Source organism: Enoplosus armatus, chromosome 3 (genome assembly GCF_043641665.1).
Source record: "Enoplosus armatus isolate fEnoArm2 chromosome 3, fEnoArm2.hap1, whole genome shotgun sequence".
Taxonomy (NCBI): Eukaryota; Metazoa; Chordata; class Actinopteri; order Centrarchiformes; family Enoplosidae; genus Enoplosus; species Enoplosus armatus.
Genome location: NC_092182.1, coordinates 26,986,128 through 27,122,589, shown reverse-complemented (window position 1 = coordinate 27,122,589; position 136,462 = coordinate 26,986,128). Strand labels below are relative to the sequence as shown.

The 136,462-nt window shown below is 41.6% G+C and overlaps 8 protein-coding genes across 9 annotated transcripts; 4 read left to right on the top strand and 4 right to left on the bottom strand.

Moving 5' to 3' along the window:
* Positions 1–27,573: 27,573 nt before the first annotated feature.
* Positions 27,574–30,102, bottom strand: rbm15b (RNA binding motif protein 15B). Its single transcript, XM_070903104.1, has one exon. The coding sequence runs from the start codon at positions 30,100–30,102 to the stop codon at positions 27,574–27,576; it is 2,529 nt and encodes an 842-aa protein (XP_070759205.1).
* A 3,080-nt stretch (positions 30,103–33,182) lies between these two features.
* manf (mesencephalic astrocyte-derived neurotrophic factor) lies at positions 33,183–36,709 on the bottom strand. Its single transcript, XM_070903198.1, has 4 exons — positions 36,622–36,709; positions 35,149–35,276; positions 34,284–34,425; positions 33,183–33,971 (listed from the first exon to the last, which is right to left on the bottom strand). The coding sequence occupies exons 1-4, from the start codon at positions 36,707–36,709 to the stop codon at positions 33,787–33,789; spliced, it is 543 nt and encodes a 180-aa protein (XP_070759299.1). The 3' UTR covers positions 33,183–33,786.
* Positions 36,710–38,660: 1,951 nt separating this feature from the next.
* On the top strand, positions 38,661–43,029 carry oser1 (oxidative stress responsive serine-rich 1). Its single transcript, XM_070902700.1, has 4 exons — positions 38,661–39,012; positions 39,663–39,772; positions 39,862–39,978; positions 41,596–43,029. The coding sequence occupies exons 2-4, from the start codon at positions 39,696–39,698 to the stop codon at positions 42,536–42,538; spliced, it is 1,137 nt and encodes a 378-aa protein (XP_070758801.1). The 5' UTR covers positions 38,661–39,012; positions 39,663–39,695; the 3' UTR covers positions 42,539–43,029.
* A 7,276-nt stretch (positions 43,030–50,305) lies between these two features.
* Positions 50,306–54,953, top strand: LOC139282323 (nuclear factor 7, brain-like). 2 transcript variants are annotated; one of them, XM_070901952.1, is made up of 2 exons: positions 50,306–50,332; positions 52,271–54,953. In XM_070901952.1, the coding sequence occupies exons 1-2, from the start codon at positions 50,306–50,308 to the stop codon at positions 53,645–53,647; spliced, it is 1,404 nt and encodes a 467-aa protein (XP_070758053.1). In that variant the 3' UTR covers positions 53,648–54,953. The 2 variants fall into 2 exon arrangements, with proteins under 2 accessions (XP_070758053.1, XP_070758054.1); XM_070901953.1 differs by lacking the exon at positions 50,306–50,332 and having other exon boundaries at positions 52,033–54,953.
* A 1,630-nt stretch (positions 54,954–56,583) lies between these two features.
* Positions 56,584–59,486, top strand: LOC139282338 (nuclear factor 7, brain-like). Its single transcript, XM_070901984.1, has one exon. It carries the CDS (start codon positions 56,804–56,806, stop codon positions 58,196–58,198), a length of 1,395 nt encoding a protein of 464 aa, XP_070758085.1. The 5' UTR covers positions 56,584–56,803; the 3' UTR covers positions 58,199–59,486.
* Positions 59,487–71,597: 12,111 nt separating this feature from the next.
* On the bottom strand, positions 71,598–91,669 carry sdc4 (syndecan 4). The gene is made up of 5 exons (XM_070902318.1): positions 91,389–91,669; positions 76,966–77,203; positions 76,813–76,850; positions 76,288–76,486; positions 71,598–75,294 (listed from the first exon to the last, which is right to left on the bottom strand). The coding sequence occupies exons 1-5, from the start codon at positions 91,440–91,442 to the stop codon at positions 75,143–75,145; spliced, it is 681 nt and encodes a 226-aa protein (XP_070758419.1). The 5' UTR covers positions 91,443–91,669; the 3' UTR covers positions 71,598–75,142.
* A 16,516-nt stretch (positions 91,670–108,185) lies between these two features.
* LOC139282401 (nuclear factor 7, brain-like) lies at positions 108,186–110,031 on the bottom strand. The gene has a single exon (XM_070902087.1). The coding sequence runs from the start codon at positions 109,809–109,811 to the stop codon at positions 108,417–108,419; it is 1,395 nt and encodes a 464-aa protein (XP_070758188.1). The 5' UTR covers positions 109,812–110,031; the 3' UTR covers positions 108,186–108,416.
* A 2,961-nt stretch (positions 110,032–112,992) lies between these two features.
* Positions 112,993–121,336, top strand: gdf5 (growth differentiation factor 5). The gene is made up of 2 exons (XM_070902456.1): positions 112,993–113,893; positions 119,608–121,336. The coding sequence occupies exons 1-2, from the start codon at positions 112,993–112,995 to the stop codon at positions 120,585–120,587; spliced, it is 1,881 nt and encodes a 626-aa protein (XP_070758557.1). The 3' UTR covers positions 120,588–121,336.
* Positions 121,337–136,462: the final 15,126 nt, after the last annotated feature.

Sequence of the window (136,462 nt, the reverse complement as noted above, 5' to 3'; positions counted from 1 at the left end):
ATTACATTTACAGTTTTAGAAACAAAATATCTTGGCTGCAGGTAAATACTGTAAAACTGTATTTGAGGTTTTTCTTTTTTTAGTTGTGTGAACAAAATTTACTTTGTTTTTGTTTTGGGGGAAAAAATAATTATCACTGTAATGCTACTAACCAGATGTTTTTGTTAGATAGAAGAGTAGTGTTTTCACTTGTGAGCTCAAACTGGACATTTTACCACACACACACACACACACACACACACACACTTTCTAACTGTTTGCCTGCCTGCTTCCCAACTTTCAGCATCCACAGAACTAGAATAAAGTACAACTACCACGTCCTGGTGTGTGCTGCTGCAGCTGTGGTGGCCTGCAATTTACAGAAACAATCAAGTATGATTTGATTTTGATTTCATTTTCAAGCAGAAATAACAGCGAGGGGCTCTGGTAAAGTGACTTTTGAAAGCCAGACCTGTCAGCAAACAACCCTGTGAGCTCTTAGCAGATACATCAGGGACACACTGTGATGAGAGGCAGCCAAAATCTGACAAATCCATCACTCACTCACAATGTTATGGATGGAATCAACATTTTGTTGTGTAAAAGTTCAGTAATCCATCAAAACCGCCTGACTATTAATGTACAATCGATAGAAAAGGTATTTTCAGGTAGGGAGCCGGTATTAATTTGGTTTCTAATTACTCCAAACCAAAAAGCCAATAAGCTCCTGCAGCAGTCTGTGCTGTGATTCATATTAAAACCTCATTCAGCATTTTCTGTCTGCTAATGATGACGCCGTCTTATTATGTTATTAATGAATTGATATTATTAGCACACAGTTGGTAACTTTAGTTTTAATGTATTCAACATTGTTGTTTATGCAAGAAATAAAAATATCTGTTAAATTCTTTCAGAACAAAGTGATCAAAGAGTATCGGTACCGATATCACTGTTGTCAGACTTATGATGGTGATTGATTGATTGATTGATTACCACATTAGGATCTGGGTTATTCTACTTATTGTAGTTCTGTGGCAGAGTCCCTCCTCTGTGTGTGAAAGTAGAAAGCAACATTTATTTTATTTTGTTCTATTTGTTCCAATGAAACTGATGCTCAGCTCGGTTTACTGTCCCTGCCAGAGTGTCGGAGACTTAATGCTGCATGTTTGCTTGGCCTCACTAACACACACACACACACACACAGACATATGTAAATACACACAAAGATGATCTTGACGATCAAATTAGTGTAATGCACACAGATACAACCAACTGACTTGTAAACAGACAGAAGCGCACACACACACACACACACACACACACACACACACACACACACACACACACACACACACACACACACAGAGGCCTCGGTCACTGCACTGACTCCCTCTTCACTGACAGTGTGAACTAAAAGCAATACTAAACAGAGCCGGATGAGTAGCTACACATTGGCAGGCAAATACACGTGTGTGTACTTTTCAACTGTAACAAATACATTAATATTTAACTTGATGGGTTGTCGAAGCATAGAGTTCTCTTTGTTTTTAAAAACAATGATCATAACGTGGTATATTAAACAAGCTCACTTATTTTTATAAAGTCAGATAACCTTGTTGATGAACTGAATTGAACTGTGGACGCCGCGTTTAATCACGTCTTTCATCCGTCCTCTTCACGCTCAGTTTTTGTCTTTCATTCATTTCTTCCCGCTCATTGTCCTCGCGTCTTTCGTCCATTTGCATGAGTCTGACTTGAATTGATGTCTATGCAAAAACATCTCTGTGTGGTTCAGCTCGGTGATCCGTGTGTGGCTTCACATGGAGGCTGTGCTGGTGCTTGTGAAGTGCAGCTGAAATGAAAGGGCTACAGTGGACTACGGGTCCGGCTCGCAACGCATGTGCCCTGATGATTCATAGTTAGTTCACGAATGGAGAGAACCAGTCTGATGCTTCTATTTACATAAATGACACAAGTTAGTGGAACCAGTCCAGTTTGGGTCGTTGTGTATATTTGGGCAGCATCACAGCTTTCTGGTAACTTTTAACAAATAACTCAAACACAAATAACCAAAACATATGGCACAAAGAACCGAACTGAAACTGACGTGAGATCAGCTGATGGTTTCACACTGATGGAACTACAGAAACACGATAGTACAGTGGTGTTACAGAGTGGAGCGTCTTCCCTCACAAATGATCTCTGGTCGAGTTCAGACACACAAACCCGACAACAGCAAGGGTTTATTTTGGTCTGTCACCAAGTTACTCAATTAATCAATGTTAATGAGCAACAGCTGATAGGACCTTTGTTATTTTGGCAAGTGAAAGTGACGTCAGCGGCGAGGAAAGATTCAATAACAGATTCATTAGTATTAGTGAATTTATGTATTTTGACAATCCAGGTGTCAGTTTTCACACTGACACACAGAACAGTTCAGTTAAGAAAGGATCCACGTTACTGATCCATTAAGATATGCCTGGATCAGCATAGATCTCTAGTAAGTAGACAAATACTGAATATACAGGTTTAACAATAGACAGAAGTCTTTCCCCACCACAACTACAGCAGTATTTTTACATTAGAAAACTCACAGTAGTACAGTAGTATAGTTACAGTAGTAACTGTAGTAGTAAAACTAGCTAAAAGAATTTAATTTGCATGGATTGAAATCAAGCGTTGCAGTTTCCCATGGCGAGAACAATAAAAACTACTGAATATTATCAGTAGAAGTATTGGATATTTGCATCTTCATTATGAAAGAATACCTAAAACAGCTGAATCTGACTCATTATTCCAAAACTAAAATAAACAGCAGGAGGTAAAAACTAAAATGTGTAATCTATTTACAACGTTAATAGGGATTTTGTGGAGTACACTGAGGGGATTTTTAGCAGAAACAAAGTCCAACCTTGGTAAATTTGAACTAGTCATGCACTGGAAAATTAACTCAACCTCTGGTCTGATTTTTAATGAACACATTTCATAACTTGAGCTTTTTGTGCGCCTACACATGCAGTGCAGAATTCCCTCATTAACAACAGATTCCTCACAGACTGCACTGTGAGTGAATGTAAAGTCCTTCATGGTTTTTGAGGTGCATAATTGTGCAGCGTCAACTCGCTGAACACATTTTACACCTTGTCAGGTATCTTTGTTCGTCTGGTACAGTGCAGCCTCAGAAAACAAAAACAAGTCTCAAATTGCTCTTCAGGGTAAATGTGTTGCAAGAATCCGACCCTCAGGACAGCAGGATGGAGGTTTCAGCAACACTATACAAGACTTTATCAAACACAGAGAAGGAATTTATTATCTAATGAAGCTCTCATTCCAAGTTGTACTACAAATACACACATAGCTTGTATGACAGACGTATAAAGACACACAAACACACATTCACTCTGAACCAACTGCTGAACAAAACGACTACGGTTTGAATATTGTATTGCACTTGAACATGAAAAATCCATTAAGACAAGTTACTCTCTACTGAGTATGAAGTACTACCATCTTTCTGTTTTTCATTTCTACTTCCCTGTGAAGGTGGGGAGGTTTGCTCTTTGTAAATCAGCCTGATGTGTTTGTGATTCTCTGTTTTCTTTCCATTCATGTCATGTTCTAATAAATAAAACCCACACTGAAAACACTGTTGACTGATTCATGTTTCATCTCTGAGGTTCGTTTCAGAGCAGACAGGTGACACACACACACACGCTTTATCGATAAAACCTGCATTTGCCTGTTATTGCATGCTGTAGATAACCAACATTTAACTTTAATTATAGTCTAAATAACTGAGGGGGCATTCTTTACTGTGATCATACAACTGGCAGCAGCATCCGACGCCACTGTAAACAACATCCCAGCGACCATAAATCCCAATTTCCAAAGCAATAGTGCTGTGGTGAATGCTGCCATACAGATGCATTATATAATGTGAAGCCATATTAAGAGGAAGCAGGACCCCAAACAAGGTCAGTGGAAACACTTGAGTGGAAGTGAACAGATGCAGACCCACTTCAGTTGGGTTCAGTTCCACTAGAGTAAAGTTTCGCAGTTAACCTGAGCGTGACTGCACGGAGACAGAAGATAAGAGAAGCTGAAGTTCCAGGTAAGTTTTCAGCCTGTCTGAGGAGACGTATCCACTATGAGTCAGGGAACCGACTGTCAGAAAACACAAGACACAAACTGCAAAACCGCTGTGGTGCAAAATGAACTGAAGATTCACTCATTGTTGTATCTGAACACAGCCTGCTCTTCACTGTGGAGCGAGAGAAGACACCAGACAAAAAGCTCAGCGCCTCATGTACAGTGTACCTTGTGTACTCTGTTTGGGAGCCAGATTTACTGGATACTGCACTTTATTTCAGTCCCACGATGCCCGTCCTTGTGCCACACTGTATTGTCACACTCGTACTAATGAGTAAATGGTGAGCAGCCGTGGAGACTGACTGAATCAAGTGATTTTAAAGATGAAATAGGGCATCAGCAGGAAAGGGAAATTAGTGGAGATGTTAAGAAGACAGAGGCTGTAAGAAGAAGACATGAAGAGAGAAGAGGACGGAGAGGAAGGTAAAGCAAACTTCACTCGCTATTAACGTAATCCACACAGATCTACTGGCAACCAGATCAGCTTCCATTCGGAAGAACGCATTAACTAGCCTCTCTTCTTATGGATGAGTCATAAACTATCCGCTGCGTTTTGTCAGAGTTGTATTATCTTTGTGTAGTGAAGCAGCACAGGCTAATCAATCAATCAATCAATCAATCAATCAGCAAGAATATAAGGCAAAATTCATCAAATAATGGGATAAAACTAGTACTGTATGGTCCGTTAAGAACAGTGTCTTATATATGGCTCATATGGATGCTATGGTTCGACACAAAGACACAACTACACACTCTACACAAAATAGTTGTTTTTAAAAGGCTGCAGGATGGTGAAGGGTGGAGAAAACTGTTGGTGTTACCTCCACGAGTAAGGAGCAGAAAAAACCCGACTCGCTGTTATTGTGCCCTCTGGAGTCAAGTTTAATGATACCTCACACACTGACATGATGACTGATCACTAGCTTCAACCACACACACACACACACACACACACACAGTGGTGGAAGAAGTATTCAGACACTTCACTCAAGCAAAAGTACCACTAAATTAATGTACAAAATACTCCATGACAAGTAAAAGTTCTACATTTAAAATTCAAAAAGTAGGTGTACTTAAAGAATCAAAGAACTCATTCTGCAGTAAAACGTCATCTGTGACTAATAATCAAATTGTTAATAGTGATGCATCAATGTTAGAGCAGCATTATACTGTTGTGGCTGCTCGAGGTGGAGCTAGTCTAGCTAGTTTATATACAGTTAGCTAGTTTAACTACTTTATATGCAGTTAACTAGTTTAACGACTTTATGTACAGTTAGCTATTTTAACGACTTTATGTACAGTTAGCTAGTTTAGCGACTTTATGTACAGTTAGCTATTTTAACGACTTTATGTACAGTTAGCTAGTTTAACGACTTTATGTACAGTTAACTAGTTTAGCGACTTTATGTACAGTTAGCTAGTTTAGCGACTTTATGTACAGTTAGCTAGTTTAACGACTTTATGTACAGCTAGCTTCTACTTTAAAGTCCAGATGAAACAGCAGGTTGAAGGTTAAACATTGAAAAGTGGCCATGCCATAACCGACGTATCATGCTGTTGCTAGCTAGCTAACTAACAAATGAATCTTCAAAAAGTTGAAGATTGATTGGTGGAAGTCATGATATTATTGGTTGAAATTGGTTGGTTTAAGCTTGTGTAAGCACATGACATGTATTTTATAAACTTAACTTACAAATCTTAATCTGCCAAGTAGCTAGTAACAGTGGCAGAAAATGGAAATACTCAAGTCAAGTACAAGTACCTCAAATTTACAAAGTACACTAGGCCTATACACATATAAATGCTCAAACAACACGTCTCTTTCACTCGCACACACTTCAATGCTGACTAAGAGCCGCCCTCTCTATAAACACTGAGAGCTGCCTGAGATGAAAGTGGGTCTTAGAATAAGAGCTTAGAGCCCAACAGCTGGTCAAATATACCACACACACACACACACACACACACACACACACACACACACACACAGCCAGCAGTTCTGTGCATGTATGTGTGCTTGTGTATGTATATATTTTCTCTGTATGAAGCGTGTCTGTGTGTGTCTTTACATGTCTGGGTGAGTGTGTGTCAATGTTTGTATGTGTCAAAGTGTGTGCTAGTGTTTGCCTCTTTTAGTACTGTGTGTGTGTGTGTGTGTGTGTGTGTGTGTGTGTGTGTGTGTGTGCGCCTTGCAGACACAAACATGACGTTGATCTATTGCAAATTGAACAGCTCTCGTCTCGTCTGCTGCCTCTTCAAAGACCCCAACTGAAAACACACACACACACACACACACACACACACACACACACACACACACACAGACACACACTTGATACACACACCTTATTTTCTCTGGTCCTCTCTCTCTCCCTCTCTCTCTCTCTCTCTCTCTCTCTCTCTCAACACAAGTCTGACTGACCAAATAGACAAAGACAAGCAAGTCACAGAGACAGTAATTACATGGATAGCGGCTCTAGTCTGTGTTTTAAACAACAATTAAAGCCGCCTGTTCATACGAGGACTCTTCACAGACACGAAGCAACTCGACCGCTGGAGATAATTATACAGATGTCACGTCTGTGCACATGCAGGGGAGGAACGATGGCACGGTGACAGGATGAAGTGGAAATCAGCTGTGCTTGGTTTCCATTTAATCATGTATCTATCTGTTGTTCACTATCTCCACAAGATCTATACTGTTCATCGTAAATATAGTATACTATAAAGAATATGTGTGTTTTATCAGAATAATGCCTGCTGGTCCACATCCATCAACAGTCTGATGTCACTGCAGGTGAGGATAAGAGAGCCAGCTGATCACTGTAACCAATTTCTCACACAATCTCTAATGCTCAAAGAAAATCAGATCAGTCTAACTATAAAAAACTATAAATACTGTGAATGAGACATTTTTATGTTGTTAAGGAGATGCTTGATTTCCCCCCTTGTGCTTCAGGCCAAAAGAGGTTAAAAAAAGCCTTCCACATACACAGTAATAATCAGCCCAGCTGTCTCCCTCCTGATGTTTTAAACTTTAATCCAACTGCATGGATAAACAAATGAATATGGGAAAAGCTTCAGATAGAGCACAGTAGCCATAGAAATTTAATGAGCGTCCCCGTCATGTATTTTCGTACTTTCTGACAGAAAATCTATTAGGGCATTCACTGTGAGAAGATCAGTGAGCGTCCCTCACGTTCATGACGGTCATTAATTAAGTTTTAAGTAAAATTCATAATCCATCAGTGCAGCCTGTGAGCAAACAGAAAACACTCTTTTTCCTTCATATCCTTAAACTTTTCATCTCCCTGCTGTTTTCCAGCAGTGATACGACCTCCTCTTGCACCAGGTGACAAGTAGCTGGCTCTTTTCATAAATATCCTGTCATGTTTAAATAAAGATGCAAGAAAGATCAACGTAAAAGTCACCACAGCCATCACTTTAACAGCTTGATGAAGCCAGCAATGTTCCGTATTTAATGTCTGGAAAGGGCTTTAGACTTTTTGACCTTTGAGTCTGCAAACAATCGGCTTCCAAGTTTTTGAAGGTGGTAAAAGAGCAGCTAACATTTAGCAGAGTAACATTTACAGTTAGAGGGTTTGTTCTTCACTGGGAGCAGCTGGGATGAAGCTGCGTTACTGCAGAAGAATATGAGCGTCACTTAAAGCCTGAAACAATAAATCATCCGGAATTGAACATCAGCGTAAGAGAGGCGGCGCTGTGATGAGCAGCTGCTTCAAACATGTGCACTCAAACAGCTCTCCAGACTGGAGTTCACACTGCTTCTCATTTCAACTCAATTTCAGCTCCATGTTGATGAGACAACAGACGCATGGCAAGTCAAAACAAATGGCTTAATCACAAAATACAGAAAAGCAAAGGTCAGAACAAGTACAATAGAAGCACTATTAAGTCTAATTAGTCTAATTGGACTAATTCTTAATCCAACACCACCAAGAATCTGAACCAGAGTTAATGGATCAGAAACAATATCACTGAACAAATTTACAAAATCGGTCTCATCCGTAGTACCTGTTTGATCCTATGCAGCAAATGTGGCATGAAATATGTGGGGAAAACCAGGAATGCACGTCATGTGTTCATGGTTTATTCAACAGAGACAGTGCACATTAATACATGTTGCTGTAAATGCTCCAGAGTTTTTCATCTGTAGTCCCTGGACAGATGTTACAGAGTCACTCTAAAAACAGAATATATGATTAAAATTACAAAGTTATGGAGATCATTTATAACAATAATAAAAGAAAAGACAATATTTATATTAGTACTACTTTGTCAGGTGACATTTAAAACCTGCAACACAGAGGCTCATAAGACAAGACATGCAGCAGTGAAATGAGCTAAATAAGGCGACACTGAGCTGCATTATTAGACAAGAAGCAGCGCAGAAGCACAGACATAAAAAGCACAGACTGAATGACTGTAGTTAATATCAAAAATAAGAAGGAGACACAACCTATGTGTGTGTGTGTGTGTGTGTGTGTGTGTGTGTGTGTGTGTGTGTGTGTGTGTGTGACAGCACCAGGAGACAGCAGACACTGATGGACTGCAGAAAAGAGCTCTGGTTTGCTGGGTAAGTGCTTTTTGAAGTCAGGACTCGACTCAAACCCAAACACACACACCTCTCATTCATCACTCTTAACGTTAAGCATTTTGAAATCCTGCTAAGAAAGTTTTGCACTCTTCATGCAATGTTAATGCAATTTTAATTTCAAGTTGTTTAATCACCAACAGCTTCAGTGTCGGCTGCTGAAAATACTTTCTTGAGAGTAACGTACGTACAGTGGATGGTGGTATATTACTTTCAGTACAAAGTGTGGAATATTTGAATCAATTTCATACTAACTCTGTGGGCTGCAGTCCATTGAACTAAAAAGATTACAGACTAATCATTTTTTTCCTTTAATATTCAACAAAGATCATAATCTTAATCTACCCTGACTGAGTCTTTGAGTTACACAAACTCAAAGACAGAAAACTGTTCATCAGAGGACTTTGTATGTCAGATACATTCATTACAAAAGTTTCCTATTTATGTTTATTAAGAATGTTATCCGGGTGCCTTTATGTTCCTTTTACTTTTTCAAATTAGTCATAAACTGTTGGCTAGTGGCATGTAAAGAGATTTTAGGCAACAGGGTTGTTGTTGTTGTTGTTGTAACACGTTTGAACATGTCCTAGTTGTGACCTGAACAATAGTTTACAGTGGCACTTTGAACAGTCTTAGCGGCAGGAACTTTATTTTTTCTGTATAGGATATACAGTATGCAGAGATCAGTGAGTTCATGAAAAGGTTCAGGTTCGGGAAAATATCCTCTGGTGGAAAATCAGTCTACATTCAACAGGGTTTTGGAAACATATATAACATCATTTGACTTTCTGCTAACTAGAGTAAGATGTAAACAGACCTGTTTAACAAAAAGGTCAATACGAATCAATTACGAGACACTGAGAGGCGCCGTCGGCTGAAAATGCTCAGTTTGAAAAAAGGTTGGTAATCACCCGGTCGGAGCGTGTTACTGTCCACAGTGTGCAAAATCAGAAAGTGCTTATCTGGTTTTTGTGAGAAAGACAAAGGACATGACACCTACAGGCGCACACACACACACACACACACACACGCGAATACAGCAACACACACACACACAGCTTATGTCTGAGCTGGGCGGGGACGGAGGACTTGGCCTGACTGACGGTGCTTTGTTCATCCATCCGGCCCCTCTGCCTGTAAATGCAATCCAATCCAATCAACTCTGGGGGCCATGGACAACACACACACACACACACACACAAGAATACATGGAGACACACGCACACACAATACACAATAACACCACAGTCCCAAGGGGGCAGATGCTCCAGAGGTCTGACAAGGCAATCACAAGACCTTATCCATCACGACTGGCAGAAGAGGAGGGGGGGGGCATGAGAGGGATAGAAAGGGGTAGTGGTTACAATAAAAGAAGTGGAGAAGCAGTGATGGGAATAAGGACATGAGAGGGATGATGGGATTGGGGCTGAGGGATGCAGCAGCAGAGGAGTTTAAGGGGGATGCAGCTGCAGCCGGAAATTGCAGCACAGGAAAAGTGTGTGTGTGTGTGTGTGGGGGGGGGGGGGGGGGGGGGTACCAAGCTCACACATACACAGCAGAGGGGGGAATTACTTATATGTGACATTTGCTTTGGTATACAAATGCCAAGTTATAGACAGAAAGACAGACACATACAGAGGGCAGGAGGAAGAGAAAGAGACACAAACTCTTATAAATATCATGTGGAAGCAGCATCATCCATCACACCCTGAAGGGCGGGAGAGGGGCAGAGCAAGGCAAAGAACAACACACAAACAAACAAAGGGGAGAAGGAAGGAAGAAAAACAGGACTTTTTAGACTAGCAGTGTGGCTGTGTGGATCCACCACTTTGGTCCAGACTGAAATATCCCAGCAATTACTGGATGGATTGCCATGAGATTGTGTTCAGACATTCTGGTCCCCAGATGATGAATCCTACTCACTTTGCTGATCCCCTGACTTTTCCTCTAGCACCACTATTTGTGGTTTTGAGTGAAATATCTCAACAACTACTGGATGGGTTGCCGTGAGATTTGGTAGACACATAAGTCAAGTTTCCATCCAAATGAAGCACGATTTTTAATCAAATTTCCCCCAAAATAAGCAGAAGAAAATTTTAATTAATGATAACCTGCAGCACTAACAACAATCCCATCAGCTGCACTTTTTTTTGCTAATTAGCAAATGTTAGCATGCTAACAGGCTAAACTAAGATGGTTTCCCAGTTAAATGCATGAACTCATTGCCCAGGTACTTCAGATTAGAGAAGGTGGTGGCATGTCTTTACTGGTGCAGTCAGGAGTTCAAACAGCTGGTCTCAGGTCAGACTGAAGGGCCCATGGGGGAATGAGAAGGACACAGATAATAGGATTTGGTAAAGGGCAAACAAAGACAAAGGAAGGGGGATAGGCTGCATAGAGGATGGATAGATGGGAAGATTGATAGATACTGCAGATGATTCGATAAATGAATAGACAGATAATCACTTCAGGAGGTGGGTACTAGTACGTGTCATTAGTGGGAGAATAAAATAGCCTAGTAAAGACAAAAAAAAAAGTTGTAATGAAAAAATAATTGAAAAGGGACTTTTTTCATGGTTATTCCTGGGGGAGAGAGGAGGAAGAAGAGATAAAACAATTTGATAGAAAGCAGAAAACAGCAGCAGGAGGAGAGTTGGTGCTGGCTGGATTAAGAGAGGGTGGATATTTGGCCCCTTGAACCAGCAGTTCCTCCTCTAAGCCACCATCTGCCAGCATGGGGCCATGGCCTCAGGCTAAGGTATTAGTTACCTCATGACAAAGGCTCTGGTGGTTGGAGGAGTGGGGTTGTGAGTGTGTGGATGTGACCCCCACAGACCTCCAACCTACATGAGATGCTGTGCATGCGCCGTTTATCTCTCAAATCAACTTCAATACAGATTGCAGCCTTCAAAATGACACTCAACAACAGCAACGCTGGCTGTGAAGTTTGTAAAGTATGTTCACATGAAGAGACAGAGGGTGTAACAGAAACCAGCAGCATGCAACACGCACAGATTCAAAGCAGTGAATTTATTATAAGTATTGATCACGGTGCAATACTTGACATGTGGCAGCAAACGTAATCAAGGAAACGACAAATTCACTATCAAATATAAGGCAAACAATGCCCCCCCCCAAAAAAAATAAGGGGAAAAAAACTAATTTCAATGTAAAAAGACAAGGATTATAATAACAGAATCAATTAAGTAGTGAGTATATTAGTCAGAATGTGCCACGTCGGCACTGGTATGTATCACTTCCAGGAAATAGCCATATGCTCCAACACTGACAGAAGAATACCGAGACCGACTGGAGGCTTCGGGGCTCAGATTCAGATTTGTTCAGAGTCAGACACTTAGTGCTTGTTGGCCTGTTAGCTTGTTAGCGTGTTAGCATGTGGATGTTATTCCTGGTGAGTTTGTTGAGACTCCTGCTGCAGTTTGGTTGATAGTTACAACAACTTTTAGTGCCTGTTAGTGTTAATAATTGTTTCGTTGTAGCACAATTATCACAGTTGGTATAGTACAACACTTCCTGTTGTATATATTGTCAGCTTTAAGTAGCCTACAGCTTCATGTTTTGGAAGGATAAGGAAGCCTAAATTGCTTTACTTCAACTGGATGCCTTCATATCGTTAGTGTGTCCTGCACTCTTGTGGCCTGAAAGGTGAACGACGCTTAATACTCAAAAACCCCCAAAAGCTGGAGGTCTGGACCCGGGTATACTGAGTATACCAAGAGCTTTGTTCTTCTCTCAGGAAGATGAAACTATTATCTTTAATAGATATATGAAATTGAAAATTAGCACTCAGGCTGAAAGGGTGATAGGGGATAAAAGAAAGTGGTGAATATATATCTGTATTTATCAGACAGTCTGTGAGCATACCTTTTTATTAATACAATGTTGTTATACTGCATTATGGTCGTGAAAAGGTTTTCTAGTCCCATCACCGGCCTCACGCTGAGGTAATGAGTATATGGGTGCAATCTTTTGGACCGATGACTCTGGAAATCCTATGAAATATTTTCAGCACTCTAATAGGCAACGGTAAATTTTATTCATGGAAGAAATGGCCTGGAAAAGCTCAAACATTTATTATGTCTGATATAATGACTCATTATGGAAAGCAGTGTGGCTGTGGCAGCCCTGTGAACTTCTCATCACGTGTTCATATAAGAGTTGACCTCATTTTTTTATTACTTGTCTCGTTCGTCTGTACACTCTCATTTCTGTACTCAACAGTATGTTGTTTATAGACGTATGTAGCATCACAGGTACATTTCTGGGCTTCATCACAGCAGCTATGAACCTTCTGGGACCCAAATATACTTTTGAAGGAATAAAAAAACAGTGTAGCTGGTGCTGTGCTGTGCTCTGCAGGCTGAAGACACATTTCTGCTCGTCTTTTATAGAGATAGTTGTTTCTCTTCTAGATTAAGATGGGCAGACACTGCATTTTTATTAATCTTGTATGTTGTGTTAATTCACTCTACACGTTTTGTCTGCACAGACAGAACCTGCAACACGCAAACTCATGTACTCACTAGTCCGCCTTTACAGCCTTGTTTATACTCTATATCTATCTGTCTATATATCGATATACCTATATCTATCTGTCTATATATCGATATACCTATATTTATCTGTCTATATATCTTCATCTATATCTGTCTATATAACTATATCTATCTGTCTATATATCTACATCTATCTGTGTATATATCTACATCTATCTGTGTATATATCTACATCTATCTGTCTATATATCTACATCTATATCTGTCTATATAACTATATCTATCTGTCTATATATCGATATATCTATATTTATCTGTCTATATATCTACATCTATATCTGTCTATATAACTATATCTATCTGTCTATATATCGATATATCTATATTTATCTGTCTATATATCTACATCTATATCTGTCTATATAACTATATCTATCTGTCTTTATATCGATATATCTATATTTATCTGTCTATATATCTTCATCTATATCTGTCTATATAACTATATCTATCTGTCTATATATCGATATATCTATATTTATCTGTCTATATATCTACATCTATCTGTCTATATAACTATATCTATCTGTCTATATATCTATATCTATCTGTCTATATATCTACATCTATCTGTCTATATATCTATATCTATCTGTCTATATAACTATATCTATCTGTCTATATATCGATATATCTATATTTATCTGTCTATATATCTACATCTATATCTGTCTATATAACTATATCTATCTGTCTATATATCTACATCTATCTGTGTATATATCTACATCTATCTGTCTATATATCTATATCTATCTGTCTATATAACTATATCTGTCTATATAACTATATTCTATCTATATTCTCTTACAAGTGAAGCTTAGTGGTGGTGACGTAGAAGTCATGTGACCGTGGTGTAGTCCCTTTATAGCCTAACGTTAGCTTTTTACTGGTGATTCCATTTACGCTTCAAAAATCCTAAAAGTGGAGTTCATTAGTGAAGATTATCTTGTTGAACAAAACGTTTCAGTATCATAAACTTCTGTTTGCCACAGAGTTTGTTTTCTGCAACAATCCAAAAACGAGGAAACCAGGGCGACGCTAGATAGATATCTGTTAGATATTGAAAGAAATCTCAGCAGTGGAGATCTTAGATCTTAGATCTTTTAGAGGGTTCTCGTTTAAAAACAACTCAGATGGAAACATTAAAAAGTTGAAGCTAACATTAGCTTAATTAGCTAGCTAACTAATAGCTGATAAAGTCTGCTGGTGGCAGTTGTCATTGCAGCCAACAGAATCGATGGACGCTGGCTAGAAATGAGATGCTTCTTTTGTCGACTTCTGTCAGAAATCAAAGACCCATTGTTTCGAATCTGAACTGTTATCATTGTAAACTGCATTACATGCAGGAGTAGCAACAGTGGCTAACAGAAACAATAACATCCATTAACCATCCATTCAACACCTTCCTTTCCTGCATCTTCACCTTCTCTAACACTTCACCTCCTCCTCCTCCTCCTCCTCCTCCTAGTATAGACAGCAGTGACATTCAACCACCATTCATCCATAACTTTTCTCTCCAGGCTGGTTAGAAATCTCTTGTATTCTTCTGCCTGGACACCATGCTGTGAGCGAGCTGTCGCCAACTCCTCCTCCTTCCTGTTCCTCCTAACTCCTCTACGTTTCTTATGCTTTTCCTTTTCGCGCCCTAAATTTCTCCTCCTATCTCTTCTTTGCATTCTTCTCCGAGCCCCCCCCCCCCCCCCACCCCGTGACATTTAACTACCACTCCTCAGCAGCTCGACCCATCCTTCTCCCAGCATGGTGAGAAATCTGTTGTTTTGTTTTTGTCGGCACGCCACGCTGTGAGCAATCAGTCTTATCCTCCCACTCCTTCCTGATACTCCTTCCTTGCTTCCTTGTCGTCTTCCTCATCCTCCTCCTTCCCTCCTCATTCCATAATAATCCCTTCTCTCCCTCTCTTCTTCAGATTCTCGCCACCCCATCCAATAATCCTCCCCCCTCTCTGCTGTCTCCATCTTCCCTTTGCTCCACTGTCATCCTCCCTCCTCCTCTCCTGCCTTTCCTCGTCATTTTCCACCACCGTATCCCACTATATTCCTGCATCCTCTTCAGCTCTTTATCCCACTTCTTCCATCAGCCCTCTTCGTCTCCTCCTCACCCTCCTTTGCTCAGACTCATTCCAGCCTCCTCTTTCCCCTGCCTCTCCTCGTCTTCAACCAATTCTTCATCCTCTGTCCAAAGTAATCCTCTTTTTCCTGCTTTAGTTCTTCACATTATTTTCCCTCTACCATCTCCCCAGCTGCCCAGTGCCCACTCAAGTTAGTGAGGCCTTAGCCAAGTGGTTATTGTTGTGACCATGACGACGAAGGTCCCCTGACCTTAACAAAGACGTGATTTTCTTTCGCTAACCCTGACAAAGTCAAGGACTGGCATTTGCTCAGGTTTGTTTTAGCCAATAGTGATCCATTCAAATACAGGCAGATCTGCCTGATCTGTCGCATCTTCATCTTCGTTCCAAATTATTTTTCTTCAAACCAATCATGTTCCCTCCACCTCCTTCCCTCTTCTGGCACAAGCTTCAAATCATCCTCCATTTTCTCTCCTCCTCCCTTACCTTACTCCTTGTCTTTTCCTCTCTCCACCCTGTCTTATTCCCCCCAGCCTTCTTTGCTTGACTCCCTCTTCTCCAGCTTCTTCTTCTCCTGCAACCTCCTCATCTTCCTTTCCTTCATTTTTCTCCGGCCTCCCACACTAATATTTCCTCCTCGTTGTCTTCTTCTTCTCATTTCAAAGTAATCCCTCCCTCTCCTCCTCCACCTCACCTTGTCCCATTCATCCACCTCTTCTCGCTTCACTCCTTGTTCATCTGCTCCTTTCTCTCTGTCTCCCTCACCTCCTCCTCCTCCTCCTCCTTCATCAATCCCCTGCTCTGCACCACAGACAGCTGTGATATTTAGTGAGCATTCATCAGCATCAGCAGTAAGCCCATCCCTCTTCAGGGCTTGTTAGAAATCTGTTGTATTGTTCGGCTTGCGCACCATGCTGTCAAGCAAGTCGTTTCTCTGCTTGGGGCAACATTTCGGGGGAAAGCTACTTCAAAGGCAATTTGGAAAATGTCTCCCACTGTCGGTGTTTACTTCTCCTGACCATTCACAAATGTCCGTCTTCTTGTTTGTTCAGATGGGATCTCCAATAAGGGACCGTGTGAGGTTGTAAGTTTTCCTGGTTGGAATCCATCCTCCTCTTCTCAAGTTAAGGAACCACGTCAGGAACAGCAGGGAGCTGAGCTAAGACTGACTTAGATTCTTTTAATATTAGGTCTCACCAAGGGTGTAATTTCCACCGGGGATGGAGGTGACAGGTCCCTCCACTTTCAGTTTGAGGTTGATTTTCTCACTAAAATCTCAGTAAATAGTGAGTGTCTAGCTCCTAATATCCAGATGAGAGAAGAGAGGAACGGAGCAATATCTTGATATATTCACCTGAGACTCAGAGCAATAATCTTAATGAGCGGCGGTGAGTGATGGCTGACTCTACCACTACCATGTTGGTGGAGGTTGTTGGATCTTATGCAGCCTGAGAGAGGTCACAAAAGAAGAAATAATCCTATATATTTGTATTTAAAGTTAATGTTCTCCATAAAAAGACATAAAGTCATAAAGGTCAGTGCTCTTTGTAGCAAAGATGGAAATATTATCTACCATAAAGTACCAGGTCTCTCTCAAGGAAACTGAACATGAGTGTTAAAGTGTACTCCACTGATTTAACATTGCACTCCTATAACATTGTCTGACTCACGATGGACAATTTAAAAAAAGAATCAAATCGATGCAGCAGAACTAGAGATATTGTCTTTTTTATGTCATGCCCACTCCTTCCTTGTCAAAACATGCAGCCTACACTACCCACAATGCAACTCTAGCTGCCAACAGCTCAGTTGGAGATTGAGGTGTGTTATGCTAGTAGCAGCTAATGTAGCCTGGAGCCTCTAGCCTCCAGCAGAGATGAGAATCTACAGAGGTCTGGTAAGTTCACGTCTTTCCAACTCCACACCAACACATTGTTTTTCATTTTCATAGTCTTCATCCTCTGGGGACCACGAGAGTCTGAACATTGCCATCCATAAGGCCGCGCTGCTAACATGGCTAAAAATGTGCTGTAACAAGAGCTGGAGGCAACTACAAGAAAAGAACAAGCAGTGAGAGGAACCAGGAGGAGGTTGAGGAGGTGTGGATTTCTGCTGTGTTGGGAAAAGGATGATAAATGTAGATGTGGGAAAGCTAAGATGCCTGAGAGGCCTATTGACATCTGTATCTGGGGTATACAGACAGGTTTCTGGTAGCCTGCTCTTTCCATTGATTTTGTGTCCTGGTAGATGTCATTTGATCTCAGCATCTGTTACCAGAGCCCACCATTTCCACCCAGATCAATTCCTTCTCTTCTGGTCATCTGAGGACTTAAGTATTTTGACACTTTAATATCATGAAATGGGTTTTTGGACGTGTGAAAACAGTTGTCTGGTTAGAAGCCTTTAAGTGCCCCACAGTAAAAACAAGTGGTAGTGCAAATACAATGACAATTCATTCATTTTAGTTTCAACTTTGTTGCCTTTACTTTTACTCTTTATTTATCGTCTAATTCACTGGTTCCCAAATGTTTGATTTGGCGTGGCTCTAGGCATGGCTATGTCTGACTCTTCATCTAGCGCCATCATCAGGTCAATATGTTAATGTGTCCAATACTTTGGTTTATGACCAAACACCTGCAGAACTGATGACATTCATCAGCCTCAGCTGGACTCTGTGTTTAGTGCTAATGAGGAAATGTTAGCATGCTAAGGTGCTAAACTAAGATGGTGAACATTGTCTGCTTAACATCAAATGTTAGCATTGTTATTGTGAGCATGTTAGCATGCTGATGTTGGCATTTAGCTCAAAGCAAGTACAGCCTCATAGACCTACTAGCATGGCTGTTAGCTTGTGACCCTTTTCAACACCTACCAACAGGTTGCATAATAAGTCTAAGCTATCAACATCATTGTTTTATCTTGGTAGTTTTTAGACGCCTAAAGAAGTAAAAGTATCCAGTATTTTGAAAGTAAAAGCAAAGATTTAAGAAAAGTCTGAAAGTTCCTCTTCTCTCCTGTCCTCTTAACGACCCCTCAGGTTTGTCTTGAAACCCAGTTGGGAGGTCTTGGCCTGCAGGTTGAGGAACTGCTGGTCTTGTTGATTCAAAAAGGTTTCTTGCCACCGTTATTAAACAAAACTGTGAGTCAAGCAGCACACGACACCAGACTTGGAAGGTTTGATTGAGAGAGTCGGAGTAGTTTCATTATAGCTCTATACTGCACTATCCCACTAAATATTCATTTAAACTACATTTCATTTCATTCTGAAGCTATATTACTGGAAATATTTATGCATAACACACTTTGCTTTTGTAAAAGGGGAGAGAAGAGAGAGCGACAGTAGATCTTTGTATTTCATTAGGGAATGTAAACTTCACTGCAGGTGCACTTCACATTTCTACCACCTATTCACTGTAGATACTCCATATTTCCACCACTCTGTTATTTTCATCTGGGTCACTTGGGGAGGGGAGTCTGGCATTGCTTACTCCTCCCATTGATTTGAGCCTCCTAATGGATTTCATTGGGCCTCCAATGATTCCACATTAATATTTCATCAGCCCTCCATTTCCTGCCTGTATCGCTGTAAAAACCTCATCACCACCATCACTGCTGCTAATGCTGCTGTCGGATTACTGGGAAGAGGCTGTGTGTGCTGGAGAGGCTCAGCTGCAAAGGAAAGGAAGGGAGAGATGGAAAACGATAGATAATGAGAGAAAGAGAGGCAGATAGTTTCATAATCAAAGGCCACACACTGGGGAAACTCTGAATCACCCGTAGAGCATCTAATGAGTTGATTTAGTCTATTGATTCCACCAGTAGCCTGGTTTTCCACTGTAGGGCCAAGCTGGGTAAGGCAATAAACATTAATATCACAAAGTCTGCCAAAAATATTTCAAATCTGAGATCACAAGACAACTAATCAGATGACAAATCCTGCATGTTTGCTTAGATGTGAAACAGAATCAGAGAAATGTCACCATGCTGGGGGTTTGATATGAGTCCGGACTTCTGGCCCCCCAGCGGAAACCAGACTCCCTCTAATGTTCCCTCTTTGTTTTCTCCACAAAGCAGGAACATTTCTTGCTCAGACACCGTTGCTGCTATTACTTTTTCACCTCTCATCTCAAGGAAATGATGCTAAAGCACAAGGTGGTATCTGACAGACAAAAGGCCTGAGAGCTTGGAGAAGTCGGTAGTCTGGACTGATGTTCATGTTCAGCTCTTTCTTTTAACTGGGACTAACAGCAGAGAACTGTAAGTCCAACATGTTCAGACATGGACCAGATTCATAGTGCAAATGCAATAAATGAACTTCGCCACAGTGGCTCGGACAAAAAAATATCAGGCGTGAATACTCCCTTACTGCCGGACATATTTGAGCTTTGAGGTGACTGGAAACAAATTTGTCAGCTTCAGTTGATGTCAGCGTCTGAGTGAGTTCAGTCTCTTCTTTACATATCTGTGCTGTGGAAACATTAAGAGAACCAGCAGCCTGCACTTTGACTCATCACTGTCTCCTTTGCTTTTCTTTGTCTGCACTGCCCCCTTGTGTTCACACAAGCCTTTACTGAAGTACAAGAGGATCAAACTATGAGAAACACATGGGTGGGGACACAATAACGTGGACATCGGTGGAGAATAATGCAATCCAATGCAACACTACAAACTGCAATCTCATCACCCATCTGACAGTGGTGGCTTTTATTACTCAGCTTCTATATTACGCTGCATTACATACAGGTATGTTTTACATACAGATATTCATTTTACCTCTTTACAGCACAAATCATTCATTATTAAATCCTGCTTGTTTTCTGTGGATTTCAGATGTTCAACAGAAAATGAGTGTTAATTATTAAGGCCCAAGCATTTTTAGCATTTTAGCATTTTTCTACAATTGATCTACTTTTATCAGAGAGGCTCTTCTGGTTTTGCTTTGTTTAATTTTACTTTAATTGTCCGTATTTCTGTTTTAATGCATCTTACCTTAATGGAATTGGTTTTACTTGTTTTATCATCAAATATAATGATTTTATATTCATTAACTAGGAACTCATTTTAGCAGTGAAGTGGTTCAGAAGTCAGACAGGTCATGTAAAGAGTGTAAAGTATACAGTCAGACAGCGTGTCACTTTACCAACAAAGTCAACTTGAAATGTAAAGTAACGTTATATGTTATAAACACAGTATTCAGTATACAGTATAAAATACTAAATACAATATTCAGTCAGATTTATGTTCACAAAAACACACAAAGCACATATCACAAGATACGTGACTTGCACATGGTAGCTATGTATTATCTTAGCATACGGAAATACATAAAGTACTGCAAAGCTTATACTTTGATACAGGTACAGATCAGCACTGAATACTAAAGATATTGAACTCTAAAAACATTCATAGATCTGAACGTTTATGTTCACATCAAAGTGTATCAGCGCATGTATTAAATACATGACACACTTTTATCTGTATGCATTACATACAAAAATCAGCCGACAAGGCAGTGTTCCCGTTTCTTTAAACTCATTAGCAGTGGTGGAAAGTAACTAAGTACATTTACTCAAATACTATACTTAAGTACAGCTTTGAGGTACTTTACTTGACTATTTCCATCTGCTACTTCATACTTATACTTCACCACATTTCAGAGGCAAATGTTGTACCTTTCACTCCAATACATATAGCAGCTTTAGTTACTTTGCAGATTCTGATTATTAATACAAAATATAATCAACAAATAAACTCTGGTCTATTGCTAGAGATTCAACTACCCAGCAGACTATAAAGTAGTTAAAATTAGCTCCACCTTTACCAGCTGCAACATGAAAGTGATGAACACATTAATGCATCAATAATTATTATTCTGAAATGAAATGAAATGAAATGTTGCATAATGAATACTATTGATACTACTGAAGTACACTCTGCTGCTAATACTTTTACTCCAGTAAAAGCTCTGAGTACTGCTCATTACTCATTATAAATTACAGAAGTTCTCACAAGCAAACTAGCAGCAGACCAACTGGTACATGCTAAAGAACGTTAGCTAACGTTAGCACAGACACAGACAGGCAGGCAGAGAGACAGGCTGAGAGACAGACAGGGTGTTTGACTCACGGTGTCTGATGTCGTCCTTTCTTTCTTGAAGACGAAGTGTCCGTGTCATGTTTAATGTCCCACCACATTTGATTCTCATTTTTTCTGTTAACTCCGTCGCTGCTAACTAGCTAACCAGCGACACTGACTGACAAGCTAGCTAGCTAGCTCGCTAACTCTCCCGGCTGTTTCATTGAAATGTTGTGTTTTTACGTTTCTGTTGTTTGCTGTGAGGCCGAAGTGAGACGGGCTGGTTTCACGGTTTCTTTCTCCAGCGACTTGACAGGACGGACCGCTAATGACTGATTGATACTCAATTATTTTAGAATCACAGGATGTGGACTTCGCCTGGCTCTAACTGACGGGTCTGTGGTCTGTAACCATAGCAACCCAGTCAAAAAACAATTAGCATTCATCATTTGATCTCTGTTTAATTAATAAAACTGAACCAACCGACACTTAAAGATAATCAGTTTACTGTAAGACAGACAGAAGCAGTAAACTGGAGAAGCTGCAACTACAACGTGTTTAAAGAATTTAAACAATTAATCGATTATCCAAATAGTTGCTGACTATCGAGTATCATGTCAGCTCTAGAAAAGACTGTTTTTTACCTGTTTCTGCAGAGGCCTAAAATGTTATGGATACCTAATATACAGAAACAAAGTAAAAACTGGAGTAATAATATCTACCTGTGTGTCTTTATGCTGTCAGCTTTCAGGAGGCAGAGCCGCTGTTTTAAATGGCATCTTAATTTGGAAAATCTTTTCTCGTTGTTTTATTCTGTTATATGAAAGAGAAAACTGCAAAGTAACATTAACTCAAGTACTGTACTTAGATACACTTTTGAGGTACTTGTACATCACATAAGCATAAGTGTATCTAATTTATTATTTAGCTTTATAATTCTACTCCACTACATTTTAGAGGAAAATATTGTACTGTACAATACTGTATTGTAGTTACGAGTTACTTTGATTTTACATAGCAAACATATGATCAGCTTATTAATATGATGTTATAGATTAAAGGCCCCACAGACCCTCACAGGTGCTTTCGCTGATGTCTGCTGGGATTTATGTGAGGTCATCGTGTACTTATAAGAGTTATGAAGTTGTAAATTGACAACAATCATCTTTCGGGACCTTGAAGGCTCCATAATGTAATTCTCTGTAATGATAAGCACTTTTACTTTTGATACTTTAAGTACATGCTGGTAATACTTTTGTACTTTTACTCGAGTAGAATTTTAAATGCAGTACCTTTACTTGTAACAGTGCATTTTTACACTACGGTATTGTTACTTTTACTTAAGTAGAAGGATCTGAGTACTTCTTCAACCACACGATTAGACATTAAACCACCTCTTTAATAGAAAAAGATGATTTTAGCAGCAATTATAGATGAAAACTTAATCTTTTACTCATTGTGATGTCAAGAAGTAGTAAAGCTGGATATAAAGGCAACACAGTGTTTATCTGAAAGAATAAAGCAGTGATGGAAAGTAACCAAGTGCTCAGTAGATATCTCCATTTTATGTAACGTCATACTTCTACTCCATCTCAGAGGGAAATATTGTACTTTTGCACTGTTATAATATATTTTATATGTACTTTTTTTATTCTATGGATGAATTTATAATTAATACATTGACAGGGTCCTTGGAAAAGAGAACAATTCTTTTCAATATCGACTCCTGATTTAAAGCTGTTTTGAATTTAATTAGATTTTGTTGCCTCTTTAATAGTCATGAGGAGGGTCTATTTTCCCCCCAATATAAAAAATGATAGACATGATGTACGGCGTTAAACTCCTAATTTCAGTAAGCTGTACAGGTGTGTATTTTAAATATGCTATAACATGTACTGCATGTATAACATATCTTATAATGGACAGAAAATGTGTGACAGACAAATGACAGCACACCATCCAGTCTTAGAAAGAGCATAAAATGTTTATTACATTGTTTTCAATACAGAATACATGTTTCTATGTTGACACGAAAACAAAACCAAAGAGGGAGTCCGTGTACAAAAACCGATTGTCGTCGTGGATTTGGACTCCACCTGGTCTGTGTGACGTTCTCGGTCATAACAGCACACCACGAGTTTACATGAGACAGGAAGAGGGAAGTGTTTTCACAACTTGTTGTTCGTCAGGGGAAGTTGATATAAAAAGTAGTGTTTTTTTTATTATTTTCTTTAATGCCAAGTTGTACAAAACTGGTCTACTTATATGATTGATGCCGTGATGAAGATTCAGCAACAGTTTCAACAGTCTGTGTGTGTCTTATTTTTTTCTTTCTGCATTTCAGGAGGACAAGGATGAGCTTTTCTGGCCGGTCATCCTCACAGTTTCACCCTCTCCACGTCGGTTTTCTTAAGTACGTAACTCAACAGAGATCCATAACTGCCGGACCGAGCGCCTTTCAGACCAACAGCTAGGCTGCAGAAAGGATCAGGAGATGCTGCATGTGCAAAACAAAAAGTTGAAAGAAAATTAAAGGAAATAGACCATCTCAACAAGCAATCTGTGAAATGGTAGCTACCAGTGGTGGAGGAAGTACTCAGGTCCTTTACCTGACTGAAAGTAGTAATACTATAATTTAAAAATACTCCATTACAAGTAAATGTCCTGCACTCAAATCTTGCTTAAAATTATAAAAGAAATAACAGCAAATTATATTTAAAGTATCAAAAGTAAAAGTACTCATTATGCAGAATGGCTCCTTTCATAGAGTTATACATACAGTGTTTATTACAGGATTAGTATCACTGATGTTTGTCAGGTGGAACTGATTTCAACTATTTTGGGCCGTTTAACCTGCAAACACCTCAATCTTATAAAGGCACTTCTGTCTGAGTCCTTAAACCTTATTTTACAGCAGTGAGAATATTTTTCAACCTGTTTTTAATTTCGATCAACTTGTTTAAAAATGTTCTAGAAAAAAGTGTCCGTGTCTTCAAACGAGGCGGATTGTTGTGCAGGAGTTTGGAAAAAGTTGTGTTTTACAAAATTCTTGAAAGTTGATTTATATTGAAAACAGATTGAAATATTCCCACTACTCTTAACAGATGTAGTTCACTTTTTATAAGACAGGAAAAGGTTAACGACTCATGACTTCTCTCACTGAAAAAGGCATCGTTTCACAAACTCATTCGTTTGAATGACAAACAATCTGCAAAATAATCAGAAACTATTGCTGTCAGATGTACAAAGTGGAGTAAAAAGTACAATATTTCCCTTTTGAAGCGTAGTAAAGTAGAAGTATAAAGTAGTAGAACATGGAAATACTCAATTAAAGCTGGAGTGTGGGACTTTTACATATAAATGAACGTCCGTTGCCAAACAACTTCACACAACGCTGATTAACCGAATCACCGGCAGGTAAATCTCTCTGTATTTCGCGGAATAGTTATAAAATCTGGTGCACCAGTAGTGATGCATCTTACATCAACCAGCAATGATGATTTACCAGAGCTGAATGACGGAGTAACCATGGCGACGGAGTGGGCTACAGCAACAGGGAGTACCTGTGGCGAGCTCACCTGGAACTTACAGGGTCCAGTGTTTGTGTAATTACTCTCACTGCCAGAAGGGGGGGGGGGCAAAGGTTACGCACTGCAGGTTTAAAGAATAAATGCCCAAAAACTGTACTTAATCGTACTTAGATACTTTCCACCACTGGTAGTTATTTTTACTGCTGCAAATCAGACAGTGTAACTATACCACAGCAGACTCTGTGACATAACAGAATACAAAATGAGATGATGTTCCAAATGAAGATGATTTTAAAACAGTGACACTGCCTCCCAAGAGCTGAAACAGTGATTGTGTTATAAGTAGATATTATTACTTCAGTTTTTATGTTTTACAGCTGAAATGATTAGTCGATTAATTGATTAGACCATCGTTCCCAACTATTTGGATAATCGATTAATGGCAAACATCCTCTGGTTGTAGCTTCTCCCGTATAAGAATTTACTGCTTTTCTGTCTTATGTGATGATAAACTGAAGATCTGTAAGTGTTGGTTGTTTTATCAATTAAACAAAGATAAAACAGAAATAATTGTTTTTGGAGCCAAAGATTAAAACTCAGTGCTCAGCTTCAGTCACTGACGTTGAAGACCACAAACCAGGCCGGAGATCTTGGTGTAGTCGAGGACTCAGAGCTACAAGCGATTAATCGATTAATCAATAAAAACAATCGTCTGATAACTTGGTGGTGGAAGGAATAGTCAGGTGCGGCCTAGTCTTTTCTATTTGCAGATGTTCACCCAAACATGTACTTTAAGATCTAGATGTGTTTTGTGTATTTCAGCCGGTCATCAAAGTCATCTAGACTTTTACACATTTAGTTTGTGTGAATTAATTAATAGCAGGTTTATCTTCGGTCTGACGTGTCCTCTAATTAGTCCTCATCCCTGAACAGACGTGTTTACTGCTCAATTTTAAAGAAGCTACTGCTGCTGAAATCTGAACCCTATCTGATGCAATTTCCTCGTGTATTTTGACATATTTTCAAGCTCTAATCAACATTTATGTGGCTTTTGTGAAACAATAAATGGAGTAAACATAGCTGGCGTGTCGTAAACGCAGCTGTGCGATGGGAGTTGTCACCAGACTACAGGAGGTTCTACACGTCCTCCATATGAACTACATACATTCTCATTTGGTGGGTGCAAACAGTGACACTAACGATGTAACAATGTCATGGATAAAAATGCTGCAGGTGAAAAGCTGCTGAACATCTACGTTTCCATGACAACAGAAAAAGTATGGCTGCCATCTTAGGTGTGCATTAGTTTGTATTTTACTTCTCTGATATTTCATTCATTATCATCTGAGTGAGGTAATTAAAGAGCTTCAGAGGGGAATCCTCAAAGTTGATGCAATTACTTGGAATCAATTCTTCTGATTTCTCAAAAGCACAAAGGTCATGGTTTTATTCAACGAAAACTGCCTGTGAATGATGTTCGCATCAAGAGACCAAAGCAGGACTGAGATGATGAAGACATTATTGAAGCTAAAGTGATGGCAGATTAAAAGAACAAGGAGCATGGAGGGATAAGAGATGGATGGATTGATGTATTAAAATTGAATAAAAGTCAGTATACAATATAAAATCCGGATCACCAGTAATATGATCAGACCTCGCACCAGTGTGACAGCTGAACATGTATCTCAAGTGACGACAGGTTACTGAAAGGGAAGCATACATTTTTAGACTGACAAAATAACTATTTTTTTTCTTTTCCTGCATGCAACAACAGATCAAACACACCCACACCTTTCAAAATGAAAGAGGAAACTGGAATGGTTCAATTCATAAAACACTAGCTATGTAAAATATACAGTCACAGGGGACGGGTCAGGAAATTCACTTCTGTCTCTACTGGCTGTGGCGGCTGGTGCTTTTAACAAAAAAAAAAACACGTCACAACAGTCTCAACCTGCGAGCAGAAGCCAGTAGAGTCCAGCAGAGGAGACACACTGGAGAAGGCTGAGGCGGACTCAGCTGGCATGACTTTCCCATTCGGCCTACAGTACAATCACTTTGTATAAAACCTCCCAGTCCCACGTATATTGGATATACAGAACAACTTGGTAAATTCTCATAAAAGGAAAACAAAAAGACAAATAAAGTAAATGAGCATAAAAAACAAACCCCTCAGATTTAGTGTTGTATGTTACAGCTTAGAGTACAAAAGCAACAGTGCTGCCTGTTTGTGCAGCAGGCCTATACGTTTACAACCGCTCTCCTTTAAGTGTTTCTCATTACAGACCATTTCAACATTATAATTCCCCAGAAACCCATGATGTAAAATCACGTCTGCAACAACCAACTGAACATCAGAGAGAGGGAGACATAAAGTAATAACTGAGGAATAGAGAGTAAAGAGAGACGTAGTGTACTTTGCTGTGTTTCAATTGTAAGATACGGAATAAAACAATAAAATGCATCTTTCTAAAAACAACATGGAAGTATTTGTAGTCAAGAGTTTCCTCTCAGCTCGCCTGCATGTCTGTAAGTGTCTGTACTTCAGTGTAATAATCAATTAGTGTCATTAACGATCACAATAACCATGTGCTCCTCGTCCATATTACCCACAGTCCTCTTGGCAGCCTGCAGGTACTGTTGTGAGAACACCCCAGGAGGGAAGGCATACAGCATTGCTCCAGGCCCCCCCTCTTTTACGGCAGGCAGGCTCACGACTCCAGCTGCCTCCTTGTTCCGCAGGTAGGTCACCAAGTGGCGAAGCAAGCGCACCTGCAGTCCCGGCTCAGGGGTGGGGGCCTGGCGGTCGATGGGGCCCTGGAGAGCCAACAGGATAGCAAACCCGTCGGGCCGCCCGAGTTTAATGCGGCGCGACACCTCATCGAGTCGGGTCTGGTCCATGCGGAGCCTCTGGACGATCTTCAGCTGGCTGGGCTGGTTCTGGCTCTGCAGCTTCAGGCTGTCCTTCATCATCGTGTTGAAGAAAGAGGACCCCCCCTCCAGCATGTACAGGTCTGTGGGAAAACTGCTGTTCTTCAGAGCAAAAAAGCCGTGCCACATTTTGGAGAGCGAGGCCTGGGCGAACTCTGACAGCGTGCTGGGAGGGGAGGAGGTGTGGGTGTCCGTGTGGATCGCAGGAGAGCTGGCGGCGATGACCTCGCTGTTTCGATGGTGGTGATTGTTGAGATGCTCGCTGGTGGACCTCTTGCTGTGGTGGCGACCAGATGGTGGATCTTCTTCGTTGGTGGCAGAATGTCGCCCCCCTGCGCCGCTGTCAGGGGAGTGGTCTCTTGGCTCTGTGGTGGAGTCGGGGGCTCGAACCCGCGCTCTGTCTGGGCTCGCATCAGGAGAGACGGCCCCTCCCTGACCTCGGACCCTTGACCTCCCCCTCTCCTTCTCCCTCTCTCTCTCCCTCTCCTCCGCTGGCCTGTCGATGGACGGACTCCTGCTCCTCCTCCTGTTCCTCCTCTCCTCCCTCTCCTTCAGCCACCGCTCCCTGCTCCTGCTGCGGCTCCTTGCTCCTCTCACACTCCTGCCAAAAGCTTCCACTCCTCCCGCTCTCCTCTCCAGGCTACGGGTGGGGCTGGTGGGGTAGTCTCTCTCCAGCAGGGCCCTCTCTCTCTCCCTCTGGGAGAGAAGGCTGTGGGAGGCCGGTGGTGAGCGGTCCCTGGCTCCCCTCAGCTCTCGCTCCAGGCTGCGGTGGCGGCTGTAGGTCTCCCCGAGGAGGTCATAGTGGGAGGGGGGTGCGACAGGTGGCTGGTAACCAGGAGGAAACGCCCGAGAGGGGCTCTCCTCAACTTTAGCAAAGTCCACCCTCAGACGCCGCTCTGGGCCTCCTAAAGGAAAACCCCTCATCTGGGTGCAGGCAGCTTGGGCAGCGTCTAAACTTTCATACTGAATGTAAGCAAAACTGTCCCCCTTAACATAGTCGATGTTCCTTATACTTCCAAAGCGGTCGAACTCCCGAGCGAGGGCAGCGAGGGAGTTTCCAGGCCCAAGGCCGCCCACCCAGAGCCGTGTGGTGGGGTTAGCTTTGCCATAGCCAATCTTTATTGGGTTGCCGCCGATGAGCCGTCCCTGCATGGCCACTTTGGCCCGATGGGCCATGTCTAGGTTCTGAAACTTCACAAAAGCATATGCCCCCCCCTGTCCACGAGCTGGGCGCTTTATCACAACATCCTCAATGATGCCATACTTGTCAAAACCCCTCCTTAGTTCTGCTTCTGTTACATTACCATCCAAATTTCCAATAAAAAGGTTACTGGTCGCCCTCTGATCGTCCTCAGGTTTTAGATCCTCCACTACTGGCATTGGAGGGAAGCCATAGGGCCGGCCCCTCTCATCCAGCATACCATAATAATCCAAAAGCCTCTCCCTCTCTCTGCTGAGACCCAGTGTCTCCAAGGCGTAATGTCTCGCTCTGATGTCTCTGATGTTACTCACACCGGGCCCCGGCGGGGAGAGGGAGCGCTGTCTGTAGGGGTACGGTGCGTGTAGAGGCAAATAACCAGCGTCTGGCGGCGTGACACTCCGCCTCCTGACGTACATGGGTTCAATTTTGAGCTGTCGATCGCCCAAAACTAACCTGGAGGATTTGGCGTGCCTGGCCTCTTTGGCGTCCTCCGGGTGCCGAAAATTCACATAGGCGATCCGGCCCAGCTCCGGCGTGTGCGACAGTTTCACGCTGACGTCCCCGAACTTTTTGAACTCATGAAACAGCGCGTCCTCCACGTCCTCGTCCGAGACCTGCGAGCCCAGGTTGCTGATGAGTAGCGTTTTGTACTCCAGGGTGCCCGGCCTGGCGGCGGGGAGCTCCGCCGCCGTGGTCCGTAGAGGCGGACGACCGAGGAGGCTGAGCTCATGTCGGTGGTGGAGCTCCAAGGCGGCCGCCCGCCCCTCCCTGAGCCGCGGTTTCTCTCGCTCCCTGCTTCGGCTCCGTCGGTGATAACTCCGGCTCTCCGCCAGCAGCAGAGCCAGCGGCGGCGGTGGCAGCTCCTCCCTCCGCGCACTCTCTCGTTCCCTTTCCCGTATCCGTTTAGCGATGGCTCTGGACGGACTAGTCTCTCTCCCGGCCTGCCTCTTCATTTTCAAAGGATGATGGAGCTCAAACTTTTCGGTGCCTGCAACGGGAATCCGGCCTGGGGAGCGAATTCCTGGGGTGTTAGCCAAAATAACGAGGCAGACGACAGCTTCGGCAAAGAAACGCTACCACTCCTGATGCTGAATACTTGCATAAATATCTAAATAAAAGGATAAACTCGTTTAAAAACATGTCAGCATCTGAGGACCTGCACCTACGCCGCCATCTTGGACAATAGGAATGTGCGCTTTCCCTCTGGAGGGCGGACACCGCAGTGACGCAATTCGCCGCCGTCATGACGTGTCACGCTTTGTTATGAACACCAATCAACTTTAGGAAACAATTACACATCTGGTATTACTCGACTTATGTTAAAGGTTTTTGGGCTGATGTGGAACATGTGTTTTAAATTCTGTGTGAGACGAAGACTCATTTACAGAAAAGAGATATTTTATTTAAAGTCATCACAGAAGTTTCTATTTTGAATCTACTTATTTTAAATGCAAAGTTTTAAATCCATGAAAAATGGTATCCAAACAAAGTGAGATGAAACATTAGAAGCACTACATGAACAAACAATTCTCAAACTTTCAGGATTATGATGATGCCTTGAATTCCTCTTTTTTTTGTTGAAATGTTCTTACACTCTTTTCTTTTTTCCTTCTTGTTTTTCCTTCATGGTTTTGAAATTGTACAAACAAAATGAAGCTGGAAAAAAATAGCGAAGGGAAAGAAAACATTTCAGAAAAAGATGAGGAAAATGACTATTCCTTACAGGGCAGTTCATGAAGGTGGTAATACCAGTAAAACCATCATGACAGCAAACTTGAATTATTATGGAATAATTTATATATACTGTTTTGTATTGTATTCTCAGATCTTTCATTATCACTTGTAAGGCAGAATTATTCAGTGGAGTTAGAAATATTCAGATCCTTTACTTAAATACAAGTGGACATTTTCAGATAAATGTAGTGAAGTAAAAAGTGCAATATTTCCCTCTGAAATGTAGTAGAATAAAATGGAAATAATCACTTAAAATACAACTACCTCAAAATTGTACTTAAGTATTAAGTATAGTACTTGAGTAAATGTTACTTTCCACTACTGGAAATATTTCAACTTGGAGGTTAATTTTGTGGAAAATGATATCGTAGACGTTTGTGGCCCATCAAATTAATATAATAAATTATTTTGGGAAATGTTGCTCTTAAAACAAATTTTGTATTTTCCATCCTTATTTTTTGTAAAACTCTGTTCATTTAATTCATCAGGTGTATGAATCTTTGACGCTGTTACTTTAATGTTGAATGAAGGTCCGTGTTAAAAGAAAATACACTGAAATGTTTGAACAAAAAATGTTTGCATACTAAATTTCCCTTCAGATAAAGTTCAAACCAATTTGGAATCAGTTTTTGGAGAATATTTGATTTACCAATCATTTTAAAACCTGCGAACACACATTCATACATAGGAAATCATACCGTTGTTGACTCCAGATGGACATTTTTCATATTTTAATGAAAAAGTAGAATAGTACAGTTGTAACAAATGCCTGGGCCTTACATGAAAAGGTCAATGTGAAACAACAGCATATTTTAAGTTTTCATTTCCCATAGCAAGTCTCACCAAGCATCACAAACCTTTTATCATGTTTTCGTGCTGCTGTTCACACCGTTCGCTTACATCAAACAATAAAATATCTATCCCTTCTGAAAGACACAACAGTCCGGAGGGGGGGGGGGGGGGGGGTGGGAGAAGTGTTGGAGGCCAGTTCAGTTTCACCTGTGGTGGAAGAAAATATATAGCAGTTTCCCTTCATGTTCAGGAACCATAAATGTTCTTGCACAGCTGAATTTGTGACATGGGTGTCAGTGAGCAGGATCAAACATTTTGAGTTCACCCCTCCGGTCAATTTTCTTATTTTATTTTAAATCTCAACAATCCTATAATCCAACTCCTGACTGGATTATACTGCAAGTGATCCCAGCGCTGCTTGGGAGTGGAAGGTGGACAGCAGGAGAGCTGCGGCGTATTTCATGAGTTACAATGTTCACAAGACGTACAGCAGCACCACAGAAACCATCTGGGATGTAATCAAAGCAGGAAAACAATGACCACTTCTTAGAAATGAAAGACAGCAGATCTTTTAAAAGAATCCTCAATAAATATTTTACCTAACTATTTCTAACTGAAGAAGGATTGGTGTAGCTTCCCGTGTCAAAGACTAACAAAATGTACTTTAACATGAGTCGGAGTATTTGTTATGTAGGAGCTAATTATGTGCAGTGTGGAGTATTCAGGGCCATTTCCATAAAGGTTTAACTCCTTGTGGATTACTGGCCAGGACACAGGGTGCTGTTGTCCTGCAAAAAGCTTGAATCTAACCCACAAATGAGAACAAAAGCAAGGAGTTCTTTTCTTTTTGAATAACTGCACAATTTGTTTGAGTGAGACTCTGGGTTGGAACATGGGTGACTTCTTTAACTGTAGATTGAAACAAAAAGACTCATCTGGAGGTTGAAAAGGAGAGACTGTTGATCTGAATGTCATGAGCTTTTTTACATTAACTCAGGCTTTAAAGGATAGCTTCACATTTTCACAAGTTCTTCTTAACACACTGACATGCTCACATGTACATCGTTGTTGGTTGCTGTGATCATTTCTCCTGTTCATATTGGCCATTAAGAGATCCCTTCCTAACGTTATTACATGTAGGTGATTGGTGATAAAATACAGCCATTTTCTGTGCGAAAATGCATTTTTAAAAGTTTACCTGAAGCTAAGAGGAGGCTTCAGCAGTCTGAGTTAGACAAATTAAGGCGGTAACTTCCTGCAGTGGAGAATTCATAACAAAATGAGGGAATTTCACACTAAAAGAGTCAAACTGACTGGATGTTGTCCTCAATCTCTCACACTGAGATCCCATTAGAAAAGGATCTCTTGTCTCATATGAACATTCTTTTAATGTCCATGTGGGCATGTCAGTATTGTTTTAAGACAGAGAGCGTCTCCTTTAAGTCTCAGCATGGGGCACAGGTCATGGATGACAGGACATCGTGGAAATTAAGGTAAAGTTGGAGGAACACTACAGGAAACGGACCACATTCTTCAATACATGATGACTTCCAAAAAAGCATCTTGGCATTGAGATGTATCGGGTGGCGTTGGCGGTGGAGGTGGGTCTGTGAACAGCCGTCTGTACGGTGGCCGACAAACACGGTGCATTCATCACTTTAACCTCCTTCAGCACAGCTGCTCAATGCTCAGTGACATTTCCATTAAAATGTATCAATGGACCATTTAGTTATACTGACATTTTTGTAGAATATAACCAAATGAAATTTATTTAGCCAACATGCTGTGAAATGTATTAACTATATAAGCAGAAAACCTGCTCAAATGTCCTTTAATCAGTGCTCCTGTGCTATGAATTCCTCCCCGACCGTGCATCCCATGAACACTGTTCACTCCCCGTGATGTAAAAGTGTAGAATTGGACTTCAGCCATGTGTATACACTCATATCTACACTCTTGAATCAGTGTAGGATTACCAGATGAGTGTACACCTCCAAAACCCAAAACACTGAGACAAACTCCTCCTCCTCCTCCTCCTCACTGGATAGCAGTCTGGTCCAAGTCAAGTCCAAAGTTGTGTGGTTGTGTCTCTTCTTTGTTTTTGTTCCTCATTACAGATCTGTCCGTGCTTTGGCGGCTGCAGGGGCGTACTTGGGCATGAGCTCTGTGATTTTGCGGATGAAGTCGGACTTTTCGGCGCAGCCTTTGCAGGACTCGCCCCACTCCTCCAGAATCTTCTTCAGGTCCTTCACTTTAAGCTTTTTCAGGTCCACTGTGGTAAGGTCCAGCTGTTTGTCTACATGGGACACACAAGAAAAGACACTAAATGATGACTTGGCTGCTGTAATAAGGTGCCCTGTGTGGATTTGGACCTCTAGTAGCGCTGTGAAGCAGATGCTGTGAATTTGCATCTTCTATCAATTCTACGGCCCAGCGAGGGTCTACACATGTTACTCAAAAGAAAGAGGATGAAAGACAGCGAGGGGTGATAAATGAATGTGATGTAATGCATCTGGACCTCATGGTTTGGAAAGATGTAAATATATGGCTGTGAGAGTTGTAGGGAAGTGTTTTGAAATAAAAAGTAGAAGTAGTTTTCCCTCCTTACCATATTTCAGTTCACAGATCTGACTGTCCTTCTTCTTCAGTTTCTCACAGATCTTCTCCACCGGGGCGTGGTAGCTGAGAGGCTTGGACACCTCGTTGATGATCTTGGTGGCTGCATCACTTGTTGCTCCGATGTAGTAACACTAGACGAAGAACACAAATCTGTTTGAAATCACTGTTTGTATAAAGTGTCTCTCAGTTTCCCACTCACTCTCCGTATATCACAACCAAAGAATATGGAGGCTTTGTCACAAGAGCTCGTGGTGCTTTCACACCTGAAGTTCAGTTCATTTGATCAGCACCATGGAGCCCTGTGGGGAAATCGAATTCTGTGACTGACAGCAGGTCAGGCTGCAGTTAACTGAAACTTATAATGATCTTCTCTGGTGACCCAAAGACCTCATGGAGAAATAACCGATCGACATCATTAGTCCAGACTGTAACTGGACAGTAAATCATAACTGGTGACGAACACAGAAAAACAAGGCATTCTTCTGTAACGGTTACTGTGTGGTCGCTGCATTTCACTCAGGGAAAGGTTTATGTGGGTCAGACCATAAACTCTGACTTTTACCAAAAGCACACTAAAATTAAATGAATGAATTTGACCTGATGAAGGTCTGAGGATTGAAACGTTGTAAGTACAAGTTATCAATTCTTTCATTACCTATTAACACCCAAAAGAGATCAGAACATGTGCTACCCCTAACGCATGAAAGGGAGCACAGACAGACTCAATCCAGTCAACTGTCTTAAACTCTAAACAACCAGCCTGCTTTTTGTTTACGGTGTTTTCAATGTATTTGATAGCAGCTGCAATACACAGATCAGTTTGTTAGGTGTGATTAAATCTGTAGTGCACTTACAAAGCGGTTTTCTTTGCCTTTAGCATCTTTGCAGCTCTTTGTGAGGGCCTTCTCGATGTCTGCGCTGTTGAAGTTTATGTTGTTGTCCTTCAGTGACTGGTAAAACTTCCCGAGGAAGGTCACACACACTGAATCAAGGAGGACAATACAGATTAAACAACTTTCCAGAGGCAGTGATTGTAGGAGATGTTAACCTGACAAGAAAAAAATGAACACAAGCCATTAGCCAACGTTGGGTGATTTTTTTTTTTCTGAGTGGTGGTTTGTAAGCTTTTCTAAAGCTGGTTAGTTGGCTGAAAAAAAGAGAGTTACATTAGGTTATATAGAAATGATCGTCCAGTAACAGCTGTTGATCCACATCAGGCACTGATAACAAAGACGTCCACCTGAAGCCAACTATGTTCAAATACTTGGATGTGTGATGTGCTCATTTCCTGTCCTGAATGCACCACCTGGTGATAAACGTTTACCTGCCATAATCTTCTTAATGTTGATGCCAACAAACAGCAAATACAAACTGACTTTTCGATATCTGTAATGTTCTTTTTTTCTTGAGTTTGACACGATGGTTCACTACAAGGAATTTCTTGTCTCTTTCCTTTTGTAGAACAAAATCCACAAAGTATTCTAGTTTTCAAACGGTGACTGAATAAACGTTGGTACCTGAGGCACCAAAAGTGGGTTTGAAACTGGGAGATAGATCAATAGAACATCTAGAACTGAAACAATCAGGCGATTAATCGATCGACAGAATATCAATCAGACTTATTTTGATATTCAATTAAATTATTTATTTTTTTCCAGCAAAAATGCCAAACATGAAGTGCTTCAGCTCCAATGTGAGAAGCTGCTACTGTTCTTCGTCATTATATGATAGGAAACTTAAAATGTGTGGTGTGGGACTGATGGTTGGGCAAAACAAGCAACTTGAAAGGTGCCTTCAACTCTGAGATATTACAATCTGGTCATTTCTCATCTTTCTGGCATTTTACAGACACACAATTAATCAAGAACATAATCGGCAGATTAATAAATATGAAAATAATCGCTAATTGCACCTCTGCAGTTGTTATCATCATCGCATAACACTGTGCTGGAGTTACATGTATCCTTAAATGATCATGGTTCATTTAAATGTCTGTTTACTTCTTCGTTCAAGTGGACATGGGCTGTTCTGAGGCCGATTTTCATTCCAGTCGCAGGATTTTATGACTAAACGCTGTTTGTAAGCAGCCAACTGGTGGCTTTGGGAGAATGTTTTTTAAGAACACTATGGAAATATGTCAGCATCATAAAAATATGTTGCCCTACCGCTTAAAAACGATCTCCCATCATTACCAGCTTCTTCTACACTTTACAGGCTCTAGGCTCTGGACCGGACATTTCCACTTACCGTAATATTTTAAAAGTTGCTGGAGCTAGCCAGCCATTCAGCTGATGTTGTAGCTAACTGAAGCTAGCAGACAGACCTACCTTCACACTCTCCTTCCTTCAGGGCTTCAGAGGAACCGGGCACCAGAGAGAGCGCGAGAGCCACCGACAACCCGCTTAAACACAACATTTCGGCACGAATAAGTGACGGAAAACTCTGTAACCACCGCTGGAAGAGGAGACTTAGCTCTGTGTGTGACTCGTACTCATGAGTCGCTAACGCTTCAGTACAGACGCCGGTAAAGTGAGCACGCAGGCGTTCCTGATTGTACGTGCTTTCCAGCGACACGTCACACTATGCCGGCACCTTATTGGTCAAGAAGTCCGACTCTTCCTGTAGTCTTCCACGCATTTTCCTCTGATTGGACGAAGACAGAACATTCCGGGAACAACGTCCAGTTGGCGCCGTCTGATTGGCCCACATCCGCCCCGTGTTCTCAAAGAGGATTTGCAGAATAACTATGAAAGAAGAACTGTGTTTCATAATGTTCGTTTTATTTTCTGTTTATTTAAAAAACTAAAGAATCCAGTTCACAATGGTGCAGCTTGAATCGTATAACAGGTGGCAGAGAAAAGGGACACATAAGAAACAAAATCAACTAATAATTAAAGAGAAAATAAGGAAAAATAAATAGAAAATAAATAATTACAAAAAAATCATCCAATCATATGCACAAGGGTCCTCCCCCGTGCTGAAATCTGGAATAGATTACTCCAGGTGTCCAGTAACCTGCCGCACTTCAATGTACACTCTACAAAAAAATATATAATATCTGTGGGAGTGATAAAAGTAGTTACCTTTATGATAAGAATGATTGTTTTTAATTGAGTAGTCCCACTTTGATACTATTCCATTAGGAAATTGTCCAGGTGTCTATGACGGGGGGGAAAAGAAATGCCAAACACGGACACGCCTATTGATAGTTTAGATACTAATATTTACATATGGGAAGGCATACAAGCCATAAATAGTTTTCTGTATTGATATGATGTATTCTGTCTGTGAACTGCGACCTCAGACTGTTTCTTATTAATTTAAAACCTGCAGATTCACTCAGAAACTGACTTTCATGTTTAATAATATTTACGCAAAACGTTTCCTCTTCATATAAATGTATTACTCTTTTCCTGTATTATCACTTGATGGCGCTGTTGCCTTGTTTGTGTGTTGAGCTGGATTTCAGCAAATATATCTTGTCTTAGCCTAAGATCTTTTGAAATACTATGAACGCCTCAGAGGTCGTTTATTATTCAACGACTCATTGATTATGTATTTCATATCGATTTTTGAGGGTGTGATTTAATCTATTTGCCAGAATGTGCCCAATTACCTGATCTTTTACTTGAGTAAAAGTTGCAAAACCAGAGTAGAAATACTATACTATACAATCATTATGCAAAATGGTTCATTTCAGAATTATATAGCCTACATTATATTACTGGATAATAATTAATGTATAAGCATCACTTTAATGATGAACTAATTTACTACTACTACCGCTATCAAATAAACGTAGTTGAGTACAATATTTCCCTCTGAACTGTAGTGGAGTAGAAGTATAAAGTAGCATAAAATGGAAATACTCAAGTTAAGTACAAGTACCTAAAAGCTGTACTTAAATACAGTACTTGAATAAATGTACTTAGTTACTTTCCACCACTGGATACTTGGGGCTACATTTATCAATAGTAATTTACTGTGGCTGGTAGGCTAGTTGATGGCTGGGCTATGTGCCTCTGAGAGGAGAGAGGTTCTCATATGGATCCAATTGACGGTGCCGAGCTTTGTTCTCCACAGCACTCGGCTGTCTGGATGCCTGTTATATAACAGTGATGTAATACTGTGCTCCCCATTCAGACTCCACGTCCTTGGCCTACAAACCATGTCAAAGACATTCATATGAAAACTCATGCCATGTTATTATATCGAGCCGTGTCCTGCTGGGCTGCGCTGTGAGATATGATGAAGACATTTTCTAAGTTGCATGGAGCAGTGCAAACAGCAGAGAGTGACGTCAGGGTGGCTGGTTACGTCAGCAGAGCTGCGCGTTGTTGCAGAGTCACTGCGACGGGTTCGACTGTAAACAAGGGTGAAGAAAGAAAAGTCGCGATTTAAGCTAACGTTAGGCCTTAACATCTGCGCTGTTCACCTCTGTTGTTGTTTACTATTTATGTTCATTCGTTAGTGATTTCGAAATACGAGTCCAGCCATCCAGGCGGGGTCTTTTAATAAAGGCACAGGTCGTGTTTTCGCGGAGACATTAACGCGGAGCTAGCCTTCAAGCTAGCGACAGCTAGCCTGTCAGTCCCTTTAGCTTGCCTTAGCTGTCGCTAGCCTCGCTGGCTAGTCAACATCCAAGGGCCTGTTGCGAGGGAAACACCCTTTATGCTCTGGGTATATCTCTCTGTACTGCGACCAGGATATCCTGAACCGTGAGTATTACCTCCCGTGTTTTGAAAAGGTTTCTTAACGGTTCAGAACCGTTAAAACGACGTCCTGTGGCCAGCTAGCCAGTTAGCTTAGGAGCCACAGTAACTAGTATTAGCCAATAGGGTGGGAGTGCTAATAAAATCCACTGTTTACAAGCAGTGGTTGCTATTATTGAGTAAAACTGTCAGTTCATGTAGACTTCTGTGGTAAACTCCCAACATCATAATTATTTAGCTAACGTTACCATTTAAACCACACTTAGTGTTGTTTGGCTCCAGAAACATATTTGTGGCACCATCAGCTTGTGGTAAACAGAGTCGTCAGTGACTTGGGCAACATATTGAACAATGATACTGAGCAAATTACCAATCAATATGCCTGACAGCATCTCCATTTTAATGTACTTGTTCATTGGAAATCACTGTTGGTGTACACATTAAGCCTTCCTATCTGGGCTCTGTAACTACTGCTGTAACATTTTGGCCAGGTGTTGTGGAAACCTGTCAGTTTGGAAAACATTGGATTCCAACTCAGATTCCTGATATTTAATCTGCAAGATTTGTTGGCAAAGAATTTAAGCCAACGAGTAGCCCACAACTGCATGATAATCCATATTTCAGTGATGAATTGCTGTTGTGTGTTTGTGTTGTAGCTGGGTGGCTGGTCAGAGCGGCCTCCTCCCACCATGGAGGCAGGAGGGAAGGACTGTGAAGAGGAAACACTGCAGACGGCGTTTAAGAAGCTGAGGGTTGATGCTGAGAGGTAAAAACAGCTGACTGACTGAACCACCAGCTTCTTGTTTTCTGCTGCTGTCATGTGATGTAGGAAATATGTTTCTCTCTTCTTTCCAGTTTACCTGGAGCTGTGAGTGTTTCGGAGGCGTTGGCTCCCAGAGTAACATCACGTGCTTGTCTTGACACCAGCGGAGCGAAGCCCAAACTCAGCTGCCCGAAGGACAACTGGCATGGGTGAGTTGAGGTGGTCACTGCTCAGTTGGTAGATGTGTCGTCTTGTGAACAGGAGGCTTAATTCAATATTCAGGTAGTGAAGAAGTAGGCAGTCTTTAAAAAATGCAAATGTGCTCAGTCAACTTTCTCTTACATCACTGAGTTATAAAGCCATGTTCTTATTATTTTAATTGTGTTGTTTCAATGACAGTTGTGACGTGATGAAGTTAAAAACTATATTTGCAAACTAACAACAGCTCAGGCCTTCAGTGGAACACAACAAAGTGTTCAAACTTTACGCTTGGCCTTTCTTAACATGCGGACTGGCTGATCTTGTAAACTAGTGTCGTCGGGCAGGACCAGACGGGTCTTTTCTGTGTCAGCAGAAAACATTTTAGGTGGCTCATAGTACATTCAAAACACAGACTATGTTAAAAATGCTCCACAACATACTGTACACTTAATGTACCAACATCAGTCGTATTATTTGTAGCTTTATATGGTACAAGTACAAAATACTAAGTTCTTACATACACAAAAAATAATTTTATGAGCAATTTAAGCAGCCTGCTAATAAATATGTTGCCATATTTATCAGGAGGCTTAAATCGTAATTAGGAAATCAAAACTCAGAGCTATGTACCATGAATATGTTGCACGTAATGCCACAACTTGTAAAAAGTGTTTACGTCAACATCAGCACTTAATAATACGAAAGTGCCTGAAAACCAAACAAATATGAACGTGTCAGTGTTATTAAACCCAAATGTAATGAAAATGGTGTTTTATTATCAGTATTGTAATCCTCACACAAGCAACTCTGTAATCATACAACGTCTTGATGATGGGAATGCTCGCAGGTCGTTAACGGGCATCTTTCCCATCACCACCATCCACCCCATTTGACGGCGTAAACATCTCTGTGAACCTACACAGTGAAGGATGCCTTATAAATCTCAAGAACGTGTTGTGCTGACCTGCGTGTCAAGCAAGTGGATTGGTTGATTCTGTTCCTGTCGAGACCAAAGCAAACGTAAACGTGTTGCATAAAAGAAACGGCTGCAGGAATTTATCACACGGCGCGTTTGCCTGCGTCCAGCCTGGAGGAGCACCTCTCCGTCTTTAGAGTCTTAGAGTATGTCCAAATGTGAGTGAATGAATATGTAAATGAGATCAACTATAACATGAATTTGACTGCATCATGTTGACTGTGACCACAGAGAGCAGCAGGAGACAGAACGGAGGTTTAACGGGTTGGCTGTGTTTTACATGCCCAGTCAACTGTGTGACAGTAGAGTTGAGACAACTCTCTGTTGCCTCTGACTTTCTCTGTAATCACTCAATACAGCCGATCGCAGAGCTGTTGTCATTAACCTGTATTCATGTTGATTTGGTCAGACGGTCTCCCACTCGTCACCAGCTGTTGGCTGTGATACAGTTGTTGAAAAGGAGAAGAAGAGATTTGATTGTTTTTAAGAAAATGAGCTGGAAACAGTAGCGTGGGCAAACCTCGTTTGGTGTAGACGTAGTTTAATTAGAGAAAGAGAGAGAGTTTAAGATTATTTAAGAATTTTTTTTAAGATTATCTCTCCTTTATTTCTCTTCCTTCCCTCCTCTTCTTCTTCCCTCCATCATTAGCTGTATGAGGAAAACTTCTAGAGGAGCATCCAGAACCCAGCGGCGTCGGAGGTCCAAGTCCCCCATCCTCCACCCTCCGAAGTTCACCTACTGCAGCACCACTGCGGCTTCTGCCCTGTCCACCCCTAGTGGCTGCCTGAAGCATCAGCGCCTGGCCGTGCCGGAGCCTGTGGAGCCTCGTCCTGCAGTCGACGGAAGAACAGCCTCCTCTGTAGCTGTCCCGGCCCAGAAAGAGCTCTCTTCTTCAGGCACTCCCGGCCACATCTCCCCTCTGGTTTTTGGATCTTGTGCTGGGTATGAGACACATATTGGATCAGCGGTTTCCTCGCCGTCCTTGCAAGAGATCCCCGCTGTTATTACTACTGTTGCAACATCATCCAGGCAGGATGGAGGCAGCTCTAGAGATGCCCAGTCCAGCGAGGAGAGTGGCCCAGAGAAAAGTGCCTGTGACGGAGCAGAGTCTGGAGCTGGAGCACCTCGAATATCCGGACCTGCAGAGGCCGCTGACTTCCGAGCTTTATCCGAGCTCCACAGTAGCGGCTCTGCAGAAGGCCCCCACACTCCCTGCTCCTGTGGCTGGAGAAATAGTTCAGATTCCCCAGAAGAGAGCAGGCAGGGGGCTGAATCTCAGTGCCAGTGCCGGTCCAATCATCAGGGCTGGCATGGCGTGGAGGTCTACTCCTTCACGGGGCTCCGCAATGTCATCTCCGAGTGCGAGAGGAGCCTGCCGACCCACGTGGACCCCCCCAGAACACTGAGCACCAACAGTAACGCTGCCGCAGCTTCGTCACCTTCATCGTCGTCGGGCTCCCCTCGCTCGTGTTCGGAGCAGGCACGAGCCTACGTCGACGACATCACAATAGAGGACCTTTCTGGCTACATGGAGTATTATCTCTACATCCCCAAGAAGATGTCACACATGGCTGAGATGATGTACACCTAGAAAAAGAATAATATTATTACTATAATATCATAATGAAATAATAAGGTCAGGAGGATTTTTTTTCTGTTGTTGAGGCAAAAGGTGGCCTCGAAGGAATGTCAGTAGTGGGCAGAAGAATGGATCAGGCATGAAAGTTGTCTTTGAAATGTACAACGCTAACTGATTTTAACCGAGGTTGAAATGTTTCCATCTCCCCGCCCCCTGTTTGAGCTTTCTCCTCATTTTACTAAAACTGATAGAAACAAATTACCACCAACTATTTCTCATTAGTTTTGATTTTCACCCTCCTTTTTGTGCGACATGGACTTTTGTTTTCAAATTGAATTTTCAGTTTACAAATGAAGTTGCCAAAGCTCTTGTGTTGCAGAAGGTGATAATCGCAGGAACGTGCAAACTTGTAATGCCAAGTGTTTGTGGTGTTGTGACCTTGAAAGTCACCTGTCTGGATTTCATTTCACTCAATAAAGAAGCAAACTGTGTTTGTTGGAAAACTTGTCATTGTTTCTTCAGTCAAAGTAGATGCTCAAGTCACGCATTTATATTCTGGTGTAGTTGTGGTTCTTTGGCGAACAGGCCGCTCCATCGTCTGTATTTCCTCTGATTCACTGGAGATTAAAACATGTCACGACCCAACGAAACAGTAAAAACATGGCTGCAGTAATAAAACATAAAAGACCTTTTGACAGTCAATTCTTCACAGAACTGACAGTTGACAAAAACGTCCATTCTGTAGCTCATGTGGAGCTTTTGGTTGTATCACATGATCTTCCTCAACAGATGGAGGTTCACATTTCTCTTCTTTTCTGAGCACTTTAAAATATTGGATAATTACATCAGAATTAGCCCAACAGATTGAGAACCACTGGTTCAGTGTTTAACAATAAGGTGTGTTTAATTCGCGTCTTGTGTTTTTAAATGTAAAATCTGAAACTGTACCAGTAACTGCAGCTGGCAGTAAAAAGTATAATATTTCCCTAAAAGAAAAGTATAAAGAAGCGTAAAATGGAAATACTCAAGTAAAATACAAGTACCTCAAAATTGTACTAAAGTACAGTACTGGAGTAAATGTACTTGGTTCCTTTTGTCCACTGATGAAGTTACAGTAAAGCAGTTTGTGTGTGGTACGTGACGGAAACACAGAACAGTCTTCACTGTTTCACGTCATTAATTAGAGATCAGAGACTCCGCCTCTGTGTGTGTGTGTGTTTCTGGGTCAACCTGTTCTGATAAGAATGATGAAAAATGTAAAAAGCAGAAGCTGTCACAGATGGCCACCAGGTGGCAGCACGAGCTTTCGTTGCTCCCCGTGTATCACAGCAGTGTAATTGACTTACTGAACGACCTGGAATGTTTCAGTCGGGTGTGTCTTCGTTCCTGAGTACCCAAAAGATCACGAGCCAAGAAATCAAGCCTGTTCTGCATCAAGGAAACATGGAGTCCAAACACGGCTGTTCACAATCACAGTTTGACTTCAGTGTCGTCACTTTATTACTTTATTAATTGCAGTATAATAACAGCTAACAGAAGGAAGTTAGTTTATAATACACAGAGTATTACTAGTACAAGTAAAAGTTATGCATTCAAAATTGTATAAAAGTAAAAGAATCAAAATATACTTAAAGTACAGAAAGTAAAAGTACTCATGCAGAATGGCCCATTTCAGAATTATGTATATTATTAAATTATAATTATTGATACATTCATCTGTTACTATCAGTATTACTTTATAACCCCCCCCCCCCCCCCCCGCCCCACCACCACCACGCCCACACACACAATATTTTATTTGTTGATAATATTTTGTATTATTACTCTGAATCCACAAATTAGCTTAAGTTATCAGATAAATGCAGTGCAGTAAAAAGTACAGTATTTCCCTCTGAAATGTGGCGGACAAGTACTTCAAGATTGTACTTAACACAGTACTTTAGTACATTTACTTTCCACCACAAGTAAATAATGTTTCTTTCAAGGGTGTAAATGCATTACATCTAATGAAAGAATCTCCTTAAATTTGGCTGAAGTCCTGCCAACAGAAGTATATATTATATCATAGGTGATCCACATTCTGTATCTGAGTTCACAAACCAGGTCACCGACATGATTTCACATCATTAGGCAGATGTGTGTGACAGATTTCCACATGATCTCAAATGAAATGAATATATCCTGGTGGTCTAATGTCACTCTGTTGGACATGATGATGTACCTCAAGGCTGCATTTCAAGAGCTTTGGCTGATAATTCATCAGGTTACTTCACTGCATTTAGTTTGTCTTTCTGTGACAGTTCAGTTCTACAGGTCATCAGTTTGACCTGATGATGAGAAGTCGGAGTTGTTGAGATATTTCAGTCTGGACGAGCGACTGACCGACTGACACCGTAACCACTAAAACCAGTAAAACAAAGAATATTGTAAAGCTGGGTGGGCGGTGGTCCAGTTGGGATTAACAACAGCAACCTAAGAAGACTAAGAAGTTAGAAGTGCTAAAAACTGTGTAAACTTTAAGTAAAAGTTTAAATGTGTTATTGAAAAGGAACCAACTCTCAGATTCAATCAGACTTCAGTGGGAACATGAAGCTGTTCCCTGGAAGTTAATTTGCGGCGTGAGTCGGACGTTAAGCTTCGGGAACAAAGATCCTGGCGGAAAGCTGCTGCGGCGGTGACCCACATTTAACAATGACCACAAACAAACTCCATAAACAACAACAACCACAAGAGTGGAGCGTTCTCCAGAGGAGGCCCTGCTGTACCACTGTTCACATTTACATTTGCTTTACATAATAATGCAGAGATGTGGTTTCATCAACGTTTTCTCAACATAAATTATAGTTCACACCATGACACAACACAAAGAAATGTTTATGACACAAGTTCCAGTACAAACAAGTTATTGATGACTTTATTTAGTTGACAGACATGCTAGCAGCTCCGTGACACAGCAGGGTTTGGGGTTATAGCCACATGGTTGGATGCACAACCCGGGTAAATAAAGGTAATGTAGATACAAAGAAATGTATTTTCCTGAGACACTGGAGAAGAAAACACCTGACTGTAAATGCAGCAACATCGATTTCCCGCAGCTGTTTTTCTGATGAGATGAACGAGAGTGTGAAGATGAGGGGGAAATCCACAAACAACAAGCCCACCGCGGTGCAAACATCCTCCAGCTCAAACCTGACTGATGAGAAAAAGCCAGCACTTCCTTCTTAGAAGGAGCCTCAGAGAAACCACCGAGTGTCTCTGAGGGACTTCACACTCTGCAGCTCTCTGGAAACATCCTGCAGCTCATGGTGCGTCTCGTTTCTCATCATATGTGAGACCACAATACTTAATAATAATAATAATTAACAACACCTGGTTTTAATAAGTGGTCTCGTCATCTCGATTGTGCCCACGTGGTGATCGGATCTCCATATGCAGTTTAATTAGGCAGGGCGGGGGGACGCGCTGCGTCTCATATTTCTTTATGGTGTTGCACACGATAATAAATAATAATAATAATAATAATAATAAGTACAAATTATTATCTTGTGTGCATAAGATTTTAAAAATATATCGTCTTTCGGGACCTTTAAGGCATCATAATTTAATTCACTAAAAGGGCCCATTTTGCATTATAAATACTTTTACTTTTGATACTTTAAGTACTGCTGCTACTACTGATGTTGGTAATACATGTAATGTACTTTTAAGTTGAATTTTGAATGCATTACTTTTACTTGTAAGCATTTTTACATTGTGGTATTGTTACATTTACTTGATTAAATTAAAAACTTTTATGTTGTAGTTTTGTTTTCCTTGTGTTTTTTTCCCCCTGCAGGTTGCCTGCAGGTAGAGATGGGCGGAGCCATCTGACCTGATGTCACCACACATACATTCAGAATTGCAGACAACAGATTTATTATATAAATATAAAATATTGTTTGAGTCACTTTAGATCCTGTGTGGTCTCCCTCCGGTGGCTGTGACAATGTTAAAGCTCAGTGTCGAGTGGTTCATCTGTCACTCTCATGTTCTGTCAGACAACACAACGTTCACTTAATGTAGTTACTGAAAGTGTGAACGTCTGTTATGTACAGGATGTGTTTATATTCCCGTATCTATGAATCTAACTTGTTGATTTTGAACGATGTGTACGATGTTTCTCGTGCGGACACAGGAGAGGACTGCAGTCAGTCTGAGGCCACATCTCTGCTCTGCTGCTCTCATGTATAAAGTTCACTCAAGACACGTTTCACAATCACAATGTTCACAAGACACTCGACAAACAGACGATTAAGACAAAACAAACATGAGACTGTTTGTGAATCTGAGTGTGTGTCAGAGGTATAAAAGGAGATCAGAGAGAGGACTGATGAAAACAGAGGGATTGGCCGTCGAACAGAAAAGGCATGTTTCACATTATGCAAACAGAAAATAGACTTGATTGATTTGTAGTTACACAAACACACTTTCCTTTAGTCTTCATACGATGTGATATTCTCAGGTCATGTCACGACCTCGCTTTTATTTCCACAACCTTAAACAATCGGTTCACCTTCATCACAAAAACTATTTTTTCAAACGTGCACAGAGGAGAAAACTTCAGGCTCTCACTCGAGGAGGCGCAGGAGCACGTCAACGTGTGTTTTTATGAGTTACATGTTCATGAGACAGTTAAAAAACCTCAGCAGGTCTTCATCAGGGTTCAGACGAGGGTTCAGAAGAGTCTTTTTATGTGTTCATTCAGGGGCGTGTCCTGATTGGCTGATTGGGACAACAGGTGGGAGATGAAGAGTGTCATTCAAACATAGTTATTGACTCAAATAAAAAATATACAACACAAAGATGTTTCACAAAAAGGTTGGTTTCTTCACTGAGGCCTGGACGTCGTTTCATCTCTACACCAAAGGCACACAAGGAGTTAATGAACTTTGAGGGACCTGACAGCCAAAGATAAGATGCACTGCTGTGTCACCAGATTAGACTCAACCTCATTGTTGCTGCACTAGGGCTGCAACTAACAATCATTTTGATTATCCATTAATTACTTTCTTGATTAATCGTCCATAAAATGCCACCAAATATCTGAAAAATGCCCGTCACTAGTTCCCAGACCGAAGGTGTCGTCTTTAAACTGCAACTAAACTGCTGTCACATGTAGTCAGGAGCTATTGTTGATTTATTTTTCCTGATTTCCATCTTCAATTTTCTTCTGTCAAGTCACTTAAACTTAACAGACTAAGAGTCTACAGCCTAAATGCTAACATTAACATACTAACATGCTCACAATGACAATGCTAACATGCTGTGCAGGTATGATGTTTACTATGTTCACCATCTTAGTTTATCATATTAGCATGCTAACATTTGGTATAAAGCCAAACCATTTTTGCCAAAATGCTTGAAATACTAGTTTTTGTTATTTCCTTAATGATTTGATTTAGGTTGACAGTAGTCTGTTGCCCTTTTATATAATATTTATTCTTATATGAAGCTCATGTCCACATGCTAACATGCTGATGTTCACCATCTCTCAGGTGTTAGCATGCTAACATATGCTAATTAGTAAAGTCCAGCTGAGGCTGATGAACGTCATCAGTTCTGCAGGTATTTGGTCATAAACCAAAGTGCTGGACACATGAACATGTCGACCTGATGGTGGCGCTAGATGAAGAGTCAGAGGATCACCAGAGTTACTACAGTTTACCTTGAGGGGACCATGAAGGTCTGAACCACATCTCATCACAATCCATCCATTTCACTCATAACCACAAATGTGAACCTCATGGTGGCGCTCGAGGAAGTCAGAGGATTCATCCTCTTGATGTACAAACTTTCATGACAATCAATCCACTAATCACTGAGATATTTCAGTCTGAACCAAAGTGGTGGACTAACATTGCCCTCCCTGGAGCCTAAAGGCAGCACTATTAACTTGCACTATAATGTTTTCTGTTAGGTTTCAGTAGGTGGCGCTCTTTTCTCATCTGTTCAGCTGCCGTCACTGTAACTGCTCATTCTAAATCACATCACGTCCTGCGTGCCACAGAGATTTCACCTGAGGCAAAAAAAAATGTCTTTAATCCCTTTTTCAATAACAAATAAAGGGATTTGAAGTTAGACTGGTGATTTATTTGTATCTTTAATCTGATAAAGAAAAGAGAATCCATTTTTTATTATTTAACCTACAACTCATCAAATGGGAATAAATTACTTTTAGGAAGTTATTCAATCCAAAAACGCTTAATTTACTTTGAGACCAATCATGGTCAGTGGTTTGTTTATTATTGTTTATTTATTCTTGGGTCGATAACTTTCTCATGAAGTCACATTTAAAGACCTACATATGGAAATGAAACTATGAACTTGATAATGTTGTGTGCTGCTTGTGTTTGCTGTTTCTGGGAGGCCTGGGCTCCATCCTGGTGCTCAGCCCTCTCATCCGACCTCTGACCTCTGCGACCGGGTTCAAAGCCCTCTCAGGGTGGTGTTCAGGGGTGACGGAGGACACGGTGATTTGAAGCTGCCAGCTCTAAATGTTTCCACATGCTTTGGACGTGTGAGAACCAAATCTGTGGGAAACCAGTCCCACGAACGAGTCCTCCAGGAAACGTCTGACATTACAAATACTATCACAGTATTTTCTTTATTAAACTCTTTTTTCGCCCTTTTAAAAATGTCATCAACAGAGCTGTGAATTCATGATATCTCGGTTTAAATGTAAATAATTCATGAAAACACCTATATGTTTTGAAAATGAGCCAAGAATCCAAAGGGGAAAACGTGGTGGTGGTTATAAACATAAAGACGTGATGTTGGTTCACATTTTGTTTTGCTCATGCTGGACGACTTGTAGAAATGATGAGTACGATGGACATTCACCGTGTAAAGACGCCGGATAGATTAATAACTACAGTTTCAGCTAAGAGGGGACATCTTCAAGCTTATTCCTGAGATTTGAAGATGCAACAACAAAACTAACATTTCCAGTTCAATCAAATGAATCTAATAAACTGAAAGTCATTACAGTCACGCTAACTGTTAGCTGGTGTTAGCTGATGGTGTTAGGTGATGTTACAGACACACAGTGGGAGCTTTGTTGCTTGCTAAGGTGAAGCAGCTGATGAAGACTGCTTGTTTGGTGGGTCAGGCAGCATGCTAACTAGATTAACATGTTGTTAGATGTTATTTGTAGCTAGCATGTTGTTAGCTGAGGATGTTAGCGAGTGGTGTTGTACACAGGAGGGCTGCGTTCAGTGTGAAGGGTGCAGGTGAAGAGGGGGAGGGTTGGTTATTGAGAGGCTCGCTGCACTTTTACACTCCCAGACAACTTCATATTGAAACCATTTTCTTTGGTAACACAGGTGAAGGGGCACGGAAAGTCTCTGGTAACAGAGGGGTCGCTCATTAGTGGCTGTTTGTGAGAGTAGTGGAGCTGGATAAACAGCGACGTAGATATAAAGCTGGGTCAGGCCTGCGAGTATCTGCTGTTTGCTTGGGTGAGAGTCGGATTTAAAGACACTTTAAATGTACGTGAGGTCAGAGTTAGAGAGTGGTGTCACCTGTCGGAGGGTCTGATGATCCGGTCAACACATCATTTAACATGAATACTGGGCTTCCACACCCAACTTTTAGTATGTTTCATCATGTGTATTAATACCTGATCACTCAGGGTGGTGAGATTTCCGCCTGGTCGACCTTCCACAAGTCAACACCGACGGGAAGACGGTCATTACCCACACTTCTGTCCAATCAGATGCTGTGTAAAAGCCAAATGTATTTATGAAAACAACCAAATCTCTGAGTGTCGCCCTCCTTTTACCGGCAGATAAACACACACACACACACACACACACACACACCTCTTCCTGGAAAGTATTGGTATTCGGTTATACATGTCCTGCAGCCGGAGCTTAGTCACGTCTAACAAATCACAACAAGTAAAGCTGTTACAGCTCGAGGGAAGGAGTGCACACACACACACACACACACACACACACACACACACACACACACACACACACAGCTGGTTTGTGTGTCTACATATTTTTTAAAAAATAGATTTCTACCAAAAATGAGCATTATGAAGATTGAAGATTCACTTTATTAGTGTCAGTCCGATTTCCAACATGGCTGCTGTCAAAAGAGCCAATATTAACTGAAGTGAGCTTGTTTTAATATTACTGCCAGTGGTGGAATGTAACTAACTACATTTACTCAAGTACTGTACTTATGTACACATTTGAGGTACTTGTACTTTACTTTACCACATCTCAGAGGGAAATATTGTACTTTTACTTACAGCTGAGGCTTTATTCTTTATTCTTCATTTGGATCCTCATTAGCTGCCGCAAAGTGGTCGCTAGTCTTCGGGGCTCCACACAAAAACAACAACAATGAAAACAAACAAACAATTTAAAATTACATTGATCGAGAACAAGAATGTTCCCTGGTACCCCCTCCCTACATGAGTACATGGTGCACAATATTACATGGTAATATGGAAATATGGAATGGAAACATGATAAAACTTTTCTACTTTATTCCTGGGCACCCGTTCCATGTAATGTTCTGTTGTCACCTACATCAGTGGTTCCCAACCTGGGGGTCCTGACCCCCATCATGGGCTGCCATAGCTCCATGAGGGGTCGTGAAGCTCTCTTGATTTTAAGGGTGTATTTTTAGATATATAAAATATAATATACATGTATTTAATTCATTTCTGAGAAGAAGACAACTAAATTTAAGGGTTATTTTAGAAGTTTTTATCTCTCTCTATTTATTATAAAGCCGGGCCGCTTGGACTATTAAAATATATGTATGATGGTGAAATTAAAAGAAAGTCATAACGCAGACATAGAGTTGTGTTTCTAAAGATAAAAGGAAAAATCGTCTGATGCATTTCAGTTAGTTTTACACAAACGTCCCGCATGTGTTGCACAGTCAATTTTTCTGTGCTGTTATTGTTTTTTATGCAATGAATATAATGAAATGTACATAAAGATATTTCAAAAGCAGAAGGCTACTTTTTCCCCTTTCTTGTAATTGTATGTGGGTGTGAGCGTGTATACGATGGTAAAATAGACGTCCCTTAAGAGAAAGTCTGGGAACCACTGACCTACACTGTCTCACAGTATCATCCAGGACATTCCATGGTACCATTCACCTTAGCTGCAGTATTCCTGGTACCTCTTACATTATTCCATGCGACCCATTCCATGGCACCCCTTATGGTACATACTACCCCATTCCCACAATATCCCCAGGATTTCACTATATTACTATATTTAAACTCCTCCATTACGTTCAAACTACATTCAAAGTACTTTTGAACATAAACACAGTATCAGCAGCCTGCTGCACACCATCAGTCTACATATCCAGCTATGAATCAGTTCTTTGGACTGAAACACACCGCTGTGTTACATGTGAAGCAGCAGCATTCAGCAGAGGAGGTCTGACAGAGCTCCGCCCCTCACCTGACTCACCTGAGACAAACCAGGAAACAGTCTGTTATTCTTCGTCACTAAAGAGAGACACACAGACCGAAGAACAGACGATCAGATTCACCTTCAGACCAAACTAACAACTTCCTCTGAGTGAGTTCAGCTCCAGGAGAGAGAAGTGGGAAACTACAACACCTGCTGACACTCCACACACTGAATGTGAGTTTGACTAAAAACAGGACTCAAAGTGAAAGTAAACTTCAGTGAAGTTCGTAGAGACAAAATGGCTTCCAGGTTAGAGGAGGATCTCTGCTGTGCGGTCTGTCATGAGGTCTTTAGAGACCCTGTTGTTCTGTCATGTAGCCACAGCTTCTGTAAAGACTGTCTGAAGAGCTGGTGGACAGACAAACCAACACACGAGTGTCCAGTTTGTAAGAGAAGATCTTCAAGGACTGAACCACCTTGTAACCTGGTGTTAAAGACGCTGTGTGAGGCCTTCTTACAGGAGAGAGGTCAGAGAGCTTCAGAGGCTCTCTGCTGTCTGCACTCTGAGAAACTCAGACTCTTCTGTCTGGACCATCAGCAGCCAGTGTGTCTCGTCTGCAGAGATTCAGAAAAACACACCAACCACAGATTCAGACCCATCGATGAAGCTGCAGGACAACACAAGAAGGAACTTCAGGAAACTCTGGAGCCCTTAAAGGAGAAGTTAAAGGTTTTTGAAGAAGTTAAAGTGAAGTTTGATGAAACAGCCGAACACATGAAGGTCCAGGCCCGACACACAGAGACGCAGATTAAGGAGCAGTTTAAGAAGCTTCACCAGTTTCTACAAGAGGAAGAGGAGGCCAGGATGGCTGCACTGAGGGAGGAAGAGGAGCAGAAGAGCCAGATGATGAAGGAGAAGATGGAGGCTCTGAGCAGAGAGATAGCAGCTCTTTCAGACACAGTCAGAGCCACAGAGGAGGAGCTGAGAGCTGAAGACGGCTCCTTCCTGCACAACTACAAGGCTGCAGTGGAAAGAGTCCAGCAGCGCCTCCTGCTGGATGATCCACAGCTGCCCTCAGGAGCTCTGATAGACCAGGCCAAACACCTGGGCAACCTGACCTTCAACATCTGGAACAAGATGAAGGAGATGGTCTCCTACACTCCTGTGATTCTGGACCCAAACACTGCTAATCCAGACCTCACCCTGTCTGAAGACCTGATCAGTGTGAGAGCAGGAGAGACACAGCAGCTTCCTGACAATCCAGAGAGGATTTATATATACTGGTCTGTCCTGGGCTCTGAGGGCTTTAACTCAGGGACTCACAGCTGGGACGTCGAGGTTGGAGACAGTACAGACTGGTTCCTGGGTGTGTTAGCAGAGTCTGTCCAGAGGAAGGAAGACATACTGTCTGGATTCTGGGGAATACTGTTCGTTAGAGGTGAATACTCAGCAGAGTCATCATCAGGTTCACTCACTGGTCTCCGAGTGCAGAAGAAGGTCCAGAGGATCAGAGTGAATCTGGACTGGAACAGAGGAAAGCTGTCGTTCTCTGATCCTGATACTAACACACACATACACACCTTCACACACACTTTCACTGAGAGGATGTTTCCATACATTAACACTGTGGATGAAGTGAGGATGAAGATCTCACCAGTGAAGGTCTGTGTGACAGTGGAACAGAGCAGTTAGAGATGAAGAGGATGATGATATTCAGGATGTTGTTTATTTCTTAAAGAGAAAAGTCTCTGAATTTAACCTGATCAGCTGCACCTGTCCTCCTGCTGACTCATCAGTCCAGAGATTTCTTTATTTTTCTTTCATTTGTTGTTTTTATTTTCTCTTTGTTGTTATTTAGTTGTTCTTTTCGACCTTTTCATATGTGAAATCATTTCACTTAGTTTCTGATGTTCATGTTTGGTTTGTTTAGCCTTTTAGCCTGAGCTAAAAGGCTAACTGGCTCTGTGAGGCTGTATTGGGCACAGCTAAATGCTAACATCAGCATGCTAACTTCCTCACAATGACAATGCTAACATGTTGATGTTTAGCAGGTATAATGTTTAACATGGTCACCATTTTAGTTTCGTGTGTTAGCATGCTAACGTCTGCTAATTAGCAGGAAACACAGCCGAGGCTGATGGGAATGTCATGAGTTTTGCATCTAACAGTTGTAGTAGAGACGTGCAGATTCCTGTGCAGCGTAATTCTGTTCAGATCCACAGGTCGGAGGATAAAATGATCGCAGCTGTGGTAACTTTTCATAGTTGTAAAATCCTTCCTCATAGTAAATATCATGACGATGACGATGGAATTAGACAGAGAGCTGTGCTGTGAAGAGATGCTGTGTGGACTTACTGTAAGTGTCTGTTGCTTATCTGAGGGAAGAAAGGTTTTATTTAATAAGAGCTATTTAATCTCTTTCACCTTAAAATATACATCTTAACTCCGCCTCCACACTGTACAGCAGTGTCACATGTATAATCTATACCTGTCGATTAATGGATTAGTCAATCGACAGAAAATAAATCAGCAATAATTCATTAATGATTTATTCCAACCAACCTCTGGTGTCAGCTTCTCAGTGTCTCTGTTTTATGTCTCAGTAATCTGGATATCTTTGTGTTTTGGGCTGCTGGTGGGACAAAACAAGACGTTAGAAGTCGTGGCCTCGGACTCTGGGAAGCTGTGATGGACGTCTGTCACTGTTTCCTCACATTTTATAGACAAACAATGAAGGTGAATAAATAAAGAAAATAATTATAATTGCAGCCCCAACGTGCTTTTTACAGTGATTCAGTGAAATCATATGAATCCAAGGTGCCATTTTCTATGATCTCACCAATAGCTCCAATTAAATACTGTACTGTACATATCTGATGTTTTTTCTGGACCCTAAAAACATTAACTCAAGGTCCACTTACCTTTTTCCTGGTCCAAGTTTGAAGAGTTTGAAGAATGTGCTTTTGTTAAATGATGTAATAAAGTTGTATTCATCTTATTTGTTGGACAATTATCTGCCTGAGAATGGAAAGTAAATGATAAACGGACTATCGCTTTTCAACCTTAACGGTTCCCAAAGCGCTTTACAGATCAGGTCAGGACACACACACACACACACACACACACACACACACACACACACACACACACACACACAGCTGGTTTGTGTGTCTACATATTTTAAAAAAAAATCGATTTCTACCAAAAATGAGCATTATGAAGATTCAAGATTCACTTTATTAGTGTCAGTCCGATTTCCAACATGGCTGCTGTCAAAAGAGCCAATATTAACTGAAGTGAGCTTGTTTTAATATTACTGCCAGTGGTGGAATGTAACTAACTACATTTACTCAAGTACTGTACTTATGTACACATTTGAGGTACTTGTACTTTACTTTACCACATCTCAGAGGGAAATATTGTACTTTTACTTACAGCTGAGGCTTTATTCTTTATTCTTCATTTGGATCCTCATTAGCTGCCGCAAAGTGGTCGCTAGTCTTTGGGGCTCCACACAAAAACAACAACAATGAAAACAAACAAACAATTTAAAATTACATTGATCGAGAACAAGAATGTTCCCTGGTACCCCCTCCCTACATGAGTACATGGTGCACAATATTACATGGTAATATGGAAATATGGAATGGAAACATGATAAAACTTTTCTACTTTATTCCATGTAATGTTCTGTTGTCACCTACATCAGTGGTTCCCAACCTGGGGGTCCTGACCCCCATCATGGGCTGCCATAGCTCCATGAGGGGTCGTGAAGCTCTTTTGATTTTAAGGGTGTATTTTTAGATATATAAAATATAATATACATGTATTTAATTCATTTCTGAGAAGAAGACAACTAAATTTAAGGGTTATTTTAGAAGTTTTTATCTCTCTCTATTTATTATAAAGCCGGGCCGCTTGGACTATTAAAATATATGTATGATGGTGAAATTAAAAGAAAGTCATAACGCAGACATAGAGTTGTGTTTCTAAAGATAAAAGGAAAAATCGTCTGATGCATTTCAGTTAGTTTTACACAAACGTCCCGCATGTGTTGCACAGTCAATTTTTCTGTGCTGTTATTGTTTTTTATGCAATGAATATAATGAAATGTACATAAAGATATTTCAAAAGCAGAAGGCTACTTTTTCCCCTTTCTTGTAATTGTATGTGGGTGTGAGCGTGTATACGATGGTAAAATAGACGTCCCTTAAGAGAAAGTCTGGGAACCACTGACCTACACTGTCTCACAGTATCATCCAGGACATTCCATGGTACCATTCACCTTAGCTGCAGTATTCCTGGTACCTCTTACATTATTCCATGCGACCCATTCCATGGCACCCCTTATGGTACATACTACCCCATTCCCACAATATCCCCAGGATTTCACTATATTACTATATTTAAACTCCTCCATTACGTTCAAACTACATTCAAAGTACTTTTGAACATAAACACAGTATCAGCAGCCTGCTGCACACCATCAGTCTACATATCCAGCTATGAATCAGTTCTTTGGACTGAAACACACCGCTGTGTTACATGTGAAGCAGCAGCATTCAGCAGAGGAGGTCTGACAGAGCTCCGCCCCTCACCTGACTCACCTGAGACAAACCAGGAAACAGTCTGTTATTCTTCGTCACTAAAGAGAGACACACAGACCGAAGAACAGACGATCAGATTCACCTTCAGACCAAACTAACAACTTCCTCTGAGTGAGTTCAGCTCCAGGAGAGAGAAGTGGGAAACTACAACACCTGCTGACACTCCACACACTGAATGTGAGTTTGACTAAAAACAGGACTCAAAGTGAAAGTAAACTTCAGTGAAGTTAGTAGAGACAAAATGGCTTCCAGGTTAGAGGAGGATCTCTGCTGTGCGGTCTGTCATGAGGTCTTTAGAGACCCTGTTCTTCTGTCATGTAGCCACAGCTTCTGTAAAGACTGTCTGAAGAGCTGGTGGACAGAGAAACCAACACACGAGTGTCCAGTTTGTAAGAGAAGATCTTCAAGGACTGAACCACCTTGTAACCTGGTGTTAAAGACGCTGTGTGAGGCCTTCTTACAGGAGAGAGGTCAGAGAGCTTCAGAGGCTCTCTGCAGTCTGCACTCTGAGAAACTCAGACTCTTCTGTCTGGACCATCAGCAGCCAGTGTGTCTCGTCTGCAGAGATTCAGAAAAACACACCAACCACAGATTCAGACCCATCGATGAAGCTGCACGACAACACAAGAAGGAACTTCAGGAAACTCTGGAGCCCTTAAAGGAGAAGTTAAAGGTTTTTAAAGAAGTTAGAGTGAAGTTTGATCAAACAGCAGAACACATGAAGGTCCAGGCCCGACACACAGAGACGCAGATTAAGGAGCAGTTTAAGAAGCTTCACCAGTTTCTACGAGAGGAAGAGGAGGCCAGGATGGCTGCACTGAGGGAGGAAGAGGAGCAGAAGAGCCAGATGATGAAGGAGAAGATGGAGGCTCTGAGCAGAGAGATAGCAGCTCTTTCAGACACAGTCAGAGCCACAGAGGAGGAGCTGAGAGCTGAAGACGGCTCCTTCCTGCTCAACTACAAGGCTGCAGTGGAAAGAGTCCAGCAGCGCCCCCTGCTGGATGATCCACAGCTGCCCTCAGGAGCTCTGATAGACCAGGCCAAACACCTGGGCAACCTGACCTTCAACATCTGGAACAAGATGAAGGAGATGGTCTCCTACACTCCTGTGATTCTGGACCCAAACACTGCTGGTTCAGGCCTCAGCCTGTCTGAAGACCTGATCAGTGTGAGAGCAGGAGAGAGACAGCAGCTTCCTGACAATCCAGAGAGGATTTATGGATACTGGTCTGTCCTGGGCTCTGAGGGCTTTAACTCAGGGACTCACAGCTGGGACGTCGAGGTTGGAGACAGTACAGGCTGGGAACTGGGTGTGTTAGCAGAGTCTGTCCAGAGGAAGGGACTCATGTGGTCTGGATTCTGGGGAATACAGTTCTTTGGAGGTAAATACTCAGCTTGGTCACCATCAGGTTCACCCACTGGTCTCCAAGTGCAGAAGAAGGTCCAGAGGATCAGAGTGAATCTGGACAGGAATGGACGAAAGCTGTCGTTCTCTGATCCTGATACTAACACACACATACACACCTTCACACACACTTTCACTGAGAGGATGTTTCCATACATTAACACTGAGGATAAAGTGAGGATGAAGATCTCACCAGTGAAGGTCTGTGTGACAGTGGAACAGAGCAGTTAGAGATGAAGAGGATGATGATATTCAGGATGTTGTTTATTTCTTAAAGAGAAAAGTCTCTGAATTTAACCTGATCAGCTGCACCTGTCCTCCTGCTGACTCATCAGTCCAGAGATTTCTTTATTTTTCTTTCATTTGTTGTTTTTATTTTCTCTTTGTTGTTATTTAGTTGTTCTTTTCGACCTTTTCATATGTGAAATCATTTCACTTAGTTTCTGATGTTCATGTTTGGTTTGTTTAGCCTTTTAGCCTGAGCTAAAAGGCTAACTGGCTCTGTGAGGCTGTATTGGGCACAGCTAAATGCTAACATCAGCATGCTAACTTCCTCACAATGACAATGCTAACATGTTGATGTTTAGCAGGTATAATGTTTAACATGGTCACCATTTTAGTTTCGTGTGTTAGCATGCTAACGTCTGCTAATTAGCAGGAAACACAGCCGAGGCTGATGGGAATGTCATGAGTTTTGCATCTAACAGTTGTAGTAGAGACGTGCAGATTCCTGTGCAGCGTAATTCTGTTCAGATCCACAGGTCGGAGGATAAAATGATCGCAGCTGTGGTAACTTTTCATAGTTGTAAAATCCTTCCTCATAGTAAATATCATGACGATGACGATGGAATTAGACAGAGAGCTGTGCTGTGAAGAGATGCTGTGTGGACTTACTGTAAGTGTCTGTTGCTTATCTGAGGGAAGAAAGGTTTTATTTAATAAGAGCTATTTAATCTCTTTCACCTTAAAATATACATCTTAACTCCGCCTCCACACTGTACAGCAGTGTCACATGTATAATCTATACCTGTCGATTAATGGATTAGTCAATCGACAGAAAATAAATCAGCAATAATTCATTAATGATTTATTCCAACCAACCTCTGGTGTCAGCTTCTCAGTGTCTCTGTTTTATGTCTCAGTAATCTGGATATCTTTGTGTTTTGGGCTGCTGGTGGGACAAAACAAGACGTTAGAAGTCGTGGCCTCGGACTCTGGGAAGCTGTGATGGACGTCTGTCACTGTTTCCTCACATTTTATAGACAAACAATGAAGGTGAATAAATAAAGAAAATAATTATAATTGCAGCCCCAACGTGCTTTTTACAGTGATTCAGTGAAATCATATGAATCCAAGGTGCCATTTTCTATGATCTCACCAATAGCTCCAATTAAATACTGTACTGTACATATCTGATGTTTTTTCTGGACCCTAAAAACATTAACTCAAGGTCCACTTACCTTTTTCCTGGTCCAAGTTTGAAGAGTTTGAAGAATGTGCTTTTGTTAAATGATGGTTTGTAATGATGTAATAAAGTTGTATTCATCTTATTTGTTGGACAATTATCTGCGTGAGAATGGAAAGTAAATGATAAACGGACTATCGCTTTTCAACCTTAACGGTTCCCAAAGCGCTTTACAGATCAGGTCAGGACACACACACACACACACACACACACACACACCAACAGAGACAGAAACCATCCAGCTGGTTAATGGGATGGCGGACCAACCAGCTGGTTAAGCCCATGAAGGCAGTGAAGAGTTGCTGCTGAACTGGGCCGAGCTGTTGTAACGTCCTCCGCTCCTCATCATCACCACAGAAACACATGCTGGCATATTCACACAAGTTAAACTGATAAAACTTTAACACAAACATACATTCACGTCTTAGCAACACACCGTCACACATACACTTGCAGAAAAAAGACATATGTAAAGCACACAGAGAGTCAGGCAGTTATATTATCACACGAGAGGAGGGAGTGAAAGAAAGGGCATCATATTACTTCGACTCCATACATGAAGTATGCTGGCTTTACCTCTTGATGTGTCCCCTGAAGGTGGTCGTCCCACCCTCCCTAAAATGAACCCGGGGGGCAGGGTGCTGGATTTACTGTACCCTCAAACACACATGGTGCTGATTTAGCTTGACCTGCACACAAAACCCGAGTCAGATTTATTTATAGAGATCAACACGCTGGTTTGTCAGCGACTGAAATCATCACACAACGTTTTTATAATCGAGACCAGAGGTTGAATGTGTGAGTTTGAGCTGGTGGAGTCAAAATGTACTGCAGACACTTGTAACACTTGTAAAAGTACAAAAGTATTAACATCAAAATACTCACATAAAGTACAAGTACCTCAAAATTGTACTTAAAGTACATTACTTGAGTAAATGTACTTACTTTGCACTGCTGTAATCAGCTGTGTGCAGTAATGTAATGTTGTTTACCTGCTCACAACAGGAGAAATGTGTTTTTATGTGAGTTGTTGTTTTGATGAACATGAGGTAGAGTTGTGTTTAATGGTGTGTGTGTGTGTACTGTGTGTACTGTGTGTACTCTGCGTACTGTATGTGTGTGTTTGACAGTCTTTCATTGTACATGGCAGGTCACACCATCGTGTAACAGGATCCTCCCGGAGCTCAGGCTGATTTGGAGAACAATGCAGGAGGTGTAACACGTCCACACAGTTTTTTAACTGAGCAGGCGGCTCGAGCGCCTCCGTCAACTATAATACGCTGTGAAACTCACACAGAGGAATCTTTCTATAACGCAAAGCAAAACCGTTGGAGTCAAAATGCTTAAAATACATTTAAATAGAAAGCCGACATTACTGACAAACTGTACGAATGCTTATGTGACATTTTCCCACCTGAAAGAATAAATAAAAATGATCTTCAGTGGCTTCACTCATACCAGCGTTAACTGACAGCTGAAGATCGCAGCCCAGCCCACAGCTTACATATCCGCAGCTGATCTCGTGCCTTTTACACTCAAAACAGAAATGCTTCAAATTAAATGGGGGGTGTCTGATAAAAATGCAAGATAAATGCATAGATATAAAATAACACATTTAAATAAGTGGGCAATTACATATTAATATCCTCTGTGCCACATTAGCATGCTAACATGTGCTAATTAGCAAAGTCCAGCTGAGGCTGATGAATGTCATTAGTTCTGCTGGTTTTAGGTCATAAACTAAACTATTGGACACATTAACATGTTGACCTTGAGAGGAAATAACCAGCTCAGGGAGGGAGGCCACGAGGAGATTCACATCAAACTAATGTTCACGCAAAAGAACAGCCGGGTGGTGAAATCAGCACAGGTGTGTGGTTCACATGGAGGCGCTGCAGAGTGGATGTCGGCTGTGGGTTTGCATACATTTGCCTGTTATCACTCACTGATCAAAGGCTGATGACGATGATGATGCGTTCAGATGAGGTCTGCTGATGTAACAGACACAGGAGGGAACAAAGATTACATCCACGTCAGAGTGACGGCTGATTTATAGTTTTTAGAGACTGAGAGAGAGACAGAGAGCGAGCCTCCATCATTGCCATTCAGGAAATTCCCATCATTCCTCAGTAATTCCTCCTCTCGTTGCTCGTCTTTCTCTCTCTAAATACAGCCTCCCTCTGTCCCTCTTCTCGTCCCCTCCTCCTTGTCAACACTGCGTCTGTCTTCCACCTCTCACCCTTAACCTCTGACCCTCAGTCTGACTTAATAACAGGAAGTGATCGACTCCCTGCTGCGGTGGGAAGAAAAACCAGGCGAGGACAGCGTCGTCCCTGGCAACGTCTAACTGATGTCACACTAAAGAGCAGATAGACGTCCAGAACAACCGAAATACAAGTCACAGGTAGATTCAAGTAGAGACGAAGTGATTAATCCTTTAAGTCATTTTTTCATTTTTTCAGCTGTTGGAAAAACTAAAGCATCTAAACAAACACAACTTTGCATTCACGCCAACAATGGTTCATTTTTTGTGCTTTCTCTTCCATCTTAAAATCAAACAAATAGACGTGGAGACTGAGAATTTTCCCACCAAGAAGCAACAACCTGTTTTCATCATATGCATCTGTAGAGCGTGTATTCGTACTTGTGAGTAAGCCCCCCCCCCCCACCTTAAAGTCAGTCAGTGACTCACTTTAAAGAAAAGAACGAGCAGTGGAAGAAGAGGCACCGTCACGGGAAACATTCAGGCTGCTGAACAGATTTCACAGAACAGCTGAGTTTCTATAGCGACAAATTAAAACTCACATTCATAAATAAAAGAAGCGGCAAGTATGTATAGATTTCTAGGCTGTTATATTAGCTAAATTAAAAGCATCTGAGTCCATCAAATGTTTATTGAGAGAACTGTGCAAGAATCCCAGTGTGCTTGTCCTCTGTATCTGTGCTAATAAAGTAACTGGAATATTGGATAGTGTCACAAGTTAATAAAACCAGTAACACCAGATACACCTTCATAGTAACATGGATCAGGTGTTACGAAGCAACAAGTCGTTGTATGTTAAGACGTCAGTGAGTTTGTATGTAAAGAAATTAAAAATATGAGAAACCAAACTGAGCTCTGTGCTGCAGAACACAGTCAGTTTTTACCTGTTTTGGATGGTTTCTATCACTCAATCACCCAATCGGGAGAGAGACACTACTGAGCAAACCCAGAAACTTGAGACGTTTTTGGCAATTGTCATTCTTGAAATACATCCACGTTAGTTTGTGAATAAATAAACCAAAATAAATAGCTGACAAACAGTTAATCAGAAGTTACTCAAAGTTAAACAAGAGCCACCGGTTAAAAAACTACTCAATGAACCAAATTCATTCTTCTAAACTTCGACCCTCCTCATGGAAACACATCTACGTTCATCTCTACTGTAAACGTCTGATAAACAGATGGAGAGGCAGAGGAACCGTAAGATAACAATATCTATAAAATACATAACGTGGGGGAGGGGTCATTCCAACATGGCTGACAGTGTCCGTTAGAAGGAGAAGAGCTTCATGAAATGGATTCATTCTTTTGCTCGCTTATTAAAAACGTGTTGATAGGTTTGTATGATGACATGGAAAACTCACCTTTCATCTGAGTGTGAGAGTAAAAGGAGGCGAGCAGGTGGGGGGTCACTCAGGTGTAACAGAGGGATAACAGAGGGCTAACAGAAGGCTAACAGAAGGCTAACAGAGGGCTAACAGAGGGCTAACAGAAGGCTAACAGAAGGCTAATAGAAGGCTAACAGAGGGCTAACAGAAGGCTAACAGAGGGCTAACAGTGCTTTCACTGTTATTGAAGACTGTATGATCGTGTTACTGCAGACGCTTCGTCAAACTTCCCACTATTATGAAGTGAAACTGCTGAAGAGGCCGCTGTGTTACCGCGGCAACGCCTCACTTTCATTCACACACACACACACACACACACACACACACCAGTGGTGGAAGAAGTACTCAGATCTTTTACTTGAGTAAAAATAATAATACCACAGTGTGGAAATAAGTCCTGCATTCAAAATCTTAAGTATTAGCAACAAAGTATACTTAAAGTACCAGAGTACCAAAAGTAAAAGTACTCAGCTCTTTTCAGAATATTATATATTATATTACTGTGTTATAATTATTGATGCATTAGTGTTAATGTTGCAAATGGTAAAGATGGAGTACTTTATGTACTGCAGGGCGGTTTAATCTACAATAATACATCATCATTCATTGATTATATTTGGATTTAATAATCTGAATCTGCAAAGTACCTGATAACTAGCGTTGTCAAATAAATGTAGTAAAGTAGAAGTATACAGTAGCATAAATTGGAAATACTCAAGTAAAGTACAAGTACCTCATAGCTGTGTAAATGAATGTAGATACGTTCCACCACCTACACACACACAGAAACACAGATTGACATATAGACCCATAAACCTATAATCACATGCTGAGTCTCTCTCTCACACACACACACACACACACACACACACACACACACACACACACACACAGTACTTACATGTACACTTTCACTGTCTTATGCTTTCTCTCTCTCTCTCACACACACACACACACACACAGTACTTACATGTACACTTTCACTGTCTTATGCTTTCTCTCTCTCACACACACACACACACACACACACACACACACACACACACAGTACTTACATGTACACTTTCACTGTCTTATGCTTTCTCTCTCTCACACACACACACACACACACACACACACACACACACGCTGCGTTGAGAGGCGTCCCGGTCGTTACTGTGTCCTTTAATCCAGCTAAGCAGCTTTACAAAGTTGGGGAGGCGGTCAAGGTGTCTCTCTCGGAGACTCTGTGTTGGCTGGTTGGAGTCTCGTCTACAGGTCGGGTCAGTGTGGGACTCCACTGTGACTCAACCCAGTGTTTTTGTTTGAATGAGGAGACACACACATATACAAGCCATCGCACACAAACTGTATTGTACATTATTGCTGAAGGTACAATTGAAGCAGGAAAGCTGATGACTGAACATGGAGAAGAGACAAACACTGTGGCTTTTATAGTTTTTCTTCTTCTTCTTCTTGTTCCAAAGATGACACATTAACACGTCCTCATTGTTCCCAAAAACATCTACAGGACCCTGGAGCACAGATGTAAATCATTGTTTTATAATGAATGAGAAACGAAAACATGATGTAACTTCTTGTGAAATACATAAAACAACAGTTTTGGTGAAGTGAGTCATTGTCATCGGACACACACTGTTTGACTCTACAACACTCTGTTTTAACCATTCAACACAACATACTACAGCTAGTACAACTACTATAAAAACTACAAATACTCCCTCTCCCACTGCGACTACATCTAAATCTACTTCTATTATTATATACAGTATATATACTACAGATGCTTTGTTTTAATGTTAAAGCTGGTGGAGCACATTTTATTTAACTACTTACTTTATATATTGTTGGGTAGTTTAATCTATCAAAGTAGCATACAATTGAAATACTAAAGAAAAGTAAAAGTACCTCAAAGGACAGGACTTGAGTAAATGTACTTTGTTACTTTCCACCACTGAGAAATGGCCTCAGAGAAAGTTACTGGATTCATATTTTTGAGTTCTTCAGCAGAAAAGTTCAAAGGCTCCGGACCGTAAAGGTCTGTCATTGAGACGGATGCAGCCAGAGGCTCCCAGTAACACTGGTATGCAGCTCCTCAGAAACTGGGTTGACTGGCCCGAGCGCTTCTCTCTAAAGGAGCTTTTTGTTTGAGTAGATGCTAAAATTTCAAACGTTTTGCAGGTGTCCTGTAATTAAAATACCTGAGTCTGTTCTCTGCTGCTGTAAAAGAAGAGAAACGTGTCACTGATAGCAGCAGGCTTTGTCTTCATCCTGTCAATGAAGGATTTTAACAAAGCTATCAGGATATATCCTTACAGAGACAGGTGTTGCTGGACAGCTGAATCTGAATTCATTTGAGAGGTTTGTCATTTATCATTTTGCTCTCATTGGTGAAGACTACACTATGTGTAGTGTCTCGACTGAGGCTTCCTGGCTGATGTCTCCTCCAAAGCTGAAAATAAAACGACTTTGAAACCAATAACAATCCAATCTCTGCAGATTTTTACCTTCCGAGAAGAAAATATATATCCCTTTAAAGGAATAGTTTGACACTTGCCAAAAGTTGGTTCAGAAGATTGTTACCACTCTCATGTGTGTGTATTAAGTATGGCGCTAGCACCAGGAGGCCATGAGTTTGTTCAAAGATCTGAAATACTGACCAGCACCTTCTGGTTCATTTCATTTGTACACCAGAGAAAAACTCTGTGAGGCTGATAAGTGTGTTAGCATGCTAACATTTGCTAATTAGCACTAAACACAAAGTGCAGCTGAGGCTGATGGGAATGTCATTAGTTTTGCAGGTTTTTGGTGATAAACCAAAGTACTGGATATATTAAAACTTGACCAGATGATGGAACAATCTAGGAACAATGAATGTCAAAAAGTTGGGCCAGTCTGTCTATAATCTTAATCATAATAATCATAATGAACTATTTACATAGCATATATCAAAACTGGAGCTTACGTTGTGCTTTACAAAAGACAAAAAGAAACAGAAAAACATGCATATAAAATCATATACAGTACTGTTTACACTACATAACTCATTTATACACATCTGTTTATATACGGATGAAACAAATGAGATACAACTTGTTGATTATTGAACTTTAGAGGTGTTTGTAAGTGTATCATGCAGCACTGCAGTGAGCCAAGCTAGCTGTTTCCCCCTGCTAACAGTATTTATGCTAAGCTAGGCTAATCACCTCCTGGCTCTAGCATCATATTTAGCATACATACATGAGAGTGGTATCAATCTTCTCATCTAACTCTCAGCAGGAAAACAGATATGTTGGAACTGTTCCTTTGATTCATGCATCTGCAGTTATTTTACTTTCACATTCGTTTCCTCGACAGAGCCTCATTTCTTTGTTGATGGTTGATGAGAAGTGGAAACAAAAACAAAAGTAAAGTCAGGTACCTTTGAAAACATGTATTTCTTTTGTCCTTGGATCATGTGGGGGTGTGTGTGTGTGTGTGTGCATTATGGGAACACACACCGCAGCTGCCGGCCTCCCTGACTACCAGCCATCAAACAAAAAAAATCCTTTTCAAAACCAACCTCAGGAACCAGCGGAGAGATGATTAAATTCTCCATGCGAGGAGTTCAAAAGCAATAAAAAATGAAATGAAAACATGGGTGGTGTGCAACACAAAGACCTCATTGTTGCCGGGCAAAGGAATGCCTGTGTGTGTGTGTGTGTGTGTGTGTGTGTGTGTGTGTGTGTGTGACTGTGGGCAGAGGCCGGGAGGAATTTGAGTTTTTGCATGGAGACAAAAGGTGGCCTATGACGGGAAGAGACGAGGGAAAGAGAGGCAGCGAGGATGAGGCACAGAGAGGGAAACAGAGAAAGAAAGCAGGAAAGAGACAGAAGCTGTTTCTGTCATGCTAACACTTTAGCATACATTGCGTTAGCTTTGGTAAAGTAAGGTCTTTAAAACTCACTAATAGAGTAAAGTAATGTGAAAGGAGCCATTGAATCTGCAGCACTACAAAGCTTGTTAGCCTCTTTTAGCTCTTTATTTTGGTTTTACAAGCACTTTATTTACTGAGTGGTTCCGTCTCAATACTCTCATCAACCTCATGTCCAACAGCAAGCAGCTGTATTCAGTAAGAAAAAACAAGACTAAGAGGCTGCAGCCATGCTAGCAGGCCTGTGAGGCTAAATGCTAATGTCAGTATGCTAATATGCAGTGACAATGCCAGCATGTTGCTGTAACCAGGTATAATGTTTACCATGTTCACCATCGTAGTTTATGTGTTTGCATGCTAACATTTGCTAATTAGCGCTAAACACAAAGCTGATGGGAACTGGACACATTAAAAGTTTTGTCATACTTCATGACTTTAAACCACATGGTTCTCCGTCGTTTGAGCTTTGACTGAAGCTCCACCCGCTGTTTATCTCCAACTTCTAATATTCACAGAACAGTAGAGGATGGAGAGAAGCAGTTCACATTTGGATGGAAACCTGTCGTATGATTTCTGTCATGCAGACTTAGCCCTCCCAAATTCCAAATAAGTCCATTTTGAATTCTGTTATTGGACTTTTATTACGGTTTGTTTGTAAGAGGTCTAACAGGGAGTTCAAGTCTAACTGACCCCAGTCATAAATAGCATCACACTGTAGGATAAGCTGTACATTGATGTACAATGAATATTTGCTCATGTGACATATAAAACATGAAAAATGTCCTTATTTGGAATAATAACTTTGCTTTATGATCATTTCTGTATTTTGTCACCTTCATGAAATGTGCAAATGTGTGCTTTTCTACATATTTGGTTTTATATTATATGGCGCTAGCTCCATCCTTAATAATGTTTAGAGAAAAAACAATTGGTCCTTTTTTTTTTTTCTCATTATCAAACATACATCAGGTCAGTGGGCCCCAAACAGGAAGTAAAGCCAAAGTCAACAAAACACAAACGTTGAGAAGGTATAAAGAGCAGAAAATGAAGATGAATGGAGATCTAAGGGCTTCAGCATGAGTGCTGATGTTACGGGGCAGCGATCAAGTCATGTATATAAACATACACACACTTATCCATCAGCCTGCAAAGTCTTAGCTTACACACACACAACCTCATTTCCTGTAATCCCTCGTCACCTGACCTCTGACCTTTGTGAGGGTGTTGACAGATTTAAGACCCCCAACTTCCTCCGTGTCTGCGTGATGTGTTTTGTAAAGGGGTCTCATTCCACAGTCGTGGAGAGACACTTTTAAAACCGATTACATCAAACTAAGTACTAAAAACGTCATGAACATGATTTCTTCTTCAGGTTTAAAAAGACAAAGTAAATTACATGCAGGTTATCTCAGTCAATTTCAAAATGTGAAGACAAAATCTGATAACTGAGGAAAATAACGTCACCCTGAATTCAAGTGATATTTAAAAAAAACTCAAATATTTGTTTAATGAGCCTGTGATGTGAAACAGATGTGTATAGTTTTAAATATGGTAGTTTTGAATGTATTCAGTGTATCAACTGGTGCTAAATGATCTCTGCATTATATGGCGGTTTAAAGAGGCTCTTTCACCTCCATGGATGAGGAAAAGTTAATAATAGAAACATCAGACGTGGCTTTTAATGTCACTCAGTGGAGCGAACAAGCAGATGCAAATTTGGACGCATATCAGAAACACATGATGTGCGATAACAACAGTTATCATGTGTTGACTTCAGAGTTTCCTTTTTAGAGAAACGTGGTCAAAAGAGAACAGCAAATTACATTTACCTGGATTTCCACTAACACCTATTTCCTTTTACTTCCTCTTTTCACATGCAAATCAGAGTAGCAGGAAGAAAGAAGACATTTGTCCGGGTGCAAACCATCAGAAGGAAACAGTCAAACTGATGCATGCTGGGTACTTTCAGATGACGTCGATGACACCGAGGTCAGAGACAGAGCAGAGACAGAGAGAGAGACAGAGAGAGACAGACAGAGACAGAGAGAGAGACAGACAGAGACAGAGACAGAGGCAGAGAGAGAGGCAGAGAGAGAGACAGACAGAGACAGAGAGAGAGACAGAGAGAGAGACAGACAGAGAGAGAGACAGAGAGAGAGACAGACAGAGACAGAGAGAGAGACAGAGAGAGAGACAGACGGAGACAAAGACAGACACAGAGACAGAGACAGAGACAGAGAGAGAGACAGAGAGATGTTGAAATGTTCTTTGAGATGCTCAGAGGGTAAAAGACAAACGATGGAAGACCTCATAGAGAAAACATTCTGCCTGGTGCAACACGTTTTGGAAATTCCCATAAATGTTCAGAGAGACACACACACACCCACACACACACACACACACACACGCACACACACACACACACACACACACACACACACACACACACGCACACACACACACCCATACACACCCACACACACACACACACACACCCACACACACCCACACACACCCACACACACATCCTGTGTGTGTGTGTGTGTGTGTGGGTGTGTGTGGGCACATGTATAAGCCAAAGATTGTCAAAACAAACCCAGATGAGAAAGGATGACTATATGTTATGATGTAATTATGTGATTAATAATGCAGTTATTACATGTATGCACACACATGAATAAGCACACTGTATCTCTGAGCAGCAGCTGCTGAGGAGGCCTGAAGGGACGCAGCTACACTGAAGCTGCTCAGCATCCAGCAGCAGCAGAGCGTACGTACCCAGGAGGAGCCGGATGAAAGGGAAGCAAGGAACTCCAGTTTAAAAAGGTGTTTGAGAACTTCAAAACTGCACTTTAACCTTCGTCTGTGCTTGTTTCTACCTGAACAAACTGCAAATTCATTGCAAAGTTAATGTTCATGTTGTAGCTCAATGTTATTTTAGCTAGTTTATATACTGTCGCGTAGTTATTCCCCAACAATGAATACTTTAAGATTATTGGATATAACCTTGATCTGAAAAGTAATTACTGTCAGATAAATGAAGTGGAGTAGAAAATTATAAGTACAGTAACTTGAGTAAATGTACTCCATGTACACCACTGGATTGAACCTGTGTGTGTGTGTGTGTGTGTGTGAAATGGGAGTAAAAGGTGACGTTTGAATATGTGTTTGTGCTGGAACTTGTGTGTGTTCGTATTCGTCAGTGTTTGGCGTCGCCTGCGAGTGTTTTTCCCTGCAGCTCAGAGGCCGACAGGCAGCAGCTTGTCTCTGTATGAATGTCAACAACACACACACACACACACACACACACACACACACACACACACACACATAGAAACCAGGGCTTCACTATGTATTTCAATCGCTGCTTTAAAGTTATAGACTAATCCATACAGGAGGCCGTCCTCTAAGAGATTTCTTTTTTCACAGGAGGTGTTTATTTAGTCAGAAGGTTGATTTCATCTTTGTTGTGATCTTTTTCCCTTTTAGGACAAATTCTCCTGTTGTGCAGAGAGGTCATAGGTCAGCGACCCTGAAACTGGCAGCGATTCAGTGTCTTTCTCATGAAACTGGAGCGTGTCATATTGTATGTAACCCAAAACTGCTTTGATAAGTTGAAATCAACACCCTCCAAGCTTTGTGCACCTCAACTAAAGATCCTTTTCTTTCCTGAAACTCTCCACATTTATAAGTTATAGTTGTTTTTTTTTTAACCGTTTCTTCTTTCATCACATCGGACTTCTGCTGCAGTTCGTCTCCTGTCCTTCCTTTGTGTCCGTGACAGCAAACGGCAGACAAAAAGGCACAGGTGAGTCCCGGGCACGAGGGACAATGGACGAAATCTGACACCTGGAATGTCGTCAAAGGGCTGGGAAAGTCACGATGTGGTTTCATACGCTGGCTCTCATGCAGCACAGTACTGCGGGACACTGCTGGAGACTAAGTGCATTCACAATTTTACTGTGAAGGTACTTAAAATCTCCATTTTTTGCTACTTTATACTTTTACTCCAAGTTACTGGTTACAAAATATAATTAAAAAATACATTTTGATGTATTATTATAGATTAAACCAGCCAGCAGTACGTCTACCAGCTGCAGTATTAAAGTAACATTCATTTCTGATACGGAGTATATTTTGGTTGAATGCAGGACTTTTACTTGTAACAGAGTATTTCTGTACTGTGGTCTTACTACTCTTACAGAAGAAAAAGATCTGATTGTGATACTGGAATTGATAAGCAATCATTAACACCGTACAACATTTTGAAAAGATAAAACAGCATTTATTACCTCTAATAATGCTACTGAGCATTGACATTAAAGTTATAATACTTTTTTATGAAATCAAACATATTTTTTTGATATTATTTAAGCTCTGCATTCTTTAGCCATTAAATGTATAATTACCTCCCAATGCAGTAGTTGCCATTGTTAGTGACGGACTCCGCCATTCCAATTGCAATTTATTTAATTGCTCCAAATCATCTTTTTTCTTTTAATAAGTCAGGTGATCAAGAGACACCGAGTCTCAGGTGTCCTTCCACGTGACCTTCTCACTCCGGAAACAGCATATAAGAACAAAGACAGTGTTTTAAAATGTTAATGTGCATAAAAATAGCTTTATTTCCAATAATAAATCAGAATCTGCATGCAGAAACCAATGATTCATTGGCTTCTCCACTCCATTGGTGATTCACATGTGGTGTTTGTGACATTAAGCAGCAGAACATACGTTTCTCTCCCATGCTGACTGACCAGACCTGGAGCTGATTACCACTTGAAATGCTTTTCTAGTTTCAGAGGTCGGCTCATCCTGTCAGAGACGGCTGACCTGGATAATATTTAACTCCCTCAGAGAAGACAGTGAAATGAGTTCCTCCTCTGTCTGAGGTTGAGGCCGGCTGATTCTTGTTGACACTTAATGAAACAAGTATCAGTGTTTTCTTGATTAAATGTTTTTGTTTCTGGGGAGGTAAAAGGCCTTGAACCAGTGTCGGGATGTATCTACGACTGGCGGCACCTCGTGTGGGCAGGGACCTTGAATTTCCAAAATTTTCATGCTCCATTTTGGCTACAATGAAAAGTTGTTGTATTTTTCCAAAAACTGAAACGGTTCAAAGTCGTAATCAACCCAGGCCTGCTCCTGACAACATGGCTCATCAGCACAACATCCCCTGAACAACGAGATGAACACCAACCACATAAGCAATCCTTCTACAAACAAAAACAAAAACATAAATACAAAAGCAAAAACAAAAAAGTCTAAAAGATAATAGAAACTCTTACAAAATAAAAAGTTTCAAAACTATTTGCCTCTGAAAATCTCAAACTAGTGTATATAAAACTTTTAAAATCACATATACAACAGCTTAAAAAGGGGGAACAACCCCAACCTGAAAGAAGGCAATAAAATAATTTGACAGTTAAATTAATACAAAATAAAAAAAAGGGATCAAGTTGATCTACTGGAGGAAAAAAAACAAACAAAAAAAAACCCCACTGGAGAACAATGAGAGGAGGCGAGTTAGTATCAGCATTGGTAGTATCAAAACAGTTTTCTCATTTACAGTAAATCACATGAACGTTACTGCGGGGAAAACAACCAAAAATAAAACAGGAAAACAATTTGGCATTTAAATATTTGGTAGATATTTTTTGTTGCCAGGATGTGGCTAAGTACCAACTTAATTTTTTTTTTCTGTTTTTTTTTTTCTTCTAATCTAATGACTATATACAAATCCTTGGTAGACCAGTCTGTGTGCTGCTGTCTTCAGCTATGAAATGTGAGCATCAAACCTGTTCATCATGGCTTCAGTGAGTGCTCGTAGACCCCATAATGAAAATATAAAACTAACAACAAACTGTCGGTGTAGCTTATTGAGAAAGCATCAACCCCATGAAAAAAAAACACAACAGAAAGTACCAAAACTACCAGTTTCTCCGATCACAGAGCTTAAAATTTCTTTTCATTGGACAAAATAATCACAACATTTACTGGATGCATGAATATAAACGTTTTTACAAGTGAAGAAATAAGTATGTGTGCACCTCAATGGTCAGGCATGAAGTGATAAGCTTCACAGAACAGTAAGGAAGCAAAGGAATAGTTCAACAATTTAGAAATACACGTATTTACTTTCTCACGATCCACACCACTCTCATATCTCACGGCAAATTGCAGCTAGGCTAGCTTAGCTTAGCACAAAGACTAGAAGCAGGGGGAAACGGCTAGCCAGGCTCTGTCCAAAGTTCACTCATTAACACGTTGTGTCTTTTGTTAAATCTGTACAGACAGAAGTGTAAAAATAAAAATTCTCCATTTTAAAAAGGGGATTAAGGTTACGACTTGCAAATAGCGTTCATGTCAACTTCCAAGTTGTAATGACGACCGGGAACCTCAATTTCTCAAGTTTGGATACATCCGACATGGCGCTTTATCAAAGGGAAGTTCCTGAAATCCAAAAAACGTGGACAACTCATCATATCAGCCAAGTCCAATGTAATTAAACCCAAATGTATTGGATATAGCCAGGCTAGCGGTTTCCCTCCGTTTCCAGTCTTTAGGCTAAGCTAAGCTAACAATCGGCAGGCTGTAGCTTTATATTTAACACAGTGGCGTCAATCCTCTCATGTCAGCATATTTCCCTAAATGTCAAACTTTTCCTTCAAGCTTGAATGTGACATGTGACTACAGTCGTCATGGTGTTGAATCTTTGCTCCCATCACACACGACTGAGCCGTGTGTGTGTGTGTGTGTGTGTGTGTGTGTGAGGAATGTAGGTGTGTCACCCTGTAGGAGCATGTTGTTGGACTCCAGTCGAGTTCACCATAATAACAGAATTACAAACCCTGGAGGCACAGCGGTAATTATTATAGTGGTAAAACATCCAGGCTTTTGAAGTGCTCTCCAAACAGGCAGCAAAGGACAACACTTTGCAATGCAAGCGTGTGTGTGTGTGTGTGTGTGTGTGTGTGTGTGTGTGTGTGTGTGTGTGTGTGTGTGACCTGGGTCATACAGTATTTGCAAATTCCTCTTCCGGATTAGTTTAGCTTACTTATCTGGCGCTACGTGCCAGACTGATGGGACTTTCCCCACAGAAGGAGATACAAAACATACCAGAAGGTTTAAAGAAAAAAAGTATTTTAAGGTCATTTTAAGGAACTCTGCTGCGTCTGAAAACGAACAGAAGATGAACTGAATCATCTCCCAGTGCACGCTCAGGTGAAAATCAGCAGAAATGATGATTTGCAAATACTTTTATCCACTGTGAGGATAAAAGTGAACAAATATTGTAATTATAACAATTCTAACGGATGACGGAGCATTGAACTACACAGTGTTCCAGTAACGGATACTGTTTCAAATCCAAATTAATTTGAAAACAACATGAACTCAATTCTTTCCCATCATGACGGGATCTTTAATAGGAAAAAACGGACTCTTTTGGAAATCTCTCTCTGCATTACAAGTTGTTGTTTAAAAAAAATCTAATAAAAATGTTCACATAAAAGTCATTTGCTACATTAACGTGAGAAGCTGCAGTCCAAGAAAACAGGTTCAGAGGAAGACGAGGAGGATAACAGAGCGGGGGAATAAATAACTGGACTGTTAATGTGTACCATACCGAGACAAACATCATTGCACAGTGTTAGTGTTTTTAACTGGAAGGTGGGAAAAGTAGACAGGAAGGGAGGCGATGAGGAAGAGGAGCTAAACGTTCTCCAAGTCCTCCGTTTGTTAGTTCTGTTGTTTTTTCTCTTGACATGGGGACAAAATAATAAAAACAAAAAAAAAAGATCACCGTGTACCGCAGCTGAAATAGTCCACTCCTGTTGCTCCTTTTCCTTGTTTGACAAAACCAAAAGGGAGAGACAAGCGGACCAACAAAGCCTCTGATTGGTTAAGAGAGCACCAATAATATTAGTATACATCAGGTAGGAGGAGTCAGTCAATCGATTGTGTTGTCGGGGCTTCTCTCCTGATTTGTCATCGAGCGTCACTCAGCGGAAGAAAAGTGAGGAGGAGGAGGTATGATGATGATGAGGCACTGATTGGGTTTTTAAGGGTGAAGGGAGTGAGGTGCGTGTGTGTGTGTGTGTGTGTGTGTGTGGGGGGGAGGAGGAGGAGGAGGGGGGGTCAGGGTCTATGCGTAGATCTCTGTGGTGGGGGCCTTCTTGTAGATGGGCTTCTTCCCCAAATCGTAGCTGCCCTCGTCCTTCTTCTTCATGCGGTAGATGAGGAGGAGGATGAGGAGGACGGCGAACATCAAGCCGACGGCGCCGCCCGCAATCAGAGCTGGAAGAGACGAAGAGAGACAGGTTAGACTTTTTAAGAGGAGGATGAGGATGCAACCTTCTCAGTCCTCCGAGGAAGCTCGTACTGGCCATCAGTGATTCAGACATGAGAAAATGATCCCAGCCGTATATCTTCTGCTGCTACGATGTATGTAATTATCGTTATTATATAACGTGTACTTAAGTTCCATCTTATCTCGTTTACACGTCGTAACGTCAGCTGTGTCATTTGGGTCAATATAAGTATCGTACTGGACTCTGGATTGGCAGATATCAAATAATAGAAGGACTGATCAGGGCCAATAAACCCAGATGAACCCTAATTAAAAGAGTATTATCTTATCTTATTTTTATTCTTATTCTTATTTTACCTTTTATATTCTACTTATTTGTTATCAAAACAATAGCACCTTCAGACCACAGCAAATTCCTTGTAATGTATGTTACTTGGCAATAAACAGTTTCTGATTCTGATTATAAGTATTATAGTTATAATACAATATAACTATTAACTTTGGGTTTGAAGTCATACTCTCCCCCCATGAAGATTTGAGGCTGTCCAGGTGGTTCACATTTCTAGTCTATAATCAAAAACCTGTTGGTTGTAAGAGGACGGAGCAGCACAACAAGTCCAATCATCCAACGTGTCATGGTTCTTTTTCTGAATTCCTCTTTTATTGATGCTGCCGTTTTCGTCAGAAATGTAAACAAGATACGGCCTATAATCTTCTCCTCGTCCTACAGGGACTTTTGTCTGGTTTGAAGAATAATATTTACGTTTTCCTTTCAAACTTGAGATATTTTTCAGCCCGAAGAGCAGCTTTTTTTGTTTTTATTTGTGCACTCTGACTTAGAGGGCAGATGTCCTCTAAAAGATTCATATTAAAAACAAAACTACAAACCTCCACCAATCCTGTTACTTTAAAAACAAAACAAGTTTAGATGATTCACAATGAAGACACTGACAACACTTTCATTGAGGACGCGTACTGACCTGCGAGGACCTCTGTCTTGTTGAAGATGCTGTCATCGCTGGCGTGGGACATGAGGACGTTGGACGGGTGCTCCTCGCCGGACTCGGCCTCGTTCCTCTGCAGGGGGATTTCATTACTGTTCTGGACGATGTCCACCTCGTTGATGGTCGGCAGCACCGGGCCCTCCAACTCTGGGATCTTGTTGTCGTTCACATCAGGCTGAGGACGAAGACAGAGATTTAAAAACACCATCCTGCGATCTCTAAACAGAGATATAGAGGAACCCTGAGCTTCACACGTTTACGTAAATGATTTTGATTTAGTCTACAAACAGGTCCATAATATCGTAAAACAAGCAGAATTATTAATCATTACAGGAGAAGTGAATATTGGTAAAAGCTATGATTTGCTTTCAAGATGATCTCCTTTGTAGATGAATGGAAGAGGAGACATTTGAAACACTTAAGACCTGAATTACACAACAATTAGAAAAGCAGTCCAGCGAATGAACATACATATTTAGCTTCAATCTAGAAATGTCTCACCTTAGCTGATGTCTCTCTTCCAGGTGACACAGTTGTTGCTGTGGGAAGAAGCAGATTCTTCATTTAATAATCTTAAAGAATACGTCCATAACCTCGAGAAGAGAAACTGAATTAAGTAGGTAGGTTTCAAATGAAGTATTTGTAAAGACCGACCTCCGTCACCAGATCCAGAGAACTCATCGTACTCGTCCTCATCGTCATCCTCATCATCGTACATGGGGTCGATGAAGTAATCCTCTTCGTCGTCTTCGTCGTCGTCTTCATCGTCGTCTGTGAAGCCGAAGTCCGAGCCGTTCAGGGAGTCTCCCGATGACTCCAGGTCGGCGTGGTCTGTTGACATGACGGCCGTCTGTGTGGTCTTCATGGGCATCCATGTCTCCGTCTCCCTCACCTGCTGGGACACCAGAGACAGACATGGGGGTCAGAGGGATCACCAAAATCATTCAGATTCATCCTCCGGGCACCGTGAATATCGGCTTTAAATGTCACGGAAATCCATTTAACAGCTGTTGAGATATTTCACAAAAAACAAAATCAAAACTTCATGGTGTCGTGAGAAGAAAAGTCAAAGGGATTCATCCTCTGGGGACCCTGACTGTCTGTAAAACCAACGGCTGAGATATTTCAGTTTGGACAAAAGTGGGGGACAGGATGACAAACAGTCCGGCCGACAGCATGGATCAACAGAAAGGAGGAATTTCTCCACCAAATAACAGTCCAAGTCCATGTGCTCCACCAGCCGTTACGGCAGGTAACCAGCCATCAGAGAAAAGCCCCTCCCCTGGATGAACCGTTCAGAGATAGGATCAGAAAAACACTCATTAACCACTCCAACTGCCTGGTAGCCGACAGGAAATCCTAACAAAGCTAAACCTGTATATTACAAGACGACCCAGAAAGCCCTCCATGCAGATAAATATGAACAGATGAGCACTGACACAACTCTGAAACTAATTCACTATCAGTTCATCTATATTAAAATTTTAGAGCTATTTTTTGACATTTTATAGAATTGAGAGTTCTACAAATGTCTCGTTTTGTCCAAAAATATTCAGTTTACAATTACATAAAACACATAATCGCAGTAAATATCATATTGTTCCAGTTTCCACGCTGGCTTTTTTTTTTTTTTTTTTTTATAATCACTAACGATTCATTTAATAAAAAAATTAAAAAAAGAAAGAAATTGCTGGCTGATAAACCAATAATGAAAATAATCGTTAGTTGCAGCCCGACATGAATGAGGGGACGTCCTTATAGCTGGCCCAGCCACTGTCCTCTAATCACAGCTTAACATAATGAAGACACATCAACCTCCTTTAATCACATTAGCACACTTAATTTCATTGACCATTTGCTCGGTAAGCAGCGTGAATGGGATTAAAACACAGGGCTGTTGAATGTGTTCAACACACACACTTAATCAGCATTAGGGCTCCACTAAACAGAGGGATGGGGAGGTAAAACGAGGTGAGAAAAGCTCAACAGGTCCTAAACTTGCAGGGCAGCTCTTTCAAAAGCTTTAAAGTTTTTCATCCACACCGAAATACACACACACACACACACACACTTCAAATATGCCAGATTTTTAATGCCATTCTCACCAATCTGCTGTAGTTGTTTTCAAAGTTCTCCATGTTTTCTACAAAGAGTGAGGATCAGAGTGCACCAGCAAACACCGGTTCTCAAAGAAAGGGCCACATGGAGATTAAACGCCAATAAAAGGGTCAAATTAACTGGTGAATACCTTCATGTCTTCACACTTGATCTCAAGTCACTTTCAACTGCTGATTGATAACTAAATTGATCACATGCAGACAGTAAGGCGGACGCACACAGCAGCGAAAAGGCGACTGAAGATACCAGAGAGCAGAGCAGTGTGGGCTTTCAATGAAACCTTCCATTTACTGAGAACAAAAGCTGACCACAAATCACATTGGAAACATGCCTGAGCGTCCCACAGCATCCCAGTTTACTCTCAAACTCACAGACTGAGTTCTGTTGACATCATGAGTTCCCCTCATAATTACTTCCATCTGAGTCTTGTAACGGGGTCTTAACTTGAAGGGTTAGCTGGTGGCTAAGCCCGCCCGGGGCCTCCGTGCATTGTGTGTGTGTGTGTGTGTGTGTGTGTGTGTGTGTGTGTGTGTGTGTGTGTGTGTGTGTGTGTGTGTGTGTGTGTGTGTGTGTGTTCTCAAATACTTGGCAAAGTTAACGACGAGTGTTTGAAGGTAATCCTCTCTGCTTCTCCCTTTAAAAAGTAGCCTATATGACTAGAAGGAGGGGAGGGACGGCCCCACTGTGACTGCACAAGGGCTTCAAACAAGGGCGGCCATTTTACTGTGATTGCTCTTAGCAACAAGGTGGGCTGAAGGAGACTCCTGTGTGTTTGCTTTCTGACATTTACTGGCTTCTTTCTATTTAAATTCACTCTCCCTTTACTCGTTCCATTATCGAGTCTTTTCTGTTGAATCCGTTTATTGGATAGTTTTATATCTTCCATCGACGCCACTCTTTTTAAATTGGTTTGAAACTGATTTTTTTTATTTATATTTAACACTATTAATTATACAAAAGTGGACCTTGTTTCAATATTTCATGGAACTGAAGTGTCAATGTTTAAGTCACTTGGAGTGGCACAAGGCGGACGCTTCAACCTTTTAGCCATTTCCGTTGTTTATTCACCACTTTTAAAAATCAAATTATAATTTTTTTAATCATATGTAGTTGAGCTTCTCCACAATCTTCCCACGTAACCCCTGGCAACTATAGGACTAACCCCTGCGGAACAAGTGCCCCTGGTTGACTACTGGCTCTTCATTTCCTCGCTGCCATTCAGATGGAAGTCGACTGCTGCTGTGGCGTGCTGGAACAAGCCCACTGAGTCACACTCATTCAGATAATAATATGAAGTCAGGCTTATTCTATTATGTACGCCAGCATGAGTCATATTCATTCAAACGGCTCTTTTTTTTCCCCCCAACACTAAATATTTTACATCATTCCCTGAAGCATGTTTTAATCTGCCGTGAGTGGTGATCGTCTTTTACTCGAGGGATTTATGCATTTTTCTTTTTCTCACTTTTAGTTTGAAGTGGGCGGGACTCAGTTTGAAAAAGACAGTGTCACATACTTCCATGCATTTTATACATTTGTATAAATGTATAAAGTGAACGAGGGAAGAAACACCGTTATGAATTAGCCCATCTCAGCCCAAGAGTTTAAAAAAGTACTATTTGTGTATTTGACTTTCACAAAGTTTGTCTGATAAGCGAAAGAAAAAAATATATATATATGTTCATCCAAGCCCTGGAGTGCCAATAAACCCCTTCCTCCTGGCTGCCCCCGACCTTTAAACCCCCCTACGGTGAAATCTGGACATACACTTGTGTCCTGGAGAGATGTGCTAAAAGAAACTCCACCATTTGCTGCCTTGTGTTCTCTAAATCTACAGCATGCAGTCTTAGAGGCTGACTGAGACCTGTCCCAACAGGCCGGGCTTATTCAGTAAGACAGAGGAGGAACCACAAGATCACATTTTTGTTATGCTTAAGTAATAATGGCAGCCACTGAATTTACTATCAGATGTGGGGGATATTCCATCTTTACTATATTCTCCCAGGAAGCAAAGCCAGGATGGGATCCAGGCCAAGTCCCTGTCTGCCTGGACAAAAACAAGCTCAATCCAAGAATGTATTCTGGAACAGCACTCCCACAGCAGAGGACGAAAGTGGAAGTCTCCGTTTCCTCCATGTAAAAGCTGTGTGCCATAACAGCTTATTACAAACCCTACAGAGGAAGGAAGTGATGCGTTACTCTGTTACTGTACAAACAAAACAAGCAAGTATTTTACTCAAACTAGCCTCTAAACCAGCACAGACCAGGTGAAGAGAAAGGAGGCAGTCTCAACAGTGGTTATGTAACCAAGTCAACATGGAAATCAGCTCTCACAATCAAGTGAATGTCTGATTTGTTAAACCCAGACCCATCCAGTCATCGCTGCCTGTTGGCCGAGTATTGGACTTAAGTGTCAATACATTTAATAAACTGGGATATTTGGAGGATTTTGTATTAATTCTGCTGCATAAACTGAAAATAAATGTAATAAATTAAATCAAACCCTACCATTATCCCCCAGCATCACTGCCACATACAAATCATATCTCATATTAAGCCTAACGTGTTGACAACAAACAGCCGTAATGGACTCAGCAACACAAACTCTGAACCTCAGTGTGTCCTGCTGTAAAGTGAATCAGAGGGAAGCCACAGAAGGCAAACCCAACATCCTGGAAACCTGATTACTTGAGAACAACACACTTCATGTACAGTAAGTGAGTGAGTGATCCTGAAGCTTTTAACAAACACATCCAAGAATGTGGAGATCCTAAAAGCTCAGGATTACTATCTCTGCTAACCAGTGTTTTCAGGAGAAACCAAAAGTAAATATTGTCACGTTATAGCAAAATCAACATCTTATTCCAGAGCAAAACTCTCGACTTAAAAGTATGGTCAACCACACTATTTGTCAGCCATTTTAAAAGCCACTTATGAGCCCAACGGATCACCATTTTGTCCTCCCACCAGTGATTCACAGCCTCATTTATTCTGCCTAATGTGCACCAGTTGATAAGCAGCCGGATGTGGATCACAGCCAAGCCAAAGCTTTCCAGCCAACCAAAATGGATTTAATGGAGAGAAGTGGGGGAAATAATATTTCCGTTTGTGGTGGTGACGCACTCCATGTTAAGCATTTAATCTAGTTCTGTACCACAACATGCAGCAACAATGGAGTTCACCACTTTGTCATTTGGCCTCGCTGTGTCAAAGCGACACACCTACGAGGCTGCAGTCTGAGACCATCGACCAGGTGACCTCATCCCATCTGACAGAGCTAACTGGAGGATATGAATCAGAGCGCCAGGAATGCCAACAGAAACCCAAAGATATTCCGTTTACGGTTATATGAGAAAAAAGGAAAACTGCTAATTCTCACCACAAAAGGAAGCTAGAGCTAAATAATGTTTGGCATGAAAGACGATTAATCGATTAGCAATAAAGTTGCAGCTGAAGTGGAAACAGGAAAATAATCATCTCAGCTCTGTTCATAATACATCGGTATTGTTAGCAATAAAGTTAGTGTAGTATATGAGGAGCATCTTGTGTTTAGCTGATGATGGTCTTCATGCTGTAGGGTCAGATTAATGAAAGCCTCCCTACAGCTCGTGAAAACTCCAAAATAATAAAAAGCGTTGTTTCCCATCTTGCCACACACTTTACCCCTCAGTCTAGCCTCTTGTCCCGTCCTGTCCTTGTTTATCCTGCCCATCTCAGCATGGAGGTCCGAAACTTTCCAGTTCGCCCAATTGTCCGCTTTCACTGAAAGGCAGTCTGTCAAGACACCCGCCACCCAGCCTTTGGGTCTGTCCCTTCCATTGACACCAAACAATGCCAGTGGACTCCTCAAGAGCATATCAATGACCAAGGTAACCGGGGATAAGCCTCCAGCAGCCTCCCTTCATTAAACTGGGGAAACAATCCCTCCATCTGCCGACACAGAGAGAGGCATCTGTTCCATTCACACGGCGGCGAGGAGGAGGCCCAAAGTATGAAAAGACAGAAAAGAAACACCAGCACGCAGGAATGTGCTTCCTTATTCTTTGTGATGTCCAACGTCTCTTGACCTTTTCAAGAAAAGACAATTACTGTCGTTTTTTAACCTTTTTTCCTCTTTCATGTGGTTTCAGCTGCCGGAGGGAACCTCAGCAGCCAAAATAAACTCAAATGGAAGAGATGGTTTTGAAAGGTTCAGGAGTGCCACGCTTAACCTCCCTTCCCTCCCTCATTCCTCGTCTCTGCCACCTCCTTTCCTCTTTCCCTTTGCCTCTCCATATTTCTCTCTCTCTCTCCATTTCCCATCCCGTTTTCCAACCCCCCCCCCCGCCTCCTGCTGCTGGGGGATACTTGAACCAGCAGGATTTGAACCATGTATTGTGTCGCCCGATCTGCTTGTAAGATGCACTTCTGACCCCTGACGTAACTCTGCTGAAGGAGATGGACCTTCACAGATTCACGTCAGGAGTCCAACGCTCTGAGTTTATGGTATCCTTACTTTGTTAAAACCATGAAGATGATCCATTTCAGCAAGTTTGTGTTTTATTCAGAGCTCGACTGCTGCTCCTACATACAGTCCTTCACAAGGCCGGAAAACAGCCGACTGACTATTTCCATTATAGGCCTCATTTGTACTTTGAAACACCTGAAACGAAACTTCTCTGGAACTCAAACACACACAAACACACACCTACCTTTGCACTTTTGCTCTGACAGCCGAGCTCTAGATTCCTTCTACCTACGCCCGGTCTATCTATAGCAGTATTTCCACCTACCAGCACCATGTGAGACTCTATGGCAACATGGCACACAGAAGAGTCACAGCAGCCCTGATCCTCACAACGCACAGGACTATACACATCTATAATCACCATGAACTCAGCTGCGTGTTGAGTCAATCAGGGCTGTTGTTTTCATCACAAAGACAAATATTACTCAGTAAAGTGAGTAATATTGCTGCATTCAACTTTGGCAGTGACCTGGACCACTTTTCTATTTGACTCAGCTCCTTTCCTGACTGTTGGAGATAAGACAGAAGCTGTACAGACAGGCCAGCTGTGCAGCAGACAGTGTTGATTCAGTCTCCACTGATAAGCCTAATTGAGTTTTGATGAGCCCCTCCTGAGGGAACGTCCCCGGTCTTATCGTAATGGCCTTTATTGGCCACTTCCTCCCACCGATGAAGCCATCCTGCCATGTCAATCGGATGATTCCCCCGTTATTACCAAATCCATGACTGATGGACAAATAAGCCAAACGCCTGCAGCGAGTCAAACTCTTACAGAAGCCATGCCTCTCCAATGTCTTGCCTACTCTTCCAGCTCTTTGATGTCACTCCCTCAGGCGAGCATATCGCTGCCTTGGATCAAAGACATTACAGCCCAATAGACTAAATGTAAGCTACTGGGGAGTTATCAGCTGAAAGATCGGCTTGAGGCTTTAAATGGCAGGAAATAATAAGAAAAAGGCCGGAAAACAGGAAATATCCATCTAAAGACAAATCAACTCAGTGTTTGATAAAAGCATGAAATCCTGAAGCATGAATATGAATCATGCCAGTAACAACTGACGTATTTATACTTTTAAAGTGTTTTTGGACACGTGAAAATGCCTCTTCATTCACAGTGGAAGATCAGTCACAAAGACTCCAATTCATTTCCAAAAGGAGATGCTTAAATTGACCCTTTATCCTTCATTGCGGTGGATCGGTCCAATTTCCAGTTCATAATACCAGTAAGCAACCTTCACTTTAGCGTCATTTGAAAATATAAAAAGGGCCTTTGTTAGTTTGCCAATTATTCAGAACATTTCCTAAATTAAGACAGATGCCAGACACACTGTGAACAAGTCTCATGTTACTTTAAATTACAGCTCAAATCCAATTACATTTTCTTCTGACATTGATTAACGCAACAGCAATGTTTAATCCCACTCGATTAAGGGATCTCTTTATGTTGCCGGATAATCTTCAACTCCATCCAGCACATATTAATGCATGAGTCGGCCTGACTCATGGGACATAGGACGAGTCACATTATGAATAACAAGCATCAGAGACAAAACTTTCATGGAAAGAAACTTGTTTGGCATTCATCTCTGGTACTGATTAACCTGCTGAGGCAGCGGCTGCGAACTGTCAGCTCCTCAAATGTGAGGAGGTGCTGCTTTTCTTGATCCTGTATGATAATAAACTGTATCTTTGGGATTCAGACTGTTTGTCGGACAATTAAGATTGTCTGGAGATTCGTTTATAATGGAAATAATTGTTAGCTGCAGCTCTAGGACCGCTGCAGTCTGCATCTGTTCTTGGTGGAGGCAGCAGCGTACCAGACTGTGATGGAGGAGGTGAGGATGGACTCTATGATGGCGGTGTAGAAGTGAACCAGCATTGTTTGTGGCAGGTTAAACTTCCTCAGCTGCCTCAGGAAGTACATCCTCTGTTGGGCTTTCTTGATGAGGGAGCTGATGTCCAGCTCCCACCGGAGGTCCTGGCTGATGATGGAGCCCAGGAAACGGAAGGACTCCACAGTGTCCACTGGAGAGTCACAGAGGTTGATGGGGGCGGGTGGGGCTGCGCTCTTCCTAAAGTCAACAACCATCTCCACTGTCTTTGAAGCGTTAAGCTCCAGGTTGTTGCTGTTGCACCAGGTCACCAGGTGGTCAATCTCCCACCTGTAGGCAGACTCATCCTCTCCAGAGATGAGTCCGATGAGGGTGGTGTCGTCCGCGAACTTCAGGAGCTTGACGGACTGGTGACTGGAGGTGCAGCTGTTGGTGTACAGGGAGAAGAGTAGTGGAGAAAGAACGCAGCCTTGAGGGGAGCCGGTGCTGATCGTCCGCGAGTCTGAGACGTGTTTCCCCAGCTTCACGTGCTGCTTCCTGTCAGACAGGAAATCTGTGATCCACCTGCAGGGGGGGGTCAGGCACGTTCAGCTGGGAGAGCTTGTCCTGAAGAAGAGCCGGGACGATCGTGTTGAAGGCAGAGCTGAAGTCCACAAACAGGATCCTGGCGTAGGATCCTGCGGAGTCCAGGTGCTGGAGGATGAAGTGTAGGGCCAAGTTGACGGCGTCGTCTACAGACCTGTTGGCTCTGTAGGCGAACTGCAGGGGGTCCAGCAGAGAGTCTGTGATGGATTTGAGGTGGGACAAGACCAGGCGTTCAAATGATTTCATGACCACAGAGGTCAGGGCGACGGGTCTGTAGTCATTTAATCCTGTGGGCCCTGGTTTTTGGGGGACGGGGATGATGGTGGAGGCCTATTCAAATGAAGTTTGAATGAAGAAGATTGATACCACTAATGTCTGTGCAGTAAACATGAAGCTACAGCCAGGTAGCTTAGCTCAGCATAAAGAATGGAACCATCTACTGGCTGTAGCTTTTTGTTTAATGTACAGCCATGAGAGAGGTATCAATCTTCTCTTCTTTCTCAAAATGTATTCCTTTAAAAAGAGATAAAAACAGATTAGCCAGTTTGTATCTGTGGTAGGCTGTATGAAGCTGTGTGTGCTGCTATTGCAGACTGAGGAATGTGTCTCTCCGTGTGGGTCAGCTAAGTAGCCAAGACCTTGGATACACAGTCAGCCACCACATTCCTCTCTTCTCTACAATGGAGCCCAGCCGCTCTATGCACAGAGAGACACAATTATGAGCTCTGGCCAAGCCACCGAGGAGTGCTGTTATGGTTCTTCTAGGTTCAAGGTTCAGGCTGCTGCGATATCCTGCAGGGAAGTGGTTTAAAGCGGGCCGTAGAGCTGCTTCTTGCAACCCCACCCTCACACTGATATGAACCAAGTATATTCATATACTGTGGATATTTTACACACCTCCCTGTAATCTTTTCTCACAGGCAGTGGGAGTGTGAGTGGGAGCACTGCCTGAGTGGGAAAAACAGCATCAGCTTTGCCATTTTCCCTTCTCCTTACTTAAAGTTTACACATTTCTGTCCAAGTGGCGCACACACACACACACACAGGTTTATCATAGCTAGTAGTATAATAGTTATGCGGACATGGCGGCCTCTAATGTTGACAATAGGTTTAGTGACTGTGGTGCCCACATGGGCTGGCTGAGTGAGCCACTGGTGGTCTAAGGCAGAGAGGTAGACCTCACACACTGTGATAAATAAAGAGCAGATACACAATGTGACACAGGGGCACATTCACACACATTATTACTGACACACACACACACACACACACACACACACACACACACACACACTACATCAAAGACGTACTGTATTATTGAGACACATTTGTCAGGAAGGATGTCTGAACAAGGGGAAGCCCTCATACCACCCAACAGCACATCTCTGGTGTGTGTGTGTGTTTCTGTAAATGGCATAAGAAGTCTTTTAAAGAAATTAGGTCAATTTAGTTTTGTTTGCGGGAAGTAAATTTCCAGTGAACACCACAAGAAGTCTACCGAACACAGTGCGGGTTTACCATCAAATCACAATAAAACTGGCCTAATTAAGATTAAATGTCACTAGTAAATAAAAGGCTAGAAGGCCTCAGCAGCAGACCATACTAACCTAACCATACAGTTCAAAATTCACAACAAACGCAATACTATTTCTCCCAAGTCTTAATAAACATCCCTAAAATATTGCAAATATTATGTAATCACATTACAGAGATATTAAGTCAACATCACTGGGATATCTGATTTCGTGGCCCAGCCCAGGGGTGGAGCATTCTGATTATTACATTTCAAGCACACTCCCTCCAATTTTAGTCAGATACATCTGTTCTGCTTGGGGGGGAAAAAAGCACTGAGTGCATCAGCGTTGAGAGTTGCTAACAGTCTGGCTTCAGGCCTGGAACAACCATCTGTCAGAGTATGACAGGGTGTCCTGGGACAGCAGAGGCAGGGGCTGCAGGACCGACATCAAACGGCCCCCCCTCCAGGCTCACTGATACATTTCCCAATGGAAACACAGCAAGGCTCATATTCCATGTTCTGCCGTGGCCCTCTATATTTTTACTAGTTCACCACAAAGCCACAACAGCTTTTCTTTTCAAGAACGGGGAGGAGGCGGTGAAGAAAAGTGGCGTGTTAAGCTGCACGTTTCCCAGGCTGTAGACGCAAATAAGAATGTGCTGTTGGTCAATTTATTTTATTTATATATAAACACATTTTAACCGTCATAACAAAAACACATTGACCAGCAGCACATTTTTAAATTTGATCAGCCATCAACTATTTTCTAACCCTAACCCTATCGGTTAATAGTCTCATTTTTCCAGCAAAAATACCAAACTTTGGACGGTTCCAGCTTCTTAAACATGAGAATTTGCTGCTTTTCTTTATCAAATATTATAAACAAAGAAAGAAATAAACTAAAATATCTTTAGGTGTTGGGCAGTTGGTCAGACAAAACAAGCAACTCTAAGACATCAAGAGATTTCCATCTGGGGAAAAAACATCATCAGATTAAATCAACAATGACAATAACTGTTAGTTGCAGCCTTTTATACTTGTGCCCTGCTGTCGAGGGTCCAGACTATGTTCAAAGAGAAAGGGGCTTCAGGGGTTCTTATGGTCAACTTCTGCCCTAAATGTATTCATATAGTTCCCGTTACAACTGGCAGAATATGTATTGGTTGAAAGGAGGTGGAGGGAGGGGGGAATCAGATCCTCGACTGCTCTCCATCATGGACAGGAAGGACAAAAACCTCCTCTCTCTCTGTGCCAACATTCCTCGGCCCAAAGGGATTTTATAGACCAGCGGACAGCAATGCAGGAACCATTATTACATCCTAGTGATACTATTTATCATGCTCCCTCTTTCCTCCCTCCTTCCCTGCGTTCTTTTCACCGCACAGGCATTCAGTGCACCCCATCATGCAAAAGAGACAAAAAAAAAAAAAACCTGGCTCATTCTCGTGCAAATGATTGGGAGCTAAATGCAAAACCAGTGACATTCCAACAAGATATAACAAATGGACTCAGCCCAGAGGCTCAAAGGCAACAAGCTGAGGTTTGGTGGTGCAACATGGATTAACTCCGGGGCAAAGAGGATTTTTTTTACCCTGATTAACAACCACAGTTGCCATCACCAGCACATTTGGTAAATTAAGGTGACTCGCCATTGCTAATTGAAACGAAAACCACAAAAAGGTCTAAAAAAAAAATGATTCCTCTTCCAATGTAAGACACAAAAAACAAACAGCTACTCTTATCTTTCACCTTCACCCAATACTTTATCATGAGGGACTTGTAGTGACTTGTGTTCCCACACATGGGCAGAAAATGCTGAGGTGAATGGAAAGAGGCATGAAGAACAGGGTTTGTTTGGCCGGTCTATCTTGGACAAACTGATAAAGCTGCACACGAGGCCACAGCTAAGCATAGACAGACATCAAAATGCTTGACTTAAAAAAACGAAATGAAGCAATGACTTCCCAGAATTAGAAAATTATAAGTCTCCTGGCGTCCAGTTGATAAGAAAGACAACTCAGTCCATTGATAAAAACATTCCAATCATGCCTGTGGCTCCCAAAAAGCCCATAGCCTCTATTGTCAGGTCGCAGAACATTGTTATCGATTAGCTGGGAACGCCAAACCCACATACCAATAATGACCCCAGTGGGTAGAGAGAATAAAAGGCTGGAAGGAAGGAGGGAGGTGGAGGGAAGGATTGTCATAGCTCAGAGGCTAAGTATCCATCAAAGGAAAGTGCAGCAAAAAAAGAGGAAGAAAAGAGAGGAAAGCCGCCGAGGCCTACCTAGGAATGACAATTGATCACAGAGAGAGCAAGGGACAGTGGGAACAGGCGGGGAGACGGACTGAATGAGGACTAAAGAAAGAGAAGCTGAAATCTGGAGAGTAACAACTCATTTAAGGAGCAAAAACACTAGAAACAGAGCATATTTTGGTGGGAAAACTGTAGGTGTATCCACGCAAAGCTAGAGGACAGAAGTGTCCCTTATGAAAAGGCCCCAGGGCCCTATTGAGACCCCTCCAAGTGTGCAAAATCCCTGAGAGGGCCGGTCAAGGTCACCAAAGGTCACATTCCAGAGGGGAAATCAAAAAAAGAAGAAGAGGGAGTGGGGGGGGGGCAACAACACGATGAGGCAGAGTGAGCAAGCAGAAGCTAGGGCATGGCTTTGAGGAATGTAACAGATTGTAAAGGCGAGGTGGATCAGACCAACGGTGTGCGATTCGCTGGGAGTCACTAGCTCAAGACAGCAACGTGCTGGTGGAGACAAGTAGCCTGAAGGCAGACCAGGTTCAGACCATCAACCCGGGATTAGTGTCCCGAGCAGAGCGTCTCTGACACATCTACACATTGAAATTTCCCGTGTGGAGCCGGGCACAGTGTGACATTCATATCTTTGAACATATTTCTAAAGCAGACTACACAGAAGTACAACATATATATGTCAAGCATTCATTACTGCTATCCACCCTTTCACACCATTTGTGCTGACCAACTGGGCTAACTGGGGAGGGGGGGGCAGGGTGCATGTGTTTGTGTGTGGGTGGCATCCAGACAGCCTGTACCTGCACTCCAGTAAACACAATTAGAAATTAGTATTCAAAAGCTGTAGAATATGAGGTGGAACATGAATGACAGGACAGCCACGCGAAGGAGCAGAAAACAGAAATAAAGAGATGCAAGTTCACAAACTAAACCAAACAATGGTAAGACCCCTTTGATCAACGTGAACAAAAACATAATATAAATGTATGGGCACTAATTCACACCCACACGTACAATAACCAGTCTACATGAAAAGGTACAAAGTAGAGCTGCTGACCAAAAGCTTTCCGTTACTGCATGGATAGGTAAGATATATCAGACCAATATATATGATAATCATCTCTCCCCATTCACACGGGACACTGTTATTCTAACACACATATACTATCATCACAAGGCAATTGTTTGGGTAGAGCAGGAGGGGGTCAAAGGTGTTTGATTAACACATTTCATGAATAGTTAATGAAGAAACTGAGCTTGGGTGGCAGTAGAATAAAGGTGTCAATAATATACGGGACAACAGTCTGACTATATGCATCAGAAAATGCTGGAGAACAGAACAGATGTGCCATAATATTGAAAAGTCCATGCAAACAGGAGTTTAATGTTTCACAATGCAAAAGAAAAAATCAGGAGATGACAGCACATAACTTATCAAACATGGAAAACCTCCAGTCTTATTGTTTTGGCATGAAGTCAGCGTTCAGCTTCTTAACAACACAGACACTATTTAACGTGTCAGTGGTTTCCAAAGAAGGACCTTTGGTGGGACAGCCACCGAAAAATGTGTAACACCAACATTTCACCATTAGTTTAGATGCCAAGAGAACAATAAGTCTCGTCTTTCACGAGTGTTAAGTCCCTTCAAATCATATCCAGAAACAACAACCTGGTGGAAAAAGACACTAAACAGTGTAGATCTCCATGTGTTGTGGTTTGAGTGTATTTCTTTAATAGGGGATGGAGGGGGGGGGCAACTTTCTTTGGCTGATTGATCAAAAAGAGTCCTTCATGTAAAAAGAGTAGCCCAAATGTCCCAGTGACTAGCCCATCAGAGGCAGGAAAAGTGACTTGAGTGACTTCCCAGCTTCCCCCCCATCCGGGCCCCATACGGAATAATAGCAGCAGGCTGTAGTTGCCTGTGTGTGTCCCTCTCCCCCAACACACACACACACACACACACACACACACTGGACTCTAGCAATGAGGCTAGCAGGCTAACAACACTGAGGCTCTGTGGACTTTCTACCTAATCAACTTTATACAATACCAAACGTGTTCTGTGTCCGTCTGACATTAAAATAAATCATTAAAACGTTACTGGAAACAGTTCAAGTGTAGTCACAGCTACCTGAGTCCTCACAAGGTACACTAGTGGCGTACTTTTAGCTAGCCAGTCTGACCGAGGAAAAAATAAGGTTTTCAAACGTGTATTTTAGCTCGTTATTAGAGACGTTTAGTAAAACAACTTACCGACTCTGAAAACACGGAGGCAGATAGAATCAACACGAGCCAGAGGGTGAGCATGGTCGTCCTTTTAGGTAGCGTTAAAGTTTAAAAAAAAAAGAGTCTAAAAGAGTAAAAAAATGTTAGCTTTACAGAGGTTTAAATCTAAACCGAGTTCTTCAGGTACAGTTGCTTCGCAGTAGTTTTTGTGTCCCGATATAGTCCAACAAAGCTGTAGAGAAACGGTCCACCTTGTCACCTTCACCGTCTCTCCCCTGTCTTTTCTCTCCGTAGTCTGGTCGACTTCACTGCCGCTACTTGGATTCATCTGCTCTATATTTCGGACGCGCTAACTCTCCCCCAACTCTCCTCCAATCAGCGACGAGCAGTGACGTCGACCTTCTCCTTACCGTCTCCATAATTTACGGTAAAAATCCGTCACATTCAACAGGTTGGCTCCGCCCCCTGCCCGCCCAGTGCGTCAAGTTACCCGGATGTAGCGAAGAAAACACCGGCGGATGCTTCAAAATAAGAGCATAATCCCGTTTACGGATGTGCAATGATTGTCACCAATATCAGCCTTTAAATGCTATTTAGCATGTTGTTCATTATATATATTTGGGCAAAAGACATGTGGGCATGATATGATACACAGTTGTGAATATATAAAATGCTGTTTTGTTCTGATAATTATTACATATGGGAGCACTATCATTGTGCAGTGTGTAGTCAATGTATTAAAGTTGTTTATGTTTATTTTAGTTATTGTGTACATTTTTAGCTTTTAAATTGTATTTGTTTCTTCCCTATCTCATTTGTTTTTTGTAATTTATGTGACCTGACTGCGATGTCCCTTTGGGATTAATAAACTATCTATCTATCTATCTATCTATCTATCTATCTGTCTGTCTGTCTCTCTATCTATCTGTCTGTCTCTCTATCTGTCTGTCTGTCTATGGTTTCAGTATTCTTTTTAAAAAGTATAAACAGCAGGCTTAGTATCATCTTTTGATAGATAAGTATGACGCACAAGAATCAATAGTTTATATCAGAAAAGCAACCAACATCTGCTATTGTTTGTCTTCATTAATGACATTATGACAAAGCTAATAATGGGTCGTTTTATAACATGCCATTTGCCAATAAGCCACAGGGGCTTATCTTATCTGCCGCGGTGTGTGGTGCCCTACCAGACTGTGAATAAAGATGATGGTTTTCCCACCAGAGAAGGATAAACTTCTGTTAAACAATGGTTTTTAATCATTTTTTGTACTTTTGGCCATATCATGTATGCTAAAATATCCTATTCTAGGATTTTTTTCAACACTACATAAATCCAAATATTATGTATAAAGTATGACTAGTCTCTAGACTAGACTATTTTTACTAGTATAAAAATATACTCTATTAAAACGACAAACAGTCTTCATTCCCACCAGGAATATTTTGATATCTGCATTAAGTCGTGTTCATTTCGTGTTCAGCATGTTCGGTTTCCGGTGAAGGGAAGCCGGTTGCCTGCGGGGCTTTTGTGCTGCTTCATGGAAATTCTTCGAGTGACGACATCTTCCGGTAAAAGTTCCTTTCTCTCTCTCCGTCTTTCCTCCCTCTCTCGCAGTCTCCCCCTCCTACTCTCTGACATTCCGTTTCCACATGATTTCACTCTGCGGAGTTCATCTCTGGAAACAACAACATTACTCTGTTTTCCCGTTTTCATTTTCATTTGCGTTGCATCATCGATGTTTTCTCTCTCCGTGAACATCTTGATGAAATAAACTCTCCTGTTGCCCGAGTACCGAGTACCTCAAGCGGGCAAAATATTGTAGTGCAGTAGTGCTTCTAGAGTAGAAGTATAAAGTGGCATGAAAAGAAGACACTCAAGTTACATACAAGTACCTCAAATTTGTATTTTATAGTGACATTATTCAGCCAACTTTTTGTGATACTTTATGATGATGATCTTTAATAAACCACTCGCATACATATAAACTCCTATAGTGACTTCTAGTGAGTCTGAATTAAAACTGACCGTAACCCTAATTTACTTTGTAGAATACTTCAAGGACAAATTTTAATGCAAAATGTTGATGTTTATTTATCTATTTATATTGTATTTATATTTTCCCAACATGATGGGTTGGGGCCCCCACCATGTCCGCAAGATGTTATCTCTATTAAAATGTTAATGGAGTTGAATAAAAAAGAAATAAAAAAAGAAACAACACAAGGAAGAAGATGTGTCCTTAATATAGTGAAAATATATATATAAATATCCTAATGCGATTAATAAAGTAAAATCTGGATTAAATGCAGAATCCTGAGATAATTAACAGGGCAGAAAGACTTTACTGATGTTTGCTATTTTCACTTGCAAATTACTGAATCATTTTAACTCTTCAGGCCTCTAAAATTATTATTGTTATTATTATTATCATTATTATTACAAAACAAGAAAATGGTTTTAAAGGGTCACGATAACCAAAAGGTTTGGGACCTCTAACTAACCTACATCTATAACTCACAATCATGAATACCTGTTTATGTGTGTGTGTGTGTGTGTGTGTGGAATGAAATGCATGTCAGCTATCCAGTGATACAGATCTACAGTATATACATATTTTAATTAAATTGCCACCGGCACATAATGTGGGGATTTTCTGCTCTTTCAAATATCTTTTCACCAGAGGATGAAGTAACAAAGAAGAGATAAGAACAGATCACACACACACGGATAAAAGATAAAAGAAATCTGGAAAAACCCGAGACAAAGACATGTTGTAACTGTGTGTGTGTGTGTGTGTGTGTGTGTGTGTGTGTGAATGGCTCTTTGTATTTGTATTTGTTTTACATGCTTACGTAAATGTTCATAACCAGCAGAGTCGTATATCGATTACAGACATGAAAGGAAATTTAAGTGTGAGTGCATGTGTACTGTGTGTACTGTGTGTACTGTGTGTACTGTACAGCGGAGGTAGAGAGGTACTCAGATCTATTACTCAAATAAAAGTAACAATACCAAAGAGTAGAAATACTCTGTTACTAGTAGAATTCCTACATTCAAAATGTTGCAGATGGGACAGATTTTAATACTTCACATACTGCTGTTCTTTAATCTGTGACGATACATCAGAATCTGTTGTTAATTATGTTTCGTTTTAATAATCTGAACCTGCAAAGTAACCAGTAACTAAAGCTTTAAAATATACGCAGTGTAAAGTACAATATTTCCCGCTGAAAAGTAGTGAAGTAGAAGTACAAATTAACATGGAAATACTCAACATACCTAAACATTTTACTAGTACTGTACTTGAGTAACTGTACTTTCCACCACTGGTACTATGTGTATGTGCAGCACACCTACCTGTACACCTGTACAGCTGACGTTAGATGAGGTCATTTCATCAAGGAATTGTTGTATACTTTTTGTATTGTTGTAAAAAGAGGAAGTAGGAGTTTCCAGCTGCTCTTTGACTTCCTCACCTGGTGGCCACACCTGCTCCACTCAGATGGACAGAAGCGGAGGAGTTTCCCCGCTCACACTGTTTTATATTTCCATATCAGGACAACGTGGATGACAGGTGTTGTCGATGTGTTCTGGTTTGAGTGGTGGTTGCAGGAACAGACCACGTAGCAGCGTGATTTATGGCTGACTGTATTCGTGCTGGATAGTATCTTATCATGGTGATCTGATATGGTAGCGAGCAGAGAATAGAAAGTATTCATATGACTTACATATTCGTAGTGTCTGCATCAAACCATCTGAGGTTGTGGGCAAATATGATTTATGGGGTGAGCTGGCATACCCAACTGAATGAAATCACTCCGTCTGTCAAGCTTTCTGCTCTCGCACGGTTTACAATCACAACAGATTTACTATTGAACTTTATAATATTTTTTTTCAGACAATGATTCTGCCTTTCAGACAGAAGTAAACAGAAGCAATCTCATTTCTAGCCAGTGACCGTGGGCATGGACAGCTGAAATGACAACTGTCGCTAGCGTGTTTCATCAGCTGTAGCTAGCTAATTGATTAAGCTAACGTTAGCTCTTTGAGCTGGTTGAAGACGAGTCTCGGGGTGATGTTTTAATGTTCTCAGCGGACTCATTTTAAAATTAGAACCCTGCAAAAGGCTACTTACATGATATCATGCTAAAAGACTAAAGCTAACAGGTCTGGATCAAAAAGTTATCACCAGTTGATGATCCATGTGCCAACAATAATACCACCTGGAAACGCTAGGGGGTTGAAAAGTTGTCTATTGCCACTTTAAATAACCTGAAACCCGTCAAAATAATGTTAAGAATATGCTCCATGGTCTTTGAAGCTAACATTCGGCTACTACTGCCAACGTTAGCTAGCTAGGCATGCTAATGTTTGCAACTAACATTAGAGCAGATAAACTGTTTAATCCATTTCTGACACTTTTACTCTTGTATTTTTAGGAAGGCTGGAGAAAAGATTCTCTAAACTCTTGCTGAGTGGCACTTTTATTCGAGGCGCGTTTGGTTCAGCAAACAATCAACTGGCCATCAGATTAGACTCTCCCAGTGGCAGATGCATCATGGTATCCACTAAACCTTAAAAATGTGTCATGGTGATTGTTCTTTCTTTATGTAAGCACTTCCTGGTGAAGCTGCTCACATTTCATGCAGCGATAACTGAAGTTTGCAGCCATCTTTTTCTTCCAACAAGAAGTCAGAGAGGCGGCTCTGCAGTCAGATCAGATTAGCAGCTGCCTAAACAAGATAATGAAGGTGAATTCCCCGTTCAGACGGAGGAGGAGGGAAAACCAGGAGTGTGGGTGTTTGGGTGTGGGAGAGATTTATGGATCATGTAACATTCCCAGCCGTGACAGGTGGGAATGAACAGTCCTGTTTGTGTGTGCACACATGGAAAATGAAACTAAAAAGGTTGATAACAAAAGTGAAAAGTGTTAGCAACTGATAATAAAGAACAAATTTATTATCATTGTGGATAAATTCCTTCCCACCAAATCCCCCCGCCCAAAAAATAAATAAAATACATAAAAGAATATAAGGAAGACTACAAAAGTGATTGAAAAAGGGAAAACGAGTTAATTAATTAAAAAATAAAATGTAAAATAAAGAAAATGGAGTAACAGAAGAAGCACCCAGTTACTTGGATGGAGTTACGGTACTGCTGCTACTTCTGCTGCTACAACGACTACTATAATGCTAACAGGGAAAAAAACAACAAATAACATTTCAACATAGCGAATACTAAAAAGTGAAGTGCCACTCAACCTTGAAAGGGAAGCACCGACAGTCTGAGGGAAAGTGTGTGGGTTTGTGCATATTTGTTTGTGCCTGTGAGCACACACTAATATCACAAATGACATTTAGAAAGGTCTCATGATACCAGAGAGATGAGAAGCAGGGAAGTGAAATCCAGCTGCATCACCCTCTGACTACGAGGAAGCCCCAAAGGTCACGAGCCAAAAACCACAAAGTCGCATTGAAAAGTAAATGTTCGTATTTCCCCTGAAAGTCATCCTGTGCGTTGAAACGGGAACTAAGAAGTGTTCCGTCAGACGGGGACTTTACTCACGTTTAGAGAATCAAATGTGAAACACAGGTATGAGATTGAGAACAAGGCGGGTTAAATAAAAATGACAGAACAGAGTGAAGACGGTGTGAAGTGACCAGTTTAACAGGTTTCATGAGCACTGAAGTTACAGAACAAACGTTTATGACTCAATGAATGATAAGACGGTTTTATCAGGCCGCTGAATCACAGATCTGTGATCGGAGCGAACTTTTCACAAGTCTAATATAGAATTTGATCAAACATAAACATGCAGCTCTGTGAGACACCACTTAGGCCCAGCGGTGCTTGGAGCTAAATGTTAACATCAGCATGCTAACATGCTCACAGTGACAATGCTAACATGCTGATGCTAAGCAGGTGTAATGTTTCCTTTGTTCGCCACCTTAGTTCAACATGTTAGCATGCCAACATTTGCTGATTAGCACTAAACACAAAGAACAAAGTTTTTGCTGAGCTATACATTTGACCTGATGATGGCGCTAAACAAAAAGTCTGAGGACCAGTTATTATCATGACAGTTCATCCTGAGGGGAAACCTCCAGTCCATCCAGTCGCTGTCGAAATGCTTCAGTCCGGACCAAAGACAGACGTCAGCTGCTAGCATGGCTAAAAAGAAAATGCTGAGGCCCAAATTAAATCATAATGAACTGAAACAGCAGGTTTTACAAAGTTATAACGTTAGAATAAACAATCCATGACACCACAGTGTGAAAGTGATCTATTAGCTGGAGACCACGAGATGCACCTTCAAGATGAGTTATATCAAACATCTGACTCCCAAATTTTGCGCCTTAATGTGTGACTCTTGTTTGCAGAGAGGGAATTATATTACATTATAAGCTATGACATGAATTTAGTTGAAAATCTTGAACTTCAGCAGCTGAAGTGTGTGAAGTCTGCAGGTCTCTTGTGTATTATGAGGAAGGGAACTTTGCTTAGCTGATGCTTTAGCGCCCTCTGCTGATCGTACATGGACACAACAAGTGAACTGAGGATTAAACTTAAATAAATGTTACATGTTCATTTCTTATTCATTTAATTTAATCAGTACTTTACTGTATTTGATTGACTAGTATTTTTTGATCATATTATTATTGTCACTATTAATATTATTAATATGGTGTTATATTTTCACATGATGCGTAATTCAATTTAATTTGCGTATGTACTAATATACATCATAAAACAGCTTTCTATCTGTACAACTTTTCTACCTCTTCGATCTTCTTGTGCTGCTGTAATGATACTTTTCCAACCTGGGACCAATATATTTTCTACCTAAACATAGTATTAGTATTAATTAATTCATTCATATTATTGATATTAGTAATATTATATACTTTAAGCAACGGTGGAGGAAGTATTCAGATCCTTTACTTGTGCACTGTGTATACTGTGTATCCTGCTGGGTAGCTTGTGAATTCCCCCTCAGGATCAACTACGTCGTATCTTCATTGAGATTAATATCATCATTTATTAGTTGATTATATTTTGTATCATTAATCTGAACCTGCAAAGTAACTTAAGTTAAATGTAATGGAGTTAAAAGTACAATATTTCCCTCTGAGATATAGTGGAGTAGAAGTATGAAGTACCAGAAAATGAAAATATTCTAGTAAAGTACAAGTACCTCAAAATTGTACTTAAGTGCAGTACTTGACTAAGTGTACTTACTCTTCACCACCAATGTGTCTTATTAAAGTATTCATGCAAACAAGTATTTTTCTGATTTTTATCCTCTATATTTGTAACGTCGTCACTTTGACATTAAATGATCTTTTTCTGCTTATCAGTGTAAAAAAACCCAAAACACGTTAAATCTACTTTGATTCAAAGTTGTAAAGTAGATCAATCTTAATCTAAGTACAAGTATGACTCTGCGGTACTCATACTGTAAAATAAAGAAATGTGCTACTATGTGTTGGTGTTTGCAGTCATAAGCTGGTTACTGAACACCCTGAACTTCCAAACACGCCCCACGTCGGAGAAGCTCTCTGGTTTTGTCTTCTCCCTCGATTTTATAGGATTTCCACTTGTGGTCCATTGAATGAAAATGCTGTTGAAGTAGAAAGCTTGTGTTTGGGCCAGAGTGAGATGGGTTTCAGTTTGTATTTGGGCAGCAGGAGACCTGGGGAGGTAATGACCAGCAGCCTTGAGACCCTGACCCATTTTAATCACACCATTGCTGCCAGTAGATGGCGCTCTGTTCTTACATTCACGGCATGTCTATCTAAACACTAAGTTCTAAGTTCTGCCCTCAGACGGGCTGAAGTTTTTAACTTATACCAGTTATTAAAAGTTAAACCGTGAGTGAAGTGATGTGCATGATGAAGCAGATATGATCTCATCATGAAACACATTACAAAGAACATTTAAACAAGATGGATACGAAGAAAAGAAAATTTAAGAGGTTAAATATATAGAAGACAACCAATCAGCCAATGGGGCATCCACGCATGTCCGTACAACACGGCTGCATTAATTATTATTATTATCACACTTTTTTATCCATCGCATCACTTTCTGATCCATCAAAACCAAAGATTTTAGCTGATGAATTGAGAAGACTGTCACTATCAACCTGGAGGTTCAAAACTTGATTTAAAGTCGACCTCAATGAAAAGACATAACACAATTTGATGTTTTGTACGTATAATTTGTACTTATAAACTCGTAGAAAGTAAATCTATAGCATGAAAAATAGAAAGGTTTTTATTGGTCACTATTGTGAGAGGTGGGATTAAATGGGATAAATCCCTAAATGGGTGGCCCTGAGAGCTCAGTTCACTGCAACTGAAGAAAACTGCGAAGAGACAAGAAAATGAAGAAAACATCTTCATCAGAGAAAACACGACCAAACAGAAATTTAAAAAAAAAAAGAGAAGAAATGAATTCACTTAATAGAAATAAATAAAGCTGTATATTCTAGTTAAAACTTTCTGATAACATGATGTGTTATCACGTGCTAAATGCAGCGCCGTCATTTTGATGAAGACGTTTTTTTACATTTGCTTGTGTTTTCTTTAGTTGCGGTACGTTGAGCTTTCAGGGTCACTGTGTAGGCAGGTCGCACACTAGTACCGGTAATAAACACCGTAGTAATTGTACTCATCATAGTACTTGCAGTAGTAGATGTACTCATGACAGAAATATGAACACAAGTAGCATTATAACAGTATTAGTTGAAGTAGTAGTAATAATGATGGTACAAATCATACTATAACAGTAGTAGTGGTAGTACACTTTACATTTACAACTAGTAAATAGAATTTAGCAACAGTAAAAGTATAGTACAAGTACGACATCATTTTCTAAATATAGTAAAGTGAAATTGTTTACTTAAGGTCGTAATTAACTCTTAATGAACAGTTCAACAACTAACCTCGTCTTACTTTTAACCCCTGGAGACTCATTGAATATCTGTGTGTAACAACAGGTCTGCAGTCTCAGACCCTGAATGTGAACACATGCAGCCAGATGTAAACCGCAGCCGGTCCTGCGTAACTCAACCCCGAAGTTTGCCAGAACAGATCCATCATCATTTACGTCCTGCTGAGCGCTGTTTGTCTCAGCAGCTCCCCGCCTGCTAAAGGTCAGAGCATAAGAGACTGTTTAGTGGCTCCGAGCTGCGTATGAAAGGCCGGCCTTGACGGCCTCAGCAGCCGCAGAGCGAGACGCTGAGAGGAAATGAGCGTGAAATGAATGTCACATTGAAATCAAAGGCAGGGAAGATAAATGAGAGAGGTGGTTGGAAATCACCTGGACCGGGGGCGAGAGAGACACAGAGAGAGCGATGGATGGATGGATGGATGGATGGATGGAGGGAGGAGTAATTATTAGTGATTGAGCAGCTTCCCCCTCATGTGTTTCATTAGGAGTAGGCTGTTCACACACAATCTCTTCTCTGTTGGGCCGTGCCAGAGCCTGGCAACTCCGGTTTATTTGACCATCTGAAATCTTAACAGTTAATACCTGTATATTTCCAGCATAATATTGTCTCTGGCAGAGATTGCCAGAAAATGTATCCCCGTGAAAATAAACGGCTGCATTCGCATGCCAGGTAACACAAGGGCCATGTGCTGAAAAAGGAGGGGGCAGAAAGAGAGGAGGTGGAGGGGGAGGGAGGGAGGTCAGACAGGTGAGGTGAAGAAGAAGACAGACAAGAACAGAAGCTGTGAAATGTAGGGTGAAGGGTGAGTATTTAAACGCACAATATGACCTTTAATATTGCAGTATCTGTGAAGTCTACCAGGGTTATTCATCAAAACTAATGTCACATATTAACTGGACATGTGCTGAGAGTTCTGGCTTTTGGAGCAAAAACCTTGGCCAGAGAAATAAAGGTTACGCTCAAAGTAAGTCAAATATTTCCTTATTGACACAAACGTAAGGCCTTTAATCTCCCCTACTTCCTATGAGGAAACTCTGGCTCTATACTGTCCTGCAAAGGCAAAACAGTCAAAACACTACACACATCAAAATTAACTTCTAACTTATCTGACTTTCTGTTTTACTATATAGAAAATATTATCCCACAGAAATGTGTAAATTACCTGAGCACTGCTTTTTACATTTGCTACAAAATTGACCTGAAAACCAAAAAGGCAGAATCTGCACTCGGCGAGGCTGCGTGGTTACTGCATGCTGCTGTGCATTGCTGCCCAGGCTGTAGTTACTACAGTTACTTTCAATGTAAGTATCCATAGTACGCAGACAGATAGAAACTCAGCCTAACACAGAAACACCTGATTCCTATAAGCTGTGGACCGTAAATAATAATCAAACTAAAGTTCATTTTCATGAAGAATTAAAATGGATCAGAGAGCTGAGGGAACACGTTGTTGGCCGATACTGCAGTAGTACAGCAGAGTATTCAGAGAAGATTATAGTTATTACAAACTTCTGTAGTTACTGTTGTTACTGCACTCTGCCTTTGCAAGGCAGTATCATTGGCAATAGTCAAGTTTCCATCCACATGTAGCACAAGTTTTAACAGAATTATCTGCAAGAAAACGAATGTGTATTTCCCAAATTGTCAAAGTATTCTGTTGAATGACAACCTCAGCATTCTTTACGGGAGCAAAAAGTGGCTGCGTGCTTCACCAGAGCTGCCCTCACTTATCCTCTGTGAAAACACAGAAACACCTGCACACACGCTGCGACTTTTCATCATCATGTTACCGAGCCGAGTCGTTTCCACATCCACACATTTCCACAGTGCGTCAAAGGAAAGGGGGGCTGTGGAAGGTGATAGGCTACAATCATCACCACCACCATCATCATCACAAAACACACATTCACACACACACACACACACACACACATACATGTTTACACACACAGTTTATCAGGAGCCAGAGTGGGTTTTTCTTTTCCCCTGGGCTGGCAGGCTTCAGGGAGGAGGAGAGCTAAAAGTCAACATTTCCAGGGTGAAGGTAAATGACGGAGCTGCAGCCGCTCAAACCACAGGCACGTTAAGCAAACACCTGTGGCTCAGGTGGAAAAGCAAGGCCTCTCTGGCCAAGAGAAGGAGCTCTTTCTCTCAGGATCAACCCTCTCAGCATATGGCAGTCTTTCAACCCTCTGATGTCTAAACAAGAAGTAAATTACAACAAAGTGGGACAATCAACAGAAACTGCTCCTCATATTTAATTATTCATTTTTGTTTTATATTAAATGTCAACATAAAATTTTCTCCACCTGAAGCTGAATCACAGCATATATTGCATCAAAAAAGTGCTTTTTATTAGGAGTGTGTTTCTGCTTTTGTTCCACCTTGAACAAATGAAGAAAAACAAGCTGTAAACAGGATTAAATGGCTTCTGTGCTCGTAATATACATATAAATGACATTAAGTCTGTACAAGTGTTGAAAAAGTATTCAGATCTTTTACTTAAGTAAAAGTACCAATACAACAATGAAAAATACTCCATTACAAGTAAAAGTCCTGAGTTCAAAATTCTACTTAACTAAAAGTACAGAAGGATTCTGTAACCATCTCCACACTGCAGAAGCCCAGGATGTAGCCAGGGAGGCTACATCAACAACAGCAACAACAACGGCAACACGCAGAATGTGGAGGACAATTCTGACTGAAATAATCGGCCAATGGCAGAATTATCCCAGCAGGTTATATCCAGTGAGTCCGACTATTAGATCGTTAATTCTGACGCATCAGTGCTAGAGCAGCATTTTACTGAAAGTAGCTAAACTAGCTCCACCTCGAGCAGCTAGTTTAGCTACTTTATATACAGTTAGCTAGTTTAATTACTTTATATACAGTTAGCTAAATTTAACTACTTTATATACAGTTAGCTAGTTTAATTACTTTATATACAGTTAGCTAAATTTAACTACTTTATATACAGTTAGCTATTTTATATACAGTTAGCTAGTTTGAATACATTATATACAGTTAGCTAGTTTAACTACTTTATATACAGTTAGCTAGTTTAACGACTTTATATACAGTTAGCTAAATTTAATTACTTTATATACAGTTAGCTAGTTTAACTACATTATATACAGTTAGCTAGTTTGACCTGCTTCATATACAGTTAGCTAGTTTGAACTGCTTCATACAGTTAGCAAATTTTAACTATGTTATATACAGTTAGCTAGTTTGAACTACTTTATATACAGTAAGCTAGTTTGAACTGCTTCATACAGTTAGCAAATTTTAACTATGTTATATACAGTTAGCTAGTTTAAACTACTTCATATACAGTTAGCTAGTTTGAACTACTTTATATACAGTAAGCTATTTTAACTACGTTGTATGCAGTTAGCTCATTTTAATTATTTTATATGTATGTATGCATATGTGTTTTTCTGTGTGTGTGTTTCCTGCTGACCTCCTCCACTGTGGGGACCATGTTCCCAGCAGCAGCTAGCTTTTACTGTATACAGTTAGCTAGGTTTAACTACTTTATATAATGTTAGCTAGTTTTAACTACTTTATATAAAGTTAGCTCGTTTTAACTGCTTTATGTACAGTTAGCTAGTTTTGTCCAGTGGTTCCCAACCTAGGGGTCAGGCCCCTCCAAAGGGTCACTAGATAAATCTGAAGGGTCGTGAGATGATTAATGGGAGAGGAAAGAAGAAAAAACAAGGTTCTGATTCACAAATCTGTATTCATTTATGGGACTTTTCTCTAAGCTTTGTGGTTTTTGTGAAACATTGGATAATTTTACCTGAATGGGCCTTAAAGGGTTATTTAAGTTAAACCATGTGAGAGGTTTGGAGAGGAAATCACTCTTTAGTAGAACAGTTAACAACTCAAAGACATAAAAAAAATGTCACACTGTTTTTAGTAAGGCACAAGCCAAAAAATGTTGGTTCCTGCTGTTTTAATCTTTGAAATGTATCATATTTAATGTTATAATACTGTGATCTTAATCTGAAAAATAAGTGGTAAAGCTGTCAGATAAATGTAGTAGAATAAAAAGTATGATGTTTTCCTTTTAATCGAGTGCAGTAGAAGCATAAAGTAGCAAAAAATTGAAGTAAAGTTCTTTAGTACATGTACTTACTTACTTCCACCACTGGCCTGTATGTATAACTTCAACATTTTGCTCCCTCACAAATGTCATGGCTGTACGGCCAATATTTGTGAGGGACATTCATGGTCCCAGAGGACAGCTTTGGTGACCCCTGAATTGCTTTGAACTTAAGAACTTCCTGATATGTCTTAATATAAATCTTAAAAGTACCTTTGTGAATGTGACCGCTGGTGTCAGCTGAATGGTTTGGCAACGTCAATGACCAAATAAACTCCTTCAGACACACAACAACAGCACAGACATATTCCAGGAAACAAGTCAGTCACAATGTATATACAATAACTAACATACCACTTCATAACAACAACAAAATACGCTGACATAAATGCGGTCGGTCTGATTGTATGTTTGTTTCTCCCAAACCCTTTTTTCCAGCACTGCATGAGAAAAGTCACCCTGTTCCACGCTCACCGTGAGGGTCACCACAAAAGGTTTACAGTTCACCTACCGCCTACCCAGACTTGTCACAGTTTCCATGTTTGAGCCACAGTCTCACTAGTTGCTGCTCTCTTTCTGTGTCTCACTGCCGTGTCAGAGGATCCTTGGCCCTGAACTGGAGTTAACTCAGTCCCCAGCCCCTCACCACCACCACCTCCACCCCGGGGAGCGTTTTCTGTGAGCGTTGAAGAAACTAATAAACAGACTCTCGCAGTGATCCATGTCACATTGTTTGGCCCACCTGCAACCTGTAAACTCCTCACCATGGACTGGATGTTCTCAATTTGTTCCACGAGGAGGCCCTGGCTTATATTAGCCTAAAGGGGGCACTGGAAGAGCATCTGGTCCGAGTGGCATGCAGTAAATACAGCAGCACGCTCGCTGGCTCTGGGTTCAGTTTCAAGTCAATTACCGAGCCCCAGAAAAACCACAAGACGGGGAGCAGAACTTCTGTCAGAGAGCGGGGCAGATCAGGGCACAATGAAGGTTTTAAGTGCTCAAACATTTCGAGTTCTGGAGTGAAAAGCAAAAGCAGTTCTTGATGGAGTAGTATCCAAGAAGTAGTGTGCTTAGTTTGTGTAAAATAAGTGGAAAGAAACTATTATAACAGAAATAAACAGTTTAAAAACTCCATGTACTATTGTTTGGAGAGCATCCTGATAGAAAAGACAACACAAGAAAGAAGTGGTGGAAGAAGTATTCATATCCTTCACTTAAGTAAAAGTACCAGTGCGTTAATGTAAAAACGCTCCACTGCAAGTAAAAAGTTCTGCATTACACTTCTATATATGTAAAAGTATTATGACCAAAATGTACTTAAACTATCAACAGTAAAGTACTCGTTCTGCAGTACAATGTCTCCTGGGACTGAGTAGATTTAAATACTTTATATAGTTAGCTAGTTTTAACAACTTTATATGCAGTTAACTAGTTTTACTTTATGCACAGTTAGCTACTTTAGTCCAGTGGTTCCCAACCTAGGGGTTGGGCCCCTCCAAAGTCACCAGATAAATCTGAAGGGTGGTGAGATGATTAGTGGGATAGCAAACAAAAACAAACTTTTTTCTTATCTTTGCTTCCAGATAGCGGATAGTTTAACCTCTTTGGGCCCCAAACAGATGAATAAAACCATCAGAGAAGTTTATAGGAGAAATGTCTCTAGGTGGAACTGCTAACAACTCGTAAACACTGCTCTCAAGCCAAAAAGGTTGGGAACTACTGCTTTAATCTTTAATCATGCATTGTATTTTATTATCTTGAATGTTTTTAATTTAAAAACTTAATCTGCAAAGTAGCTCAAGTCATCAAATAAATGTAGTGGAGTGAAAAGTACAATATTTCCCTCTAGTTGTGTAGAATGTAGTTGAGTACAAGTATAAAGTAGCAGAGGATGGACTGGAATACTCAAGTAAAGTACAAGTACTTCAAATTTGTACTGAAGCACAGATCTTGAGTAAATGTACTCAAGTTTGTCTTGCAGTTTCTTGTTGATGTGATGAATTTAACCTCCTGGCGACACACTGCAGCAATACTACACGAACCAACATCCTGATGTTCAAATCCCATTTTCTTCTAGTTTGATCAAAACCATGTTTAACAGTGTGACACCTGTTGAACACACACATAATTACATTTACACAAACACACACACACACAAACACATTCATGCATGTACACACGATCCTAACTCAGTGCAGATGACGTGCGGCTGAAGTCATGGGGAAACTGGGGGACAATTATTCGGGTCCTAAAGGGACAATTCACCAAAACAAGCTGTAAACGAGCTGTAAACAAGGAAATCTGTTGGAGGTTTTCTTCTTTCAGCTGCTGTTCCAAAACCTCCTAAGGTGGATCCCACCATGCCGAGACAGAAAGGAAACACATGAAAAGCTTTATTTGACACACTATTTATTCAGTAAAGGTTTTCAGTTTTTGTCATAATATCAAAGATTAATGAAAGTAATATTATAAACCTAAGAGACTATAGTCATGCTAGCAACTCTGTGAGACTGACGTTAGGTACAGCTGTGCTTTGAGAAAAATACTAATGCCTGCATGCTAACATGCTCACAATGACAATGCTAACATGCTGATGTTTTGTTTAAAGTGTTAGCATGCTAACATTGAGTACTAGCAATAAACACAAAGTACTGCTGAGGCTGATGGGAATGTCATCAGTTTTGTATTTGGTCATGAACCAAAGTATTGGACAAATTTTTACATCATAACCTGATGATGGTGCTAGATGAAGTAATGGTAACAGTTGTCCATTCAACAAGGGTTGAGATATTTAATTAAAAACACAAATGACAACCGCATGTTGACACCAGAGCAAAGGTCAAGGGATCACCTCTGTGGAAAAGCAAATGATAGCATGCTAACATGCTAAACTAAGACGGTGAACATGGTAAACATTATACTAAGTACATCAACATGTTAGCAATGTTATTGTGAGCATGTTAGCATGCTGATGTTAGCCTTTAGCTCAAAGCACCACTGTGCCACTAGCATGGCTGTAGACTGACAACCTTCCATGGAAACCCACCGCTGGGATAAAATACCTTCATGACTACATTAAAATACACAAACACTGATTCCAGTCAGACTAATGACGCACTGCTGGGTTAGCCTTGTCTGACAATGCTGCACAGACTGGACTTAAATACATCAATGGAGAGTACAAAGTGTCAGTGGAGGATTTCTGTTCATCAGGGAATATCAGAAACATAAAGATGGATGCAAACACATTCACGCCTGTTCAACACTATTTTTGTAAGTTTAATTATAGAGGAACTATTAGATTAGTAGGCAATGTGACTAATGTTTTCAATTACCAATCACGAATATTCTATATTTCCTGCCATCGAAACAACTTGTTTCTCCCCTCTGGTGTGATGTTTTATAAACACAGCAGCAGATTTCCACAGAGTCTCTCTGACAACTGGACGAGTTGCGAGCTCTGGCTCAGAGTCATGGAAGGAAGGCAACAAATTGACTCTTTATTTTATTGGTCTAACCGCACAGCGAGACAGCGTCTGCTGTGCGGTTTTAGCAGTGTCACTCACCCCTGTCTGTCTAAATATCAGCAGCGCAGCCTGCACACACGTCTCTCTCACTGACTTATTATTGTCGTTGCATGGCAAAGCCCGGGCGGACAGGAGAGCACAGTGGCACGTTCAAACAAAGGCTGCAGAGAACATGGCTTTAACCCTTTATTGCAAAGAACTGACGGACTCTATCTAAACAGTGAAAATAAACATTTCATATATGTAATTAAAGATTGATTTTAAGGTTTAGAAACTTTATAATCTGGAAGTATTTATAATACAGTTTGTTGGATCTGAACCAAACATGAGATCAGTATCGATGTGAAATAATTTTACATGTGAGTCAGCAGGAGGACAGGTGCAGCTGATCAGGTCAAATTCAGAGACTTTTCTCTTTAAGAAATAAACAACATCCTGAATATCATCATCCTCTTCATCTCTAACTGCTCTGTTCCACTGTCACACAGACCTTCACTGGTGAGATCTTCATCCTCACTTTATCCTCAGTGTTAATGTATGGAAACATCCTCTCAGTGAAAGTGTGTGTGAAGGTGTGTATGTGTGTGTTAGTATCAGGATCAGAGAACGACAGCTTTCCTCCGTTCCAGTCCAGATTCACTCTGATCCTCTGGACCTTCTTCTGCACTGGGAGACCAGTGTGTGAACCTGATGGTGACCCTGCTGAGTATTCACCTCTAATGAACCATATTCCCCAGAATCCAGACCGTATGAGTCCCTTCCTCTGGACAGACTCTGCTAACACACCCAGTTCCCAGTCTTTACTGTCTCCAACCTCGACGTCCCAGCTGTGAGTCCCTGAGTTAAAACTCTCAGAGCCCAGGACAGACCTGTATCCATAAATCCTCTCTGGATTGTCAGGAAGCTGCTGTGTCTCTCCTCGTCTCACACTGATCAGGTCTTCAGACAGGGTGAGGTCTGGATTAGCAGTGTTTGGGTCCAGAATCACAGGAGTGTAGGAGACCATCTCCTTCATCTTGTTCCAGATGTTGAAGGTCAGGTTGCCCAGGTGTTTGGCCTGGTCTATCAGGGCTCCTGAGGGCAGCTGTGGATCATCCAGCAGGGGGCGCTGCTGGACTCTTTCCACTGCAGCCTTGTAGTTGTGCAGGAAGGAGCCGTCTTCAGCTCTCAGCTCCTCCTCTGTGGCTCTGACTGTGTCTGAAAGAGCTGCTATCTCTCTGCTCAGAGCCTCCATCTTCTCCTTCATCATCTGGCTCTTCTGCTCCTCTTCCTCCCTCAGTGCAGCCATCCTGGCCTCCTCTTCCTCTTGTAGAAACTGGTGAAGCTTCTTAAACTGCTCCTTAATCTGCGTCTCTGTGTGTCGGGCCTGGACCTTCATGTGTTCGGCTGTTTCATCAAACTCCACTTTAACTTCTTCAAAAACCTTTAACTTCTCCTTTAAGGGCTCCAGAGTTTCCTGAAGTTCCTTCTTGTGTTGTCGTGCAGCTTCATCGATGGGTCTGAATCTGTGGTTGGTGTGTTTTTCTGAATCTCTGCAGACGAGACACACTGGCTGCTGATGGTCCAGACAGAAGAGTCTGAGTTTCTCAGAGTGCAGACAGCAGAGAGCCTCTGAAGCTCTCTGACCTCTCTCCTGTAAGAAGGCCTCACACAGCGTCTTTAACGCCAGGTTACAAGGTGGTTCAGACTTTGAAGATCTTCTCTTACAAACTGGACACTCGTGTGTTGGTTTCTCTGTCCACCAGCTCTTCAGACAGTCTTTACAGAAGCTGTGGCTACATGACAGAAGAACAGGGTCTCTAAAGACCTCATGACAGACCGGACAGCAGAGATCCTCCTCTAACCTGGAAGCCATTTTGTCTCTACGAACTTCACTGAAGTTTACTTTCACTTTGAGTCCTGTTTTTAGTCAAACTCACATTCAGTGTGTGGAGTGTCAGCAGGTGTTGTAGTTTCCCACTTCTCTCTCCTGGAGCTGAACTCACTCAGAGGAAGTTGTTAGTTTGGTCTGAAGGTGAATCTGATCGTCTGTTCTTCGGTCTGTGTGTCTCTCTTTAGTGACGAAGAATAACAGACTGTTTCCTGGTTTGTCTCCGGTGAGTCAGGTGAGGGGCGGAGCTCTGTCAGACCTCCTCTGCTGAATGCTGCTGCTTCACATGTAACACAGCGGTGTGTTTCAGTCCAAAGAACTGATTCATAGCTGGATATGTAGACTGATGGTGTGCAGCAGGCTGCTGATACTGTGTTTATGTTCAAAAGTACTCTGACTTTCTGGGAATGGGGGAGAGTATGTACCATAAGGGGTGCCATGGAATGGGTTGCATGGAATAATGTAAGAGGTACCAGGAATACTGCAGCTAAGGGGAACATGGAATATGGTACACATAGTGGGCAACAGAATATTATATGAAATGGGTGCCCAGGAATGTTATAAGTAAAGTGTACCATGCAATATTGTGGTTATGGGAGGGGTATCATAGAATATTAACTAGGGCACCAGGAAATATTCTTGTTTAATTGATCAATGTGATTTTAGATAACTGTTTGTTGTTGTTTTTGTGTGGAGCCCCACGAAGACGAGCGATCACTTTGTGGAAGCTAATGAGGATCCAAATTAAGAATAAAGAATAAAGCCTCAGCTGTACTTTGTGTTTAGTGCTAACTCGCAATCGTTAGCATGCTAACACGCTAAACTAAGATGGTGAACATGGTAAAAACACAACAAGACGATGTTTGTTCTGCAGTGAAGTTCGGTTTTATATCACAGCAGTTTCAGTGAAGATATTATATAATTCACTTGAGTTTATATTTGATATTTTGACAGCAGCCAAAAACCCTCAGCAGAGTCCCAGATAACAGAAACCAAAACACTGCACACAGACAATATACTGAAATACCTGAAGCTGAAGGCATCATCTAGAGAAATGAGGGCAAATTACATCCCATAAATCAACACAGATTAACATGTACACTCTCAGATACCAAACTGTTCAGTGTTTGATAGAAATGTGCAGAATACATTTAAATCACACACACAGATATGTATTAAGTTCATGCTGTGTAAAGAGCATTACAGCATCACACAGCTGCTTGTGTAGCTATAAACTTTATAGACAGTTGATGCTTTGACTTGTGGTTCCTAATGTGTTTTTACCACAATTATCTGCATATAAAGTCAGTCTGGCAAACATTCGGCTGAAATTACGACAGTATACTCTGTTAATGCAGCAGAGATGTATTACACTGGGCCTTATTTTACAATTAAAGCAAACATAAAGCTGTTACTGAGCCTCGTCTGCGCTGCAGCTACTTGGCCAGTCACCGTTATTCACATCCTTTAGCTGTTTAGTCGAATTGACTGGATCAGGTTGATTTTATGTGTGATCCATGACAGCCTCGTATTATCCAATCACTTCTGTTCATCCATCATGCCCTCATACGGAGCTGCGTGGTGAAAGACAGATGGAGAGAGAAAGAAAGGAAGTTGAGAGAAACAGAGAGGGAAAGAGAAACACTCTACCAGAACACCAGCTCTTGTTACAAACCACCAGAGACCCTCCTCCACTGCCAGAATCTCCAAATTTGAACCCAAGCGTTCTGGCTGCTAATTATTCCTCGAGCTTGGTCTAAACTAAATTTATGACACTAAGCTGGCGCTCCTTGTGGCATCATAAATTAAACTGGCAAAGAGTTTTAGAATCAAAACCAAGGCCCCCTGTCCTCCAGAGAGGGAGGGAAAATGAAATGAATGTAAACGAGGATGTCCACAGGACCGACTCTGTGACCCGTCTCTCCGTTTCTAAGCAGTGACTTTATTTATTCTTCTTTGTATTTTCTGTCATTTCTTTTCTGAGGCCGAGCCGATGAAACTTGAAGGTTGAGACCGTCAACAGCAGCTACAGTAGATGGTATTTTACTTTGGATAAATAACAGTAACATTAAAGTAATACTAACACTGAGTGCGTTGGTGTTATATTGACCCAAATATAAGTATGAAATACTGAATTACTTCTGATAAAGTACTTTTTCATAATAATTAGAATTCCTTTTACTTACGTAGCCTTTTCAGTGCAGGACAAATACTTGTAATGGAGTATTTAAAGTGTGGTAATACTACTTTTAGGATGTGAATACTTGCATTTGGTACCTGTGTGTGTGTAATAGCGGGCTACCCTGACATCACCTGACACCCCTCTCACCCTTTTGTTTGGAGAAAGTGGAAGCCTAAAAAAACGTCTCCCTTCAAATGACATAATGCAAAGTTTTTCTTTTCTCTTTTTTTCTTGGGGGGCTGTTTTGTGCCATTTTGTGTTACAGCTTGAGTGAGTCATTGGTGGAAAGAGGGGAGGAAGATTTGAGAAGAAATATTGCTGTTAAATGAGTTTGGACAGCATGACATCACGGGGTAATTAAAACAGCTTTCTGGAATTCCGTTTCCAATTCCTGCGCTCAGGTTTGTTGGAGGATTTCTCGAGCACCTGCAGGTTGGTGTGTGAGTGAAATATTTTCACTGGACGGAGTTCAAACTTTGAAGGGAAAGAGAAAAAAACACGGAGGCAGCGGCATTACGCCATTCTTGCCTCTCTTGGAAAAAAGTGGGATTTAAAGAAGTTTCTTACAAGATATCCAGCAGAATCGTGCCGTGGAGGGTTTAATGCAAGTCCACTGTTTCTCAGCCTTTTCTGGGATTTCTGCACTTCTATCACAGACAGGATCTCTTCCAGCACTATGCTGCTTGCAGATGACGAGTGTGACAATACGGGTTTGCAGGATTTGTTTCTTCAACTTATAAAAGTCAGTTATAGTCCACATCTTTGCTTTTACAACCTTGCATATGTCTGTAGCCTATTTCTGTCGGGAGAGGCTCTTTTTATTCATTTCTCCTCAGGCAGAGCGCGGAGTGAAGTCAGAGGATGAGAGACTCGGACCGAACAGGACTGCTCCCTCTTCTTTTTTTAAACAAACAGGTCAATTCATTCTGAACAGACTGCGGTTTATTACAATGACGGCCTGGCAAAAGGCAAAAGGGCTTTAGGATGAAAGTTGTGAAGCGTCTTTCTCTTCTGCTGAGCTGCTGGACTCTTCTTTACCTGCATCCCGTCCTCGGTTCACTCAGCCGGACCACACCGACCGAGCACCACCACCACCGGCTTGGAGAGGCAGCGGAGCGCGCGGCAGGAGGCGGGGAAGGAGAGCAAACCCACGGAAGAACCGGCGGAGCAATCGGTGGGGCCACACCAGCCGCGGGCAGGCAGCCGGCGACCGCTTCTGGGACCTGGAAACCCTCACCGGTGAGTCCGGCGAGGATTACGCGGATCCGCGCGGGCCCGCCGTTAATCAAGGGCGAGACGACTGTTATTAAAAGCAAACTTACAGCGGCGACATCTGCGTCCTCATCCTCGCCACTGCGCCGCGGGGCCGTGCCGGTGAACCGTCCACAGCTGCAGCAGCAACAACGGGACCGAGCAGTCATCTTAGGGCGCAAAGAGGCTGTGCGCTCCTGGCTGCCCGGCGGGGACGCTCACATTACAGCGCACGCTCCCGCGGCTTTTAGCGCACATGCAGCAGGGAAAGGAGTCGGGACTGCGGCTGCTGGTGGAAGGGGCGGCTCACCGGGGAAACATTTTGGGAAAGTTGCTTCCAGAGCGAATGCAGCTGCTCCCGTGCGCACCGGGCCTCCCCAAAGAGCCACCGGTGCGCAAAAGCAGCAGCAGCAGCAGCAGCAGCAGAACGCGGGTCCGGTGGCGCAGCGGGGAACCAGCCACAAGGGACCGAAACTGAGCGACCGGGAAGCGCATCACAAACAGCCGCTGGTTACTCCTCACGACTACATGCTGTCATTGTACTGGTCTCTCTCCACTGGGGACGTGAACAGCAGCGCTCTGCATGAAGCGGGTCTGGCCAACACCATCACCAGCTTCGTGGATAAAGGACAAGGTAAACACGACGGCTCTCTCTCTCCGTGCGCGTCCACTTCTGTCCCTGACGACCTTTTCTCTGCTCGTCTCTGACAGCGCTTCTCCTGAAGCTGTTTCAGAGATAAAGCGCTTAATTCCCACATAGAACAAACGTTTCTGTGGTTATTCTGAATGAAGAATCTTCCAGCTGAACAAAAATGTTTAATTCAAGTCGAAGTTCACTGAACTTACAAAAGACAATGTGATAGATCTAAATTCTTTTTGTTTTAAGGAAAACCAAGGTGCTGCAGAGGGAATACACTTTACATTACTGAGGTACAAACCCTTTCTGGTGATATATAGACATAGACCCTGTTTAATGTGCTGCAGTCAATCATATGTAAACCTCAGCTTTAAAGGAAGTCCATGTTAGTCTGAGGACTGTTTCGTCCCTGACACTCGGCAGCACTACAGACTTGAAGTGAATCAGCAGCTTAAATCACCTAATGGTTACTTTTCCTTGGGTTTGAAATTCAGTTTGGCCATTGATATTATTTGGAGGGGGGGGGGGGGAGTGCTGAGCAAGAGGAACCATAGGCTGTGAATGAGGAGGAACTATAGGGGAGATGATGTCTGATTTCTGCCCTGGGAGTGTGGAGGACAGGGCTGCTGAGTGTGGAGAGGGCTGGGAGATCTGAGGGGGGGGGGGACTGGAGGTCAAACATCAGTCTGGAGGTTACTAGAGGAGGGCGGCGCAGGAAACAGGGCTGTAAATTGTCTAAATGTACACATGCCTGTGTTGGGGAGTCCATGAGGTAAGAGAGTTAGAGCATCTGGAGGGGAGTCAGGAAGGTCAGCCGCTCGTATGCACACATACAGAGGGAGTGATGGGAAAAGATACGACTCTGTTACTCATAACTGAGCTGGAACTGACTTCAAAGCAGCAGGAAGCTGCTGCGAGCTGAGTGAGCGATCATCTAAACGTCACCCCAGTATGCTTTAAAGGAGCAGTTCCACACACTTGGCTTTGAGATGAGAAGACTGACACCAGTCGGTACGTATAGACTGTGTAACAGGACGTATCCGTGACGTCCCCCGTTGGTTTGTGGACTGCCGTTTAGAAGCCTTGAGTTTGGCATTTTGGCCGTCGCCATCTTGCTCTTTTTGTAGCCAGAAGTGACCATATTTGGTCGAGAGGGTGGAGCCGGGGATCAGAGAACTGGAAGACAACATGCAGGCCTACCTGACTGCACCTGGCTCCTGGCTACGCCGTGCGAAGTAGCTGCTAACAAAAGTTAGCTTGTAAATGTACTTACCAGAAAAAAGTGTCTCTTAGTACAACCGAACGCCTCTATCCTGATTGACAGGTCGCCGTTGTATCACCTTGTCAGTCACAAGGTAGCCCCGCCCTAAACAAAGCCTGCTTTAATGTCTATTTTACTCTAAATGGGACCATAATTTACAAATTGAACATCATGCCGTATTCAAGAAGACTTGAAACTAGCGACTTCTTTTTGCAATCAGTGGAGTCGCCCTCTGCTGGCCATTAGAGAGAACGCAGGTTTAAGGCTTCACTTCTCCGTCCGGAGGTTGGTGCTTGAGCGGGAGCCAGTTAGCTTAGCTTGGCATAAAGACTGGAAACAGGGGGAAACAGCTAGCCTGGCTCTGCCCAAAGGCAACAAAACCCACCTATGACACGACACAAAGCTCACTAATTATATGTATTAATACATTATATATTGTTTGATTAATCCATGCAAAACTAAAGCGTAATGTCAAGTTGTGGTTTTATAGAGAAGTCATTTCCCCGGATGATTTCTAACCACATAGGCCCCACAGCTCAACATTTTTACACTTTTTTGATTTTGTACGGATTAAACAAACTTAATTAGTGTGCTTTAGAGGTACTGCAAGGTGGATTTTGTTACCTTTGGACAGAACCATGCTAGCTGTTTCCCTCTGTTTCCAGTCTTTATGCAAAGCTAAGCTAACCGGCTGCTGGCCATAGCTTCATATTTACCATACAGACATCTGTAACTCTCAATAACTCTCTTGGCATATTTCCCAAAATACTGAACTATTCCTTTAAAGGCCCTGAAATGTATTTTCTCAGTTGTCTTCTTACTGTGATCAGTAGGCCAACAAGGATCTACTTGTTTCCCTTGAACTCTAACTTTGATTTCCAGGGGCTTTAAGCTCTAGGGCATGTAGATGTGTATATTTATACTTACGTATTCATGTGTGTCTGCTGATGCATTTTGGTTTCTGTAAGTGTGTGTGTGTGTGTGTGGGTGTGTGTGTGTGTTTCTAGCCATCTGGTCAGTCATTGGCAGCACTGCTGGTCTCAGTGATATACGGCCTCAGGAGGGTAAATAAACACTCCTCACAGCCACACGTAGGGTGGCCCCCCTGTGTAATGTTATCTTTACGGCGTAAAACTGTTTAAAACAATGTTTAAATGACCAGAGTTTAATATTTCTAGCCCTGCTAAAGGTTTACATTTCAAGCACTTAATGTACTTTTAATTTGGGCTTTATTTGTTTAGTGTGTCCTCAGCAAATCGCTGGTGACCTCCTCCGCATGTTGAGGGGGTGAGCGAAGGTGTAACTGATGGCCTGACACATCTCTGTTCACACTGACTCACTTCCCCTGTTCTTTCTTTCTTTGCCTCTCTACATCTCACTTCATTTGCCACATGTTGCTTGGATGTCAGCTAATGTAATGTAATGTGTCTCATATTACACATCACAGTTACACGGTAGTCAAAGAAAATCACATTAATAATGAAACATACAGACGTGCATGTATTTCTGTGCACCTTATTGTACGCTGTGTTGTATTTTAGCACAAAGGGAGAGTCATTTCTTTTCACCTTCATATCGTGGTGGGATTATTGAATGGTCTTTCAACATGTTCATATCTTTCAACAAAGGCATCCTCTCTACAAGAACAAAGTGTGGTTCTTCATCTCCAGTTTGGGCGTGTTTTCATCAGTTGAAGAAGGAAAGAAACCAGAAAAGGTGAAGAAGAAAGAAGTAAACAAACAAAAAGAAAAGGGGATGAAAGAAGGAAAGTATAGGAAGCAGATAAATTGTTTTACATTATTTTGTCCACCCCGTTCATATCAATGAGGGTAGGCTAAATAACAGAAAAACCTGTCTGTTTAATGCAATACAGTTCACCAGAAGCACAAACTACGTCCTCCAAAAGGATCATAGAGACACTACCCCTCCCCCTCCACCAGCCACCTCTCTCTCCGCTCATGACTTTGCATCCTGCTGTACTAACAAGATAACAGCCATTAGTGGCCAACTCACTGAACCACCCAACCACCCAACCGCAGTGCATCTCCTTTAAGGGTGCGTCACTTACTGCATTTCTCCCTCTCACTGAGGTAGATGTCTTTAAACTTCTGCTCTTGAGTCATCCCACCATTTGTCCTCTGGATCTTATTCACTCCAAGTTATTTCAAGCCTTATCTCACCCACAATCATGCCCCACGATGTTTAAGCAGGCCCAAGTTACCCCGTTGTTGAAAAGCCATCTCAAGTTTAAAACTACAGGCCGGTCCAAGCTTCAAAAGTAGTTTTCACCCAAGTCTCAGACTTCCTCTCTGAAAATAATCTACTTGATCCAAACTAGTCTGGTTTCAAGAGCCGTCATTCCACTGAAACTGACAGAAACCCTGATAAGAATCCCAGTCATCAGTTCTCATCTTCCTGGACCCTTCCAACCACACAGTCCTCCTGTCCATCCTGTCCACCCCATCTGAACGAGGCGTTTCTGGTACAGCACAACTGTAGTTTGAGTCCTACCTGACAGAGCGATCGTTCAAAGTTGCATGGCAAGGAGAAGAGTCCAAGCATCACTTTCTTTCCACTGGGGTACCACAGGGATCTGTGCTTGGTCCCCTACTCTTCTCAATATACACCACCTCCCTTCGTCTGATTATCTGGTCACGTGTTTTTTCTTACCGGTGTTATGCCGATGATACCCAGCTCTATCTGTCCTTCCTCAGCACAGATCTCAGACTGCCTCAGTGATATCTCAAAATGGATGATGGAGCGTCACCTTCTACTCAATCTAAGACTGAACTCGTGGTGATCCCAGCGGGTCCTTCTGTTCAGCACAATATTAGTATCCAGCTGTTTGGCATTGTGATTGATGACTCTACCAACTGTCACTGAGCATGTCCAAACCTCAGAAGCACATCAGCTAAAGACAGCTCATGTCACCCCATTTTTCATAACCCTCCATCCCCCCTGTTGCTGCTCGTAGAGAGTTCAAGTCAGTAATGCCTACAGAGTGGCCACCAGCACATTACCTACCTGAACTCCCTCCCTCAGGTTTATGGGCCTTCTCGTTCACAAATGAACGACCTATATCTTCTGAGAGTACTTGCTCACCTAATACGCCCTTTCTCTCTCTCTTTATCTCTTGATCCATCTCTAGCTCTAGTACTTTTCTAAATGTACTTGTGTACAAGTCTTGTGGCACTTGTGTCAGTTGAGTGTTCAGTTCAGTTGATCTACTGTTGGATTGTGTCTCACTTGTACATCGCTTTGGAAAATATTTGGCAATGTAAAACTCATGACTGCCGTATTAGACTGCATTAGTTTTAGCTAGGTGTACCCAATGAACTGTATAGATGTGCTGATTACTCAAAAACACATTTTAATTTCAGTTTGACTGAAAGATTGAAAGACTGAGGTGATAACAAAGACCACACCTGTGAGTTAATCATGTCTTCCAAACTGTTTTAAAAGTTCGTGCCAGTTTGTGAAATCAGTCCTCACAGTGTGTGTGTGTGTGTGTGTGTGTGTCGTCGATGGTTTGTTTCCTCAGCAGATGCTGCTTAACTGTCTATCGGCAGTGAATAGCTGCAGGTCCATAATAACAGGCCTGTTTACAGTCCGATGTGGTCTCCCTGTCTGGTTCTAATGTACTTTTCAATGCTAAAGTCCTGGATAGGAAGGAGGGGGAATGACGTGAGAAGAAGTGAGCAGAGTGGCTGCTGCTGTGTGTGTGTGTGTGTGTGTGTGTGTGTGTGTGTGTGTGTGTGTGTGTGTGCTTTGGTGGATTTCATTGCTGGATTTCATTTGGACATGGAAGTTCACTGGTTTCCCTCACTGACAACAAAAGAAAACATTACACACCACACCATTCACTTCTTTCCTCCTGATGTTTCTGTGCTTATGTGTGTGTGTGTGTGTGTGAGTGTGTGACGACTGTGTGTGTGTGTGTGTGTGTGTGTGTGACGACTGTGTGTGTGTGTGTGTGTGTGTTGCAGAAGGAATATTAGCAGGCTGTGAGGAGATGTGTAAATAGTTTTTCTATCCCTCACCTTCTGCTCGTGGTGTGTGTGCACATGCAACTAACAATTACTTTCATTACAGATTAGATCAGATCGATTAGATTAATCAATGAATCGAAACCAGTAAATGTTTTGCCATTTAGCTTAAAAGATTATTTGATTTTAAATGTTGCTGATAGTTTGTCTTTTGATTGGCTAATCGATCCTTCAACTAATCTTTGCAGCTCTAGTGTGCGTGTACGTTTTCACACGTCTGCATGTGTGTATTTATATCTGAACATGCATCCTTTCTTTCACCCGGGTCATGTTTGCACCTGCAGGTTTTATGTGTCTACAAGTGTTTTTACTTTTGTCCTCTTCTGTGTACAGTATTTGCCTTTCTGTCAGTTTCAACTCATATTTCTGCGTCTTTGCTTTGGTATCTCTGTCCTCCCTCGCAGACGAGCGTGGGCCCCAGCTGAGACGGCAGAGGTATCACTTCAACGTCAGCTCTCTGGAACGAGACGGGCTCCTGGGGGCCGAACTACGCATCCTGAGGAAGCGCCTGTCTGACCCCCGCAGAGCCTCAATGGGATCCACAGCTGTGGACGGAGGAGGAGGGGGTGGAGGAGGCTCGTCCCCGTGCCTGAAGCTGTACACCTGCGCTTCAGGTAAACAACAGGCTTTTCTGCTCCAGACGAGGACCACGGAGGATCTGCTTGGCGGAGGTGGATTCGGCAGCAAATGGGAAGTGTTTGACATATGGAAAGTCTTCAAGGGCTTCAAAAACCAGCAGAACCAGCACTCCCAGCAGCTGTGCTTTGAACTCGAGGCCCTGGAGCACAGAGGCGGTCGCCCCATGGACCTGCGCACTCTGGGGTTTGCCAGACCTGGCAGGAGCAACAAGGAAAAGGCTTTCTTCCTGGTGTTTGGCAAAAGCAAGAAGCGCGACCTTTTCTACAATGAGATCAAAGCGCGGTCAGGCCATGACAACAAAACTGTCTACGAATACCTGTTCACACAGCGACGCATGCGCAGAGCTCCTGCTGCAAGGGGGGCTAAAAAACCACTGCAACAGCCGCCGCAGTCCCTCCCCCAACATCAGGTGGTGAAGACGCAGACGAGGCCACGGTGTCACCGGAGACGACTCCATGTGAACTTCAAGGAGATGGGCTGGGACGACTGGATCATCGCGCCGCTGGATTACGAGGCCTTTCACTGCGACGGCGTGTGCGACTTCCCCATTCGCTCGCACCTCGAGCCGACCAACCACGCCATCATACAGACCCTGATGAACTCCATGGACCCGGAGTCGACGCCGCCCACCTGCTGCGTCCCGACACGCCTCAGCCCAATCAGCATACTCTACATCGACTCGGCCAATAACGTCGTCTACAAGCAGTATGAGGACATGGTGGTGGAGTCGTGTGGTTGCAGGTAGCAAAGGAAGGTGACACGCGCGGCGAGAAAGAGAAAGAAAGACAGCGTCTGCCCTTCACTTTGAGGAGAGATGGATTTGTTTGTTAATAATGTAATCAAACCTAAAATGGGAAGATCAACACTGAGAAAAACAGTTCTTATTTCAGCCGACTGTGACCGAACTCACTGCTATGCAACAGCCATTACTCTTCACACTCAAGTGGACTATCAGACTGCATACCAAAGACTGTTACACACTGTTAAAGACTAAACAGAGAAAGATAAACTCATGGAGGTGATGCTCTTTAACACCCACTCACTAAAACTTGTGTGTAATGTTGATGTTGGTGGCGATGAGCAAGATGCATCTGAGAGAAGCCAAAAACAAAAAGATAACAGAGGCACAACTGGATTAAAAGTTCTGATTCAAAAAGACTGCTCTCATGTTGGACTCAAACTGATTGTTACTGCTTTTGTTTTCTCTCTTCAGATTTGTATCTGTGTCCTGATTGGTGTAAAAAGTTTGTGTGTAACAGAAACGCTATTGAAACATTAGTGAATTATATTCAGAAATGCCCTTTTCCAGCACTTATCTGCCATTGTGCCTTCGCCCATTCAGATGTACAATGAAGAGTAATTTGTGTGCCTTATCCAAGACTTTGTTATGAAGCATGTAAAGAATTTCTGATGTATAAATACAGGCAAGTGATGAAGTGCTAATCTGACCTGCTCCAAATGTGGGAAAGTTGCATAAACTACTCTTCAATAAAAAATGTCTAACTGACTGAGCTCCAAACTCCTATCAGTCTGAACCTCTGCCCCCCCAGGCTCCGTAGACTAAACTATCAAAGGAATTTGTGAGATTTTCAGAAGCCAAATCACCATTTAACCCAAGAATAACTGTGTTTGATTTGGAACAAAAATGTGTCTGTGGTCGGCTTCACAAACTGCTGCTGCAAGTTTGGTTGAAAGTTACAAAAAGTCAGGTGATGAAAATGAGTTCCCAGGTATCAAAAAGAGCGGGAGGACTGCGCTGACCAACGCACAGCAGTATATGAGGCCTTCAGGTGCTGTTTGTGGGGACTTCATAGTTTGTTTTGCCAGGATTGCTTCTTTAGTTTCCCCCCAAATTTAAAAAAACAAAAATTACATATTTGTGTACATAAGAAAATGGCTTCCAAAAAAGTAGTCCATATAAATAAATAAAAAATCAAACAAGAATTTGAGTCAAAATACATTCAAAGTAGGATATTCAAAAATAGATCTTAAATGCAGCAGACATACACTAAGAGTGGCTCCTCTACAGCCTGTTAGCACACAAATATGCACAGCTGGAATTAAATGTCATTTATTAATAAACACACTTTCATACTGAATTTCAAGAGTAACGAGGTCCCGTCGCACACACAACGACCTCCTCCTGCATCGGCAGTCTTACACCAAACAATTACAACCAACTTCTACAGGTTATTCTCTTCACAGAAGAACCTCATTTATCCATATTTTCTCTCAGCGTCGCTTTGAGAAGTAAAATACATTCACCAAAATAAACATTTTCTCACAGACACTGTCAGTGAATTGAAGCTGCTGCTCCATGAAGGATGCAACTTGTTTTTCAACAGCTGCATTAAAGCATACGGTGGAGATCACTTTAAAGTAAAGCTGCACAAGGCAACTGTTCATAAGCTTTAAACAGTAATGACAGTATAACTGTTTAAGGTTATTTGAACTAACCTAAGAATGATGTAATGTCTGTAAATATTCCACAACATTCACGTTTGTTGACCAGGTCGAAGCTCGATTCAAGAGGAGGGCAAAGTGTCACAGATAATCTTGTAGAACTGCTCTGTAAATATGATGCAGGTATATGTGTGATTTTTTAATTATTAGCAGCTTTAAGTGTCATTCCAACATAGAGGCCGCAACTCTTTCACAAGCATCAGGTCTGCGTTGCCCCTTTGTTGAGGTTTTTATTCAAACCTTTTACAGCCCAGAAACCAAACAGTACATTTTATTTTGTCTATTTAAAACATACCATCACACTCAACCTCACGACAGCTACAGCTTTACTGTTGCTATGGAACACAACAGCAGCAACGCTTCTCTGTCGGCGTCTCACGCAGTCAGCAGCGAGCGCACCTGTCTGCCTGCCCCTCGTAAAGCTCCTCAACCATTGGATGAAGCCATCTGTGCCGAGCGAATGGCTTGTTTCTCTTGGAGACGGAGTGATGTAAGCATTTCCTTTAATCAAAGCTGAGGCATGCCAGTGTTATTGCCCCCTCTCTCGAAACCTGAACTGACAAGGCAAAGGTGGGGAGAGGCTGAGCAGGACTGGAGTTAAGCAAGCTTTGCAGCTCCAAACCAGGACTCTTGGATTAAAAATTACAAACTGCAGAACATTAAAGGACATGTTACAGTTAGTGTCTGGACAGATGTATTAGGACAGACTTTGAAGACAGGAGCTTGGGGATATCAACACCGTTCAGTTTGTGTTTTAATCGCAGAGCAGCTCATTTGTGCTCAGGACACAAGTTGAGTTTGGAAAGCACTCGTTGCAACTGTCCAGCTGCGGAGCCCCCCCCCCTCGTTCTCATTAACACACAATAGAAACTACATATTTTAAATCATGCGGCTGCTGCATGAGATGTAAACTTCACATTCATATTTTGTTTATCGCAAATTAAATGAAAAATATGTTTGCTCAAAGGCGGTGATTTATAGCGCCTGTGATTTGTGTGTTGGTTAACAATCGGCTCATTCTTTTCAGATGCGGGAAGGAACCCGTTCGCTCAAGACCTGACAGACCTAAATTTAGATGCGTGCAACAAATGCCAGAAACAGATAAGCGTGTTCACAGTGGGTTTTGTTTTTCCCAGCATGAGAAACTGCTTCTTTTAGCATGTTTTTACTAAACTAACTTGTACTTTTGAAGGTATGTGTGTATTTAGTGTTTACCTGAAGCTGTGCAGCCAAGTGAAGGGTTGTAATGTATTCCTAGAAACGAACGTGAAAACGTGAGCGATTAGCGGTTTTATTTATTGTCACTTCTCTCAACATTTGGTTTTCAACACCTAGTTTAAAAAAGGCTGACAAGCAGGTATGTTTACCATGTTCACCATATAAGTTTAGCATTTTAGCATGCTAACATTGTTAGCAATTTAACCTAAGGGGAACATGAGTGTCTGAACCAAATGTCGGACCCACATTGCCATCCATCCATCCATCCATCCATCCATCCATCCATACTCAAAAACAGAAATCATAGTTTTCATTTACATTTATTTCTGTTCGATGTTGAAGTTAACGTAAAAAACATTCTTGTCACGTTTCAACAATCTTTGTCAAAATCCTTCAAAGAGCCACGTTCAGCTCACAGAAAATGTTCCCCATCAGGGCAAACTGGTCCCGCAAATCAAACTCCATCACTGCTACTGCAGCCCTGTAAGCAGAGTTACAAGTTGAAGCAGTAGAGTGTTGTTAAATGCACGTTGGGAAACAGTATTCCCCACGGAGGGAGCGCCTGGCTTTAATTATCACACATTTCCACACATTAGCCCATCTGAGATACAGGCACTGAATTATACAAACAGCTGATTTAAATCTCCATGTATGATTTATGGTGACTGATATTTCCTATGATTTATGACGGTGTAAAAGTGTGTTGGCTCGACAGGAAATGAAACATAATTGGGAAATTGACTTCACGGTATGCTTTCTTGTACGTTTTTTCCTCCTATCACGGAATGGGATTGTTTAGGGAGAAACACAATGGCCTGGAAGCTGGGCTCTTGTTGGGTATAATATTACTGCTCTTGGAGGAAAAGTTTTACATTTTTCTTAATTTGCACTCAATATTTACATTCTTGTCTTTGTAAAGACACATGTGCCCTAAGAAAACCTTTTAAAACACAGTTCTTGTTTCCTAAATTAGATATTTTCTATTATATCAGTGCTTTTAAAGTTTTTATTCACTTAAATAAACACTATGTCTTCCTGACTTTTCATGACCTCCAAATGAAGGACACATATATGGTTTAAACATCCTGGTTTGGGTTGAAATAACTAACAAGTTATAATAATAGTTCACTTTAGATGAGACGATCGACACCATTCTCATTTCTGTAGGTAAATATGAAGCTACCACGATCAGGCGATTAGCTTAGCTTAGCACAAAGAGGGGGAAACAGCTAGCCTGGCAACCTCACGGTGGCGACAGGAGTCACTTCTCCTGGCCAAGAAACCGTCCGGCACATGACCTCATTGTCATTGACACTTTGGATTTGTACAGAAGATATAGCGTCTTAAAGTGAGACATGCTGGTGGGTGGATTTTGTTACCTTTGGTCAGAGCCAGGCTAGCTGTTTCCACCGTCTCCCACTCTTTATGCTAAGCTAAACTAACCGGCTGCTAGCTGCATATTTACCATACAGACATGAGAGCTGTATCGATTTTCTCATCTAACTCTCATTGGGTTAAAATCACCTCGCCTTGAGGTTAATACTGGGGAATGATCGTGATCAGTAGTGCTTCGTCATTTGTTTCTTTTTGTGTTCATGACAGTCGCTCGTCCTTCATGTTTGCGCACTTAAGAACCACAAATGATTGAATTAGTTTTCGAACAGAATGAAGAACATAAAGGTCAGAAATCTGAGTAGAATCCATGATATTGATCAAAAACAATAAAGCTGTAGCTTGAAGTGGATGAATGGTTTTAGAGGCAGTGAATAATGAACCCTAAAGTGCTTTTCTTCTCTAAATGGACGTTATGGAAACGGACTCTCCATATTATTCCATAAAGCAGCTCTCTTGGCCCCGTGCCACGGCCGTCCCCACCCGGCCTTTGGCCCACAGAGCCCATAATCAGATTACGTTGTAGTGAACTCTGCGGTTCGCCTTTTCAAGCCCAGAAATCTGTAGTAAAGCAGAAACATGGATTGTTTACGGGTTTCGGGTTTCCTTGTCGCTGTTTGTGGCCGGGAATTGTGGCAAAGTGTCAGGCCGAATCCAAGTGAACAGGATCAAGAACCCCGTTGAAGAGGGCTATTGTGTTTCCCTGCTCAGATGTAATCAGAAACATATGCCCTCCATCTTCAACGCTGAAAAGGGAGGCCTGTTTAACAGGGCTTAACTTCATTGAATACAACTTTAATGGTCGCAACTATTACACGATTTAACAATGATGTTTCGGGAAGTGTGTGTGTGTGTGTGTGTGTGTGTGTGTGTGTGTGTGTGTCCCATGAGAGGACGGCACACACCCGGAAGGCTTGTGTTCCCACTGAGAGCTCCAGACCTGAACAACTTCGTCCAGGTTTAGTGTTCCACATCTCCGTCACACCTCCAATTTAATGGAGTGCTGCATGTTGATAATCACATATTTTCTTCCACTTTATCTGTAATCTGAATATATTTTTCAGTTCGTCAAGTAACTACGTTTGGAATAATCATCTTTCTAATCACTTTTTAACAGTAAGACAACTAAATCGGGAGAAAAGCACCATAGATTTCTGATTTACTCTCTCGTATCCAGATAAAATCACGATTTAATAACTTTAGACACATCCAGTGGAGAAAAAAGTATTCAGATACTTTACTTATGTAAAAGTATTATCATCAAAATGTACTCAAAGTATGAAAAGTAAGTCAGTAAATCTGATATATAGAAGCTTTCAGAAAGCTTCCAGGTCACTGTTAATTAATTTGAACTTTGCACTTCATGCCAACAATCCCATCATGACTTCCAGCGAGGGATTCTGTGTGTTTCCACCCTGAGAAAGTAAAATACTGTTAACTGTTCAGGAGTAGGAGAGATGAGGTGGCAGAGTTTTATTGTAGTTTTCTTTTTCTTCTTCAGCTTAGTTATTTTTGTTGAATAAAATTTTTCTCTTAATAAATGTGACCTTTTTTGCTTTGTCCACGTACAGTGCCTATTAATTCTGAGTCAGCAAGCTTAATCAATTATTTTTGTATAAATTGTTTTTTACTTTGACATCACTTGAAGGGCAATTTGCATCCAACCCGGGAACGGCGGACTCCGCCACTAATGATTCGATCTACTTTAAATAGAAGGTAATTACAAAATTGAAACAGACAGAATATTTAGTTCTGAAAAAAAGCCTATAAATAGTATAAAAAACTGGGTTTGATTGCATGACAATCTTCAGGACTAATATGATATATTAGGATATATACAGGACTAATATGATATATTAGTCCTGAAGATTATTAGAATATGTGTTTTTTGTGCGTCTCACTTAAGACAACAACACAAGATAAAAGCTCAGACTTGTTGTAGGTTTCCACCTCGAACATCATTCTCATTTATCTACTGTGGCTTATATAAGACATATTTATGTTCTTCCACAGAGTTTTGAAAGATGTTTTCAGCAGATTACCAGATGATTAGCAGTTTTGTAGCCTGATAATAACAATAATCCCGTCATATGTGGCCGTCCACCCTGCGACCTCCGGACCTCCTTCTTTCTGCCCCGCTGTGCTCTTCACCACATCTCCTTCCAAACCTCTTTTGCCGGGTTTTTATTGCTATCAGATCTGGCTTGGCCGAGCTGACCGGTGTTTAACTTTTTAGTAAATGCGGTCGTGGTTCTCCTCGACAGATGTTAGGGAGGAATTTTATCATGTGGCCGCGCCAATAGCTGCTCAAAGAAAAACAGAGCCGTTTTATCTGGCATGGCGTGTATGACACCTACGTTCACAGCTGTGTATGTCTTTCCCAGCATGCATGTGGGTGTGTATCTGTGTATCTGTGTGTATGTATACGCGTGTGTGTATACATGTACGTGTGTGTATGGGTTAATGGTTTTTATTTCCATATTATCTTGTGAACTTGTACATTTTCTTTTCATAAAAATGTGATTGTAAGATTTGTTTGCACTGACATGATTTTGTGTAAAAGTGTGTGTGCGTGTGTGTGTGTGTGTGTGTGTGTGTGTGTGTGTGTGCACTTGAACAGGGTGGATTTTTAAAGCACACAGACCAGGTTACAGTCTAAATGTACAGCCCAGAAGGGGGGTATTTTTCTTCAGAGGTCAACATCTTCGAGCCTTGGCAGAAGAGCAGCTGAGTACATTTTCAGTCCAGTTTCAACCTCCAACTTTTTATCATGAGTTAGTGCTGCGCTGCTGCTTCGCCCTCCTCCTCCTCCTCCTCCTCCTCCTTCCCCAGGAATCGCTCAAAAAAACCCACAATTTCTGTTCTGCTGTGAAAACATAGCTCTCTTTTCAGCGCAAACCCCGGCCTGGAAAGCATTTGATTGAGGCGTACATGTTTCGTGTTAAGATACAGTAGGTCTATTCATTTCTATTCACTTGTTGAGTGTAAGAGCAGAAGCGCACCACAGTATGTTGTTACCTTCGAGGAGGAGACCTGTTTCCATGGAAGTGTCAACAGCTGCATCTTGATCCTTTTCCCTCATGTTTCTGGTTTCAGTACATTCGTTTAGGAAGCTCAGATTTATATTTCTCTCTTTTATCAGTTTCTGTCATTTAACTGCCATTTTGAGGTTCTGCAGCTTTTTGCACTGAACATGAGTTTGATGTTAAGTTTGAGTGGTAAGTCAACACTAACTGTTAACTAGTTAGTCTCACTCTGAACTCGTTTCTTTGTTCAGTTGCACCATCATCTCACACTAACTTAGAGAAGTCGACCGTACGAAGGCTGTACGAAGGCACGGCGGTGCTTTGAGCTAAATGCTAACATCAGCATGCTCACAGTGACAATGCTAACATGCTGATGTTTTGTTCACCATCTGAGTTTAGCATGTTAGCACGCTAACATTTGCAAATTAGCACTGACGACAAAGTACAGCTGAGGCTGAACAAATTAGTATTTGTATTAGACAAATTAGACTTTTGACCTGATGATGGCGCTACATGAAAAGTCGGAGGATCACCAAAGTTATTACAGTTCATCCTGAGAGGGACGTGAACGTCTGAATCAAATTTAATCAATCCATCAAACACTTGTTCTACATAAAGAGGAGGACCGACCGGCTGTGTGGCTACAAAGAGTACAATACCATCGACAGTAACAGCTTTCTTTCTTTCTTTCTTTCTTTCTCAGACTGATCGGATCTGATAAAACCAACAGATTCAGCACTTTTCACCCGACAGTGAAACTAAACTCTCCTCTTCTTCATTTTAAGCACGTTTACTTTAGACACTCATGTTACAAGTTAAATTAGCAGGACTTTTATTTACAATGAGTTTTAAAATGTACTTTATTTCACTCACAGTAAGTAAAGGATGTGATGTTCTTTTTCCAGCACTGCTTTTTATGTTTTATGAGCCAATAAACTAAACTTTATCCATAAAGTATATCTGAAGGATGAGACGACTCTCTCTCTCTTTGACCTCTCTGTCTCCTTCACTCTCACTCTCTCACACAGGCTCTCATGGCCACACACACAGCTTGATAGATACTGGAGACACACACACACTCAGTCGGGACGCCTCACTCTGTGAACCATTATCATTACCAGGTGTTGAAAAGAAGAGATATCATTGCTAGCGATTCATCAATCACCAGAAACTCCCCTCATGTGCCTCCTGTTGCCAGAAGTCTTTTTTTACTTTAAAGATGTAAAACATTTTGACCACCTGTGCGTTTTGGCTCAAACTAATTTTTCACTTTTCCAAAAGTGTCAGGAAAAAGATGAATATTAGGAGATGAGTTTTTGTCACAGCCGGGGAGGGAAGTGTTGTAGGTTACAACCTTTTTTACTTCATGACAGAGTTTCAGTTTCAAAGCCACGAGATGTATATCAGTGTTATTATATAGTATGTATATATATATATATATATATACTATGCAGTCAAGTAAGTAAGTCAAGTCCTGTACTGAGTATTTTCATTTTCTGCTACTTTATAGTTCTACTACAATTCAGAGGGAGCTATTGTACTTTTTACTCCAATACATTAATTTAATGCCTTTAGTTACTTTACACATTCCCATTAATAATACAAACTATAATCAAATAACTTATAATGCATTATTATGGATAAGCAACTTAGATGGTCTGGAACTGGACCAGTATATGTACTGAGAGGTTAATGAGGGAATGAGATGCAGGTGAGGAGGTGGGCGGGAAGGCCGGGGGGAACAGGTGTGTAGATGAGTGGAGCAGTCAGGTGCTGTACAAACACACTTCTAGCAAATCATAAAGTAATGTAAAAGCAGTCATTGTATTAGGGATTTAAACAAATATCAATATACTGTATTATTCAGAACATATCAGAACATCCCACCACGTCTTCTCAGAACTCAGTCAAAGCTAAAGACACAGACATCAGTGGTTTCACAATCTCTAACATCCATCGAGGATCAGCGTCCTTAAATCTGTTTAGAAATCATCGAGAAAAGGTCCTTATAACTTCAGATCTGGGCTCAAAACCAGATAAAAGTCACCCGGGTGGTTGTTGTCTGTACACTGAGAACAAAACAAGGAGGTGTAGATAGTTCTAACTTCAACATCCAGCGAGCCTGGCTCTGTCCACAGGTAACAAAATCCACCCAACAGGACCTCTAAAGCTCCATATTTATTTTGATGAATAGCTGCGTCTTGTAATCTCGTCAAATGTTTGACACGACACAGAAATAAAAACAAACTATTCCACACAAAACTGTTTTGTTGGTGACACTTTTAGAGCTGCTGCACTCTCCAAAGACAACCTGTTAATCAATCAGTGGGCCGTAAATCACTGTTCAAATCGGAAACACAGAGAAGCAAAACAGACATTTATTTACATGAAAGTGTTACAGATGATTACTCACGCTACTTCCCCACCGTGTCCGTCTCTTACACTCGGCTGCGCTACGGCTGACTGGTCTATTTATCATAGTCAGCATATAAAGAAAAAGGAGCAAGACGGGTCCAGTTTCACGCTGCTGAGCACACACACACACACACACACACACACAAGCTGTTTTCATTCAGAAAGTTCGCATGTCGAGCCCCCTCCTCGACTACGAGGGCAGAGAGAAAACACGGGTGGTACGAATTCTTTAACAGTCTCCAGTCGCTGCATTTGGCCGACGCTCTTCTCCATCAAGGCATTCCAGGAGAGACAGATAATTTGTCTGTTTCCTCCTATTTGCATCCTGAACCGCCACACTGCTGCTCAGCGTGTGTGTGTGTGTGTGTGTGTGTGAAAGAAAGTCAGACAGTAAGTGTGTGTAATAATATGTGTGTACAGCACATGCTTAAGAGACAGAAAGTGTGAGTGTTACATGTGCAGGTATGTGAGGGCATATGCACATCTTCTGGGATTGTGTGTGTGTGTGTGTGTGTGTGTGTGTGTGTGTGTGTGTGTTTGTGTGTGTGTGTGTGTGTGTACAGAGCTCACTCTGTCACCGCAAGGCACATTAGTGGAGATGTTTCAGACTCTGCTATACTATAAATCTGGGATTCCCATCTGTGTGGAGTGAGATGGGTTTGTGTGTGTGTGTGTGTGTGTGTGTGTGTGTGTGTGTGTGTGTGTGTGTCTGGCTCTTGTAAGTGTGTCCATGCGTGTGGGAGAAAGGGCTATTTAAGCAGCATTACTCTGCTCGTGAGCTGCCAAGTACCTGTCGCCTCGCCTTCCTTCTTTGTCTTCTCTTTCTCAATATGGCCAGCACCTGCAGAAACAGTACAGACACACACACACACACACACACACACACACACACTAAAGATGCACAAAGAAACACGCTCTCAGGTGTCGTCTACACCGGACGCGATGCGCCCACATTTTGAGAGACTCTTACATTTTACCCATCACACTGTCACACGGTCCGTCTGGTGTCTTTTACTCTAAACTAACCCTAACCCTTCTGTCTTTATCTGTGGTGGTCATGTCCAAGTGTCCTTGAGCAAGACACTGAACCCTGAGTTGCTCCTGATGGAGGCCTGATCTGTAAAGCGCTTTGGGAACTGTTTATAAGTGAGACCGTTGAGAACATCTTCTGTCCTCAGTCATGTCTGCTGTACTCTCCACTGCTGAAGCCTCACTGAGCTAATGCTAAAGCTAGCGGTTCAAATATTTGTCCTTTCAACCAATATTTCAAACATGATAATAGTTTAGTTTGCTATCCCCCCCCTTTTTTTTGTAGTCTTTCTTCTCTTAAAGAATAAAGTAAGTTTTTCCCAAGTAGTTGTACAGTGGTAAGCTTTAACCTTCTAAACGTGGGACAGTTTAGTTTAATGACATCCAGCATTAAGACAACATACATCTATACATCTTCGGCTTCATCTGTTTGTTTACATGTAGTTGTTAAACTTCAGGATGCCTGTGAGTCTCTTTCTGTCAAATATCCCATGAATGCAGCGCTGTACAGCAGCCAACTTGGACACCCTCGCTGTTGGACCTTCTCACCAGCACAACGCACAATTAGATATACAAACACAGACTGAACACACCCACACAGAGCCAGCTTTGGACCAAACGGAACGCCTCTCTCCCACTCTAAGCCTTCATAAACACCGTTACTCCAACGTTAAACCATGTGGAGCTGGCGCGCTACAATAAACGCAATAAAACCACATACGGCAAAATAAATATCGCCGCAGGGTGGCCTACAAATATTATGAGAAACCGGTTTTCACTGACAACGGGAGGAGAGAGGTGTGTGTGTTACATGTAAACTCACATCTCTGTCATACTTTAAGTGTGTCTGTGTGTGGAGGTATTTATATGTTTTTTAAAAACTACCCCATTTGTTTTACCAGTTCATATGCATGTGTGTTCAGCGTGTGTGTGTGTGTGTATTTGAAGTTCAACAGATCTCTTATTATACATGCATAATTGCTCAAATGAAAATAGCATCACTGTTTGATATTACATAACAAACAAGACCATGCTAGCAGCTCTGTGCGGCTGCACTTGAGCTAAATGCTAATGTCAGCGTGCTAACATGCTCACAATGACAATGCTAACATGTTGATGTTTAACAGGTATAATGTTTACCATATTCACCATCTTAGTTTAGCATGTTAGCATGCTAACATTTGCTAATTAGCAGTAAAAGTACAGCTGAGGCAGATGGGAAGTAGAAACATTTCACAGGATCAGTGAAAACTTTGACCTGCTGGTGGCGCTAGATGAAAAGTCAGAGGATCACTAAAGTCATTAGATTTCATCCTCTAAGGATCTTGATTTTGTCGCTACAATTTCATAACAAACCGTCCACCAGCTGCTGAGATATTCCTCTCTGAACCACAAAAGTCAACCTCATGGAATGTGAATTCAAATGTTAACTAGTTTCCAGTCTTTATGCTAAGCTAAGCTAAACGTCTGCTGGCTGTACTCATCAAACGCTCAGAATGGGTGTATTTCCCAAAATGTAGAACGACTAACCTTTAAATAGACGAGCATGTTGACAGAACAACGTGACACACAGACGACTGACGTGCACGTCACGCACCATAACCTGCCGAGTCAGCGGGAGTCTCATAATCATGGTCTCTTTTAAAGGTGGACAATCACACCTATAATTTTCACTTCTACTGTATATTCAGGCCTCTCCAGCCATCTGGAGAGTGGGCCGCGGTGTCACAGTCCTGCACGTCACCACAATGTATTTCAGACTTTTTCCTTGTTTAAGCAGCTCTGACGTGAGGTTTCTATATACAGGTCAGGGTTAGACCTCTGCCCTGCGAGCACACCTCTTTATACACTCGCACACTTCAATCAAATACTTGCATAACTGCAGTAAAACTCATCCTAATAAATCTAAACACAAATGCAGAAGACCTGTCCTTATGTTTCTATCCTTGTGAGGACATTGGGCTCGTGAAAGAACATTTTCATATTTTTATCATAAATAACTGCACAAACTTGTTGAATGTCACTTGTTTCAAGCAGATGAATACCACCAGAGTGTGCAGCTGCATGTGCATAGCATAAGCAATTCATCACGCTAATTGCTATATAAGGCTACCTGAGAGTAAAAAGAATTTCACACCACGGAGCTTCAAGACATCAGCAAAGGAGAAGGAGTACAAGGAGAACCCCTCCAACTCTGCATGAGCCTCTCAACCAGCACACTGCGGTCCACGGTACCAAGAGCAGCACTGAGATCTAATAGTGCCACTACATCTCCTGCATCACCGTGCTGCAGTTATGTACTGAGTTTGACACTAGAAGCTAATTAGAAGCGTTTCTCTGCGCTCACCTTAAATCTCAGTTAAAGATGTGCACGTCTGAGATGGTCGCGGTCCAACAAGCAACTTCCACAAGTGTGATGTGAAGTAGGAGACATCTTGAGTCCCGCAGTTAAAGTTTTGAAATGAACAATATTTTTATATTCATTGTTTTTTTTAATGCGGGATACAGAGTAGATTTAATTTAACGGGTTTTTGATGAGATAATGTAACTTTTTGTGGATATCAGACACAAATGATTATTAGATTATTATTATCATGAGTCTTAAAACAGATCTTTCCTCTTAAGTCAGAGAAAGGCGGAGTATTTGCACTGTTCAACTTGTACCACAGGTCTACTTGTGAATTTGTACCTAAGAGAAAACATTAAGTACATAACACCAAAGAAAGAATCTGTTCGTATGAGCATGAGGCACATTTAGGTCTCATAAGTAGAGACATTTGATTGGACATAAACACTCAGAGACATTCAAAGAAGCCTCTGGATGGCACTTTTTATTTCTAGACTCTTGTTCTCTTCGCGTTGCGTAACATAAAACACTGATTAAGAAATGAGACACAGTGTTCTGGTTACATCTTCCCACATGCTCTCTTCGTTAGCTGACCTTTAACCTCATTAAAGGATTCCATCTCTGGTTTGTGTAACTGAACCGCAGCTCTTTTGTCTCTCTCTGCTGAAATGTGACCATTTCCTGATAATATAATTTCATAATAATGTTTTCCAGCTTTTTTTTTTCAACCATATTGTATGCATCTTCTTTACTCATTGCTCCATTTTTGTATAACCCTTAAGCTCCCCAAAACCACCCAACCAAAAGCGCCTGTGTGTCAACATGAAAAGATTTGTCTAAGCTTCTGGAAAGTCGACTGAAGCTACAAACACATACGTACAGAGTACATATGAAGTCATTTAAAAGCATCACGGGGAGTCTCCGAATGTCATTAATTAACTGCTGTGTGCGGCTTCATCGTGAGAGAAATTAATTAAAGAAGATAAAGAGTGAAGGACCCATGACGGGGAGGAAAAACAAGAAACTGAAACAGGAAGTAATACAACTGATGATGAACTGTAGATTTACTGCAATAAGTACATAAGAGAGGAGCAGGTAGACGTGGCAGGAAACTACTTATCAATACCAGGTGTGTCAGTAGATTCCTGAGTTGAATCAATTAGGCTGAAGATGTCGCAGGCCGACACTGTTTATAAGCTGCAGCATCAATAAATGCAATACAAACATGCAATACTCTCAATGTGAACAACTCCAGCTCCTAAAAAGCTTTTAGAACCGCCTTTTAAAGGTTTGTATGATCCTTCATGTGGAGTCCTGTTTGAGTCAGTCCAGTATCCTCTCTGCTAGCTCTGTTTCTGGTCTCCTCCACCTCCTGACGGAAACATCTGGCTCTTTAGCTGCTAAATGCTGCACTATGTTCAGCAGCTCGTCTCTGAGTCTGTCTGCTGTCTGTGAACCAGGACAGATAGACCAGGACCTGAGAGTGAACCAGGACAGATAGACCAGGAGCCGAGAGCGAACCAGGACAGATATACCAGGACAGATAGACCAGGAGCTGAGAGTGAACCAGGACAGATAGACCAGGACAGATAGACCAGGAGCTGAGAGTGAACCAGGACAGATAGACCAGGAGCCGAGAGCGAACCAGGACAGATAGACCAGGAGCCGAGAGCGAACCAGGACAGATAGACCAGGAGCTGAGAGTGAACCAGGACAGATAGACCAGGAGCCGAGAGCGAACCAGGACAGAAAGACCAGGAGCCGAGAGCGAACCAGGACAGATAGACCAGGGGCCGAGAGCGAACCAGGACAGATAGACCAGGACAGATAGACCAGGAGCTGAGAGTGAACCAGGACAGATAGACCAGGACAGATAGACCAGGAGCCGAGAGTGAACCAGGACAGATAGACCAGGAGCCGAGAGCGAACCAGGACAGATAGACCAGGGGCCGAGAGCGAACCAGGACAGATAGACCAGGACAGATAGACCAGGAGCTGAGAGTGAACCAGGACAGATAGACCAGGACAGATAGACCAGGAGCTGAGAGTGAACCAGGACAGATAGACCAGGAGCTGAGAGTCACTATGAAGCTCCATGAAGCCGAGAGGAGCTGCAGACTCAGCTGGTGAGTCTCTGTAGGTTCATCACTACCAGAGAGTCCCTCACACTGTCATTTCATGCATTGTTATTTTAAGAATATATCGATTATAGAGGCTATAATATATAACAGACATATATATATACATATATATATACATATATCTCGTAATCCTCTTTGTGATTCTAGGCTTTATGAAGAGAACTGACCTGACAGACTACCTGGAGATGAAAGATAAAAGGATTGCTGCTGTAATACTTTTCCAAAGCAGTAAAATCCTTCCTCACAATGTTTGCAGTGTTTGGGAATCTGATAAACCTTCAAACTCATGAATCTGTTATTCCAACTGGACTTTTTAATTGTCTCAGTACCTGAAGCAACACACCTGCACCGACGCAGCCCCCTTTTGTTTAAAGCATGGTTGTTTTTGGTCCACGAAACTCCCCTAGAGCTCCATGACTCTGGACAGAGCCGACCCTCCTGCTGTTTGACCCGTCTCTTCCTGTGGACGATGAGGCGAACACCTTCCTCTTCTTACCAATGATGGAAGAGTCGTACATAAAGTAAGATATCTGCAGCACACAACATATACTGTTCTCTCCAGGACGTAGAACATCATAAACATTTTCTG

What these genes read in the sequence shown, in the direction of transcription:
- rbm15b (XM_070903104.1), bottom strand. Translation starts at nt 30,102, where the DNA reads ATGAAGAGGCAGGCCGGGAGAGAGACTAGTCCGTCCAGAGCCATCGCT.
- manf (XM_070903198.1), bottom strand. Translation starts at nt 36,709, where the DNA reads ATGTTGTGTTTAAGCGGGTTGTCGGTGGCTCTCGCGCTCTCTCTGGTG. An exon ending in AAGGCAAAGAAAACCGCTTT is followed by an intron (nt 34,426 to 35,148) that starts GTAAGTGCACTA and finishes TTCTTCGTCTAG; the next exon opens with TGTTACTACATCGGAGCAAC. An exon ending in GATCTGTGAACTGAAATATG is followed by an intron (nt 33,972 to 34,283) that starts GTAAGGAGGGAA and finishes TGTCCCATGTAG; the next exon opens with ACAAACAGCTGGACCTTACC.
- oser1 (XM_070902700.1), top strand. Translation starts at nt 39,696, where the DNA reads ATGGAGGCAGGAGGGAAGGACTGTGAAGAGGAAACACTGCAGACGGCG. An exon ending in CTGAGGGTTGATGCTGAGAG is followed by an intron (nt 39,773 to 39,861) that starts GTAAAAACAGCT and finishes TCTTCTTTCCAG; the next exon opens with TTTACCTGGAGCTGTGAGTG. An exon ending in CCGAAGGACAACTGGCATGG is followed by an intron (nt 39,979 to 41,595) that starts GTGAGTTGAGGT and finishes CTCCATCATTAG; the next exon opens with CTGTATGAGGAAAACTTCTA.
- LOC139282323 (XM_070901952.1), top strand. Translation starts at nt 50,306, where the DNA reads ATGAAAACAACCAAATCTCTGAGTGTC. An exon ending in CAACCAAATCTCTGAGTGTC is followed by an intron (nt 50,333 to 52,270) that starts GCCCTCCTTTTA and finishes TCCAGGTTAGAG; the next exon opens with GAGGATCTCTGCTGTGCGGT.
- LOC139282338 (XM_070901984.1), top strand. Translation starts at nt 56,804, where the DNA reads ATGGCTTCCAGGTTAGAGGAGGATCTCTGCTGTGCGGTCTGTCATGAG.
- sdc4 (XM_070902318.1), bottom strand. Translation starts at nt 91,442, where the DNA reads ATGCTCACCCTCTGGCTCGTGTTGATTCTATCTGCCTCCGTGTTTTCA. An exon ending in CTCTGGATCTGGTGACGGAG is followed by an intron (nt 76,851 to 76,965) that starts GTCGGTCTTTAC and finishes TTCTTCCCACAG; the next exon opens with CAACAACTGTGTCACCTGGA. An exon ending in CAAGACAGAGGTCCTCGCAG is followed by an intron (nt 75,295 to 76,287) that starts GTCAGTACGCGT and finishes CGTCTCTTCCAG; the next exon opens with CTCTGATTGCGGGCGGCGCC.
- LOC139282401 (XM_070902087.1), bottom strand. Translation starts at nt 109,811, where the DNA reads ATGGCTTCCAGGTTAGAGGAGGATCTCTGCTGTCCGGTCTGTCATGAG.
- gdf5 (XM_070902456.1), top strand. Translation starts at nt 112,993, where the DNA reads ATGAAAGTTGTGAAGCGTCTTTCTCTTCTGCTGAGCTGCTGGACTCTT. An exon ending in CTTCGTGGATAAAGGACAAG is followed by an intron (nt 113,894 to 119,607) that starts GTAAACACGACG and finishes CCTCCCTCGCAG; the next exon opens with ACGAGCGTGGGCCCCAGCTG.